We start from the raw sequence: 144,179 nt of genomic DNA, 5'->3' as shown, positions 1-144,179 counted from the left end.
CTAAATACCGTTTATACAAGGAGATAAACAATCAGTCAGCAAGTTATAACTGTTTACGCTATTTAAGAGGAAGAGTCCAGAGTGTTAATTTTTGGAGGTACCAACTAAACGAGGATCATAATACTGGTTACTCAAGCGGAGAGGTGTAAGAGACAGTTTTCAATCATGTAAACCCTTATTCACAGTAAAGGCCAACAGCCTGTTTTGAGTTTGAGGAAAGTAAGTGACCCAACATAGTAAGTAACAACAGTATCGATCACAGTCATAAAGTAATAGACTACTGCTAATGACGTGGTAATTAAGATGTCAGTAGATAATTGCACCAACACAAAATCAAGGCCGGCCAGTGTGGCCGTGCGGTTCTAGGCGTTTCAGTCTGGAACCGCGTGACCTCTACGGTCGCAGGTTCGAATCCTGCCTCGGGCATGGTTGTGTGTCATGTCCTAGGTTAGTTAGGTTTAAGTAGTTCTAAGTTCTAGGGGACTGATGACCACTGATGTTAAGTCCCATAGTGCTCAGAGCCATTTGAACCATTTTTGAACAAAATCAAGAAATCAGACGCACTATTTACAACGTACAACCTTTGAAATAAAAGGGGCACAATAGTATGCGAACAAGTCAGGTGGAGGAAAACGTACCTCAATGCAAGCAAGTAATGGTGCCGATAACAACACATTTAATAATAATGCTATGGTATCTGCGCATGAAAACACAAACCCTGTGGGCCACGCAGTTTAGTCACGTAACTCATCCGGTAATTTACCATAAAACCTACCTAAGGAATGCCGCAAATACAAGATCAAATAACAGTAAATGCTACAAAGAGATTCACCTTTTGAGACAATGTCAGCCACAACATATAAATAGCCGCAAACGAACAATCAGCGAGACCACTCGTTTAACATCTCCACAGTAAATATTAAAATCAGTCGTCTAAGTTCATATTGCGGCAATCGAGATTCAGATGGTTCAGAAGTTTAATGCCATGGCTGCCGGAAATTTATGACACGAATTACATACACGAAAGAAACAAAACAAAACTACTGGAAATTGGCTGTCCCGAATTGTGTAGTCGCCACACACATATGCACACAGTATAATTGCTTGCTACAATTCGACATCTGCATCTACATCTACATGGATACTCTGCAAATCGCATTTAAGTACCTGGCAGAGGGTTCATCGAACCACCTTCACAATTCTCTATTATTCAAATCTCGTATAGCGCGCGGAAAGAACGAACACCTATATCTTACCGTACGAGCTTTGATTTCCCTTACTTTATCGTTGTGATCGTTTCTCCCTATGTGGGTCGGTGTCAACAAAATGTTTTCGCATTCGGAGGAGAAAGTTGGTGATTGGAATTTCGTGAGAAGATTCCGTCGCAACGAAAAACGCCTTTCTTTTAATGATGTCCAGCTCAAATCCTATATCAATTTTGTGACACATTCTCCCATATTACGCGATAATACAAAACGTGCTGCCCTTCTTCGAACATTTTCGATGTACTCCGTCTGTCCTATCTGGTAAGCATCCCACACCGCGCAGCAACATTCTAAAAGACGACGGACAAGCGTAGTGTAGGCAGTCCCCTTAGTAGATCTGTTACATTTCCTAAGTGTCCTGCCAATAAAACGCAGTCTTTGGTTATGCTTCCCCACAACAGTTTCTGTGTGTTCCAATTTCAGTTGTTCGTAATTGTAATACCTAGGCATTTAGTTGAATTTACGGCCTTTAAATTAGCCTGATTTATCGTGTAACCGAAGTTTAACGAATTCCTTTTAGCAGTCATGTGGATGACCTCACACTTTTCGTTATTGAAGGTCAACTGCATTTTCACACCATTCAGATATCTTTTCTAAGTTGTTTTAAAATTCGTTTTGATCTTCTGATGACTTTATTAGTCGATAAACGACAGCGTCATCTGCAAACAACCTAAGACGGCTGCTCAGATTGTCTCCCAAATCGTTTATATAGATAATGAACAGCAAAGGGCCTATAGCACTACCTTGGGGATACTATAGCAGCAAAACAGTTTAATAAGTCTTGGACCACCACTAAGGCCTACACACCTTCTATATTCAATGTACACAGTAATGACAACTTGCGAACAGAATGTTGAATCATTAGAGCCCGCCTGAACCCACAGGTCTGTCATTCACCAGAAGGTGCCGTCGTGAACGAATCCACAGAGCGCCCTCTCAACGGATCTTAACTCAAGCTTGTAACCTCCCCACCGTAATTTAAAAGAAAATGACAATACTTAATACAAATGGGAGCCGAGTGTAACCTCGCCCACAATTATTTTAAAATGAAATGACAATATTATTTAGAAATCCTAATGGACATTGCGCTAAGCGTAACCTGCCCACAATGAAATGTACTGACAATGGCAACAAAAATGTGAAATTCGCAATCTGACTCAAATGTAAATTCTTCACAAAAATTAAAGTCCATTCAGTGATAAGAAAATTCAATTAAACCGAAATATCGGTCTTTGGCCCTGTGTAAAACAATCAGAATTAAATTCTTACCTCAGTATAACTGGATGTCAAATTTCTGCTCTTATCTTTGCGCACGGCTTGGAGGAACTGCATTGCAAATAATAATATTCCTTTTTTCTGTGATTTTACTGAAAATTTTCTTTAAAAGAAGTGGAATGAAATGGGAAGTGCAATTAAATCTTTAGTTCAATAAAAAATAAAATTTTTGAAAAATGCTTTTCAAATCAAAATTATTATTGGGGGATTTGTTGGAGATTAATTACAATAAATAAATTTTACATTATCTAATGATTATATTAATTAACAGTATACCTCATTCAGCATCTTGACCAGTGTTGCCGACCGCCTACATCACACAACCGCACTGGGCTGCTACTCCTGACCGACCGCTCTGCATGACGACTATTAGCGTACTGCACTACACGACTACTACTGGCGACTGCTCGCAACTAAACCGAGCTACAGACTTCCACGACTACTGACAGAGTACTGCTCTGCATAGCGACAACTAGCGAACAGCTCGCAACACTCGCGCGGTCAAGCGCATACTCTCTGGTCAGAGACGCTGCAATGTCTCGCCATCGCTGCTGCGTTACATACGTGTTTCATAACCCTCCACTGGGGGGGCAAAAATTTGGCAGCGATGGTGAGTCATTTGGACTTGCCAATCGCGGCAAAATTTTTCATTAATTAATAAACTTCTACAATTTACAGAACATTTAGATGTAGTACATGAATTAGATGTTGTGCACACGCACTAAGTACAAAATATATAAGACAAAGACAAAATGTGAGTACAAAACATAGTAACAAATCAGAAAAAAGTATATACAAATTATTTGACAGATAACAAAGTGCACAGGCACTGAAAATTCTTTAGCATATTCAGAACAAATAAACAGACTGGCAAAAAATATTATGTTGACAAGTGACATGAGTGCACATGCACTGCAGTTGAGAACATATCAGTAAATGATGAAATGTATATACAATTAGTAACAAATGACATAAGTGCATACGCAATTAAGTATTGAATATACAGAATAGTACAAATCATATTGAAAAATGAGAAAAGTGCACATGCACTGAAGTTCAGTAGAAAACATATTAACACCTATCATAAGTGCACATGCACTGTAATTCAGAACATATTATTAAAATAAAAAATGTATATACAATATAAAAGACAAGAGTGTACATATACTGTACTTCAGAACAAAATCGAAAAATGTCTTTAGCATTTTCGCAATAAATAAACATAATGGCAAAAAATCATGTCCACCAGTGCCATAAGTGTACTCGCACTGGAGTTCAGCAAATCGAAAAAAAATGTATAACCCACGAACATAAATGATGTTACCAAAAAAATTTTTTTTTTTATGTGACAAGAATCAGGATAGGAAAAGGAAGGATTGCATCATGGTTGTAGCACTTTAGATTGCACACAGCTGTTCTGAAAGTCCATATCTTTCCACACAAGTACAACACCAAGTGACACAACTTGAAGTTCTTTTCCCATCAGAATTTATCAGCGTAGCCAAGACACTGAATTGTCGTAGTAATATTCCATGTTTTCATTTTGGCAGTACATTTGGTACACCAAACAGTGGGACCATAATAAAGTCTTCATCGCTCACGGTGGTGGACAGCATGTCGTGTCAACACCACGCTCTTACAAGGCACACCAACGTAGAATTAGTGCAAAACCAAAGATAGTGCTCCATGATCACTGGGATAAACAGGACAAAATGGACATTGCAGTAATTCAGGGTAGTTAGCTCATGAGGTGAAGGACATCAAGTCACATAATATTGACAATTACAGACTTAATTAGTAGTTTGTGGCATTCATAGCCCAGTTATTGAACATTTCTGTACCAAGTATGTAGTATTACAGAAAAATGTTCATTAATTGTTTTACATAGAATCAGTAGTCTTCTTTTCCTAGTTACAGAGTATAGCATGGTTAATTAATCATTTGTCATTCCAACAGTATTAATCATTAGCCTTTTCCTAATTATAAAGCATTATTAAACAGTCACATTCCTTTCCAGTTGCAAAGTATAATTAAGAATCATTAACCTTCTCCTAATTACAGTTAATTAATCATTTGTCGTTAATTAATCATTTGTCATTCCAATAGTAAGAATCATTAGTCTTCTCCTAATTACAAAGCATTATTAAACAGTAATTAAGATTCATTAGCCTTCTAATTACAAAGCATAGCATCATTTGTCATTTCAATATAGTAAGAATCATATTCTTTTCCGGTTACAAAGTATAGCATAGTTAATTAATTATGTATCAGTTAATTAATCATTTGTCATTTCAATGTAGTAAGAATCATTAGCCTTTTCCTAATTACAAAGCATTATGAAACAGTCACATTCATTTCCAATAACAAAGTATGAACATTGAAAACAAGAGCTAATTAATGGCATAATTAATAACAATTCGTGGAGTGACATTAATTATTGGCACTCAGTGGCCAGCAAGTATTGAATAGAATAAAACATAGTTCATCATTCAGTATTATTCAGATCATTACGAAATCATTATTAAAAATCAGTTAATTACAGTCATAGCATTAATAATCGTGGGCATTTTAAGTAGTCTCATTACAATAAACAGTGTTCCTCATTCAGTATTATTCAGATCACTACGAAGTCATTATTAAAAATCAGTTAATTACAGTCATAGCATTAATAATCATGGGCATTATAAGTAGTCTCATTACAATAAACAGTGGCAATTATTAGCTAGTGACAAAGCATTATCTTAAATATATATACTTTTTGTCTCATTAAGAGGTCATGACTCAAGTGACATACTATTCAGAGCTAATCAGTATTATTCAGAATTTTCTCAAACTGGTATCACTACTTGGGACTGGTAATACATTTTTTTTTTTTTTTTGTTAGCAATGCATTGCATTGGGATCGATAATTAATTGCTGAGGCATAACACTATTTGTTTTTGACCTATTGCTGCAAATGAGGATAGGGAACGTCATTCGTCATGAGTCAGCTGTAGCAAGGTTATGCAACAAGGCAGTATATGTGATCACATTCATAAATGATAAACACAAATGGGTAAAAAATAAAAATGCAAGTACTAGAACAGGTATAATAAGTAACTGGTTTAGTAAGTATCATGAAAAGCTTCTCCTGGAAAAAATACAAAATGGATTATTGACCTGAAAGAAGAAACGCACACTATGCTGAAAAGCAGTGAACTTCGAATTAACAGGTAGTGAAATGTGTATAAAAATGTGTTCCATAGTTGTCCTTTCCAAAACTTTCTGTCATCCTACTATGCAATGTAACACCTGCTGTCAAAGCAAACTGCAACAAATACTTAAATAACTACGTAGCATAAATACATAACTTCAACCTTATCCTCATCTGTAAAGAAAAAACTTCATTATTCATTATCCATATTATCATAACTTCATTATTATCATCACCTGTAAAGAAAAACTTCATTATTCGTAACAGCATATCCTTCATCATTATTCATCAGTATTCATTATCATCTGCAAAAAATCACTTCATTACTCATTATACAACTATTCCTTATCTCTAGCATATTTCATCACTAAAACTAAGATGTGTAGTTCTGTCTGACAGCCTGCATCAATTACCTTGTATTCTGAAAGAAAAAATTAGTTAAGACTGCTATTCTATGATGAGTATAGTATATTCTTGTTAATGCTTGTTAATCCTGATCCATTTACTCTTCCTCATAAAGTTATTGCATCTTCTTTCGTTTATTCCGTAAGTGAAATTCCCATTTCTGTTGAATTTATTTCTTACACGCATCATTTCTTTCTGAAATTCATGAACAAAGATTAATGTCTTGCATTTAAATCCTATACCCACTAAATACTGACTGGTTTATGGTGACACAATTAAGCATACAGCATAACATGACACAAAACGTAGTATGTCAAAGACATTGACAGTGTTCAAAGCCAAAATGTACACAGAATAATACAATGCAGCAGCAAAAAATGTAAAACAGTCACGATCTTGAGATGTCATAGGGCAAAAAATGTCAAAGTCAACTGGTGTGTTATATCTTAACTATATTACAGTGCATATAAACAAAACTGGAATACAATCGTACATAAAAAGACAAATGTGACGTTCGTTGTGTTCAGCTTGTATGTAGTGTAATTAATCAAGGCGAGAATTAAAGACTTTAATAAAAAAAATGTAATGAAATTAACATGTCATTAGCTAACATTGCATAATTAGTCATAAAATACGTAAGTGTGTCTGAAAAAATATGCACGGTCTGATGTGTAACGACAAGAAAAGCGACCTGCTAACCTTACCTTGTCGGGCACTTGCCAAGAAAAAATACGATAATCATCAGTAATTAGTCAGGTGAAGTAATTGCATTAATAAATGGCATCATAGTGTGTTGAATCATAAAGTGTCTTCATTCAATAAACGGTTTAATATTTGAGATGTGGTGATTGCCTTTCGATTTTCTAGTTCTCAAAGTTTCGACGTGTACAACATTGGGGTGAGGGATGCTGCGAATCCGATATGGACCTGCGTATAGAAGTTCAAATTTACTGCACTTACCTTTTAATTTGCTGGATAAATAGTGTGTATGTACTAGTATCTTCTGTCCAACGTGAAAGTCGCGGCGTGTACAAACCTGTTTTTGCTGTCTTCTCCGGTGCTCTGCGGCACGTTTGATGTTGTTCAGCGCAATGTTAATTATTTCGTGGTGTCGTAGGCGACGACTTTTTGGGGGATTTTACTAATTCTTTAATTTTGTTTGGTGGTTCAACGTTTTTCAGTATAACAGACGGAGATAGCATAGTGGATTCATTTGGTATGGAATTAATTACGTCTTGGAATGAGAGTATGTGTGTATCCCAATCAATATGTCTTTTGTGGCAGTATATTCTACACAGTTTACCAATTTCTTTCATTAACCGTTCACAAGGGTTCGAAGAAGCATGGTACTTGGATATATAAATCGGAGAAATGTTTCTGGCTCGTAACATGCGTGTCCATACGCTACTACGAAATTGAGATCCATTGTCAGAAATTACTTTCATTACATGCCCTACATGAAACAGAAAATGTTTTACAAATGCTTTCGAAACAGTTTTAGCAGTAGCTTTGCGTAATGGAGTGAAAGTAACAAATTTTGAAGTGAGCTCAACAGCGACAAATATGTAGCAAAAACCTCTGTTAGTTCTGGGAATCGGACCAAAAATGTCTACAGCGGTCATGTGTCTTAATTTAACAGGTATAATGGGATATAATGGAGGAATATGTGAAGTGGTGTCTGATTTAGCTTTCTGGCAAATTTTACAAGACGCTAAAACTCGTCGAATACGTTTCTCCATGTTGGTAAAATAACAGTTCTGTCTCAGTATAAGAAAACATTTTCGTGCTCCGTAATGTGCGTAACTTAAATGAGTGTACCAAATTAATTTGTTAACCAGTTCGTCAGGAATGCATAGTAACCAATTGTTGCTGTCAGGATGAGAGCGGCGAAACACAATGTCATTGCGTACAGTGTAGTGGTTCCTAATCGTAACATTTTTCCTATCTTGCCAAAGGTGTTTAATTTCTTTCCACACGTTGTCTTTATTTTGCTCCTTTGCTATGTCCTGTAATGACGATGAAATAAAGTTTTCAAATGCAACTTGCTGAATGTACATGACACTGAAATTTGTTTTGCAGAAGTTGGTTGCTACGTCTTGCTGATTGTTGCTGAGAGAACGCGATAGTGCGTCTGCTATAACATTTTGTGTACCGGGAATGTGAACTACTGTAAAATTAAATTCTTGTAAATATAGTTTCCATCTACTTAACCTGTCGTGAGTAAATTTAGCTGAAAGCAAAAATTGTATTGCTCTGTGGTCTGTGTAAACGGTGGTATGTCTGCCATAAAGAAAATGCCGAAATCTCGTAAAAGCCCATACAACACATAATGTTTCAAGTTCTGTAACAGAATAATTTCGTTCAGCGGGTGACAAAATGCGGCTTGCAAATGCGATGTTTTTAATTACTGTAGAGCCATCTTCTTCAATTTCCTGGAAAATATGTACGCCTAAAGCGGTGTTGGAACTGTCGGTGGCAATGGAAAAATTTCTGGTAAGATCTGGGTGCGATAAAAGTGGTGCATTCAACAAAGCATGTTTCAGGTTCATGAATTCAGAGTGTGCTTGCTTATCCCAAGACCAAATAGTGTTTTTACCTGTTAATTGGCATAATCTGGGTGTGTCTAAAGCAGAGTGATGAATAAATTTACGAAAAAAGTTAATTAAGCCCAAAAAACTGCGTAATTGCTTCTTCGTCGTAGGAACACTAATGTCACGTAGAGCCTGAAGTTTTTCCGGATCAGGTGCAATGCCTTCTGCTGAAATCACGTGTCCAAGAAATTTTATAGAAGTTTTGCCAAAGTGCGATTTACTAAGATTAACTGTAAGTCCTTGTGCATGAAAAGTTTGCAACAGTTGTTCAAGAATCAGATTGTGTTCAGACCAGTTAGCTTCTGCGATAAGAATGTCGTCTACATACGTCGTAATTTTGTCCTTAATGCAAACGTGTGTCGGATGGCGTCAAAATTAATAACATTTTCGTGAAGAAGATTCTGCGTGTCAAAATTATTGCTTACGTTACTGGAATATAAAACCTGTACTGTGTCTGGTGAAATTCTGTCGTACGTGCTATTATTTACGGGAGGATGCTGTGGCATTTCGACTATTTGAACTGCTCTGTTATTTCTTACTGACGTATTACGCTATCGATGACACCTATTGTCTGTTTCATTCATGATTATTTGTTGTTGCTGATGTTGTTGCTGCTCATAAGATCGACTGTTATTAAATGTATGCTGAAAATTGTGCTCGTTATTTTTACGTCTGTCATGATAGTAACTTCTATACGGCGCATTGCGATGCGAGTTGAAATAGTGTGTTGTCTGTACGTTGTTATTTCTTTGCTGCCATGCGTTACTATTTGTTGGGGCTGGGACTATACGTGCACGCGGCGAAACATTAAAGTTTGGTTGACCTTGTAGACTGCATTGTTGGTTACGTATGCCAAGCGGCTGACTTTCATGCTGTTGTGGTGAAAAACGTCTATTGTTATAAAAAAATGCGTTTGCTGTTAATTTTACACATACTGATGATTACGATTTTATCTGTAATTAAAATTACGGCGGTAGTTGTCATTACGGGAGTGCCTACTGAAAATTGTCACATTCGGTAAAATATTTGTCATATCCGGTTTTCATTACTCGTTTCTTAATACTACAAAGAGCAATAGTTAAAGAGCAGTTTTGATAGATATAAAGGATAGTAGAAGAGAAGGCAGCAGTGCAGAAAACTAAAGATGAAACAGCACTACTACAGCTCGGGGCCCTATGCTCGCTACGGCACATATTCATTAAAGCGTAATGAATCCCCTGAGGTCGTTACGCACTGCAAATAAATTTTAGCTTTTGCGTTGCACGCAATAGCGGTAAAATTCCAAAAATAAATTGTTGTAAGCACGTTAATTCTGGTTTCCTCATTACCCGCAACGCCGATGAAAATGCAATAGCAAATTGTCGTATCAGGTTCAAAGCTAGCTTCTGCATTACAGGCAATACCGGTGAAAGCATAAAAACAAATTGTCGTATACAGCTCAAAGCGTGTACCTGTGTTCTGTCATTATTAAATTCTTTACATTTTCTTACAAATGCAAACTGCTTATTATCAACGCTCTCGTCACTGAATTTGAGAATACGTTCCGGTTTGTGTGAGAATTTGTTTGTCTGTGTCATTTCGTACTTCAAGTTACGTAGCTTTTCAGATTTTAAGTCGCGTAGCTTTTCGGATTTTAATTCGCGTAGTCTCTGTAAATTGTTCACATTATACACGCTGCGTAAGTCTGACAAATCTTCGCACTGTGGCGGATTCTGTGACGTATTGGTGACTGAAATAGTTTTCAACTCTGTTACTTTAATACTTTCGTCAATTTGGTTGTTGTGTCGTTCACTTTTATTAACAATTTCCGTATTCACAGTGTGTGAAACTTCCACTGACTCTAAATTAACTTCGTCGCGAATCTGTACTGCGTTTTTAGGGCATTGTTCAGTGACTGCATTAATTTCGTGTATCTGTGTTGCGTTTGCTGAACGTTGTTCAGTGACTGATTTAACTTCGTCTTTATGTAATTCTGTTGTGCTATCACGTGTACTATTTAATTCTTGTGCAACAGTGCCAACCTTTTCATTACTGTTATTAGCACAAGTCTTAGTATTCACACGTAATTGTTCTTTAATGTCCTGGCATTGCACGGTAACAGCTGTATTCTGTTCACTAACTTGTCTGTTCCGTTCGTTAAGTTTGTCTTGTTTTTCGTTCGACAGTTTAAAACTTTCATTAATTATTTCGCGAAGTTGTTTGTTCCGTTCTTCAAGTTTTTCATTAAGTTGTTTAAACATTTGTTGCAAAAATGCCATAATTTGAGCTTCAGTAGCATTACCTGCTCTATTCTCTGTACTGTTTGACGGTGTATCTACAATTGTCGCGTTTTGTGTGACCATTTGGTCATTCTGTAATTTACAAAAACGTTGATCAGTCGGATGTACATTGTCAGACACTGTTCTGGAATTAAATAAATCCGTCCTACTTTGAGTATCCTGTTCATTTTCATTAAAAATATTTGTCTGTACGTTACTTGAATTTTCCAAATCGGGTATGTTAAGCTGGGCAGCGCTCATTACAATAGAGCGTTCCGCGTCATCAATTGTCGTCAAATTAACAGACGAGACAATTGAGTTCGTTTGTTCATCATTAATATAAAAGTCATCACTAGTGGTTGTAATGCACTGATTGTTAGTGAACGCAGGATTGTCATCATTACACTGCGTGTCACAATTACTATCGGTTAAGTTGCTTAAGTCGGTAATTTCGTTCACAATACCTCGCGATACACTATTCACAGTCTTTCGCGGCATTTTTACAATAGTCAAAATTTTTTACAAAATAAATAAGCACAATGCAAAAACAACACACAAATACAACAGAGCAAACGAATTGTCGTTGATCTGTGGAAAGAAAGTCACAAGATTAATAAAAGCGTTGCGCCAAATTCTAATTATACTTAAGCAAATAAGAGCAGATATCTGACTGTTTTTCAAAAGACTCTCAACGAAATACGATCCTGGACTGGGTGTCGCCAAGTGTAACCTCCCCACCGAAATTTTAAAGACAGAAAAAGACAATACTTAATACAAATGGGAGCCGAGTGTAACCTCGCCCACAATTATTTTAAAATGAAATGACAATATTATTTAGAAATCCTAATGGACATTGCGCTAAGCGTAACCTGCCCACAATGAAATGTACTGACAATGGCAACAAAAATGTGAAATTCGCAATCTGACTCAAATGTAAATTCTTCACAAAAATTAAAGTCCATTCAGTGATAAGAAAATTCAATTAAACCGAAATATCGGTCTTTGGCCCCGTGTAAAACAATCAGAATTAAATTCTTACCTCAGTATAACTGGATGTCAAATTTCTACTCTTATCTTTGCGCACGGCTTGGAGGAACTGCATTGCAAATAATAATATTCCTTTTTTCTGTGATTTTACTGAAAATTTTCTTTAAAAGAAGTGGAATGAAATGGGAAGTGCAATTAAATCTTTAGTTCAATAAAAAATAAAATTTTTGAAAAATGCTTTTCAAATCAAAATTATTATTGGGGGATTTGTTGGAGATTAATTACAATAAATAAATTTTACATTATCTAATCATCATCATCATCTTGGACAGTTTCCAGCCGCTGGCTGGGTCTGTCGGGAACACAAGCCTCTCCATCGTGTTCTGTCTTTCCACCATTCCCCCTCTTCCACCTTCGTCCAGTTCTCTCCTCTTCTCATCACACATTCCTTCACTCCCTTCACCCATCTATCTCTTGGTCTTCCTCTGGGCCTCTTCCCCTCCAGTTGCAGATCAAACATCCTCTTTGGAATTCTTCCCTCATCCATTCTCTTCATGTGTCCATACAACTGCAGTCTTGATTTTTCTATCCTGTCCTGTACTGGTTCCTCCTTTAGTCTTTCCCTCACATACAAATTTCGCAATCTGTCTCGTCTTGTTACACCCAACCTGCTCCTCTGGAACTTCATTTCACTAGCCTGTATTCTACTTTTGTCGCTTTTGTGCATTACCCATGTCTCGCTTCCGTATGTCAATATGGGGACAAAGTAGGTTCGGTATATAATTCCCTTGGATTTCTGTGGCACCTCCTTGCTCCAAATAAGCCCCCTAATGCATTTGTAGAACTGCCCTGCTTTTCTGCACCTTTCATTTATTTCCATTGCGTTTCCCCCCTTACTTTCAATCACGCTTCCCAGGTACCTGAAGTTCTCTACCACTTGTAATTTTTCCCCTCCACAAGTTATATCCACATTTGGCCTATTCTTCTTCCTTGTTGTGACGATTATTTCACTTTTCTTTGCAGAGAAATGCATTCCATATTGTGCTGCCGTTGCCTCCCATGCATCTAACTGCTCTTGCACCTCCTTCACGCAATTTCCCCATAACATCAGGTCATCGGCAAAAAGCACTGCTTTCATTTTATGATCTCCAATTGCATCTGATACTTGCTGTAGGATTTCATCCATAACAATAATAAACAATAAAGGCGAAAGTGCACTTCCCTGTCGCAGCCCATTTTCCAGCTTGAACCATGCAGTACGTTCCCTCCCCACTTTCACACAACTCTCACTTCCCTCATACATTTTTCTGACTTTTCGTGTAATCTCTTCATCTATCCCTTTTGCGTTCAGAACATCCCAGAGCTTGTCCCTACAGATACTGTCATACGCCTTCTCAATATCCAAAAAGGCCATGATTAAGTCCTTCCCGTACTCATAGTGCCTTTCCTGCAGTTGCCTTACCACAAATATGAGGTCCGTTGTTGATCTTCCCGGTCTGAAACCGTACTGCTCCTCTTGCAGTCTACTTTCAATACTGCTTCTTATTCTCTTCTCCAGCATCTTTTCATAGATTTTTCCACAGTGGCATAGCAGGGTGATTCCTCTGTAGTTCTCACATCTCCTTTTATCCCCTTTCTTGAAGATCGGGACTATAATTCCTTTCTTCCAATCCTCAGGAATTCTGTTCTCCTTCCACACCACCCTCAGCACTCTGTATAGCCACTGGGTTCCTACTTCTCCTGCTGCTCGTATCATATCCACTGTTACTTCGTCCCAACCTGGTGCCTTGCCCCCTTTCATCCTCTTTATGGCTTCTTCCACTTCATTCCAAGTTAGATCATCAATTTCCCCACTATTATAATCGTCTGCTGCCTTAGGCTCTCCATCGCTGTTAGTTACCTGCTTGGCAGCATTCAACAGATCTTCAAAGTACTCCTTCCAAATCTTTTTGAGCTCATGCATTTCCTCCACAACTCTTCCATTATTATCCATGATCCTCAGGCACTCGCTTCTGTCGTTCCTCTTATTTCTTACCATGGTGTAAAGTACTTTTTTGTTCCCTTCACTGTCCTCTTCTAACATTCTTGTCCATTTTTCCATCCACTTCTTCTTCTCCGCCCTTACTATGGTCTGTGCCGCTTTCTTGCTTTCCTTATATTTTACCCTAGCTTCCTCTGTTCGGGTCTGGAACCATTCTCTGAAGGCTTTGTTCTTTCGAAGTACTGCCTCTTTACATATGTTGCTCCACCATGGGGTTTCCCTACTTCTCCTCTTTGTGCTAGTTCTTCCGCACACAGTCTCAGCTGCCTCAACTAGAGCCCTCTTAAAATCGCCCCATTCTTCTTCCACTGTTCTCTGATCTTCCTTTGGCAGCTTCTTCCTGATCAGTGTCTGGTACTGGGTCCTCCGTTCATCCTCTTTCAGCATCCATGTCTTCAACCTTTTCTCCTGTATATCTGTTGCCCTCCTATCTTTTTTCTCTCTCAGGGTGGCTACCAACAGCCGATGGTCGCTGTCTAAGGCCTCAGATGGTATGACCTTAACATCTGTGAGGCTGCTCATCATCTGCCTATCCACTAGTACATAGTCTACTACTGAAGTTTGGGACCAGTCCCCACTGTACCAAGTTATTTTGTGACTACTCCTCTTCTTGTACCACGAATTTGCGATCGCCAGCCCATTCCTCTTGCAGAATTCCAGCAACAATTTTCCTTCTCTATTTCGGTTCCCCCAGCCCTCTGGTCCCATTATCTCCTCGAATCCTTTCCTGTCTGTGCCAACATGTGCATTGAGGTCCCCTATTATAATCTGATTTCCTCCATTTAGCTGCTTTTGCATGTCATCTTCAAATTCCTCCTTCTCCTTTTTTGTACACCCCACCTGTGGGGCATATGCTTGGATGATTTCAATGCTTTTTCCTTTCACCCGTACTCTGGCTTTTATCATTCGATCATTGATACCTTCCACCTCCTCCTGCAGACCCTCTCTGACCACTATTGCCACTCCATTTCTTCCCCTCTCATTCCCTATCCAGTACAGTTTACATCCTTTACTTAGTGGTTTTTCACCAACTCCTCTCCACCTAGTCTCAGCAAGTCCCAAGATGTCCAATTTCCTCCTTTCCATCATTTCTACAATTTCTTCTAACTTCCCAGTTAGAGTCCTTACGTTTAAGGTGCCCAGCCGTAAACCATCTCGTAATCCTTTTCCATTGCTTGGTCGGTTTCCTTTAAATCCGTTCCGTGATCCGAGGCATGTTCCCTTTTTGAAAGCAGTTGATTTATCCACTACTGGCTTGCTAGGCCTATCGCAGCTTCACCAGAGCCCCGTTAGCCGTCACGTTTCAGGGTTCCCATAGGGCCTTCTCAGCTACCGTAGCGGTCCTGGGGCACACAAAGTCCCCGCTGTACATCGCCCCTAAAGGCAATCCCCTACTTTGTGCCGTTGCCCATCTCCCACGACTTGGACGAGGGGTTGGACTTATGGGAGATTATCTAATGATTATATTAATTAACAGTATACCTCATTCAGCATCTTGACCAGTGTTGCCGACCGCCTACATCACACAACCGCACTGGGCTGCTACTCCTGACCGACCGCTCTGCATGACGACTATTAGCGTACTGCACTGCACGACTACTACTGGCGACTGCTCGCAACTAAACCGAGCTACAGACTTCCACGACTACTGACAGAGTACTGCTCTGCATAGCGACAACTAGCGAACAGCTCGCAACACTCGCGCGGTCAAGCGCATACTCTCTGGTCAGAGACGCTGCAATGTCTCGCCATCGCTGCTGCGTTACATACGTGTTTCAAGCTCGAGAGACATTATAGAGCGCGCAGTTCCCAGCCTCGGCTGTCGCCACAGGTACTGCTCAGTCTAACGTATAAACAACTGCCACGGTCTTCTGCCCGCGTTCAGGCACCACCTCAGCTGTTTGCCCTCACGGCGTACCTCCGATCTGACTCAAACTGCTGTTACGCGACCCGCGCATCCAAATTATCAATTCCCTTCCTCCTCCAACTGCCCTGTTCTCTCGCGGCCGGCCGTCCACCTCAGATATTCCAGCCTGTCGTTGTATCGATAGTGACCTCCAAAGCAGATCCGCCCCGGTAGCTGCGCGGTCGACGCTGCGGATCTCCAAGCGGAGTGGCACGGCTTCGATTCCCGGCCGCATCGGAAAATTTCCTCGCTTGGGGACTGGGTATTGTGTTGTCTTTACGTACGTAGCGTTGTAATTGACGTTCCAGAAGATGGCTGAACTGACCCCTTCCGAAATCCAATAAATTAAAAAGAAACCTCCAAATGCGTCGATGTTGCTGGTGCACGGCAAAAAATGTTTTAGATATTGTTCTGTACTTCTACCTAGTAAACGAAATGTGGAGAACCAGAGCAAGCAGATAACTGGACATTTTAATACAGGTAAGGCATTATTTCGTTCTCAATGGGGATTTGCCCGCTTGCAAAGCCATTGTCACTAAGTGCTGCAGTGTGATGACTGTCGGATGGTAGCTAACTGGTCTCAGTCCTTTTCGTAGAAGAAATCATTTCAGTACTTTCCCAGCAAAGGGTAAGATAGTTTCTGTTTTCACAAACGTCGTTCTGAGATCTTTCTGCAGATTAAATGAAGCGTTCGGCACTGCTGCGCCACCTCACAACCAAGCTGTCACCTCTCAACCTAACCTGGACCCCAAACCACGCTAAAGCTTGTACATCACCACACATATGTCCTCGTATTGCCGTTCATCGGCTTCCTCCATTCATAACGAAATTGTCACCGTCCAACTTAACTAGACTTCAAGCTTCACTACAAATCAGTGTGTCACCCCAACCTATATTTCAAACACTAACACACATGCGAAAGAAATACCGTCGGCGTTCTCCTTCTGCAGGAGCATATAATGAGTTACACGTCAAATCACCATTATGATATGTTAGAAAGCCGGCAGGTTGAGTGGACTCGTCTCTGCAGTGTCAAAAATGTTCAAATGTGTGTGAAATCTTATGGGACTTAACTGCTAAGCTCATCAGTCCCTAATCTTACACACTACTTAACGTAAATTATCCTAAGGACAAACACACACACACACACACATGCCACAGGGAGGACTCGAACCTCCGCCGGGACCAGCCGCACAGTCCACGACTGCAGCGCCCCAGACCGCTCGGCTAATCCCACGTGGCTGCAGTGTCATATGGAGTTGGACTTTGGACTATGATCCGTCTGTCAGATGCACGTGTTTAGCTCACTGATTCCTTAAGTGCTATTGAAGATGGCTACTGAAATCGTGGTAGGTGCTCTAGGTTTCCTAGTTTCTCTTATCGTCACTTGTTCATTACGCTATACAGATCTTTATCTGAGTCATTTATCTAAGTTATACTTAAATCACAAACCACAAATAATGTTCTCGGAGGAAAGAGAAAATCCCAATTAAACAGCTCAATCTGTTCTTCGGGTATTCACGATGAATAATGAATGACTTCAGTTTGTGGCACTTGCAGTGAAGCACGCAGAAGGGAAGGTGTAACCAAAATAAATTTCACGGGCGTGAAGTGCATATGATGCTATTTAAATGATTACAGAATAGAGTCAAAATTACGAAGAACTTGGTAGCATGAGCTCACTTATCAGTGCGGCGTCAAACAACCTCTTATTCTTACGTATGCATCGACTGAGCTGGGAAGGGAGTCGTGAAGTCGTTGTATCCTCTCCTGAGGCCAGCTGGCCCACAACTGTTGAAACTATTTCGTGATATCCTGGTTAGTGGCAGTGGAGCAGAGTTGAGCCCGAGCTGGTCCGCGACATGTTCTATCGGAGACAGCCTGTGTACCTTGCTCGTTACATGAATGTTTCGACATCATTCAGACAGTTCATAGAGACACGTACTCTGTGTGGATGAGCATTGTCCTGTGGAAAAATGCCACCACAATAAGGTCGCATGAAAGGAAACACATGAAGACACAGGATGTTCGTGACATACCGTTGTGCTATCAGAGTTTTTTCAATTACTACCAGTTGTGATGTGAAGTCATACCCCACTGATCCCCACACCATATCGGAGTAACATCGCTGTTATTCTCGAAAAAAATGGAAGAACGCGATCTCTCTCCAGGTTCCTTGCCATACACGCCGACGATGGTCATCTGCGGTAGTGTACAACCGCGATCCATTGCTGACCACAAGGTGTCGCCATGAATCAGCAGTAAATGCTTCGTGGTTGTGCCATCACCCCAGACGCAGTCGCCTCTGTTGTTAATGATTGTTGAAAACCATCACACTGTATTGTTGAACACGTATTGTGTTACGACCGGTTTCGTTAAACATCTTCAGGTGTGCTAAAGTCATGGCACAAATCGTCATGTTGTCGTATGTATTGTTAAGGACCGAATCCAAAAACACTGCTTATAAACATTCTGCCGACTGCCGTCGGTAGTTTGACGAGTAGACACGGCACTTCAGTTTACTGTCTGCTAGCAGTCGCCAGCATGTTTATGAGCAATACTTTAAAGATGGACACTTACAGTCTCGACCACAAAAACATTTATTTTGATGATAGCTGGTTATGATCAGTTTTAGAGCATCCTCAGACCCTCATACCATTATGGTAGGCGGTGGCCGGGAATGGAACTCCCGCCGCCGTTAAGGTATGAGGGTCTGAGGATAGTAAAAATTCACCTAAACCGGTTATCATCAACATAAATGTTTTTTCGGCCGAGACTGTTTGTGTCCATTTCTAAAGTACTTTTCTCCAGACCACTGCTCTCCACGAGGCATGTTCTCAAAAACTACTTTTATGATTAGTGTTTTTGGGCTTGGTCTTTAACTTTCCACACGACAACCAGACCATTCGTGTCATGACTTTGGCACTTTTCGCCAGCCTGTAGATGTTCAACGGTTCGTACTGGGAGACAACAAATGTGTAATAATACAGCTGTGGTGGTTTTAAGTAGTCATTAACATTAGTGTCAGCTGTAGTCATCAATATGGTCGCGATTGTTTGTGTTGTGTTAACGACTGCTTCAACGACCGCCTACACAAGGTTCGGTAATTCCCTGGATCGGCTGCTGCTAGTCTCCACCAAACGGTGTGGGATGACACAGAATGTTGCATTGCAAGTTCTCGGATGGTTTTCATAGATGTGAAGCGGTTACAACGTGTTTAGAACACCGTACGGCGATGCTGCCTTGTTGTGGTCAGACGTGTTCAACGGGAGCCTTGACAACGAGTGTGCCTACCCTCACGTTCCCGTATCGTCTACTATCGGGCCAGCCTCACATCCGAATGCCCCACATATCTGGATTTTGGCCGATTCAAGCAGCGAAATGGAGACATGGAGACCAACAACGAGGCCACTTTCAAATGATCAGGGACGCCACTTTCAAATTGTCAGGAACGCTGTGTCACACGAGTACACGACGTTTCTGTGACTTCAGTTAATACTCAACTTTTAACATTGTTCAAACCTTATATAACCTTCCAGGGTTGCTAACAAAACTAAATGCGTACAACTCTAATGTGCTTCGATAGCCATTCTGCATGTCACATAGACTTGCACCTGTTATCATTTACATACTCGCTGAAGATGTGTACGTGTAAGAAGTTACACTGACATCCGATCATGTCTTCTGGATGCTTCATTTTCTTTTGTCGGGAAGTGTAGTTTCGGCTATGTAGCCATTCTCAAGTATAATGTATAACTCGATATTCGTATGTATCGTGGTTACAGTCACCGTACTTGTTTAACTCACACAAGCTAAAATGAAAACGTGGTCGGCTGTAGCGAGCTACACTGACAGTACGCGTGCCAGTACGTCCGTTTCCATAGTCCAGAAACCACTATCGCCACCTACAAGACAGGCTCGTGACTGTTACCGCACACTAAATGTAGAGTTCTCAAACTACGATCTATCCGACAGTGATCGTCGTATACGCGTTATAAATTGAAGAGCCAAAGAAACTAGCACACCTGCCTAATATCGTGTAGGGCCCCCCGCGAGTACACAGAAGTGCTGCAACACGAAGTGGCATGGATTCGACTAATGTATGAAGTAGTGCTGGAGAGAACTGACGCCATGAATCTTGCAGGGCTGTCCATAAATCCGTAGTTGTGAGCACTACGCGACGTAACTTCTGAGGTCATCAGTCGCCTAGGACTTAGTACTAATTAAACCTAACTAACCTAAGGACATCACACACATCCATGCCTGAGGCAGGATTCGAACCTGCGACCGTAGCGGTCGCCCTTATTCCAGACTGAAGCGCCTAGAACCGCTCGGCCACACTGGCCGGCGCAAGGGGTGGGTCCGTTATGAATCGCCAGTAATACGAGCACGTTTGAGAAAATTACTCGCGATATGAATGTGCCGAGGAGTCGGAAATCTTTGACTGCTCTTATTTCTGTGAATCGGGACGGAAATTCACTGCGTCCCTCAAGACATTTAGTTATCGAGCGGCGAAGATGCTCATTTTTGGCTTCAGGTGGAGACCTGGAGTCTGAACGCACTTAAACACGATTCTCGAGCGCTTAGATGTACCTCAAATGTCTTCGAAAAAACGACAGTGCCAACCAGATAGCAAAGACACGTCAACTATTTAAGATGGTGAAAGAAGTTGGCCATCATTCATTCGAAGGTGACTGCAGCGTTATATTGTCCAAACGGCATAACTGATCCCATAGAGGCTTTTAGGAATTATAAAGACATTTCCTGGTCACCTTCGTCAACTTCGGTTTACTGGTAGCTTGTCTGCGTGTTCGCAGTTGAGAAATACTTCGATCTTTTCAAGCAGTATATTGTGTTATCAATGAGCAGGAGTGGATAGACATCTTTCTTCATGATTTTGTTCAGTCGCCGGTAGTCGACGCAGAAGCGCCATGCGCCACCGTTCTTCTTCATGAGGACCACGGGCAAGGACTAAGTACTCTATAAAGGTTCAAAAATGTTATCTAGCAGCATTTTCTCAACTCCCTCCTTCATTATCCGTCGTTCAGCTGGCATTACTGTATATTAGCTGTGGCTGATTGGTAGATGATCTCCGGTGTCGATACGGTGTTTTACCGTGGGCCGATTGGCCTGTCTTTTCTCCACAACGGATTTGAAAGTGTCTGAAAATTGGTGCAGAATTGCTATCATTCGCCGTTGTTGTTTCTCGGTTGGACCAGAACCTATTGGCAGCTCGATAATAGCTTACTCTCCTGCATTGTCGGTAGCGGAACACTAAAATGCCCTTCCTAGGCTGGTTCAGCTGCCCCTATGCACATACATTTAAGGATGAATTGCAGATGTTCGCGATAGTCATCAAAGTTCTCTTTGACCACTTGCATTGCTTATAATCGCTTCTAGGTTGTAGATTTCTTCTGTGTGCCTGAGCATCTTTTTGCAGTCGACAAAAGCGTAACAGTTTAACTGCGCATCTAGTCTGACAACTATAGCTCTTATCATTAATGATGGCAGACAACCACCCAGACCAATATTTGTTATGTGTGTTTGATGGAATAGCTTCGTTAATCTAGGACTCCACTGTTTATAACAGCTTGTGATGTCTGCAAAAAGTATCATCCGAGAATAAAATTGTGACTACATTGCGTTAAAATGATACATTTGTAGGGTTGAGTTGTGTCTTTGACAGCTATTCTTGCAATACATGTTCCTGGTGGCTGGATGTATTTCCCATCTGCAATCTTCAGCACAATCGTATTCATTCAGGTGAGTCGAGAAACATCTGACATTACAGCAAAGAAATCCCTTGAGCCCTGAGTCGGCTAGTGCCTGGATAGGTTGGTCGTCGATGAAGAGGTCAATGAAGTTTCCTGACGTGTTACTAACTGTCGTCCATGGAATATTTTTATCTGTGGTGATCTGAGTTATCCTGAATTTGGCGTTTAAGTAAGCGACTCGTATCTCTGTACGGCGACTGGGGAGGGCTATGGTGAGCTGGAGATCGACTTCAATTGACTATCGGGGACTACTACGATCGTTGACATCTTGCGGCTAATGATCTAACACTCGTCTGGTTTTTAATCAGTAGCGCACAACGCGTTCAGTAAGCCCAAAGTGAAAACACTCAGGTTTGTACCCCTCCGTCTTCCAATCTGTTGTTTTGCGGGGCGTTATACTTGGTGGAGGAGTTGGCTGTTCCTCAGCTTGGCGGTCGTTGGATCGCCGTTTGACAACAGTGGCATTGGTTCGAATTGGCCGAGTAATTCTTTACGGCACGTACGGCTGGCGGTAGATATTGGTGCCAGTGAACTGTATAACTCTTCTTCAAGAGCCTCTAATACCTCCTGACGTTAGCGGACGACGTTCATGGCCGCTGAGTACTTGGTCCAACATTTCTGGCTGCCACACACTACTGTACCTCCTCATATGAAAGACGATCCCAAGGTGGTCTTCCACAACTGCCATTGCGATCAATTTCAGCAGATAGCCATACTTCTTTCGTTCCATTTTTTTCTGTGGCATATCCTCGATTCGCTGGGACCACATGACGAGTTGCTGTGTCGTCGTGACATACTTTACCAGAAGAGTTTGGCGCATGTCTTCAGCGACTCCTTTCATCAAGTGTGAAATATGGTCAGCTTCTGTCACATTCGGGTACAGCCTGTGGCATAGCACCAAAACATTTTGTATGTACGAATCTCCCGATTCTCCGCGACGTTGGGCCCATTTCTTCAATTGTTCTTCCTCTAAGTGGTCTTGCTCTTGACTGTCGCTAAACATTATGTTCATTTCGGCCTGGAATTTGTTTTGTGCTTCTCTTCATTGCCTTCGAACAACTGCTGGACTCTGCCGTTCAAGCAGAAGTATATATTCGCCAAACGCATCAGGTCATCCCGTCTGTTGTCGAATCGTTTCCGCCATTTCACCTAGCCGTGACCAGAGTCTCCGGAATACTCTGATGGCTACCTGATGTGCGGCTGACTTACTGCAGTTTTGGAATATACTGATATGAGGAAAGATATATTGCTTATATTCCAGTTCCTGTTCATGTGGACGAAGCCTTGTACATTGTCTAATTGGAGCCACGTGATGTAGATGTTCTGAAGCATACTGCGGCTCCACCAGTGTCACGTCGAAACATAAGTCCACATCCACTTGAAACTGAAAATATGTTTTTTACGAACGTCAGTGTATGGATAGAACGGAACTGAACTCATGGACGGAGGGGGCAGATATTTATACGAACATCGAATAGCCCAGAACGCTAGTCTTTATACAGTGACAGAATATTCTAGATATACAAACTTAATGGCATAAACGCATACACTTGAAAGTAACGATACTAGAAGCAAAAGAGTCTCAGTAAAGATAGGGTCGAAAATGCATACCTTAAGAGCTACAAGAAATTTTTCATCTTTGATACTGTGAAACAAATCTCTTCCACTGCAATTTCTTTGCTTTCCATATTTTGGGAACTGGTAGTATGGACCAAAATAAGAAAAGAATGCCAGGCTGACGTACAGATTTGCAATCTTGGTGCGTGGGATAATCACGAGAGAGCTCTTGTTGTCATGGCATTCATGAACAGAATTCCAGTGGCGTTTTCCAACAGGATAACGCTCGCCCACATACCGCTGTTGAAATCCAACATGATCTATAGAGCGCTGACATGTTGCCTTGGCCTGCTCGATCAGCAGAACCGTCTCCAATCGAGCACATATGGCACCATTAATTGTTCCTGGTTTGAGCTACCAAGTGGAACAGGTATGCAACTCCATCCCACAAAATGACATCCGGCACCTGTACAACACAATGCATAAACGTTTGCATGCCTGCGTTCAACGTTTTGGCGGTCACACAGGTTGATAATGTACCAGAATTTCGCATTTGCGATGGATGTCTCACTCTTACATTAACCTGTGATCTTACAATGCTAATCAGTTAATATGATACCTAGACAAACGTATTCCCGAAATTTCATTACTAAGCATTAATTACTTCTTGATGTTTCGATCTGCTTCCCGTCAGTGTGTCTAGTGATAACCCGTCTTTACCTATAGTTCACATCCATCGTTATGAGAACTTAGAACATCTTACTTAATTTCACACAGTCGAACGCTTTTTCTAGATCAACAAATCCATTGCGAGTGTCTCGTTTCCATTGCCAAGTGTAACCTCTGCAATGCATCACTAGTGCCTTTACTATTTCTAAAGCCAACTTATAAATTTTCTTTTACAGTATGTATATTATTCATTGAGATGGAAGGGTTGACACAGGAGAGGAATTCGTGGCGGGCCGCATCAAACAAGACGGAAGACTGATGACTCAAGGAAAGAAAGAAAAAAATGTTATTCATGTTGTCAGCCATTTTCCGGGGAACCTCATCATCCCTTACGTTATCAGTCCACCTAATTTTCAACCTTCTTCCGTAGCACCACATCACAAATTCTTCGATTCTTTTCTGTCTCGGTTTTCCCACTGCCCATGTTTCACTACCACACAATGTTGTGCTCGAAACGTACATTCTCAGAAATTTCTTTCACAGATCGAAGCCTATGTATGACACTAGTAAATCCTCTTGGCGAGGAATGCCCTTTTTGCCAGTGCTAGTCTGCTTTTGACGTCATCCTTGCTCCGCCAGTCATTGGTTATTTTGCTGCCTAGGTAGTAGAATTCATCTGCTTCGTGATCGTCTTCTCAATCTATTTCCTGTTCGCATTAGAGTGTTCATTTCATTCAGCACATCAAGTAATTCTTCTTCGCTTTCACTCAGGATACCAATGACGTCACCGAGTCGTATCACTGGTATCCTTTCACCTTGAAATTTAATCCCCTCCTAAACCTTACTTTTATTTCCGTCATTGCACCTTCGATGTACAGATTGAGCAGTAGGGGCGAAAGTCTACATACCTGTCTTACTCCCTTTTTAGTCCGCACAATTCGTTACTTCGTCCAGCCGTATTATTCGCTCTTGGCTGTTGCACATATTATCCGTCTCTCCCGATGTCTTACCCCTAATCTTCTACCCTTTACATTGTCGAACGCTTTTCCCAGGCCGACAAATCCTACGAACGTGTCGTTTATCAACCACAACGTCAGACTTGCCTCTCTGGTGCCTTTACCTTTTCTAAAGCCAAACTGATCGTCATCTAACACATCTTCAATTTTCTTTCTCCATTCTTGTATACAGGGTGGTCCATTGATACTGACCGGGCCAAATATCTCAGCAAATAAGCATCAAACGAAATCCTACAAAGAAGGAAACTCGTCTATTTTGAAGGGGGAAACCAGATGGCGCTATGGTTGGCTCGCTAGATGCCGCTGCCATAGGTCAAACGGATATCTATTGCGTTTTTTTAAAAATAAGAACCCCCTATTTTTATTACATATTCGTGTAGTACGTAAAAAATTATGAATGTTTTAGTTGGGCCACTTTTTTCGCTTTGTGATATATGGCGCTGTAATAGTCACAAACGTATAAGTACGTGGTATAACGTAACATTCCGCCAGTGCGGTCGGTATTTGCTTCGTGATACATTACCCGTGTTAAAATGGACCGTTTACCGGTTGCGGAAAAGGTCGATATCGTGTTGACGTATGTCTATTGTGATCAAAATGCCCAACGGGCGTATGCTATGTTTGCTGGTCGGTATCCTGGACGACATCATCCAAGTGTTCGGACCGTTCGCCGGATAGTTACGTTATTTAAGGAAACAGGAAGTGTTCAGCCACATGTGAAACGTCAACCATGACATGCAACAAATGATTATGCCCAAGTAGGTGTTTTAGCTGCTGTCGCGGCTAATCCGCACATCAGTAGCAGACAAATTGCGCGAGAATCGGGAATCTCAAAAATGTCGGTGTTGAGAATGCTAGATCAACATCGATTGCACCCGTACCATATTTCTATGCACCAGGAATTGCATGGCGACGACTTTGAACGTCGTGTACAGTTCTGCCACTGGGCACAAGAGAAATTACGGGACGATGACAGATTTTTTGCACGCGTTCTATTTAGCGACGAAGCGTCATTCACCAACAGCGGTAACGTAAACCGGCATAATATGCACTATTGGGCAACGGAAAATCAACGATGGCTGCGACAAGTGGAACATCAGCGAGCTTGGCGGGTTAATGTATGGTGCGGCATTGTGGGAGGATGGATAATTGGCCCCCATTTTATCGATGGCAATCTAAATGGTGCAATGTATGCTGATTTCCTAAGTAATGTTCTACCGATGTTACTACAAGATGTTCACTGCATGACAGAATGGCGATGTACTTCCAACATGATGGATGTCCGGCACACAGCTCGCGTGCGGTTGAAGCGGTATTGAATAGCATATATCATGACAGGTGGATTGGTCGTCGAAGCACCATACCATGACCCTCACGTTCATCGGATCTGACGTCCCCGGATTTCTTGCTGTGGGGAACGTTGAAGGATATTTGCTATCGTGATCCACCGACAACACCTGACAACATGCGTCAGCGCATTTTCAATGCATGTAATAACATTACGGAAGGCGAACTACTCGCTGCTGAGAGAAATGTCGTTGCACGTATTGCCAAATGCATTGAGGTTGACGGACATCATTTTGAGCATTTATTGCATTAATGTGGTATTTACAAGTAATCACGCTGTAACAGAATGCGTTCTCAGAAAAGATGAGTTCACAAAGGTACATGTGTCACATTGGAACAACCGAAAAAAAAAATGGTTCAAATGTCTCTGAGCACTATGGGACCTAACATCGGAGGTCATCAGTCCCCTATAACTTAGAACTATTTAAACCTAACTAACCTAAGGACATCACACACATCCATGCCCGAGGCAGGATTCGAACCTGTGACCGTAGCGGTCACGCGGTTCGAAACTGAAGCGCTTAGTACCGCACGGCCACTCCGGCCGGCTAACAACCGAAATAAAATGTTCAGACGTACCTACATTCTGTATTTTAATTTAAAAAAGCTACTTGTTACCAACTGTTCGTCTAAAATTGTGAGCCATATGTTTGTGACTATTACAGCGCCATCTATCACAAAACGAAAAAAGTGGTCCAAATAAACCATTTATATTTCATTACGTACTACACGAATTATGTAACAAAAAATGAGGGTTCCTATTTAAAAAAACGCAGTTGTTATCCGTCTGACCTGTGGCAGTGCCATCTAGCGGGTCAACCATAGCGCTATCTGGTTTCCCCCTTGCAGCTAGACAAGTTTCATTCTTTGTAGTTTTTTCGTTTGATGCTTATTTCGTGATATATTTGGCCCGGTCACGATCAATGGACCACCGTGTATGTTATTCTCGTATCAACATGGATGCATGAGCTCTTACGCTGATGGTGCGATAATGCTCGCGTTTGTCACCTCTTGCAGTTTTCGGAATTGCATGGATGATATTTTCCGGAAGTCAGATGGTATGTCGCCAGACTCATACATTCTACACTCCAACGTGACTAGTCATTTTGTTGCCACTTCCCCCAATGATTTTAGAAATTCTGATGGAATGTGATCTATTTCATCTTAAGTCCTCCAAAGCTGTTTTAAATTCTGATTCAAATACTGGAACCTCTATCTTCTCTAAATCGATTCCTGTTCCTTCCCCTGTCACGTAAGAAAAATCTTCCCCCTCACTGCGGTCTTCAATGTACTCTTCCTCACTATTCGCTCTCTGCTTTGCAGTTAACAGCGTTATTCCCTTTGCTCTCTTAATGTTATCACTCTTGCTTTTAATTTCACTGAAGGTTGTTTCGGCTTTGCTGTATGTCCTTCTCAAAATCATTTCTTTTCCGATTTTTCACATTTTTCATGCAGCCATTTCGTCTTAGCTTCCCTGCACTTTCTATTTATTTCATTCCTCATCGACTTGTATTTCTGTATTCCTGAATTTCCCTGAACTTTTTAGATCTTGCTTCTTTCGTAGATCAACTAAAGTGCCTTTTCTGGTACGCATGGTTTCCTCGTACTTATTTATTTTGTACCTATGTTTTTCTCTACAACTTATGTGATTGTCCTGTTTGGATTTGTCCATTCCCCTTCAACTGAACTGCCTAGCGAGCCATTCCTTAGCACAATATCCTTAGCATATCCCTTCATTCCTTAGTACTTCCGTATTCCAGTTTTTGCACATTGATTCTTCCTGTCTAGTCTCTTTAACTTCAGCCTACTCTTCCTCACTATTACACTGCGATCTGAGTCTATATCTTCTCCTCGGTACGCCTTAGAACCCAGCATCTGATTTCGGAATCTCTGCTCGACCATGATGTAATCTAATATTGCCAGCCTTTTCCAAGTGTCCTCCTCTTGTTGTGATTCTTGAACAGAGTATTCCATATTACTAGCCGAAATTTATTGCAGAACTCAAGTAGTCTTTCTCCTCCCCCACTCATGCGCAACCATTCCTTCTGCTCCTTCCCCACGACATCACTCCAGTCCACCATGACTATTAGATTTTCATCTCCCTTTATGTACTGAATTATCTGTTCATTATCCTTATATATTCTCTATCCCTTCATCTTGAGCTTGCGAGGTTAGCGTATGTATCTGAACTATCGTTGTCGGTGTTGGTTTGCTATCGTTTCTGATGAGAACAACCATTCTCTGAACTGTTCACAGTGACAGGGTCTGCGTCTTATCTTCCTATTCATAACGAATCTCCAATCATAGAAACTGAAAAGAAAAACATAAGTGCAAAGACGGTAACTGCAAAGAAACCGCGAGTAACAGAAGAAAAACTTCAGTTGATCGATGAAAGAAGGAAGTACAAAAATGTTCAGGGAAATACAGGAATACAGAACTACAAGTAACTGAGGAATGAAATAAATGAAAAGTGCAGGGAAGCTAAGACAAAATGACTGCATGAAAAATGTGAAGAAATCGAGACGATTGCGGAAGGACTGACTCAGCATATAGGAAAGGCAAAACAGCGTTCGGAGAATTCCACTGCTAAATGCACAGGAGATAGTAGATAGGTGGAAAGAGTACATTGAAGGCCACCATGGGGGTGGGGGGGGGGGGGGAGGAAGATATTCTTGATGTGATAGAAGAAGAAACAGGAATCGATTTGGAAGAGATAGGGTATCCAGTATTAGAATCAGAATTTAAAAGAGCTGTGACCGATTTGGGATCACTGGAGGCATGTTACAAAACGCCTTCAGTCACAACTTTCCGTATTTTATTAAGTACAAGATGCACTTCGGACCCTGTGGGTCCATCACCAGGTGTAATTTGCCTTAACGCATGATTTATTTTTTCCCTTGAATGAGGGGAAATGCATATTCCACATAATCCAATAAAAGCGTTCATAAATTTTTAGCTCCAGCATACACTCTTTTCTCCATCGTTTACATACATGTCACTTCATTCAAGAGGCACGTTTGAAGCTGTGAAATACATGATAAAATTAGGATTAAATAAGGCAGAAGGGGCAGAAAAAATTCCATCAGAATTTGCACACTGGGGAAAGTGACAACAAAACGAACATGTTGGTGTGCAGAATGTATGAGTCTGGCGACATACCATATGACTTCCGGAAAAATACAATCCGCGCAATTCCGAAGACTGCATGAGCTGACAATTGCGAGAATTATCGCATAACCAACTTAACAGCTCATGCATCCAAGTTGCTTACAAGAATAATTTACAGAAGAATGGAAAAGAAAATAGAGGATAGGCTAAATTACGATCAGTTTGGCTTGAGGAAAGGTAAAAACACCAGAGAGGCAATTCTGACGTTGCGGTTGATAATGGAAGCAAGACTAAACAAAAATCAAAACGCAATCATAGGATTTGTCGACCCGGAAAAAGATGTGGGAAATTCTGAGAAAAATATGGGTAAGCTATAAGGATAGACGAGTAATATACACTCCTGGAAATGGAAAAAAGAACACATTGACACCGGTGTGTCAGACCCACCATACTTGCTCCGGACACTGCGAGAGGGCTGTACAAGCAATGATCACACGCACGGCACAGCGGACACACCAGGAACCGCGGTGTTGGCCGTCGAATGGCGCTAGCTGCGCAGCATTTGTGCACCGCCGCCGTCAGTGTCAGCCAGTTTGCCGTGGCATACGGAGCTCCATCGCAGTCTTTAACACTGGTAGCATGCCGCGACAGCGTGGACGTGAACCGTATGTGCAGTTGACGGACTTTGAGCGAGGGCGCATAGTGGGCATGCGGGAGGCCGGGTGGACGTACCGCCGAGTTGCTCAACACGTGGGGCGTGAGGTCTCCACAGTACATCGATGTTGTCGCCAGTGGTCGGCGGAAGGTGCACGTGCCCGTCGACCTGGGACCGGACCGCAGCGACGCACGGATGCACGCCAAGACCGTACGATCCTACGCAGTGCCGTAGGGGACCGCACCGCCACTTCCCAGCAAATTAGGGACACTGTTGCTCCTGGGGTATCGGTGAGGACCATTCGCAATCGTCTCCATGAAGCTGGGCTACGGTCCCGCACACCGTTAGGCCGTCTTCCGCTCACGCCCCAACATCGTGCAGCCCGCCTCCAGTGGTGTCACGACAGGCGTGAATGGAGGGACGAATGGATGGAGACGTGTCGTCTTCAGCGATGAGAGTCGCTTCTGCCTTGGTGCCAATGATGGTCGTATGCGTGTTTGGCGCCGTGCAGGTGAGCGCCACAATCAGGACTGCATACGACCGAGGCACACAGGGCCAACACCCGGCATCATGGTGTGGGGAGCGATCTCCTACACTGGCCGTACACCACTGGTGATCGTCGAGGGGACACTGAATAGTGCACGGTACATCCAAACCGTCATCGAACCCATCGTTCTACCATTCCTAGACTGGCAAGGGAACTTGCTGTTCCAACAGGACAATGCACGTCCGCATGTATCCCGTGCCACCCAACGTGCTCTAGAAGGTGTAAGTGAACTACCCTGGCCAGCAAGATCTCCGGATCTGTCCCCCATTGAGCATGTTTGGGACTGGATGAAGCGTCGTCTCACGCGGTCTGCACGTCCAGCACGAACGCTGGTCCAACTGAGGCGCCAGGTGGAAATGGCATGGCAAGCCGTTCCACAGGACTACATCCAACATCTCTACGATCGTCTCCATGGGAGAATAGCAGCCTGCATTGCTGCGAAAGGTGGATATACACTGTACTAGTGCCGACATTGTGCATTCTCTGTTGCCTGTGTCTATGTGCCTGTGGTTCTGTCAGTGTGATCATGTGATGTATCTGACCCCAGGAATGTGTCAATAAAGTTTCCCCTTCCTGGGACAATGAATTCACGGTGTTCTTATTTCAATTTCCAGGAGTGTACAATATGTATAACAGCCAAAAGGGAATAATAAGACTGATTGACCAAGAACGAACTGCTCAGATTAAGAAGGGTGTAAGACAGGGATGTACTCTTTCGACCCTGCTGTTCAATCCGTACATCGAAGAAGCAGTAACGGAAATGAAAGAAAGATTCAGGATGAAAGGTTATCAGTGATACGACTCGCTGACGACATTGCTATCCTGTGTGAAAGTAAAGATGAATTACGTCATCGTCTGAATGGAATGAATGCTTTCATGAGTGCAGAATATGGACTGAGAGTAAATCGAAGAAAGACGAAAGTAATGAGAAGCAGCATGAATGAGAACAGTGAGAAAATTAATATCAGTATTGATGATCATGAAGTAGATGAAGTTAAGGAATTCTGCTTCCCAGACATCAAAATAACGAATGACGGACGGAGCAAGGTGGACATCAAATCACACTAGTGCTGGCAAAAAGGGCATTCCTGGCCCAGAGAAGTCTACTAGTATCACACATAGGCCTTCATTTGAGGAAGCACAGTATTGTATCGTAGTGAAACACGGACTGTGGGAAAACCGGAAAAGAAAAGTATCGAAGCTTTTGAGATGTGGTGCAACAAACGAACGTTGGAAGTTAGGTGGACTGATAAGGTAAGGAATGAGGAGGTGCTGCGCAGAAGACTAAAAAAACAAAAAAACAAAAAAAAAACAAAAAAAAGAAAAGCGCTAGAGGTATTTATGAGCTACATAGTTTTGAATTTTTTTCCTTGATTCAACAACCTTCTGACATCGAGTCCGTTCGCCACGGATGTCTCTCTGTTGCTAGCCTCTTCATCTCAGAGAAGAACTTATACCCAACGTTCTTATGTTCTTGAATGTGCTTTAATTTCTGTCCTCCCTTCAGCACCCACTAATACCATGGACGTTATTTCCTGATGTCTCAACACTCGTCCCAGCATCCTGTCCTTTCTTCTTGTCAGTGTTTTCCAATATGATCCCTTCTTCGCCGATTCTTCGGAGGATCTCCTCAATACTTATCAGTCCACCTAATTTTCACATCCTTCTGTAGCACCACATCTCGATTCTATTCTTTTCCGATTTTTCCGCAGTCCATAATTCACGGTACTCCAAACATACATTCTCAGATATTTCTTCTTCAGATTAAGCCAGATTCTCGATACTGGAAAATTTATCCTGGACAGAAATGCCCTCTTTGCCTCTGCTGATCTGCTTTCTATGTTTTCCTTGCTTTGGAAATCTACCGTATTATACAGACACCATCGGCTTAGGAGAAAATGTTATTCATCACTTAACGAAGGAACAAAAAAACAAACGAGCACAGAAATCAAGGATAATTAGTTCACTTTCAGGAAAGATATTTTGAGAAGTGCAATTCTAGGCAGCTATGCAAGAAAGAAGAGCAAGACAGGAAAGACAGTGCAAGATGAAGTTATACAAATGCTAAGCTTCGCAGCGGACAGAACCCTTCCGTATGAAAGGATGGAGTACTTCTACTGACAGAAAGATCCTGCTTAGCGCTGAATTACGGTTGAGGATAAAAATGAATAGAAAATGAGAATAAATAAATCGAATGCAAAAGGCCCAACAAAAATAGCCTGCTTAGCATCACGACTACGAAAATACAATAGAAGAAATACTTAAGGTGGTTATAGTATCGGAAACCGAATGAGAAGGCTGGCCTAGGTGAGGAAAGAAAAGTTTTCTTCAACTGAAGATAGCTACAGCAGTCAAAACATTGACAGAAAAGCAGTAAAAAAACTGTTGAAAACAAGACATTTTTAACACAGCAGTGTAGGGAGGTCAATGTGGAAAATGGCAAAACAGAAAAAGGAGAAACTGAAGGTGGTGGGAAAGGGATGATGCACAATGTTATAGGAAAGAAAATTGGTAAATTACGTAATAAAGATCTATTTCATAATGCACCCTGTTAGAGGAAAGAAAATAGGTAAAGTACGAAATAAAGATCTGTTCCACAAAATAAACGAAGAAAGAAGTCAGTGGCTAATAACGGAAGAGAGGATAGATATGTTAAGTATTTGTAAGACTGTTCAGGTCAAATTAATTCGACGATGGACATAGCAGTTGTTTCAAATGTGTTGTACAAATAAAAGACTGTAAAGATCTTTGTATGTGTCAGAAGCTATTAGGGGCAACAGGCGCTACAGGAAAATGGAAAACCAATTATTGTCAAATGCAAAAACGACGGTTAATGTAACAACACTCTAAATAATGATTTAAAAAATAAGAATGGTATTGATCGTGGGCTGAGCTTTTAGTTCGTCTCTGTTGTGCAGCTATCTCATTCTATTCGTGGCAGCCACGGCGTCACACGCCGACAGTTAAGCTGATTTCCTCTGCCGAGGAGTGACGTAAAGTCAGATTACCTGTAATGCTATTAACCGCTCGGCTGTGACCACTGCCGCAACCAACTACACTGAAGAGGAATGAGCTCTGAAAATGGTCATGGCTGCAGGAAAACATTGACAGTCTGCCATTTTCCTTGAGTGGACCTCATAAAAACTACTCAATCTGAAAAGTTGAGCTCACGAAAAAAATAATCAGTCTATAGAAAGCTCGTCAATACAAAACTGGTCTTAGATGTCACTAATTCGTGCGCGGAGATGCGTGTTTGACCTTCAGTAGGGACGAGCAATTACAGTTTTTACACCACAGTTATTCTCTTCAGGATTTTTTACAAACAAAAATTTTATATTTGTACGGAGAGGGCTGTGTACAAGTCGACAAAATCTTTATCAAGCTTGATCTGCAGGAGACCAGTTTGGCCTTTCTGGATATGGTCGACACCGATTTGTTTCCATATGAGGCATGGACGGACATCCTTGTGCAATAGAACCACATGCCCGAGTCTTCAGTCTATCTAGCTGTTGTAGGTAAATTCATGTGAACTTCGAAGCACCCGTAGTATTTCATTTCCTATCGTATCCAGAAAACTCTTGTAAATTTCTATTTCTGGAGAACCAACTTCCACAAATCTATCGGCGACTTAAGATCCGAGGCGGTAGATTTCATATTTTCTCCTGTACCACTAACTGACTGAGAGGTAGCCCTCAGTTGACGACCGAGAGCAGCGGCATTTGCGTATTTTCGTCAGTGCTAATAGACAAACAACACTGCGTGAAATAATTGCAGAAATCTATGTGGGGCATACGACGAACGAATTCAGTAGGACAGTGCCGCGTAATTTGACGTTAATGGTCAGGCAGCTGACAACCGACGCGAGTGCCTTTCCTTTGCTAACAGCACAACATCGCCTGCAGCGCCACTCCTGCGCTCGTGACCATATTGATTGGATCTTTTTTTGAGGCATCAATCTTCTGACTTGTTTGATGCTGCTCGCCAGGAATTCCTGTCATGTGCCAACCTTTGTGTCTCTGAGTAGCACTTACAACTCATCTACTCAATTATTTGCTAATACAGTGGAAGCCCTTTCCTTATTTCTTAACAGATGTCCTATCATCCTTCTTCGTGTCAGTGTTCTCCACATATTCCCTTCCTCGACAATTCTGAGGGGCAGCTCCCCATTCTTTACATTATCGGTCTACCTAAATTTTAGTAATCTTCTGTAGCACCACGTCTCAAATGCTTCTACTCTCTTCTGTTCCGATTTTCCCAAATTCCATGTCTTACTACTGTGGGCAACGGCCTTGCCACAGTGGATACATCGGTTCCCGTCAGATCTCTGAAGTTAAGCGCTGTCGGGCGTGTCCGGCACTTGGATGGGTGACCATCCGGGCCGACATGCGCTGTTGCCATTTTTCGGGGTGCACTCACCCTCGTGATGCCAATTGAGGAGCTACTGACCGAATAGTACCGGCTCCGATCAAAGAAAACCATCATGACGACCGGGAGAGCGGTGTGCTGACCACACGCCCCTCCTATCCGCACTCTCAGCTGAGGATGACACTGTGGTCGGATGGTTCCCATGAGCCACTTGTGGCCTGAAGACGGAGTGCATGTCTTACTACTGCACAATGCTGTGTTCCAAATGTCAAACTCAGAAATTCCTTCCTTAATTTAAGACCTATGTTTCATACTAGCAGGCCATAAATGCATTTTTTGCCTATGCTAGTCTGGTTTTTATGGCCTCCTTACTGTGTCCGTCATGGGTTATTTTGCTGCCGAGGTAGCAGAACTCCTTAACTTCATCTAATTCGTGATCACCCTTAGACCGTGGTGACCTCCGGTTGGACACTAAACGATTGGAAAACCGTGGGCTGGTCAGAGTTAGTAGGAGTTGCTGGTAGGGCTCGAGTGTGACGCAGACCCCATGAACCCATGGACTCAAATTGTCAACAAGGCACTGTACAGGCTGGTGGTTGCTTCATAATGATGTGGCCTGTGTTTACAAGGAATGGACTGGTACCTCTGGTCCATATGAACCGATCATTGACTGTAAATGGTTATGTTCGGCTACTTGGAGACCATTTGCAGCCATTCATGGACTTCATGTTCCCCATCAACGATGGAATTTTTATGGATGACATGTCACGGGGCCGCAGTTGTTCGCGATTGGTCTGAAGAACATTCTGGGCTATTCAAGCGAATGATTTGGCCTCCCCGATGACCCACCATGAATCCCATCCAACATTTGTGGGATATAGTCGAGAGATTAGTTCAGGCACAAAATCCTGCACCGGCAATACTTTCGCAATTGTGGACGGTTATAGAGGAAACATGGCTCAATATTTCTGTAGGAAACTTCCAACGACATGTTGAGACCATGCCACGTCGCGTTGCTGCAATACGCTGGGCACAAGGAGATCTGACCCGATATTAGGTGGTATCCCATGATTTTTTGTCATTTCAGTGTACGTAAAGTTATTTAGTAATGTCAAAAATGGGTTTTTTGATGCCTATCGTGAGTACTTGGCGAGGCACAACTCAAGACGTATGAAGTACGGAGTGAGGTACACACATTCCACGCCAACATGAGTAACATTTATGGGGTTATGGAGCTCTACGCAGCATTCAGAATATGATGTTAGTTCCTTTGCAGGAGGCACTCTCGAAAGTGTGTATCTGCAGGACTTGAGCAGTGAAATCACTGCGCCGGCCGGGGTGGCCCAGCGATTCTAGGCGCTACAGTCTGAAACTGCGCGACCGCTACGGTCGCAGGTTCGAATCCTGCCTTGGGCATGGATGTGTGTGACGTCCTTAGGTTAGTTAGGTTTAAGTAGTTCTAAGTTCTAGGGGACTGATGACCTCAGAAGTTAAGCCCCATAGTTCTCAGAGCCATTTGAACCATTTTTTGAAATCACTGCGATGGTTATGAGTTACGTGATTTGTGTTACTCGAAGCTCAACAATATTTTTCCAGAAATATCATGTTGCTTTGTACCCAACTATAAGCAATGACTGAATCGCTCCATACAGAAGTCTTTAGAAAGTCATAGTAGCTTGGTAGAGGCAGCCTTGTACCTCTAAATGATGGCACTAGTTTTGGTTGTTGCATAATAAATATTTATGACAGCCAGTCTTGCCAAATAGAATGCGAGATGAAATGTGACAATGTCACTGTTTTTCAACTGAAAGTCGGAGAGCTACGAGGCTCATTGTGTTACAATATCATTAAAACATGGTACTAATCCTACTTGGAGAACTGTGAGCCGTTATAGTGTGTGGAACGTCTTTCCGGAACAAGCAGAAGAGCGCTTGAGAATTAGCATCACGATTCAATATCTACTTTCAATAAATAATCTAAAATAGCTTCGGCGTAAAGCCTGTCTGATCGGCAAATCTATGACTATCTGATCTCTCTGTTGAGATGCAAAAGACGAACAAGAACCGTATACAGATGTTGTGTTTAGTTGTTATGAACACATGCAAGTTAGGAGGTTACTGACATTGAATATTTCCGCCCATTTTTTTCTACTATGTTTTCATAGAATAAGACGAAAGACTGCAGAATCCGATACATAAGACTACCCTAATACGAAGATACTTTGAGAGTCCTATTAAGCTGTGGTGGGATGTTCTGCTTCAGTGGCTGCATACGTAGGTGTTGTGATGCTGCAAGGTCTCTAATAGAAGCACTCAATCCTGTACATTATTTTTGATTAGGCTCAAACTGTGTAAAAATCCACACTATACGTCGTCCAGTCACATTAATGATGTCACCTATCAAACGCCTGAAAAACCACATTTTGCTTCGTGGACTGCTGCGACACGTACAGTTAGAGAGTCAGTGAGGATTCGGGAGGTACCGTCAGGGATGTGGAACCATGCCGACTCCAGTGCAGTGGCAAGCCGCGCTAGGTTTCTCGGCTGAGGATCCATGGCGCGAACAACACGATCGAGGTGGCCCTACAGATTCTCGATTGGGTTACATCCGGAGAATTTGGTGCCCAGGGGAATAAGTAAACCCATTCTAATTCTCTTTGAACCATGCACGCACACTGCGAACTGTGTGACTCGTTGCATCGTCCTGCTGGTAGATGTAGCGGCCCTTTTTCTGTTTTCGCTTTTTCCTCTAATAGGTGAAAGTTTGATTTTATTTTTTACACATTGACTGTCGTTGAAGGGTTTTACTTTTATTTAATATTGTCCCGGCTAAGTATCAGTTTGATTACTTTTAAAACCCGATGTTAAATGTGGGCCAATACACGTATAGTCTTCCCAACTCTGAGAGAAAAAATCTTTAGTAGCTTTACTACCAATGTTTACAGACGACGATACTTTAACCTTTCGTTCAATTGTTTTAGTTACGAATCGCTAGTTTGTTCTTGGCGTAGATCACGTAACCTTAACGTTTATTAATCTAATTTAAATTAATGTTCAAGACTTGTATTATGTTTCAAATTAACAACTTCAGTTTATTGACAAGAATGATTAATAAATAGGTTCACTCATACGATCTCATTCAAAGAGGTTCTTTGACTAGATGTCTAAGTACGATTCCCGCTAGCATCAGAGATGTTAGATAATATCCTGTCACTTTCGGTAAATAAGTTATTTCTATTTAATATCCGCAAACTGTCATTAACTATGATCACTAGTCGCGTGAAGTTAAAGTTTCCCACTATCACAATTCAAAGTCCGAATCCGGTTAAAATTCTCAATTCAGTAAAGCGTTTAAATATTCACACGAATTGACATTAAAGCCAAAGAGATTACTATTTACCTTCCCGTTTACGTAATCTGATAAATGTCCAAATTAAAGTATTGAATTGACAATCCTCAAACACAATCTCGTCACGATCTATTCTTGATCCCAGTTTAATAAAGTCCCAATTGATGTGCTCTAAAGCTGTACGTCCTAAATAACTCCCGAACTAGAACAGACTAGAGACTGGAGTATCGTAATTACAACGTATGGCTATTTATACTTTAATAAACACTATCTTTGTAGTCCCAGACCTACGTTCTATGACTATAATATTGATTTTCTTACGTATTGGAATAACTAATATTTTAATATTTTCTACTGTTTTTCCCCCTTCCCATGTTTTAAAATTTATAATTAAATTTTCCTTTTCTTTTCTTTTGCTTTCTATACTAGATATTTCCCTCTATTTGCTTTTTTAAAATTTATTTTTCGTAATTACTACTTGTGGAGGGACTTGGGTCATTTTGTGAATTGATATTTTAAGCAGATGGGAGCTAATTTGGGAGATATTATTGTTTTTTCAACACCGAGAGGCGCTGTAGGTGTTACATAGACGCCATCATGCCAAGGCAAAACAAACTGCATGTAGATGTACACATGGTCCTCAAAAATAGAAACATACTTTTGTCGATCCATTGTGCCTTCCAGAATGGTGAGATCACCAAAGGAACGCCACCACAGCAACATTCCCCAGATCATAACGCTCCCTCCTCCAGCCTGGACACTTCCAAGGATGATTGCAGGGTGTTTGCTTTTCGACTTTTCACGTCATACACCCGGTGGTTATCTGTGCGATGGAGCATGGTTGCTGTACTGGCGTGCAAATTCCAGCCCTCGTCGACGATGAACAGCAGTAAGCATGGGTGCCAGAAACAGGAGCCTGCTGCGGAGACCCATACGCAGCAACGTTCCTGAATTGCCGTTGACGAGACACTGTTAGCAGCCCCTCGGTTGATCTGCGCGTTCAGTTGCTCAACGGTTGCACATCTGCCCGCCTGTACATATAACCTCAGCCGCTGTTCACCCCCGTCATCTATGACTCGTGGTTCACCACAGTTGCATCAGCGCTGGCTTTCGATGGCGCCAGTTTGTCAGGCATGATGTACTGTAACCATGGCGACACAAGAACAGATTACAAACTGAGTCGTTTCGGAAATACTTCCACCTTTGGCTCGAACTCCAATGGTTGTTCCCTTTTAGACGTCAGATAAATCGCTCTGTTTACGCATTACGACAACGACTGCGCTGTTTTTCCCGGACACGCTTTAGATACCCAGCACTGCTAGTGCTGCCACGCGCCTTGTGCACATTGACGTTGAATGCAGGTGGTTGTCACATTAAACGTGTCGTTAACAGCCAGAATCCGTGCTCTCGTATTGCTTTATGAGCCTGGTATAGGTGTTGTATCCCCAGCAGCATTAGTATGATGGCTGAGCTTTTATGTACCTTGTACACTTGTGGGTAGCTTCAGGAAATCATCCATTGCAGTTTGGCTATTGTTACTGAACCATTCTTGAGATGTGTGATTGTGAAATGGCCGTGCTTGGCAACTACCTGGCTAAGGACAACGCTCTTAATGCGATAATAACGTGAGTTCAAGTATACATGCCGACGTCGCAAACTGAAGGTGAAGGTATAGAGAAAGTATATGAGGATATTGAAAGGGTAATACACTACGTAAAGGCAGATGAAAATCTAATAGTCACAAAGGACTGAAATGCAGTTATAGGGGAAGGAGTAGAAGAAAACGTTATAGGAGAGTATGGGATTGGGACACGCAATGAGAGGGGAGAATGACTAATTGAGTTCTGTAATATGTTTCTGCTGGTAATAGCGAAGACTCTGTTCAAGAATCACAAGAGGAGGAGGTATACTTGTAAAACACCGGATGATACGGAAAAATTTCAGCTAGATTGCATCATGATCAGGCAGAAACTCCGAAATCAAATACTGGAGTGTAAGCCGTACCCAGGAGCAGATATAGACTCAGATCACAATCCAGTAACGATGAAGAGTGGTTGAAGTTAAAGAGATTAGTCAGGAACAATCAATACGCAAAGGAGCGGGAAACGGAAGTACTAAGGGATGACAAATACGCTTGAAGATCTCTAAGGCTATAGATACAGCAATAAGGAACAGCTCAGTAGGCAGTGCAGTTGAAGAGGAATGGACATCTCTAAAAAGAACAATCACAGTAATTGTGAAGAAAAACATACACTATGTGATCAAAAGTATCCGGACACCTGGCTGAAAATGACTTACAAGTTCGTGGCGCCCACCATCGGTAATGGTGGAATTCACTTAGGTGTTGGCCCATCCTTAGCCTTGATGACAGCTTCCACTCTCGCAGGCATACGTTCAGTCAGGTGCTGGAAAGTTTCTTGGGGAATGGCAGCCCATTCTTCACGGTGAGCTGAAGAGAGATGTCGATTTCGGTCGGTGCGGCCTGGCACGAAGTCGGCGTCCCAAAAAATTCCTAAAGGTGTTCCATAGGATTCAAGTCACCACCCAGTGCAGGCCAGTCCATTACAAGGTAGTTATTGACGTGTAACCACTCCGCCACAGGCCGTGCATTATGAACAGGTGCTCGATCGTGTTGAAAAATGAAATCGCCATCCTCGAATTGCTCTTCAACAGTGGGAAGCAAGAGGATGCTTAAAACATCAATGTAGGCCCGTGCTGTGATAGTGCCACGCAAAACAACAAGGGCTGCAAGTACCTTCCATGAAAAACACGACCATACCATAACACCACCACCTCCGAACTTTACTGTTGGCACTACACATGCTGGCAGATGACGTTCACTGGGCATTCGCTATATCCACTTCCTGCCATCGGATCGCCACATTGTTTACCGTGATTCATCACTCAAAAATGGTTCAAATGGCTCTGAGCACTATGAGACTTAACTTCTGAGGTCATCAGTCCCCTAGAACTTAGAACTACTTAAACCTAACTAACCTAAGAACATCACACACACCCATGCCTGAGGCAGGATTCGAACCTGCGACCGTAGCGGTCGCGCGGTTCCAGACTGTAGCGCCTATAACGGCTCGGCCAATCCGGCCGACGATTCATCACTCCACACCATGTTTTTCCACTTTTCAATCGTCCAATGTTTACGCTTCTTACACCAAGCGAGGCGTCGTTTGGCATTTACCGGCATGGTGTGTGGCTTATGAGCAGCCGCTCGACCATGAAATCCAAGTTTTCTCACGTCCTGCTTGCAGTGGATCCTGATGCTGTTTGGAATTCCTGTGTGATCTGGATAGATGTCTTCCTATTACACATTACGACTCTCTTCGACTGTCGGCGGTCTCTGTCAGTCAAGAGACGAGATCGGCCTGTGTGCTTTTGTGCTGTATGTGTCCCTTCTCGTTTCCACTTCACTACCACATCAGAAACAGCGGATCTAGGGATGTTAGGAGTGTGGAAACCTCGCGTACGGACGCATGACCATGTGACACCCAATCACCCGACCACGTTTGAAGTCATGAGTTCTGCGGAGCGCCCCACTCTGCTCTCTCAAGATGTCTAATGACTACTGAGGTCACTGACATGGAATATCTGGCAGTAGGTGGCCGCAAAATGCACCTAATATAAAAAACGTATGTTTTTGGGGGTGTCCGGATACCTTTTTTCAAATAGTGTAGGTACAAAGGGGGTAGCTACGAAGAAAGCATAAGTGACAGAAGAAATACTTCAGTTGATGGATGAAAGAAGGAAGTACATAAATGTTCAGGGAAATTCGGGAATACAGAAATACGTGCAGGGAAGCTAAGACGAAATGTCTGCATGAAAAACGTGAAGAAATCGAAAAAGAAATGTTTGTGGGAAGGACTGACTCAGAATATAGGAAGGTCAGAATAGCCTTCAGTGAAATTAAAAGCAAAGGTGGTAACATTAAGAGTGCAACGAGAATGTTAAACACAGAGGAGAGGGCGGATGGATGGAAAGCGTACATTGCAGGCCTTTATGAGGGGAAGATTTGTCTGATGTGACAGAAGAAGAAAAAAAATGGTTCAAATGACTTTGAGCACTTCTGTGGTCATCAGTCCCCTAGAACTTAGAACTACTTAAACCTAACTAACCTGAGGACATAACACACATCCATATCCGAGGCAGGATTCGAACCTGCGACCGTAGCGGTCGCACGGTTCCAGACTGTAGCGCCTAGAACCGCTCGGCCAGCCCGGCCGGCGACAGAAGAAGAAACAGGAGCCGATATAGAGGAGATACGGTAACCAGTATTAAAATCAGAATTTAAGAAAGCTTTAGAAGGCAGAAGGGATGAATAACATTCCATCAGAATTTATGAAATAAGTGTGGGAAGTGCAACAAAACGACTATTCACGTTGGTGTGTAGAATGTGTGAACCTGGTGACATACCCTCTGACTTCCGGAAAATATCATCCACACAATTCCGAAGATTGTAAGAGCTGACAAGTGTGAGAATTATCGTACCATCAGCTTAACAGCTCATTCATACCAGCTGCTGACCAGAATGATATACAGAAGAATGGAAAAGAAAATTAGATGACGATCAGTTCGGCTTTAGGAAAGGTAAAGGCACCAGAGAGACTATTCTGACGTTGTGGTTGATAATGGAAGCAAGACTAAAGAAAAATCAACACACGTTCATAGAATCTGTCGACTTGGAAAAAGCGTTAGAATATGTCAAATAGACCAAGATGTTCGAAATTCTGAGAAAAATAGGGGTAAGCTGTAGGGAGAGGCGGATAATATACGGTATATACAAGAGTCAAGAGGGAATAATAGGAGTTAACGACGAAGAACAGATTTCCCGGATTAAAGAGGGTGTAACACTAGGATGTAGTCTCGCTCAATCTATACACTGAAGAAGCAATGATGAAAATAAAATAAAAACTCAGGAGTGGAATTAAAATTCAAGATGAAAGGATGTCAATGATACGATTCCTTGACGATATTGCTATTTTGAGTTAGAGTGAAGAAGAGTTATATGATCTGCTGGATGAAATGAACACTCTAATGAGTAGAGGAAATAGGCTAAGAGTGAATCGAAGAAAGGCAAAAATAGTGAGAAGTAACTGAAATGAGAACAACGAGAAACTTAACATCAGGATTGATAGTCACGAAGTAGATGAAGTTAAGGAATTCCACTAGCTAGGCACCAAAATAGCCAATGACAGACGGAGCAAGGGGAAATAAAAAGCAGACGAGTACTGGCAAAAAGTGCATTCTTGGTGAAGAGAAGTCTGCTAGTATCAAAGATTTGCCTTAAGTTGAGGAAGAAATTTCTGAGAATGTACTTCCAGAGCACAGAATTGTATGGTAGTGAAACATGGACTGTGAGAATACCGGAACAGAAGAGAATCTAAGCATTTAGGTTGTGGTGCTACAGACGAATGTTGAAAATTAGATAGACTATTTGGGAAACACTGACAAGCAGAAGGGACAAGGAGATAGGACATCTGTTAAGACCTCAGGCCGCTCGTAGTAACCGCGAGGTCTTGGGCGCCTTGCCACGGTTCGCGCGTCTTGTCCCGTCGGAACTTCGAGTCCTCCCTCGGGCATGGGTGTGTGTGTTGTCCTTAGCGTAAGTTAGTTTACGTTAGATTAAGTAGTGTGTAAGCCTAGGGATCGATGCCCTCAGCAGTTTGGTCCCATAGGAACTTACCACATATTTACAAAACATCAGGGAATGACTTCTATAGTACTAGGGGAGCTGTAGAGGGCAAAAACTGTACAGGAAGGCAGTGACTGGAATACATCGGGCAAATAATTGAAGACGTAGGTTGCAAGTGCTACTCTGAGATGAAGTCGTTGGCAAAGGAATTGAGGAATTCGTGGCGGGCCTCATCAAAGCAGTCAGAAGACGGATAACTCAGAAAAAAGATGAAAAATACATGAGGCACAGGTCTGGCAGTGTTGGATATTGACGCTACTTCTCTCATGTGGCGTCCATTACATTGTTCCATGGGGACTGTATAAGTTTACATGGTCTTGGCATAAATTAACTTTCAGTGTCTTTGTTCGATGTACACAAACATGTGATACTCACACACATTTGCAATTATAGATCGTCTGAAGAGTCACGATCTTTGCCAAAAGTGGGAACAAATCTCGCTGGTTGCAAAGAGTGGTAATGCGGAGATCTGATGAGAATATTTATACCTGCTGTTCCAAATCTTCAGCGTCAAATACATACAGACTGTTGATGACCTAAATCATTTTGAGGTGAGGAGCCAATGCCCTGAAATAAATAATACGAGCCGTAGGAGCTCGTGAATGGCCACTGCGTGACTGTAAACTACTTACGTCTGGTAATACACAACTACCATCTGCGTCTACGTTGGTAGTGTTATGTTAAAAAGCAATAAAAAATCGCTAGTTACTGTTCTACGATCGAGCATATCACTGTCTACATTTAACCAGTTATTGTCGACCATTAAGAAATAGTCGTTACAGGCATTTGCTGACATGCATGTACTGTTTAGTTCAACACGATGTTGTAGCCGAATAGTCATACGAGTGAACCGAGGGAATTCGAAACAAGTGTCATCCAGTTAGGAAGAAATTTCGTGCCATGCATGGAAAGTTATGAAAAACCGGTTCTTTTAGGAGACCGAATGTAGACCGAGGATTCCTCGTTGTTGGATTAGAATGAGAGGTCCTGTCCCTTGACCAGCGCTATTGCCGGATGTCGCTGCTGTGCATTCTTTCCTGTTGGTTTGCTTGAAGGCTATAATATATGAAACTCCACCAGGAACTGGAGAGAAAGTAACTGATAGGGTTCCAACTACTTGTGTCATTGTATAGCAGTCAGTAGGGTATTTTTAAGAGTGAGTCATGCTTTATGCACCATTATAACGCTTTACTTGAAACTAGCGGTCGTAATTTTGAACATCTGCTGTGAGTTATTAAAAGGTATAAGTTGTGAACGTAAATATTCATTTCCTACCATTAGTCCTTTATCTCAAAACACTCAGTCTAGGACTCTCCGTATAATTTGGACTGTCAAGTTGTGGGACAATCTGTGTAGTGAAGGACTTGGTATTACATTTCACAACGTCCTGCAGAATTTATGACTGTGTATAGATAATATTGGTTTCACTCTATTTTGGTTGTCTGATGCAGTAACAGGGTATGAATATTTTTGAATATACTACTCTTTGTTGCAAAACTGTATTTATTAATAACAATTACGCGTTTCACCCTTGTAAGTCATCATCAGATTATCTGGAATAAAGAGAACAGAAAATTATTATGACAAAACAGAAAATAGAATGAGACATCCAGCCATGCATGCAAGGGACAGTAATATATGCACATACTAAAATAAGAACGTGGTAGGATAAGCTTCGTCCGTAAATTGCCGCTGTAGGGCATTAAAGAAGAATAAGAAGCGTCAGGATATAGCATTCAGTACTCAATTGTCTTATCAAATACGTAAGAGATGTAAACTGGAAGTAATAGTAGAATATAAAATTAACCAAGATTAATAATGAGTGGTAGGAGAAATGCTATTCTACAATAGATAAAAGACTAGACGAATTAAGTACCTTACGTGTAGTAAAGCAGGTTCAGCAGGTTCGTGACAGCATAGAGCCACGCGTGTGAATACCAAGGAAATGGGCTCGATGGCGCAAAGATTCAAACGTAACAGAGTACAGTAATTACATTGCTAAAGGCCAACAATTTAAAAATTGTTAAAATATATACGATACCACATTAAAAATGGAACAAATAACATTTCATTTACAAAACTGTAAAGAAGTAACGGAAACTTGATAACAACTCTTAAACACACACGGGAAACGTATAGTCCAAGAGGAATCTGTGGGCATCCAAGAATGCTCATAGTAGGAAGATAAGCATAAATTCAGCAACGTTAGTAAACATCCGTAAATGGGAGTCTTATGACTTGGCCGAAGGAACAACCTGTGTGCCGGCCGCAGTGGCCGAGCGGTTAAAGGCGCTACAGTCTGGTACCGCACAACCGCTACGGTCGCAGGTTCGAATCCTGCCTCGGGCATGGATGTGTGTGATGTCCTTAGGTTAGTTAGGTTTAAGTAGTTCTAAGTTCTAGGGGACTTATGACCACAGCAGTTGAGTCCCATAGTGCTCAGAGCCATTTGAACCATTTGAACAACCTGTGTGACGTATGTCTCACAAATGCCGTAGGGGCTTGGACTATTACATTACAGCATTAACACCGTCTACGGTTTAACATGATTGAGTACGCTCCTTAGCTCAGTTTTTATAGATTGACGACGTAAGATTTATTACGATATGATAACAATGTACTGTTCATGGTTTTATCATCTGATGAATACTGTGAGTATCTTTATGAACCATGACTGACGAGTGAAAATCGTTGTATAAATAAAGTGTGTTTGCAGCAGCTCAGGGTGATAGTTCGACATTTTTCATGTCTCTTTCTATTTACTGCTTTGTTCCATTGTCCCCCAGATAATCTGATGATGCCTTACAAGTACTGAGTAGTTGTTACTAACAAATACAGTTTTGTAACAGAGACTGTTTTAATCAAAAGAAGAGGCTGTGTGTAGTGTTCAGTTAGAAGTAACCCTGACAATTGATTGCTGACTCTGGTATCCTACAAGTTCACACAGTGAGGCATATTGACCCTTGTTTGTCCGTCGCTGTGACGAGATTCTACTTGCCTATATAGGAAGTATGACAAGAAACAAAAGGAGTTTCTCGCAGTGCTAATGAGTTATTGACGTACAATACTATCTCGTGACTATTTTTCGACGAGGATTGTGGCTTTGCGAAAGTAGTTTATCTGGAAATGATTTTGACACCACCTGTATATAGACGACGTGTACTGGCTTAGACTGAAGTAGAGCAGAGAGTAAAAGAATAAGCCTTACGGAAATAAAGAAGTAGAAATTTTACTGTGAAATAATCAAAATAACGGCAATCTTTTCAAAATTGCGCGTCGTTACAGATCTTGGAAAACATAAGCAGGTGCTGATTAATATCCTGTACCACGGTGCACTCTTGTCGCAGTTGGATCCCCTTTGGCATGCTGGAAACAGTATTGCGGCTTAAGTGTACCTCCCCTTCTGTGCCCATTTTGCGTACCATTGGGGATCGGCTCCGTCGTTTGTTAATTTATTTGATATATATCTTTCTCAACTGCTGTCGCTACAATTTCTTTGAATTCAGGCCACATCTGGTCAACACTTACATTGTTAATTTCAACTAAGTGGAGATTGTCAAGTAAATTTTTAAGCGCTTTTTTGAATATGTATATTTTTTACGGTAGCAGGAAGTGCCGAAATTACCACTCTTTGGATGCGGAATGTTAATTCGTGCTAAAAAACGCATGTGAGATTGCAGTTCGTAAATTGTTAGGAAATTCAGTATTCCAAGATCTATAGTGTCAAGAGCGTGCCAAGAATACCAAATTTGTAGTTATGGACGACAATAGAGGCAGCATGGCTCGGTATTTCTGCAGGGGACCTCAAACTACTTGCGACGTCGAGTTGCTGTACTGCACGGGAAAAAGGAGGTCCGACACGATGTTGGGAGGTAGCGCATGACTTTTGTCACCTCAGTGTAAAATAACTTTCAGTATAGTCGTGTTCACATTAGATTTATGCTTGAATACGAACGCTTTTGTCTCATTCTGATCATCCTCAGAAAACGGTCTTGTTTGTTACGTCTCACTTATTGGGTAGTGTTACGATAATTACAGTAATGCTTTCCCATACTTTAGAATTTTCCTTTATAAAACTTTTATGTCATGTACATCTCATCTGCCTATCTCCCAAACTATAGAGCTAATCTACTGATATAAACTAATGCAAGTAAGAAATCAAATAAGCACTGGACATCAGTGATATCGACGATAAAAAAAGATGAGTGCTGTGTCAGTGATTTTAACTCGTGGTGACTATAGCGGGGACAGCTATCTGAACGAGTAAAACGGACTATTTTATTCTAAGTAAACGGAGAAGATTTTATTGCAACATGCCACCGCTGTAGACTTCTACAGGACTGAGAGTGCATATTCCTCAGAACGAAACTTACTATAGCATTGAATACATAATTTTGAGCCACGAGTAAACAAATTTGTATCATTTTCACACAATACAATCATGAATGTACTACAGCGGAGAATATTCTAATATAGATGCACGAAAATGGATTGATGTTTAAATTAATTGCTCGTATTGCTAGAAGTTCTGAAGACTATATAGTTGCTGATTTTTTTACTAGTATCCGCTGGTGTAGTTTGCTGGACAAGAAGCAGGAAGGTGGGTGGAAGTCATGCAGTTGGCCAGATGTAAACCAGCGCTGGCTGTCTACAGAAAGTGGGAAAGACCGTCACCTATGGCATCTCTGGGTTCAAAAATGCCTCTGGCCTGGCTGGACATCGACTGGAAATGGGCGTTGATGAGAGATACGGTTACGTCATTTCACGTTGCTTCCTTTCTTTTCCAGAGTTCTTCAATCATGGTGGCTGATGAATGGTGGGTACCAGTTTTCGGCACACAAGCAAAAACATTGCAGAAGGGTAAACCACAGTCTCGACAGGCCTAGATCCTGCACTGTCAAATTCCGACATATGCTGGTACCCGTTTCTCGTTTCTATACTGGGCGTACAATGCTCTCCTCACAAACACAATGAAATCAATTTCTGGATGAGAAAACAGCTTTCTAATCTTTTCACATATATCGGCAATGCAGATAGCATTATTCTTACTCACTTAGTGCGGTTGCATCGAAACTTGTCATTTGCTATCCAAATATATAATACACTTCGTGTCAATTTACGTTCGTCACACGCCACCTTCATGATGTTGAAGTTCCAATGATCTACAATGCAGTGATCATTGTCCTCTTGTGTTTTCCAATCTTTTCCATTTATTCAGCATTATTTATGGAGTTACAGAAAGATGTCTACTACAATTTGTTGAAACGTACTTTAGTAGCCTAGAAGCCTACACTCTCTACGAACCACTCTACATTTTCCTTAAGAGAAGAAGATGATACTCCCTTTTACGACATTATTAATCTTTTTATCACCACCTTCTCGTGATGAAATGCTGTACAACCGTACAGTGGCGTTGGCTTTCATTTCCTTCAAGTCAACTGACCTTTCGTTAGCATCACAACACATTTTGTATCTGCGATTAGTATTCATGAAGCATCATTCTCTGATTCTGCATGGTCCGTTCACGCTATTGTGACCTCTTGTCGTACGCCTGAATAGCCACATTTTGCAGCCCAGACGGACATATGTCCGATGGAGCATCACATGTGATTCATCCGAAAAGACTATCCGTCGCCATTCAGTAGTCATCCAGTTTCGGTGTTGACAGCCTGGATACATGAAGTAGGCACCAGCTGTGGAGGGCCATATGCAGCAACCTTCACCGAACGGTCGTTGTGGAGACACTGTTGGTAGCCCCTTGATTCATCTGGGCAGTCAGTTGCTCAACAGTTGCCCGTCTATTCGCCCGTACAGATCACCACAGCCGTCGTTCCCCTCTGTTGTCTATGGCGGGTGGTGCACCACCGTTGGCTCGGCAGTGGATTTGAACAGTGTCATTTCGCTATACGTAGTTTGCTCTAACCACGGCGGCACGTGAACAGTTTCTAAAGTTAGCCGTTTCGGAAATACCCTTTGGCCCGAAAGCCAATGATTATGTCTTTTTGGACGTCAGATAAATGGCTCAGTTTACGCATTACGACAACGACTACACTGTTTTCCGCATTTCCCCGACACGATTTATACATCCTCCACTGCTAGTGCTGCCACCTGCCATCTGTGAATGGTTATGGCACATGCCGTGAAGCATAAGCTGTTGTCACAGTAATGTGACTGGATCCTGTAGTTGTCGATGCAGTATAACGATTTGGGCAGAAGTCTCAGGATCCTGTCACTGTCTTCAGGTGCCGGCCGGAGTGGCCGAGCGGTTATAGGCGCTACAGTCTGGAACCGCGCAACCGCTACGGACGCTGGTTCGAATCCTGCCTCGGGCATGGGTGTGTGTGATGTCCTTAGGTTAGTTAGGTTTAAGTAGTCCTAAGTTCTAGGGGACTGATGACCTCAGAAGTTAAGTACCATAGCGCTCAGAGCCATTTGAACCATTTTTGAACTGTCTTCAGGTACACCACTTCATTAACTCAAATAAGTCCACCTTCTACGTCTCTCTCTCTTCACATGTTGCAGTTTAACTACAAAATTCACTCTTATACCATTTCACCTGTGTATTAACATCTGGTTAATCTCATTCATTGTCATTCAGGTAATTTCCACCTATGTTAAGTTCTTCTGCTGGATACATCGATCTGACTACCGTATATTTAGATACATTTTTAGGTTCATTAGGCCGTCCTCTTGGCGTTTTCTGATCCTCTGGAATAAAGTGAAAAATTTTTCTTGTGCCCTGTACCATCCGTTTCTCAAATAGCACGCCCATCTGCAGTTTTTTTTCTCTCTAGTCATAATCACATCTGTCACTGCAATCTGCTCCCTGATTAATTTGTTTGTTTTCCTGTTTCCCCCAGCAATTTCACCATGTATCTTTCCATCTATCAGAAGTTCTCTTTTTTTAATGTTTTCAAATTAAAAGTCTACTTTTCACGATCATAACTGATAATAAACACTGATATTAAACTTTCTGCGCTTCAGTGTTTTCTAAGTCTCCATGTACTGACGTGCGCGCTATTAAGTCCAAACGAGCAGTTATGTTGACGGACGACCTAATTCTGTTGCAGGATAATGTCCACCCACATGTTCTCAATTTTGTTTCTACTGTGCTGCAGAAGTAGGCGATTTACAAATCTTTGAAGACATGGAGAAAGATAATTGTGGCCACGATTTGTTTCGTATGAATAGAAGCACGCCTGGGTACGATCAATGTTCCGTAGGCAAACGCAAACATTTTTCCATGACTGCACTGATCGTCGTGTCTCACAGTGGGTTACATGTACTAACAGTCATGGCAATTAAGTTTGAAATTATAAACAGTTTACTTACTTCTTTCCGCTTGTCTTGTATTCATTCGATTGCCCCATATAGTTTCGAAAACTTTTTTTAATCTACCAAAAAATTGCTGCTTTTCTGTTTGTTGCTTTTCCTGTACACCCAAGGTTTGTCTTGAACTGCCTTAAGACCAAAAATAAATAGTCCTTCCAATAATCTATTTCTGTAACTTCTTTATTAATTTGTATTATTTTTTCAGAGTGTTGATTTTATATTATTGCAAGGGTACTACAGATATTTCTCAAGTCTACAGTAAAACTAGCTGTATTTTTCCATTCATTGGTGAAGTTTATCTGTCCTAGAAGCAAAAGGTACTGCGTCATCCGAAAACAAATGTTGGTTCACGTATGTTCCATCGAACACTCAGTCTTTTGAGAATCTGGACATCTTCTTGGCTTGTTGAGAAGAGTTTTGTTGGTATGGAATCTCCTTGCAGTAATGAATTTCTCACTAACGTGATGAAGTCTAATAAAAGTAGTATCACTGACATACCAGTTTCTCTTTACACTATCATCTGACTAAAAGTCAATCGTTTTTACTACGCAGTTGCTGGTAATCTTAACGAATACTTTTATGTATTAAGAAGAAGAGTTAGACAGTTCTACGTTTTGTATGTCTCGTCTGACTCCTTTCTTGAGAAACAGAATATACCTTTTTCAATTCTGATGTTTTATCTACGACCGAAGTTCAGTAAACAATTACGAAAGTTTCTATTGAACTTGTCTCTAGTTTTAAAATTCTGTTGAATAGCTATCAACTCTGATCCGTCTCCATTTTCTTTATATCTCTCGTTGTTTCAGTCCCATCATCTGGCATAATGTACTTTATGTCAGTATTTTATATTTTATTTATGGAACATAATTTTTGATTCATCTCTCACACTACACAGATGTTGGAGAAAATTTTGGAATGCTTTTATGAGTTTTTGTCTTTTGTTAGTTGCTACGAATTCTCACCTGATGGAAAGAAGAGCCTTCCTAACATAAGTTTCGATTTTATTGTCCTCACAGTATTATCGTTATTTTACTTCCCAAATTTTCGTTGACTGTAACTTCTCAAATCGTTTGGAAGATTGAGACTATTGTTGTTTATATATCCGAGCATAATATTTCGAGATCATTGTCAGTTTCAACAAAAATGTTTCATACTTTTAACCATGGCGTTCAGCTGTAATGATGCAACACAACGACGCACATTCGGAAAATTTTTATTGAGAGGTTTGTGCAGAATATTGTTACTTCTCTGGTTGTCAATCATAGGTGTTAAGGCAACTTCTGGAGTACTCCATGGCAGTATTATGGGGCCATTACTATTTACAACGTCTGTAAATGAACGAGTGAATCATGTAAGAAGCTTGAACAGGCTTTTCGATAATACTGCTCTTTGGAGGAAGTGCCAGAGCCAGAAGAGCGAAGAGAGATGCAGGAATACTTGCGTAGGCTCGATGATCGTTGTACGGACTGATAGCTGACAGTGAACATAAAAAAGTGTAATATGCTGCAGATAAATAGGCAAAGAGATCCAGCTACACGTGAAGCGCTATTCTTTAGCGTGATTGCAAACGGAAAACTATTAACTTTATTTCCTATCAATGTTTCCGTTGCTTAGGTTTATTCACTATAAAAATGGCTCTGAGCACTATGGGACTTAACATCTGAGGTCATCAGTCCCCTAGAACTCAGAACTACTTAAACCTAACTAACCTAAGGACATTACACACACCCATGACCAAGGCAGGATTCGAACCTGCGACCGTAACGGTCGCGCGGTTCCAGACTGTAGCGCCTAGAACCGCTACTCACTATAATTTTAAGGCGTATATATATTGTAGAATAACAATACGAGAATATTGTTAAAATATTTTGAACGTAAATGTGCGTGATGTTTATATATATTACTTTCTCATACTGCTGTTTTTCGAGTAGAATAACTTGAACGTTCTCGAACAAGATTTTTTAAAACAAATTAGGCTGATGTATCCACCTCCCACGTTTTCTTCCCTAGCCTTCAAAATCCCACGAATGAGAGGGTTATGATTGTCACTTTACCATACAGTGCTCAGAGCCTGGGCGTTAGGCAGTTATAGCGGAGCGGAGAGACTGATAACTGGTGCGCGAGAAAATTCAAAATCTGTACTTCCAGCAGTTCATAACTGTGTGTCATTTGAATTATGGCTCAAATTTTCGGGAGGGACTGATATCGGGCGGGACTGATGTCTTGCTAGTGCACTTTTTTTCCCGTGGAGATATGGGGTGAAGTTGGTGACGTTTCCATTTTAGGCTGGTTGGGTATGATTTCTCTACGCAACAGTTGCGCCGTTACGAGTATGCTGAGCTTATTTAAGATAAAAAGATGTGGTATCTTGATAGCCCCTGATGATGGCTCCAGCTTAAAGAGACTACGTTGTAGACTATGGCCTAATCTCATTATAAAAACCATCTCCAAGGACGTAAATACCGGTCATAAAAGCATAAGTTGCTTGGCTAGAAAGAAATTGCTTGGTAAATCGCTCGTGTCTGGTGGGGTCGAAGTGAGCTACCGATTGCAAAGAGACAGTCGCGAGCGATTTATCGCCCAGATGTGGGTTCTTGAGGAGCAACGAATGGATGGCGGGGGTGCCTACACGCCAGGCGCACAGCCACCCGTGTGAAGGGCCTCGTCGTGGACCCCTCGCTCGTCCAGATGCAGGTCGGAGGATCCGTCCAGCACGGAATCTCCCGGGAGAAGCCCGCCAAGCGGCGTACCATGCGCTAAAATAATTAATAAGAAGCCCCTGTTGGCCGTCGGCGTGCAACCTGTGGCAGCTCCAATTAGCCGCCCTGGGTAGACGCCGCTCCCTCGACCACCCTGCCGCCCCCCTTCCCGCCAACTCCCTGGCCCCCACTCTAATAACGAATCAAAAAGCTGCCCGTTTGCCTTTGCAGCAGATCTGTTCCTAGTGCTCTCCCGCGCACGGTTTCACCACTTCAGTTGCCTTGTGTGTTCTCTCGATCACATCTACAGATATGCGTTTGATATCCAAATATAAGGTTAGTAACTACACCGTAACATCGGCTCTTTAAATCCAATATGTCTCTTTACGTTTGACATAATCTTGGGAGGGAGTGAACATTTCGATAAAATAACACCCGAGGCGCCCATCCCATGGATTCGTGAAATAGAAGTTTCAGATTAACAGCCAAATAATGTTTCTAAACGCGACCAGTATTTCATCAGATAACTCCTATAGCTTCACTGGGGCCGCAGAAAGAATAGCATGCGTTCTCGAACAAGATTGAGCCGATGTGTCCACTTACCACTGGCACCAAAGCTAGAATTAGCAACCGTTAACTGATGTTCTTAGCAATGTTTCTAATGTGCCTGATGAATACTGGGAATTTTTCTTTATAAATACGGTGTATTTTCAGCAACATTATTTGAATATCTACACGGAAGCAATAAGAACACTTATCACGTTATCGCCAGTTGTCGCCGCAGTTTGTGAAGAATACGTCTTTGTTTCCGAATCAGTGAGGTTGTGCATTGTTTCTGAATATCGAAATCTGCTGATTGTTCTACGGATTTAGTACGAAATATGTTGCTACGTAGGTTATTAAGGAATGATTGTGACCCATACACATCGTATACATATTTGTTCGAAAGTAGCTTTGGAAATGTTTGTATGGATAGCAGCACATGTATACTCCTACCCATACAAAACTTTTTCTAGAGTTTAGTTTACGTTTCTTTTGTTTCTTTACCTTTCTATTGCTTCTTCCACGTTATATACCACTGAAACTAGCCGCTAAGAACGTTACATTATTAACCTTTGTAGCTACTCTACGTCGTGGCACACAAATACTCTATTGTAGCTCTGAAAGGTATATATTAGGAAGGAACCAAACGATGAGATAGCGAGGAAATAATTTTCTGAACTATAAGCTGTTAGTTGAGTCAGTCGAAACTGATTACATACGTTTTCATATAATCATTTTTATGGCCTACATGTTGAGCAGCCGGTTGCGCATCGATGGTATTTTTTTATATGAGTTACTTCACCTACCAGTACCAATCATAATATCGTACAGTACAACACCTCACCAGAAGCCTTAGAAAGTATCTGCTAGATAATGATTTACTAAACACAGAAACCGAAATTTAGTTGAGCCAAATTAAAGTGTAGGCTTCGTTGTTGAATACTCTTTTATATCGTATGCTGTGCGTGGAAGTACTATAATTTGCTTCCGATGGGAAATTGTAGTAGATATCAGCCATTAAACAGTCCCTTGCGAATGCTAATTTCAGATTTAATTTTGTAAAACTTTTATCAATTATGTCTTCGGTGGAGATAGATCGAAAAAGATCCCATGACCACGCGTAAGTGTGTTATGGACAAATACTTACCAGTATTAATTTATATAGAGCACTATTTTTGTCATAGAATGTGTAATAAACGAAAATACACGAAAATTACTTAGGTACAATCCGGAAATATTAGAGGTAATATAATACTGGGTAAGTCTCACGCATAAATTCTAATGTAACGTCTACGTATTCTGTCCGTGATGCAAGTAATATGCTGTTTCGTTATTTACTGCAGGATTGCAAAAATTAGCAAAAATTAAAATTTATTTTTTGCTTTTAAACTGATAGGCTAAGCAAACTGTTACTGTTTATTGTTTTTGTTAGCAGTGTAACGTGTATTTCTCTTTACTTATTTTGTTACTGTTTATTGTTTTTGTTAGCAGTGTAACGTGTATTTCTCTTTACTTATTTTACCATTGTTTTTCTTTTAGTTTTAACTAAACATATTTTAAGTGATTAGTTTAGACGATTATTTTAGACTGCAGTTATTTTTTGTGCCTTGCCATTTTGATAACAATTTATCATTAGCTCTCCTTTTCCTACGTTACAGCACTATTTTGGCACCTGTTTTATAAGCTAACATTTCTGACGGGCGTGACATCGTCTGTGTTTATCTATTTTCTCATATCTACATATCTGTCGCATCTTTAATCTTTGAATTTTTCTTGACAGATTCCAGTCTGCTTACCTTTTCACATTTGCGGCCTCATCCAGTGACAGGTTTTTTTATTCTGCCCTTAATTCTTAACATCATTCTACAGCATAACGTTTCAAATGTTACCAGTTCGTACTTTTCATGATTTATAACCGCTCAATATTTTATCACAACTTGGCGATCCAGACAAATCGATAAACGTCGTTTTCAGTGTCAGTATCCAACATCTGAAAACACCGCCCGCTCATGAAAACTTTCATTTGTGTAATAATGCTTCTGATGTTTAGCTTTTTCCAACAGGACACGATTCATACATTTATTTCACAGCTTGTTTCCCCAGTTTTGATGTTATTCATAATTGTTCTTTCTCTATCTCTGCAGTTCTTTTTTTCCTTCGTAACTCCATAACGCAAATAACGTGGAAAGTAGATTTCCTCTCCGTTTAACAGTTGTTGCAAGTTTAGCAAGGTATTATCGTAATGTTTTCATTATCACCACGAAAAAACAAAGGTACGTAATTAATTTTTTTTGTATGAGTTCGGGTATATGTTTGCAATGCTAGTACGTGTTGAAATTCCTGCGTCACAATACCGTAACTTGCTGCTGGAAGTGTCAAAACAAAATGGCGCAGCACGTTGAACAGATGCAGTTTTGTGCAACAATTTGTTTTCTGCCTTTGAAGAGGAATAACTCATCAAGAATGCAAAGGTTAGTTCGTGGAAGTGTGTAGAAAATATACGCCATCATACGCTATGTGATCAAAAGTATCCGGACACGCCCAAAAACATAAGTTTTTCATATTAGGTGCTTCGTGCTGCCACCTACAGTCAGGTGCTCCATATCAGCGACCTCAGTAGTCATTAGACATCGTGAGAGAGCAGAATGGGGCGCTACGCAAAACTCACGGACTTCGAACGTGGTCAGGTGACTGGGTGTCACTTGCGTCATGCGTCCGTACGCGAAGTTTCCACACTCCTAACATCCCTAGGTCCATTGTTTCCGAAGGGACACGTACAGCACAAAAGCGCACAGGCTAACCTCGTCTGTTGACTGACGGAGACCGCCGACAGTTGGAGAGGGTCGTAATGTGTAATAGGAAGACATCTGTCCAGACCATCACACAGAAATTCCAAATTGCATCGGGATCCACTGCAAGCACTATGACAGTTAGGCGGGAGGTGAGAAAACTTGGATTTCATGGTCGAGCGGCTGCTCATAAGCCACACATTACGTCGGTAAATGCCAAATGACGCCTCGCTTGCTGTAAGAAGCGTAAACATCGGACGATAGAACAGTGGAAAAACGTAGTGTGGAGTGACGAATCACGGTACACAATGTGGCCATTCGATGGCAGAGTGTGGGTATGGCGAATGGCCGGTGAACGTCATCTGCCAACGTGTGCAGTGCCAACAGTAAAGTTCGGAGGCGGTGGTGTTATGGTGTGGTCGTGGTTTTCATGGAAGGGGGTTGCACCCCTTGTTGTTTTGCGTGCACTATCACAGCGCAGGCCTACATTGATGTTTTAAGCACCTTTTTGCTCCGCACTGTTGAAGAGCAATTCGGTGATGGCGATTGCATCTTCCAGCACGATCGAGCACCTGTTCATAATGCACGGCATGTGGCGGAGTGGTTACACGACAATAATATTCCTGTAATGGACTGGCATCCACAGAGTCCTGACCTAAATCCTACAGAACACCTTTGGTATGTTCTGGAACGCCAACTTCGTGCCAGACCTCACCGACTCCATGAAGAATGCGCTGCCATTCCCCAAGAAACCCTCCAGCACCTGACTGAACGAATGCTTACGAGAGTGGAAGTTGTCACCAAAGGGTGGGACAACACCGTACTGAATTCCAGTATAATCGATGGAGGGCGCCACGAACTTGTAAGTCATTTTCAGCCAGGAGTCCGGATACTTTTGATCACGTAGCGTATGATGGAGTGCTTAGTGGGCAGAGCGATTCCAGTGTGGTCATAGATGAAGTAGAGATGAGATGCACCATTTTGGTTTGGTTTCTATACCGGTATGCTACGGTACCGTGCTGCGTGAATTTCAGTGTGTAGCTGGACTGCAGTCACGTACCAGGACATACACTCAGAATTAATTACATAATTTGTGTTTTCGGTATGATAATTAGTACTTGATGACTACCTGTCGTTGCTGCTTTCCACTTCAAATGATATGTCGTCTACGGATATTGGTAACTGAGCCTCTGTCACTATGATTTCTGTTCTGAAACTTAAAAAATCTATTGTTAATGTATAACTGAAGAATAGAGGAGCTGATGGGAACCACTTATAAAAGGACATGATATAGTATAGAACTGCAATAATATTCCACAGATGCTGTATCAAATGCTTAATAAACCGAAATGAAATCAGTTGTAAAGACGAGCAAATCTTTTGTCAGAGAGCTAAACAAGCGTTTTATATGCTCTTGGTATTAATGGCTACAAGTATCAACCATGAATATAAATCGAGAGATTTCCGTGGCCGTGTCATTGAAGGTAAAATATTCTGGTTTGAAAGGCGGCATCATATTCATTCTTCAAATTTCTTCTTTATCTGTCGACATTTTGAGCCTTCTCCTGGAACTTTCCGTTGTTTCCGGAAGAGTCCTGAAAAGGATCTCAGCAAAGAGGTCGAAACGTTTACGGTTGAAGAATAAATTTGAAGAGGAGCACGAGGTGGCCTAATAACGTAGATTACTTTACCTTCAGTTATGAAACGTAATCGTTGCGAATTGATCAATGGCTACAATTTTTTAATGAAGTCATTTCCACCATTTAACTGTAAGTTTTGATTGTTCATTTAGCTCACTATCGTGATTTCGGCTGTAGAGCCAGTTTCAGGGGTGAAAGCAAGGCAGTAAACACCCGAAATGTCTGCATGACACTTCGTCGTAGAAATATTGCAACACGTATGTTAACACAGATGCCAATCATGTGATTGGTATTTTTCCAAAAATGTGTTGCAATATTTAGAAGACTATATAACATTCAGACATACCGGGTATTTACTGTCTTTCTTTCACCTTTGCACTTGAAACTGGCTCTAGAGACGAAATCAGGATAGTGAACTAAATAAACAATAAAACCTTAGAGTTAAATGGCGGCAATGATTTCATTAAAAAAGTATTGGCCTGTTATGACTATGTTTCCGAGCCAAGGAAAATACTTCACTGGCTAAAATATTTTTCAAATGGAGAATCATGTCTGAAGAGAAGGGGTCGCCTCGCAGTCTGCGAGATGGCGGCCCGGAAGCGATGCTGTGTGTACATGTGTGCGTGTGGTTGCGCAGAGGGCCGGCGCGATGGACGGCTGCTACGTGCCCAACAACCCGCAGTTCGGCCTGTCGGAGGCGGCGGCCTGGGGGCTCGACGACATGGGCTCCTTCTCGCTGCCCGCGCTCGACCTCGACCCGCTGCCCAGTCTGCTGCCGTTCAGCCCCGCCGCCTACAAGTGAGTACCGCTCTACTGTCCATAGTAGACTGTTTTTGTGGCTTGCAGCTAAACCTCTTTCGTAGTGAACAATAAGATCTTTAAGGACGCTACAGAGGTGTTTAGGAATGAAATACGGGCGATCATATTGTAACTGGCTCGGTGACTCATAATCACCCTCAGCTAAGGCACCTTACGTCCTTTACTGGAACTGTCCTGCAACAATATTTACACCAAACGTCTCCCTTCAGTAACTGATAATTCGACTCTCACTGTATTTATGCTTAAGTTGTAAAATTAAAAGGCAGAGGGAAAATTTTGGAAAGATTCATTACTATTTACAAAACAGGAAGTTTTTCTCCCGTGTCAACAAACAGACTGTTAATTCGAATCTGTCTGGAGTGGCTGCAACTAAGCTTTACGAGTGTTTCCAAAGGCTTTAGTTTAGGCCATCTACTGAACGATAACAAGTAATTGTCATTTCACATAACGTGTTTTGCAGTGGAACTCTAGGAAAGTTTCATGAGTATAAATCGCAATTTATCCTTTTTGTGTGAGGACATGCTGAACTGAGAATTTCAGAACACAATGATCCTTTGATTCCATCTGGGCGCGCACCACTGATTCTATAAATTTGAAAAACAACATTGTTTCCAGGAGGCTGGTTTAAATGCGTATTTTGTTAATCACTAGGGCCTAGTTTATAGCGTGAGCTCATTCTCAGCTACACCTACAAACCTAATAACTCACCACAATTAAATGGAAGTCGAAATATAAAAGTCTTTGCAACTGTACGGGATGAAGAGTTTTCACTCAATTATAGTGTGATTACTTACAATGGACGTGGGAACTTCATATTTATAAGTACTGTAAAACAGAAGCCACATGCCGTACACAGTTATACATCGCAATGCTCTTTACAGACACAAACTAAAATATTATATGAATGGAGTAACTGCAGGTGCGAGAAAAGCAGTATAATAGATAATAAGAATCCATGTACAACAACAAGCAACGAGAAACGATACCTTGGAATAGGTATTCACAAACCATACATAACAGCTATTCGTATTTCAACCATATGTGAACACATATGTAGACGGGATAGTTTAGAACTGTCTGTCAAATAGTATAAAGTCGAAAGATATTATGGTACTATAGTCATACAGTTTCAAAGTAGGTCGTTCGTCGTTTACTTATTGTTACATGTAAGGTATCACTTTAATGTTTATAAACGGTGTCACACATAAGTAACAGTGTTAGATATCCTGAGTGAGGCTTTTTTTTAAATTTTAGTCACAGTCACATATTATAATCACAGTCATAAATGGTTTCGGCTCTGTGTTAACTACCTTCAGATTCTGAACATCAGCGGCATTTTGTGAACAATCAACAACAAACAGTGGTGTGAACACCTTGCTCGACAAATGCCACCGATAACGTATACAACCTGAAGAATGACAGTCATATTTTGTGATTGTGTTTCATATAAAAATAAGTAAATAATACTACAGTCACTCTTTTCCACGGAATGACGTTCATTTTCGATGCCACCTTTCTTTTTTAAAATTTTCAGTGGTTGTTTGGACCCTACTGTACACTTTCACAATTTGCAACACCATTGAATTAGTAAATAAAATCAGTAAAATCTTCATTCCGACTGATTACCAGTGTCTAGGAGACAATCAGTTGTCGTATAATGGAAAAGAGCAGAAAATTAATTTACTGCCTGTAAAGGTATCATAAAAAGGGATATGGTGGCAGGGTTCAGTTCACTATCCATTCCTTTTCTCAGTGTAGCTATCTGTGTGGTTTACTGTTAAACTATACAGCTGTTCAGAATATTTTATGCCTATTTCTGACATAGGTTCTTACAGAAAAAGGTGAAATATTATATAAATAGTTGAACGTATAGTACCGTGAGTAATATCATTACGTAGCTTACACAAAAGAGATTTTTAAGTTATTCAAAAAAATTGCAATTTGATAATACAGTATCAAAAGACAAGGAAATAATCAGTGAATAGTTCTTCAGGGAGGTGATAAGATTTACTGAAAGTCTAAGCAATTAACACCATGTGCTATAACACAGTGTCTTTTCCGTGAAATAATCGTGACTCTTACTGACACTGGCAATTAAAACCAAGTTACCGTTGTTTTTTAACATCTTTTTGTAATATTTAATAGTAGTTATTATGAGACAATTATATTCATTACAAAGGAGACGTACAATCCTAAAAAGTAGATGCTTTTCAAAAGCCTCTCATGTGTGACTCTCTAAACGCAGTACATACTCCCCATCATACGATTTGTGGTTAAGAGGAAATGCTGAATCGCGTGAACACTATAGAGAAAAAGTCCGAAAATATATCTGTAAGACCTAAAAGAACGGAAGATACCTGTTCATTATTCAACAAGTTTCATAACTGAAGCTAATTATAATTCAGTTGACATTGTTAAGCTGGTTAAGCTGTAGTTTCCTCTATGCTTTATCTGGAGAGTTGCAACAATGCAGAGTATACCACTTCAGACATAACTATACCATGTCTGGTGAGGTCTTGTGGTGTTCTGACTCCATTACTAAAAACGTTACAGTTTTGTATCGAAAATGAAACACGAATTTATGAGCGGTATATTACAACCACTCTACTATTAAACACTTTGAAGGTCTAATACGCAACAGCGCAAGAGACAAGAGAGAAATGAAGTAACATGTAATACTACTACTCTGCAATAGCTCTTAATCGCGAGACATTTGAGTATTACCTGGTAATTTGAAGGTAGAGCCGTTAGCATTAATACTTTCTAGCATATCATTTACAATAATCTCGGAAAACATTAAAAATACCATTTTCCTACCTTCAAGTTGTCTGTTGATGAGTTCCAGAGAGTCCGTGTAGCAAAGATGTCAGTCGCTTACAATAATTATTCACTCTGGATGGTGTCTCTGTAAGGTGAAAATCAACGAATAATACGGATGAAGTTACATGGAACATTCATTTTTATCAAATTAGGTGAAATTTTCCTTCGAAGAAGGGAAGAAGTAGTTTAAAAAGTTTTAAGGCACTAGAGTTGCTATATACGATTCATTTCGTAATGTTCCTTTTGCGACGGAGAATAATCACGAATAGCGTGACAAATATCACTACCAAGTATGATAGTAAAAGCTAACGCATAATAAAGCGCAAGAGACAAAAGAGAAATGCGAAAATATATTATAAATTAAGAGCTTAAGAATGAATCAGGGGAAGTATAACATAGCACATAACAGAATGAATCGGTACCAGGCGCTTTCCATCAGTAAGTTAGATAATATCTTGTGCTTTGATTTCAACAGTCTGACGGTAACTCCGGCAGTAAATTAAGAAAGAAAAATATTGGGAGTGGTTTCAGTAGTATTTTCCGAACTTCTATTTGAGTTTATTTCTGCTCAGAATGTTGGCTGTCTACAACGGCGAGGTGGCGTTTGTAATTTGTAAACATCTGAACTTCAAGTTACATGTTAAAGGTACGAACTGTTTATGTTTAAGACAGAAAATTTGTCACTTGAGGACTAGTTATTGAGATCAAAAGTAAAATCTAACTCCAATAATCGTGGTAAAAGAAAATTATTATTCTATCTTAAAAATCGCAATCTTTTGCAGCCGTCTTGTTCTGTCGAGAAAAGTATCCCCATAATTATGTAGACTGCCGTCTCCCACAAGAAATCAGTACTACCACCCCCGAATTCTTTCTGTAAACCATTATGTAACATGCCCTGCTCCTCTTCTAGATTTTACTTACTATTTAATATTCTGTTAACTGATTTTCGACGCAAAGAAGTCTTCACCTCACGAATATTGTTTTCGCTTTTCTAACAGTGATACAACGCTGCTTCCTTTTTATTCATTTTTGTAACTTTCATGTTGTAGTTTCGTGTGTTAATGCTTACCTAATATCAGTCATAATAGTACGCTTATTATAACGTCTACCTTTTGATTTTCGGTGAAAAATAGTACTGGACGTACATTGATCAACAATACAGTTAGAAAATTATTCTTCCAACGAGAAAAAGATGTCATCTGCGAATTCTATCTTCAGTAACTCCTTTTACGTTTTTTCTGAAGCTATCAAATTTGTATCCTAACTAATGAATTTGATTCTTAAAATGACGAAACACCAACAGCATATTGTGATGCTGATATCATTTTAATCTAAATAACGGCATGTCTATTATGTTTTTCTCTTCTTTTAACTGGTAAATTCTTCTATTAATTGGTAGATAATTCATTGTTTTCCAACATTTGTGAAAAGGATGCGTCGTAATCTGTTACCTTTCTTGTTGCAGAATTGCGACAACTACCTTTAAAAATTATTCAAATAGATATTTATTGATCTATCTAGAAAAGCAACAAAAGGCATCAGGATCAGACGAGATAGCTGTAAGATTTTACAAATGTTATGTGAAAGAAGGTGCTTCCCTTCTGTTAGAAGTCAGATCGCTAGAGGAACGAGGGTTTCTGGCAACTGGAAAAAACGCAGGTCATGTCCAGTTTGAAGAAGGCCGTAGGACAGATACGCATAATTATATGCCTATATCTTTTAATTATGGAACATGTTTTACACTCAACAATTAATTTTTTTTGGAACGCAAATCTCCTCCATGTATACTAACGTGTATTAAGCGAACCGCGAGAGAAACTTAGTTCGCTCTGTTCCTCCATGAAATTCGTTGCGCCGTAGTTTCTTGACTTCAGGAACGCATTTGACTCTGTCCCATACTGACGTTTAGTGAAAGAAATACGAGCTTACCGAGTACTGGACCAGATTTACGACTAAATTCAAGACTTCCTCTCAGAAGGAACTGAACCCATCGCTCTTAACAGAACAAAATCGAGTGATTTAAAGGTAATTTCGGAAATACCCAAAGAAACTGTGATATGACCGTTACTGTTTACAATGTCTGTTTGTAAATGATCTAGTAGAAAGTATGGAAGTTCTAAGACTGTTCACAGGTGATGTGGTTGTCTGTGAGAAAGTAGAAACGCCAGAAGACAGTAACGATTTGCAGAATGACCTACCGAGGAATGATGAATGATGCAGGTACTGGCAGTTGACCCAGAACGAAAAACAAATGTAATATATTGCGCAGCTATAAGAAAACAGACTACTGTGTAACTACGCTATTAATGACACATTAACGGAAACAGTATCTACCGTAAAATATGTACGATTAACTATTAAGAGCGAACTTAAGTGGAATGACCACATAAAACAAATAGCAGGAAAAGCGGATGCCAGACTGAGATTCATAGGAAGATTCTTAAAGAAATATAAAGCATCCATGAAGGAAGTGGTTTACAAGGCTCTTGTTCGAACGATGCTTGAGTATTGTTCGTCTTTCTGCGACCGTTACCAGATAGCAGAAGATCCAAAGAAGAGTGGCCCGTTTCGCCACGAGATCGTTTAGTCGGAACGAGAATGTTACACAAATGCTGAACTAACTCCGTGGTATACGTTACAAGAGAAGCGTTTTTCTCCACGGTGAGGTCTACCACTAAAATTTCTAGAGAGAACTTTCCGGGAGGAGTCGCACAACAAATTACTTCTTCCCACATATATTTCGCGAAATGACCGTGACGAAAAAATTCGAGAAATTAGAGCTAATTCAGAGGCTTACCGGCAATCGTTCTTCCCACGCGCCATTCCCGAGTGGAACAAGGAAGGGAGGATCAGTAAGTGGTTCCGGAACTGCGCTCCGCCTTGAGCAGTAGGATGAAGATTTAGATAGACGTAGACCCTGTAGACTTACTGCTATTTTTCGTTACGGGATTGTGAAGATAACGCGATTGCAGAATTCCTATTACACCACTCACACGCAAACGTTGACATACTAACTGATCACTCGGAAACAAACTGTAATTATTTGCTAGTTTCACTATCAGTTAATGTTCAGTTAATGCTCTGCTATTAACTCGTATCATATTTTCTAATATTAGGAATTCTTCTACCACTGTTCTTCTACACCACAAAAATTTATTTTTTCGTGTCGTTCTTTTCATTCTCTATTCCTTTATTGTATAGTTTCTTGATTTATCTCATATTTTACACTTTAGTATGTCGTTTTTTGATCTGTTTGTTGTACCAATTTCCTCCACAGCACAGCTTACAGTTTTTTCATGAGCTCTTATTCTCTTTATACGTTATGGAATATCTCAATGGATAAAAGGTGGAACAACACTTGCAGCAAAGCTACAACGAGATTGATTCGATCTAGATGTTTGTAGACAACTTCTAGAATAATATCCATTGCCCAGGGTCCAGAAAATCCGTCAGTAATCGTTGAACATAAATCCAAAACATAGCCCAATAGAAATTTAGTGAACAGCCAGGTCACGAAATTACGGTATAAGTGAGGCAGAGACTTTAACACAGCATGCTCCGAAATGTCTTGCAGACGTGTTGCGGCCGTGTTTTATTTCCTGTTTGAAGTCAGAGATATTGCGTCTCATCTCCTTTAGGTACACATAGTGCTGTAATTGTCCGTGTCGTATCACGATCGTTGTGCTGGTAATGGGGAGGTGTGGATGGGCAAGCCAGTGCAGTCTTCACTGTCTATCTTGACGTTTGGTGTCACTGTGTTCTCTGCTTTGGGTGGAGGCATGGTGCTGATGCTAAAGTCGGCTGTAGCGGGTGTTCCAGATTCCCAATCTGCTTGGAAAGTCAGTGGTGCACCAGGTGGAAAAGGGTCATATTCCATTGGGGTTGGCTCTGATAGTGCTGAACATGGGTAAGTGGGTTTGCCAGGCGTCTGAAGTTGTATCAAGTCTGGGGGAGGCGGTAGTAGTCTCGAAATGCAAACTAATAAAATTAGGCAAAATTAGTCAGCTTGTTATACCAGCATGTCACCACTGGCGTTCACTGTTGAGATTTATCATTCACAGATGGCTTCATACTAGGACCATTATACTCATCAGAGCTCAAACCTGTGTGTTCAGTGGGTACTGGGAACGACGGATAGGCTAGCGTGGTCATAGGATTCAGATCACAGGGGGGGGGGGGGGGGGGGCTGTACCGTGGGTGGCCATGGAGAAGCTCAACAGAGTGCGCCCGTGTAATAGACATACTCCTGTAGTAGCCCAGGTAGTGGGACAGGACATCGATGTTGGGTTTGGCTGTTAGCATCTTCAAATCTACAGCTCAAAGGTGCGCACGAACCGTGCCGTTGTCAGGTGCGTTATGCCACTCAGAAAGCAGATACCCTGAAACGTCAAATGAAGGTCACTGACAGAGACGCTTATTTCTATGGCCCATTGCTTGTAATTTTTTTCCCGCAAGGTGCTTATTGTCTATCTTCCTGTGACAATTGACTGCAAAGTACATAAGGAAACATAGGAATGGAATCTATTACAATGAGCCGCATCGATATGAGGAAGAGGCCGCAGAAGTGCACAAGGACGCGCTCGCATGGACGCTGCGCCGTTGGTCAGGCATGGAAACGTTGCCAGAGTGCTGACTAAATCGACGCGCAGGTGTTCCTGATGTCCTGCGTGATGGTGCGCCAGTAAGCGTGCACCTTGAGAGCGGCTTCAAGAGTGTCGTCCCCTGTCACCAGCGTGCAGGAGGTCCATGACACGCTCACGTCATGTCGGCCGGATGATCACACAGCAGCAGTCAGCTGACGTCAGAATCATTTCTCCCTGTACCAGCTGGATTCGGTATTGTTAGAGGCCTGGAGGCGAGTGGGAAGCGAGACGGTCCGGCCAGCCTTGATGAATGTATTTTCCAACGTGCTTTAGAATAAGGTCCTCAGATATCCCAATTACGGATGCAGTGAGAGGGAACTTCTGTAGGTGGTTTTGGAAAGCGTTGTCTACTTGGGAGCACACTGTTTTTCAAGATTAAATGTGAGATCTGGGCAGGGCATCGGCTTTAGGATGTTGTGCTATCGGCTGATTGTGCGAATTATTGTAACTATCGAGGAAGAAGTGTTTAATACCATTTTATTGAAATAAATGTACGTTATTTGACAAAATCACTCTTGGTGTTGATTAGAACGTCCATGTGCGATGTCAGTAACTTCATGAAAGACTTCTTATGATACATTAGTTGCCAATATGGCAATTGGGTTTCCAGATTTCTGACTGTAGATATACGAAGCGTGCTGAAAAGTAGCACCTCAGAAATTTTTATTTTGTTCTCATAATCGGTTGAGGTATTACATGTTATGCGTAGTAATTGCTTGACTTACTCGCTTTGCTGACACAAGTTGCAATCCTCTGCGGCTAGGGAGCTCGGAATTTCAGCGTGTAACATGGTGGTGTGTAAAGTAACAATGGCGGTGCCTGAGAAATCCTCACAAAACTAGAAGAACGAGTTCGAAGAGTTCATCCACACAGATGGAGCACTGTTTCTTTAAGCATGACAATGCCACACCACACACAAGCGGTGCGATATTTGCAAAACTCCGACGCATTTAATTCACTGTCGTCGATCATACTCCTTACAGTCCCGACGTGGCCCTATCTGATTTTCATCTGTTTCCGAAACTTAACTTCAGTGTGATAGTAATGAAGCAGTAGAAGCGGAGGTGTGGTTGTGGTTCCGTCAACGAAGTGAAACATTGTACAGTGACGCTAACTGGTCTCTCATTGCGAGAAACATGTCGCCATTGTGACTATGTTTAGAAACAGATATGTAGAGATGAAGAACAAGTATGTAGAATGTTAAAAACGCTTATTTTATTTAAAAAGCTTTCACGTAAGAAATTCGGAGGCATTACTTTTCAGCAAGCCCTTGCATATATAACGTGCATTAAAAAATTAAACCAGCCGGAGTCCAAAAATAAACCGCCGAAAAGTGGTGAGGTCGTTTATAAGAGCTCTGAGGTCCAAAACTCGCCGCTAGAAGGACACGGGCGCACACCTACGCGCTAGCTCGCCCACGCGTCGACCGTCCTTTGCTCTCAGCCGTACTGAGAACAGAGTGGAGGCTTCAAAAGAAGTGCAAAAACATGTGGTGCGTTTCCTGAAGTGGGGGAGAGGAAATTCATCAAAGAATGGTGCAAGTATCCTTTCCAGTACCACCACTCAATTCGAACTAGGTGGCGATGGCCGGTCTTGAATAATAAGTGTATCCACCTGCAGGACAATGGCGTTCCAGGTCGTGCATCATCTGCCAACGACATTGGTCCTTCCCTGAATCGCTTGTGCCATGTCTTAACATCTGCAAAGGACATGTAGTGATCTCTGCGCACTTTGCACTCCTTGCGGTCTTTGCAATCATACCGTTGTTAGGAAACGCACTGCACCCCATTGCGTATCACCTGAAGCCTCCATTTCACCGTTTTCAGCGCGATGAGTGCAGAATACCGTCGATGAGTGAGCATGCTCGCTCTGTCATCACTAGGTGTGTGCCCGCGTCCCTCTAGCGACGAGTCTAGGAACTCATTGCTGTCAAAGTAACGAGGCCCACGGGAAAGATATGCCGTGGCACGTACGTCACAGCACGTGATACTGCAGGTCTTACGAGAACCAGCAGCCCTTTCCGCCGGGGGGCCAGTAACTGGTTCAAATGGCTCTGAGCACTATGCGACTTAACTTCTGAGGTCATCAGTCGCCTAGAACTTAGAACTAATTAAGCCTAACTAACCTAAGGGCATCATACACATCCATGCCCGAGGCAGGATTCGAACCTGCGACCGTAGCGGTCGCTCGGCTGCAGACTATAGCGCCCAGAACCGCACGGCCACTCCGGCCGGCGGCCAGTAACTACTTCAGACGGGTTTCATACGTCTGGACTGCGTGTTTAAAAGCATGCAAGTTCTCGAAAGCACACGACGAAATTAAGACCTTTAGTGGTTACATTTCCAATTAAAAATTGATTTCCTATGGGTCCTACACCGAGCCGAGCGTTCGCGAAGTGTGTAGCCAATTAGTGTGACGCCACAAGTTCGTTGCAGGGCCCTTACACATCAATTACCCCACTTTCGTAGGTAACGAGATAACGACCCTTTCAGCGGTTTTCGTTTTACAGAGTCCACCTTATGCACAGGATGACTCAGATTTCCGCCGACAGTCTTTAAGTTGTTGTTCATTGATACCTTCTACGTATTTTGGAGTAAATGAAATTTCAATCACGTTTTGTCCTCCGATTGCGTAAACATTTTGTTGGTACCCACCTACGTAGGGAGAAATGATCATCACAATAAAATAAGAGAAATCAGAGCTTGCACAGAAAAATTTAAGTTCTGGTTTTTCCTGCGCACCGTTCGAGAGTGGAACTGTAGAGAGACAGCTTGAAGATGGTTCATTGAACTCTCTGTCAGGCACTTTATTGTGAATAGCAGAGTAATCACGTAGATGTAGATGCAGATGAAGGAAACCACCGTCTTCACAAGCTCATTAAAGAATTATTGCATTTCGTTGTTTTATTACATAATAAGCTTTGTTGTACCTTTAATGCACTGAAAATAGCGCATAGTAGTGCAAATGTTCGCTGTCTGTCTGGATAACACATTCGCTGACAAAACCTGTTGCTGACAGTAGTAATGCCTTCCTAACTTTGTTGACCTCACGACAGCATTCAGTACTGCTCGATTCTGTCTTGGGTTTTGTTTCCCGGATGTGTTAGTTGTGCGTTAACAGCGAGACACAGGAGTGCTGTAGGTAAGTTTACTGATGAAAGGCTCGCCGATGTACACATCGTGTATGGGTTCACTGAATGCAGTGGAAGAGCCGCACAACGGCGCTATGCTGAACTGTGCGCGCATAGACGTCAACAATGTCAGAGTGTACGTGTGGCGTCTGAGGACTGTTGCATTACTCTGTGTTGTAAATTTTGGTTACTGCACTTTACAGGCTCTTCACTGTTGTGAACACGTTTTCACAGAAACAAGGGTGACTGAAGTAATAAGCCGAATAAATCACAATTACGTTCAAGACAAACGTAAATTTTCTCTAAGAATCAATGCTGCAGTGGTTCTCTAACCAAGCAGTTTTTCGGATGTTCGCTAGACCAACAAGAAGCATTTTGATTAGGGTCTTCTATATCTTCAAAAAGTACAGTATAAATACGAAAGAATTTCTTTAATTCTGAGTAACTGCTTTTGATCCCTTATGTGATCGTCAACCTTTACCTGACTCATCTTTACTTAATTCTCAAGCCTTTTCTTTCTAAGCTTCATAACATTTTTGGCTATGTATTCCTTTTTTAGGCAGACATAGATGTACAAACAGAAAAATGAATAAGTTCATTAAAATATTGTAGAGTTCCTGTGACACATTGTCTCTAATGGACAGGAATCTGTAGAAGAATGTTCTAGACTTTCTATCACATCTTCAAAGTCTCAAACATGTTCAGTTCAAGATGGATGTTTCTGCTACAGTAGATTTCACATAACATCTCTATTTCTCTCATGTACTTCTCTGCTGGATTACCATATAGGGTTGTAGACTGAGATCAGGATATCCTGTCAGTGAAGAATTTACAAGTGTTGGAGATAAATGGTGAGCCATTGTCAGATAGGAAAACCTTTTGTTTTCCTATCTGTGTAATGTACTTCACTTTTTGACACAATGGCTTAGCTGGTCGCTTTCCTTATGGGATAAGTTTTAATAAATTTTGACAACACATCTGCTATAAATAGGATGAAACTGAATTCACCTTTTGAACTCTGGAGTGGGTCATATAGATGGAAGACGACGAGGCTCGTGTGTTTGACAGGAATTATGTTTTACATTAGCCACTGACAAGTTTGTTTCCTCACTTTGACTCTCTGACATTTATAACATTATCAACGTACTTTGTTATCTATTTCATAATGCTCTAAAAGTACACATTCTCCTACACATTCTCCAGCAGCTTTCATAAACACTTTCGTATGACACAATGACCATAACTATCATGGGTGTAGGTTAAAAGTTGTTTTTGGTAAAGTACCCTGGCAAACATAGCTTCCGAGAGTCAGTCTAGGTTAGTTCTTCTAAAGAAGATATTTTGTGAATTTTATAAAACGAACTACTTTGTCTTCACCTGCTGTTAGAGTCATGATTTAGGTTTCTGTGGGTGCAAGTACAGAATGCTTTACTGGATTTTTTTGTCTCTTACACGTGCTTACACGTGTCTTATACATACACTTAAATTCCTTTTCATTTTCAGTCTCAAGTAAACTCTGATCTGTTCCTGTGATTCTGAGAGGGCATTGGCTACCTTGTTTTCAGAACCTTTGACATATTTTATATCATAATCGAACTGTTGTAGGAACATGGCTCACCTTGTTAAGTAATTATGAGGTCTGCATTCTTGTATATAACTTGTTGCCTTGTGGTAAGAATAGACTGTCACCTTATGCCATGTCAAATAGCTTTTAAACTTACCAAAGATCCAGTGTACAGCATGTAATTCCTTTTCCATCAATGTATACATTCTCTCATGTTTCAGCAACATTATACTGGAAAAGACGATAGAATAATGTTGTGGTCCTCCATTCTCTACACTTAATTGGAATAGACTGGCCCCCAGTCTGTTATCGGAAAAGTAGCATTGTAAACAGAAAGGTAAACAAAGCTATGTCTTGACAGAAAATCACAATTATTTAAAGTTTGTTTTATTTTGTCAGAAGATTCTTCACAATTCCAGTTCCACTTACAGATGACGTTCTTTCTTGAAACATTACTTAAACATGGAACATTCATATATTGTCCGTTTACGTTTGTTAGGTAGAAACCACTTAATCCGAAAAAGGACTTTAGTTGTTTTCAGTTTCTAGGAGCAGAAAATTCGGAAATAACGTTACCTTCTTTTGAGCCAGGTAGAATATCTTCCAGAGGTATATACTGTTCCAGAAATTTCATGTTACGCTTTTCTAGCGTCGAAGTTCCTCCTTGTTTAAGCCTATGAAAGATCTCTTTTATGAACCAGTAATCGTCTTCCCAGTTCTGACTGCATGCAAGGATATCATCTAGGTAAATGGTTAATTTAGACAACTCTTGTCCTGACACATAATCCAAGACTCTAGTAAACTAGTCTAGTGAAAGAGTCAGCCCATGTCGAACAGATTTATACTGGTAACATTTTACATTGGGCGTGAAAACTGTGTACCTTCTTAACTTAGTGGCTAAAGCTATTTGGTAAAACCCTACAGTCATTAATTTTATACACCAAAATTTATGAAGTAATTCATTGATGTTCGATTTTCTAATTGGATACTCTTATTTCGATGTCTGGAGTCTAACATCAGTGTGACTCCATCATCGCACTTAGTAGATGCAACTACTGGATTGTTGTATTCACTGTTACTTGCTTCTATAATGCCAAAGCTCTTAAGTTTATTCAATTCTATGGCAACAGCAGGTCTTTTTGCAATAGGTATTCTGTATGGTCTAAGGAATAATCGTTTATGAGGCCTTAATTTTAGCACACACTCAGAATTTTTCATGATATAATGACCATTGCTAAATATATGCCAATACTTCCATTTTAATGATTTAAAAGTGTTTCTTTGTACTTCATCTAGTCCATTAGCTAGAGACACCTTCTTCTCAATTAATTTCTTGAAATGTTCACCTTCTCTTCTTCTCTACTTATAGTTCTTGCTTATGTGATCTCTTTGATTTGCACAGCACAAGTTATTAATTATTTCTTCTAAGCATACACTATTCCCTTCTAGGAATTTTTCTTGAGTTACATTAAAACCTTGGCTAATGATGTAAAAAGATTTCTCTCTCCGATTCAACAGTGCATTTACTTTACATAACGAATCACTACAAGAATGTTCGATGATATTAAGAATCATAAGAAAACAATGGTTAAATAGTGCCTCACTGACTTCAGATGTTGTCATTGCTTGCTGTAAGAATTGAAGAAAGTTTTTGAATAAGCACACTCTTGTAATAATTGTACTTGTTTTTGAATGTTAGAAACATTCTCTCTTAATATGGATTCCTTAAAGTTTCAGTGTTGATGTTTCTCAGTTACATCTTTGTTTACCTCTTCTGTTTTACTGTTAGCCGGCCGAAGTGGCCGTGCGGTTAAAGGCGCTGCAGTCTGGAACCGCAAGACCGCTACGGTCGCAGGTTCGAATCCTGCCTCGGGCATGGATGTTTGTGATGTCCTTAGGTTAGTTAGGTTTAACTAGTTCTAAGTTCTAGGGGACTAATGACCTCAGTAGTTGAGTCCCACAGTGCTCAGAGCCATTTGAAGCATTTTTTTGTTTTACTGTTCAAATTTGATTACTAACAGTTTCAGTTTCACCGCTACATTTAATTTCTACAATGAGTACTCCCTTTTATAGTTTTCTACTTCAGTCACTTTAATTTCAACGAATATCGATTCTGTTGCAGATACCCTCTCCTTTAAATTTTTCTACTGCTTTATTGAGATTTTCTACCTGGGTATTAATCGCAGCTGCTTCGTCAATTAACTCTTTCTGGACTTCAGAAATTTGTGTGTTTGAGAACTCTTTTGGTCTATTATTGAAAGTTCGCTATTAATTTTGCTAAGTTATTTGGAAATGAGCCACTCGAGCCTGAAACCATATAATTTATTTACACGTTTGCTCCAATACGTCTTGAAAACTTAGTTCCCTATTACTCAGTTTGACCTTTCTTGCTTTTTCTGATCCATCCTGGCGTATCTTAGTTGCTCTACACATGAGTGATCAGGTGCAACAGTTTCTGATGTTGCTTGATATGCTTCTACCTCAACTTCATTCACAGATTCCTGTTTGTTGTCTACTAAAGACACTCATAGATAACCCATCTCAAAATGTTTGACTGATACTACTTTCGTAATTTCGGCTAAATGTTTACGGTAGCGAACACTGTTCACTAATGTAACAAAATGCAACACTGAAACGAAAACTATTGTTAGAAGAGTACTTAATTTGTATCACCTGAAACAGATGACTAGAGTCCAATCTTACTGGAATTACAAACTCTATTACTGCAAGGTAATTGAATGGGGCCAAACTTAAATATTAATGCTTATTTTTAGTTGCGTTGTTTTCTTCAGAGGTGAAAAGTTGTGCAGTTTGTTCCTAGGTGAAAAGCTGCGTTGTTTGTTCCTAGGTCCTCGAATTTGCGTAGAAAAGTTTAATTCCCTTAGTTGCGTCGCAAACAAGATCGTAGGCTCGGTAAATTTTGAAATATCTCTATTTATTAATTGGTAGAAAAATCTTTACGCTGAGTAGTACGCTGCATAGTCTTCGACAGAGTTGCACAGTAAGTAAAACACAGAGAACTTCACAACTATCCAATTATGTCGTTACTTTAGGACATCGATATCACACTTAATATTCGCATCAGAAATGACTAAAGTCTTTTACAAACTACCAGTACTAAAATATCAACTACAATGTGATTTCGTTGCACCAGAGTCTATTAGGAAACAATGTTAGTGTTAAAAATAGGACAGATATGTATGATTATTTTAAATAAAATATATATTGGTGAATTGGCGATTAACTGTAGAAATATGTTTTTGCTATTTTTGTTGTTAAAAAAGAGGTAATTTGTCTAGATCGTGAATTTTTCATCTCCTCCTCAAAAGATGAATTTTAGAGTCAATTTTCTTAGTTAATTATTTCAACCATTTGAAGATATAATTTTGTTTTTGGTGTTAAAATCAGAAAACGTTTGGGGTTTAAAACTGAGAATTAGGACGCAGTTTAATTACTTCTTATTTCAGTAAATCCCCAATCTAGGAAGTTTGACGAAATGCAGAACGTTTTCCGGATTCTCCACCACATAATCTTTCTAGCGAGATATAAGTCATTGAAAAGATAATTTCTTATTGAAATACGAAATTTAGTAAATTATGTGTTCCATGAATATGTGTATCTTACATTATGAGGCAGTTTTGAAGGTTATTTACGCGTTGTAGTCAATAAGCGGCTCTACTGAGTATCTTTGGGCTTTATTGCCTTGTTATTCGTTAGTATTGCTTTAATGCGCCTTTTCAACTGTGGCGGTAATTTTGCTTGTAACCCATTATTGCTGATCGGAAGAAAATAATTCAACTGATTTGCTGTTGAGTACACGTATCACAAGCGAAAGTCAGAAGGTTGTAAGTCTAATCATAAGGCTTAAATTATAGCATAAATACGTCTACTGAAATGGTTAATATCCCGCTCCTTGCGGTTTGATGCTTAGTAACCTATCTGGTGTAAAGTGAATTGACCGATCCATGCGTAAGGTGGTATACCCGTCAGCCTAGGATCATTACCAAGTGCAGTTGGGAGATAGAGAAGATACAAGACGAGCAGTACATTTCGTCGTAGGTTGAAGCCGTTGTCAAGGACTGAGACGGAGATACACGGTACTAGGATGAGGTTACTTGAGCGTGACTAATTTCTTGTCCAATGAGATTAGTCTTTCAAGGTGTACCCTCCACCACACACTGTAAGGCTGCTTTCGGGTTATATAGATGCTAATGTAGATGTAGGAGGAATACTCACGACCCCTACTGAGAGCACTGTGGTTCCGCAGGACGGAGAAGCAGCCGCACGACATGGCGGACGTGCTGCTGTCGCTGAAGCACGCCGTGGTGCACCCGGGCCAGGTGGGCGGCGGCCCGCTGTCGCCGGGGCTGCCCGCGCCGCCCACCTCCACCGCCTCCGCCGCCGCCGCCGCCTACCAGGGCGCCAGTCTCTCCTACACCGTACACCCACACCAGGTAAGTCGCCTGTGTGATCTATGGCTCAAGTACACTGGCTAGTCTCACTACTATTAGAACCTCTTTGATCTGTGGTACCCCCAACTATTCTGGGGGCGATTCCCCTGAATGTGGTCAAATTTCAACCAATGTCCCCAAACGAATTAAGAAAGAAACACGCCTACATTTAATGTGACGAAAACACAGTTTTCTTGAAATATTGTTACAGGTCCTAATTAATTCTGCCTGTTGTTGCTGTAGTCTTCAGTCCAAAGACTTGTATGAGGCACTCTATCTGTGCTAGCTTCTTCATCTCTGCGTAACGTGCGTGACCTACATCCAGACGAAACCTTCACTCTTGTCAAGTTTTGGTTTCTGTCTGAAATTTTTACATTCAGACGTCCCTCCACTATCAAATAAAACAATTTCCTTATGCCTCGAGATGTGTCCTATCAACCGATCCACTTTTTAATGAAGTTGTGCCGTAAATATCTTTTCGATTCTGTATGTCATTACTTATCCTACCTAGTCATCTAATCTTCATAATTCTTCTGCAATACAACAGTCTAAAAACTATTCCATTCGGTTCAAAATGGCTCTGAGCACTACGGGACTTAACTTCTGAGGTCATCAGTCCCCTAGAACTTAGAACTACTTAAACTTAACTAACCTAAGAACATCACACACATCCATGCACGAGGCAGGATTTGAACCTGCGACCGCAGCGGTCGCGCGGTTCCAGACTGTAGCCCCTAGAACCGCTCGGCCACTCCGGCTGGCTATTCCATTCGGGAATGCTTATCGTCCACGTTTCAAGTCTGTACAATGCTTTATGCCAAACATATAGTTTCAGAAAGGATTTAGTAGTTCTTAATTTCATATTCGATGGAAACAGTTTTCGCTATTGTCAATCTGTATTTTATGTCCTGCCAACATCAGCCATCAGATAATTTACTGCCCAAATAACAAAAATCATACATCGCTTTTAGTGTCTCTTGTCCTAATCTAATTCCCTCAGCATCACCTCATTTATTTCGCTTGCTTTCCATTACCCTTGTTTTACTTGATATTTCAAGACACAATAAATTCCATTCAGTTGGTCTCCCTGGCCCTTTGGCGACCCTGGCCAAATTACAGCGTCATCGGTAAATTTCCAAGTTTTAATTTCTTCACTCTAAAACTCAATTTCCTTTCACATTTTCTAATTGGTTTCCTTTATTGCTTGCTCTGTGTACAGTTTGAATAACATGAGGGATAGGCTACAATCTTATTTTACTCCTTTCTCAACTGCTGTTTGCCGTTAGGACCCTACGAATTCTATAACTGCGGTCTGGTTTCTGTGCAAGTTGTAAACGTCTTTCGATATTGTCTTTCGTGATCCACAACAAGCGACCGATACATATCGTTAAGTCATACTCCAAGTTCATTCATTTCCTCGCTCATATTTTCATTACTGCATTACACCAAAAATCTTTCATACCTGAAAGTTGTGACGAAATGAATTGAAGATGTTAGGATTTCTCCAATAAAAATTAAATCCTTGTCAGTGACTGCTCTTGCTAGTTCTGTCTTATCAGAATCTGTTTTTAATATGTTGCCACGGCGTCAAGGCTTTCAATTTCACTATCTGAAAATAGCCTTTGGTCACTGAAAATGGTGTCGTGGATCACTAATTTATAGTAATTTTCTAAAACAAGAAAATAGTTGTAAGTAGAAATAATAATTGATTTTGAGTGAAAGCACTTGTCCTGAGTGTAGCCTCGTACGGAAGTGAAACGTGACTAAAGGAGAACAAAAGCTTTTAAAATTTGATGCTTTAGAGGAATGTAAAAGTGTACCTGGGTCGATGGGTAGTGAAAAAGTACTGAATAGGAAAAACAAATCTGGACTAAAAGGTGGAATTCGTTCATACGAGAACGCATCTTGAGGCACTAGGGATTCGTGAATTTGAGAATGGAGGATAAATCTGGGGGTAATTAGAGACCATGGCTTTGGCCACAATAAAAAGGTTCAAATGGATCTAGGGTGCACTATTTGTGCAAACATGAAGTGAATTTGCACTTGACTGACTAGCGTGGTTAGCTGCATCAGTTCTGCCATTGGACTGAAGACCACAATAACAAGAGCAGTTACAACATCGTATATTCAGTATTATGATTGGATGGACAGAACAAAATTAATAATAAAAATGTACTGGGACACTTTTAGTAAAGTGCATAGGATTTTGGAAACCGAACTTCCAGTGTACCCGAAAAGGTTTATAAACAGTATGTATCAGTAGTTTTGACTGGTGACAGTGAGACATGAACGTTTAAGGCGAAAACCACACGAAAATATTGGTTCTTAGTAAAAAATGGTGAGATTCATTTTCGAAGTTACTATTAAAAACAAATGTCTTGGGAACTGACTGCAGTCGAAGACATACTTATGATCTCACAGGTAATGAAATGGACGAATCTGATACATGTAGCCAGACCAATAGAGCGAACATGGACCAAGGAATGTCGTTGATGAATTGCAAGACATAAGAAACGAGCGAGATGACGTCCTGAAGGACAGTGACGTTGCGATAGAAAACAGGGAGAGGCGACATAGACGCTTTTAAGTGGTAAAGTCTAAAGGAGGCATTTATTCTACAGTAGACAAGAATTTGTTATTTATGATCTAGCAAAGTATTAGGTTATTAGGAAACTTTTAAATAATTTATTTTTAACCCCTCAGAAAATATATTTTAACACTCAGGGGAGTAATTACAGTCACTTTCGGAACCACAACGCAAATCGTAAAGATGTTGACAACAGAAGGTAGCTTACGGTATACTTCAATTGAAGACATTGGCCAAAGACGTATCTAAGGGAAGCTACACGAAGGTCATCCCGCATTCCACTTTTGTCTGCCATGGCTAAGGGTCATGATCTAGTCAAATTTCAAAACGGTATTATTACCAGGTTTTCGCCAAGGGCAACGTGGGACACAGCGCCGATGTCTGGTTTGGGCCAGCTATGGTGCTTGGAATGTAGTGGATTGCCAACTGCAAAATGAACAGTAACTTCTTTTATTCTCACAACCACCCCACACGAAATGCGAGCAACCTTCTATGTTTTCAAGCTCCCAATGACTTATACGGTATGTGATGTGCATTGATGAAACTAATTCATTGTTTGTTGCTGAATGCAGACTGTGTCGTTTTGTAAATTGTGTTGTAGAATCAGAAATTATTCAAGAGCTTAACCAAAATTATCCCTTGGCACCTTAAGGATGGAGACTCCTTGCGTTTCTTCCATGCAATCGACATTTTGATTCCCTTACCGGCCGGAGATAAAAATAAGTCCACGAAGAATATGCATTGATTTTCCATTCTACAATTCGACATATTCTTACCTGAAGAGGCTCTGCAACTATCAACAACAGCTAGACGTTCCAACAAGTGAGTGTGCAGTCGTGACAACTGTCGCAGTCTTTGATAAACACTTCTGTGCAACTTTCTTTTTGGGTCATCAGTTTCCTGACTGGACTGATGCTGCCCATCGCGAATTCCTCTCATGTGCCAACCTCTTCACTTGAGAGTAGCACTTCCAACCTTTGCAATATTTTCTGTATGTATTCCAGTCTCTGTCTTTCTCTACAGATTTTATCCTCTACAGCTCCCTCTAGTGCTATGGAAGTTATTCTCTGAAGTCGTAACTTATGTCTATCATCCTGTGCCTCCTTTATTTCAGTGTTTTTCATGTATTCGCTTCCCTCACCGATTGTGCAGAGAACCTCCTCATTCGTTACCTTGACAGTCCACCTAATTTTCAACGTTCTTCTGTAGCGTCACATCTCAAATGCTTCGATTCTCTTCTGTTCCGGTTTTTTCACAGTCCGTGTTTCACAACCATACGATGCTGTGCTCGAAACGTGCGTTCTCAGAAACTTTTTCCTCAGATTATGGCCTATGTTTGATATTAGTAGACATCTCTTGGCCGGGAATACCCTCTTCGTCCTTGCTAGTCTGCTTTTCATTTCCTCCTTGTTCGGTCAGTCGTGGGTTATTTTGCTGCATAGGTAACTTCGTCTACTTCGTGACCACCAGGCTTGATGTTTCTCATTGTTCTCATTTCTGCTACTTCTCAGTACTTTCGCCTTTCTTCGATTTACACTCAATCCGTATTTTGTATTTGTTAGACTGTTCATTCCTTCAGAGGAACCTGCAATTTTTCTTCACTTTTATTGGGGATAGCGATGTCATCAGCAAATGTGATCACTGATATCCGATCACCTTGAATTTCAATTCTACTCTTGAACCTTTCTTTTATTTCCGTCATTGTTTCTTCGAGCAGTAAGAGCGGTAGACTACACGCCTGTCCTACGCCCTTTTTAATCCGAGCACTTTATTCTTGGTCTTCCAGTCGTATTGTTCCCTCTTGGCTCTTATACATATTGTATATTCCCCTTCTTCCCATATAACTTACCTCTATTTTTCTCATAATTTAGAACATCTTACACCATTTTAGGCTGTCGAACGCTTTTTCCAGGTCGACAAATCCTATGAACGTGTCTTGAGTTTTCTTTAGTCTTGCTTCCATTATCAACCACAATGTCAGTAATGCCTCTCTGGTGCCTTTAACTACCCTACAAACAAACTGATTGTCATATGACACATCGATTCTTCTGTATATCTGTATATTATTCTTTTCATAAACTTGGATACATGAGCTGTTAGGTTTATAGTGCGATAATTTTCGCACTTTTTGCCTTTTGCAAGCTTCGAAATTGTGTGGATAATGTTTTTCTGAAAGCTTGGTGGTAGATCTCCAGTCTCTTACAGTCTCCACACCAACGTGAACAGTCGTTTTGTTGCCACTGCTCCCAGTGACTTTAGAAATTCTGATCGGGTGTCATCCATCCCTTCTGCCTTATTTGGTCTTAAGTCAGTCACAGCTCTGTAAAATTCTGGTTTTAATACTGGATCACCTATTTCCTCGCTGTCGACTCCTGTTATTCCTTCTGTCTCGTCATAAGTCAAGTTCTTTTGCTCATAGAGGCCTTCAGTTTACTCTTCCCAACTTTCCGCTCTCTCTTCTGCATTTGACACTGGAATTCCCGTTGTGCTCTTTGGGTTACTGTCTTTGCTTTTAATTTCATCGAGGTTTGTTTTGACTTTTCTATGTGCTGAGTCAGTCCTTCCAACAAGTATTCATTTTCGATTTCTTCACATTTTTAATGCAGGCGCTTAGCCTTAGCTTCCCTACAATTCCTATTTATTTCAGTCCTAAGCGGCTCGTAGTTCTGTATTCCTGAATTTCCCTGAACATTTATTCTTTCTGAGTAGTTATTAAACTTAAGCCTACTCTTCATAATTACTAAATTGTGATGTGAGTCTATATTTGCACCTGGATACCCCTAAGAATACATCTGATTCCAAAATCTCTGATCGCGATGTAACCTAACTGAAATTTTACCTTATATTTCGTCCTTTTCCAGATATATCTCTTTCTCTTGCGATTACGTAACGAAGTATTTGTTGTGGAACTGATTTAGTCTCTTTCTTTTCTCGTTCCTACTATCAAGTCTATTTTCTTCCGTAACCATTGCTTTTAATCCTTCCCTTGAAACCACTTTCCAGTTCTCCATAACTATTAGATTTTTATCTCCCGTTACGCACTTAATTTCCCGTTCAATAGACTCATATACATTCTCTATCTCTTCACCGTCTGCTTACGACGGTGGCATGTATACCTGAAATATTGTTGCCGGTGATGGTTTGCTGTCAGTTATGATGGGAACAAACATATCATTGAATTGTTCACAGTAACTCTTTGGCCTTCGTTCTCATTCATAACTACTCCCGTTACACCATTTTTCCCTGCTGTTGATATTAGCCTATATTCATCTGACCAGAAATCTTTGTCTCCACTCAATTTCACTTCAGTGACCCTACCGTATCTAGACTGAGACTTAGCATTTCCCTTTTGAGATTTCTTTCTGACATTCCATGCCCCGACTCGTAGAACGTTATCCTTTCGTTGCTTATTCTGTCCTTCTCTCATGGTCACCTCCCACTCCCGGAGATCCGAACGGAGGACTAGTCAGGAATCTTTTGCGGATGAATAGATCATCATGACACTTTTCAATTACAGGCACGTGTCTTGTGGATACACATTATGTGTCTTTAATTCAGTGGTTGCAATTGCGCTCTACATCCTCATTCCATTGCTCATTGGTGATTCTTCCTTCTTTTAGGGGCAGATTCCCACGTCAAGGGCAATACAGTGCACTGAATCTCTGTCCGCTGCTCCGTCCTCATTGTCAAAGCCATTTTCAGAATGATGGTGACTCTTTACGCTGGAAATCTTCGGCCACCATTGCTGATGATTTTGATTCACGATTTAATCAGCGGGGAGTTGGGAAGCCGGGACCTTGGACGTTCTGATTAGTAGTGAAAGATGCCAACCCTAGTACATGGCTGACCTATTTAAGCTCTTTTAAACAAGAGGTGTAGTGAAATAAGTATGTAAAAACGACAATAGAAGCGGTGATATTCCCGAGCGCGGAATGAAGAATTTGGGCTTTCGAAACATTTCTATTGGAGGCCACTTCTGAGGTAGGACGTACTCATTTACTTCTTAATCCTCCTAAGGGAAGGAATTCCATGGAAGTGTGGTACTACACATGATGTTCTAAATAACGTAACATTAAATAAAAATTAATCACAGACCACCAGCAAGAAGGAAAAATTCAGATCACCTCATGATATCTTACGAAATAATGATAAACGATATGCTCGGCATCGAGCTTTTCAGTAATTAATGACAAATTACATGAATGGTGTCGGCATTAGTCGATAGAAACATGTTGGAAGAAAATATGGCGAATTGACGTAGCGAAAGACTTTATTACGGGTGGATTAGTAAGGTTTGCAAATTAGAGCCGACCCGGAAGATTTTTACGGTTTTGTTGAGAAATAAGTATCCCCTACATGTGGTGTCCGAGGTGTTGTGATTCTAAGCAAAGGTTATCTCGATTTCTGATGATCATTTCCGTGTTTATTTGCTACGACATGCGGAAAATACTTTTCGAATCACTTTTATTTTGAGATCCCTGTATTTTTGAATCTGCAACTTCGGTGAACTCTTGGCATGACTCCGACATTTTTATTTTTGCATATAGAATATAAGATTTAAAAAATTACAAGATAGTATTATGATATTATACTTTTATTCGTCGTCAGATGTGCGTATTATAATAACAAAAATCGTAAAACACACGGTGCAAATAAAATGAAGTTCGCAGTGGTAAATTCTACTGCGCGAATAGAATTTATATTAAATTTGAGAAAATGGACCACAATAGAGAGTTCATGCAGTTTCCTGCAAATTAAAAGCTTACAGTATGTTTGTCTGGTGAAGCGTTCGCAATGCTTTGTATGGTCCTTCTGCCGCGTCCAGTCAGCCTTTTGCCTGCCCAGCGTCTTTCTTGTCGTGGCCAACAGAAAATTGTTTCTTGGTGCTCTTAGATTGTTTTGCTCTGTTCAGCAGAACCCAGGAGAATATGGAACTGCTTTCGTCTTCTGCCAGAAAGATTTTATTGATGTGAATAGCCCAGCTGTAAGAATACATTTGTGAAAAACTATTAAGAGAATTTTGAGAACAGGCAATTGCAGCTGACTGAAGAATGATTCTGCTGGCTCCAGCGCATGTTTCGAGTAAGAACTCGAAGGCAAGATAATAGGAATTAGGGGTGGTATGGAGGCATATAGACAATTGTTTTCTGTCGTGCCATTTGCGAATGGAATAGGAAAGAAAATGACTAGTAGTGGCGCATGGTACTCTCGCCATACACTACACGGTGGTTTGCGGAGTGTGTATGTAAATATAGATGTAGAATATCAGAAGGTCCCATTCAGTTGCTGCCATACGCGAAAGTCTCTTCAGATGGCAGCTGACGGGAAACTGATCTGTGTAATAGCTCGCAACTCAAATACACGAGGAAGCAAAAGGCCCGATGCTACCGTAACAATTCGATACAGAACATCGATAACCTTGTTCACTGTGTGACTCATATACTACTCAGTTTTTAACAATTATGGAAAGCACTGTGGTTAATAGGAGCACTGGTATAATTTTATTTGTGCGTTTTTTATATAAATCTTAATCCCAATATCCTTTTTCTATTGTTAAAAAATATTCACAAATAGCATAAAAAACTTAAGCAAGTATTTTCGTTGAAATGCACGTTATTGTGCATTTGTTTACTTTCCAACACATAGAGGTATATCCATATTTTCTTGCATTAATTGCTCTTGTTAAGTAACATACAAATTTTCTGGAGTTATTAATGACATAGTTTTAGTACGTCGTGTCCCACAGCTTGAAGATACACTTTTCAGATTTTCGCCTCTAGCCGGCCTTACAACAGAAGTTTAATGTATTTTCTAATGGTGGCATTCCTTTTTTATGTTCTGCAGTCGTACTCGGGGATAACAAATATTACTCCGGAAAATTCATGTCTTTCTTTTTTAATGGGAAAACATTTTCCAAAGTACAAAATGGTTATGTACCCAGGGACGAACATTCGATTGAAATTTAAAAGCGTTGCAATCGAGAAAATACTGTCAGTACTAGGTTTTGTAGTCTATGTGTTACACTGCTGCTCTACTACACACCAATTACCAGTAAGTGAAATCAAATTAATCAGACGTATTATGGAAACTCAGAAATTTAATACTTTTTGAAATGGAAACTATAGGAAACTGACATATGATTAATATTTTTTTTAAAAAAGATAAAATTGTTGAGACATTAAAGAGACGCACATTTTGTCCAAGCTTCACAGGTTCCGTGGTAAAAGACCGTTTTCTGTCTGCAGGTATAAGAGTTGCTAGACAGAAAGTACGGCATAACTGTCCACGTGTTACGTAATTAGTTCCAATAACTTACAGTAGTTTAATCAACATAAAATTTTGTACCTGAAGAGTTAAGAATGCATTCCAAGTAGCATTAAGGGGACTGGTTCTTGAAAAATTTGTCAGTTTCATGGATAATGTAGTTCAAAGAATAAGATTCGTAAGCCCATGTAATGCTTACCGTCTTTTAAGAGACCTTCTGTGAACAATTTCATGTATGAACCACAGCTTTTCGTCTCACACATTTTTCTGAATTGTATTTTGTGCTGCATGTGAAATAAAACATGTTAATTATTTATGTACAGCACAGATGCAGAAATCTAGAAAAAAAAACAAAGTAGAAGCTCGACTTTTTCCTGTAAGTTGTTTACACTATTATGTTTAAAACAGGTTTTTAAAAATATGTTGCTGTCGTATATTATGGTTCAAACAAATTTTTAATGATGATTACCAAAATTCCATTAATTAGCTCATAGTTTTTCTGTAAAAAGTCTTTAATCTTCAAATTTAAGTCATAAGAATAGTCTGCTTTCAGTTAAGTGTTTTAAAACAGTATGCAAAATTTCAGGTCTCAGTCTGTAGCAGTTTTTCACCATTGCGTACGAGAACATCGAAAAAGTGAACTTCCGGGAAATTAAGTTAAAGTTTGTTTCTATACCTTTTCAGCACAAAAATAACGCTCCCGAAACATATTAATCTTGTTTCTGGTGTTGTTCTCCATCCCTTTTCCTTTTCAGACTACTTCTTCTTATTCTTACTTCTCCGATGGCTTCCATCTCGTATTTCTCTGCTTTTAAGAGTCTTCAGCGGTCAATGGTAAATGAAGTTCTTTGCATATTTAGTCCACCAAGCGCTCCCATCAATTCCATAACCTTAAACGTTGACACTGACCATCACTGGAATATAGCAGAGCATCCAGCTCATCTATTTCCAAAGTACTTAGTCCTACGGGAACAGTTTTTTGTGTACGTTCCCATACACGGTTGTACAAGTTCTCATTTGGGTAGAGTTGATTTGGGGGAAGAGACCAAACAGCGACGTCATCGGTTTCATTAGAGACTAAAAAGTCGTAAGAAACAAACAAGTGAAAACAAAACCCTTTTTGTAGCAGAGCAGTCAGCGTGACATGGGGCTGTCGTGATGTGTGCAAAAACTTTTAAATTCCTTTAATTTTGGGGCTTTCTTCAGTACAGTCTCCTCGAAATAAACTATTTATTGTTCAGTAAACTAAGGAATTTTTAAGATAAAAATTTAAAAATCGGTTTTTTGACACTTATTCACGTACTAGTCCACTTAATATATTGTGTAGCACTTAAATGTGTAGAACGCGAAATATTTACAAATTCTGCACAACGAACAACCTCATGTTTAACAAAATGGTGGAAACCGCTTATGGATGTCCGATGTGCGCTTTCCTTTTTGTGGTTCTAAAATTAGTCACTAGACTGATATACCAAAAAATATCGTGTGTTCTTATATACTCTATCTACTAGGTCCAACACTCTACCGTGCTCATTGAAAGCCTGCTTGTACCGTAAATAGGTACAGTAATGTATATCAGTTAACTGACGCAGCTCATTTGAATTATCATCACGCACGAGAAGGAAACTCAGCAGTTATGTCTGAATCACCGTAGCTGCCTTTGGTGGTTAAGTATTTTCTGTCAGTAGAGAAAATTTCGTTTCTAAGCTGCTCGTAATAAGATGTCCTCGACCTCATTACGAGAGTCACCTACTTTTAAAATTTTAATGTGTGAATCAGTGAGTTCTAGATGTGAGTTCTTCCTGTTGTTGCAGCGAGACAGTAACGAGAGGCGCGCGCCGTGTGCTCTGTCCTCAGGAAGCGTTTGACAGGTGCTGCCTGTTTTCACCGTCCGATGCAAGCTTTTCCTGCCGCCAGATGCTGTCGCCCGGCGGCGGCTACGGCGGCTCTCAGTTCTGCGAGCAGAACGGCTTCTGCCAGGCCACGCCGGCGCCGCAGCAGCACAACATGTTCCCCAGCATGAGCGTCAACGTCTCCATGAACATGACCATGCACGGCTACCCGCCGCCGGACAACATGGGCTGTTCACAGGTGAGACCGCAGCCTCATCTCCAAACACTACCTAGTTGTGTTGCTTCCATGACGCCTAATGAAGGGGGCATACAGTGTACATTATATTTGTTTAGGAGCACACGGACTGTTTTCATTTAATTCAGTTGTGTTTACCGTTTACAATGGCTCTGAGTACTATGGGACTAAACATCTATCGTCATCAGTCCCCTAGAACTTAGAACTATTTAAACCTAGCTAACCTAAGGACAACACACAACACCCAGTCATCACGAGGCAGAGATACCGTTTACATTACTGTTGGTGAAAACTGGAACACCAAGAAGGAGACATATTATTAAAATAGAATTTATTTCACAGATTAGGTACATGAGAATGCACGAATGATCAGAATTACAGAACTATACATGCAATTTGAGAATGACAATTCAGTATGAAATGAGTCGGCTCATAATGCAGTCAGAGCCTCTGGAGATCGTGGCACGGAATCAAAGAATGGCTGGATGTGCCACTGAGGAGCACGCTGGCATACAGTTTGTAGGCGCAACCACGTATCAACGACAGTGTTTGTAGGAAGACCAGAACGAAGAAATTACCGATCGATCATATCGCAAACATGTTTGATTGGCGATATTTCAGGCGGACGTGCAGGCCAGGGAAGTAACTGTACCAGTCGTTTTTCTAAGGTTTGCACATTCCTTGAGATATGTGGCCAGACATTGTCCTGCTGGAATATGCCGTGTGGAGGAGTAGTGTCTCGGGCTTTAAAACGTCCCCAATGCAGCAGTTGCTGTTCAGATTATCCTCAATACAGAGGAGGAGAGTTCGCGTGTTTTAGCCAAAGGAATCCGAAACCATCAACTTGGCTTGTGTCCGCTATGCCGCTCAAAATACAGCCTGCCCGACTGCGTTCTCCACGGCAGCGTGTGGTAAGTATGTAGTTCCCAATGTAAGATAAGTTGAAGAGTATTCGTTCAAAAGCAATACAGTTTGACACCCAGCACGCCAGCGATGGCATTGACGTGCCCAGGATCGCCTGAAGGGTTACTGGTTTTTGTTCTTTGGAAGCCGACGCAGTGGCTTGTTTGTCTTCACACCAGCCTCAACATACTGCGTTGAACCATCAACGTAGACATGTCGACACGTGTTTCAGTGCGCCAACGTTACGCTAATATTCTGAACGTAGCTGTTTCGTTGTTTACGATTGCGCGGTCGAAGCGGCGGTCATCCATCGCGGTGATCACGTTACGTTGTCCAGTACCCGCTCATCGCTGTCTATCACCTCTTCCTAACCACTGATTCCACACTTGCGTCACGGTTGCACCAGAGTGCCGCGTTAGAACCGCACTGTCACGGTACGAAAAACCCGTTTCCCGGGGACGAGTCATTCTGCCTCGTTCGAACTCAACCACATGCAGATACTGCACCCTTTGGTATTTACGAAAATTAAGTCACCAACTTTCCCTTGCAAATGCGAAAATATTTTGTTGAGCCCAACCTACATAGGTAGGAATGATCATCAAAATAAAATAAGAGAAATCAGAGCTCGAACAGAAAGGATTAGGTGTTCATTTTTCCCGCGCCCTGTTCGGGAATGGAATGGTAGATATAGTATGATTGTGGTTCGATGAACCCTCTGCCAAGCACTTAAATGTGAATTGCAGAGTAATCATGTAGATGTAGATGTAGAAGGCACACCGGCACGTGCTTGGACGTTTCCACTTGGTTTGATGGCTCTACACCCAATGAGCTTGGCGTAACGCTGACCTGGCTGGTCACACAAAAGAAAGCGCCGCTGCGCCTATTTGCACGCCATCTCTCTACAGTCTTAATCACTTGTTATGGTTCCCCTGTTCTTCATATCCTTCGATTCTGGAATGATTCAGACCATTACTCCTGGGTGTTGCAATTTTACAAACAGTAGGGTAATTTATTTGGAATCGATTTCGAAGCCTTTTAGGCGGTCATCTTCAGACACTAAGGCAAAGTTAACGAAATGAAATATACATGAAAAGGTATCTTCCCGCTGCACCACAGAATTCTCTAACGTAGAATACCGTGCATGCCATTTATCACGATTAGCCGAAATAACCTTTCGCCACAAGCAAAAGAAAATACGTATGAAACAAACATTATTTGGTTACGAAGATGTGAGCAGTGGCACTCTGTTTATAAATATCATCCTGTATTTTTTATTCGGTAATCGGCTTTCTCTCCTCAAGAACCATTCAAGAATATATCACAATGTCCCGTAAACACGATGCAGGTAAACATGTCACACATAACTGACTTTGACCATTAAACTTACTAGATATCTTTGCTACTCGAATAACGTTCATTCATTAATAAGTAATGTAGCCTGTCTCAAGTTATTAGTGACAAATAAAAAATTTAATTTTAATTTCATTATGGAAAGCCGTTGTAAAAATGACCAGAAATTTTGTGCGGTCTGCAGTAGACAAAACTGCGAATTAATAGGGACCACATTAAAATAATCGTTTGTGAAAATATCATTTCAGTATAAATAGAGAATTACTCAGCGAAAATCGTGAGTTGTGTGAGTTGAATATATGCAGTAAACTGAAATAAAGGGGAGCTCAAATTTTGTAAAAAAGAAAAGAGTGTTCAAACACTGTAATTATCAACATTGTGTTCGTAAGAATGCCCTAATATCATTTCGCAATTGTAACATTTTGTCTAACAGAGCACAGAAGGTATAAATAAATTGTTGGTGGTGTGGCTTGATGTAACACCCCTTTAGTTGTCTAGACTGGTATTGGAAAAATCAAGAAGAAAAGAGGAAAGGTCTGTGATTACCATTGCTTCCACGCGTTGCTCAATTGCAGGTTGTGTGGCAAGCAAAGAGAGTGTACCCTGACTGGATTTATTGCTGCTATTGGTTCAAAAATGGTTCAAATGGCTCTGAGTACTATGGGACTTAACATCTCAGGTCATCAGTCCCCTAGAACTTAGAACTACTTAAACCTAACTAACCTAAGGACATCACACATATCCATGCCCAAGGCAGGATTCAAACCTGCGACCGTAGCGGTCGCGCGGTTCCAGACTGAAGCGCCTAGAACCGATCGGCTACAAGCGGTCGGAGCTGCTATTGGTTGCGGGCTCTTTAAGATCATAAAAATGTATATTGGGGGGGGGGGGGGGGCACATTTGGTTTACAGACGCAGTGTACACCGATGAAGAAAATGTCAATGTTTTAACTATTGCATATGACAGTTTGCACGAACGGTAACCATTTTCGAATAAAAAACTAGCACTCAGACCCAATGGTTTTGGGCTATTAGCGCCTTATTTATAAACGCAGAGAGCACACTGATCTTATTTATAAATGTCTGATGATACCATGAGACTAAATGTGCACTTAACGTGGGACTGAACTTCAGCTACGGCGACTAAAAGACGTTCTGTATAAAATAAGACATCAGAGGAGCAGACTGTGATATTTCGTAAGTAATCTTACGCTGCTTGATGTTCAAAGTGTTCAGTCGTTCTATTACCCTATAGTCGTCACATTAATGACGCAAAATTAATAATATACTAACACCTATATAATGAATAATTTGTTCACATTATATTCGAATGTAGGAGTAGAGAGGTATATTCTGAGGTTATTTTGAAGGATTTTACCTCTAAGACAGAAAATACCATTTTATACTGTCTCATTCCTCATGTTGTTACTTAAGCTCCATACCAGAGAAATACACTCCTGGAAATGGAAAAAAGAACACATTGACACCGGTGTGTCAGACCCACCATACTTGCTCCGGACACTGCGAGAGGGCTGTACAAGCAATGATCACACGCACGGCACAGCGGACACACCAGGAACCGCGGTGTTGGCCGTCGAATGACGCTAGCTGCGCAGCATTTGTGCACCGCCGCCGTCAGTGTCAGCCAGTTTGCCGTGGCATACTGAGCTCCATCACAGTCTTTAACACTGGTAGCATGCCGCGACAGCGTGGACGTGAACCGTATGTGCAGTTGACGGACTTTGAGCGAGGGCGTATAGTGGGCATGCGGGAGGCCGGGTGGACGTACCGCCGAATTGCTCAACACGTGGGGCGTGTGGTCTCCACAGTACATCGATGTTGTCGCCAGTGGTCGGCGGAAGGTGCACGTGCCCGTCGACCTGGGACCGGACCGCAGCGACGCACGGATGCACGCCAAGACCGTAGGATCCTACGCAGTGCCGTAGGGGACCACACCGCCACTTCCCAGCAAATTAGGGACACTGTTGCTCCTGGGGTATCGGCGAGGACCATTCGCAACCGTCTCCATGAAGCTGGGCTACGGTCCCACACACCGTTAGGCCGTCTTCCGCTCACGCCCCAACATCGTGCAGCCCGCCTCCAGTGGTGTCGCGACAGGCGTGAATGGAGGGACGAATGGAGACGTGTCGTCTTCAGCGATGAGAGTCGCTTCTGCCTTGGTGCCAATGATGGTCGTATGCGTGTTTGGCGCCGTGCAGGTGAGCGCCACAATCAGGACTGCATACGACCGAGGCACACAGGGCCAACACCCGGCATCATGGTGTGGGGAGCGATCTCCTACACTGGCCGTACACCACTGGTGATCGTCGAGGGGACACTGAATAGTGCACGGTACATCCAAACCGTCATCGAACCCATCGTTCTACCATTCCTAGACCGGCAAGGGAACTTGCTGTTCCAACAGGACAATGCACGTCCGCATGTATCCCGTGCCACCCAACGTGCTCTAGAAGGTGTAAGTCAACTACCCTGGCCAGCAAGATCTCCGGATCTGTCCCCCATTGAGCATGTTTGGGACTGGATGAAGCGTCGTCTTGCGCGGTCTGCACGTCCAGCTCGAACGCTGGTCCAACTGAGGCGCCAGGTGGAAATGGCATGGCAAGCCGTTCCACAGGACTACATCCAGCATCTCTACGATCGTCTCCATGGGAGAATAGCAGCCTGCATTGCTGCGAAAGGTGGATATACACTGTACTAGTGCCGACATTGTGCATGCTCTGTTGCCTGTGTCTATGTGCCTGTGGTTCTGTCAGTGTGATCATGTGATGTATCTGACCCCAGGAATGTGTCAATAAAGTTTCCCCTTCCTAGGACAATGAATTCACGGTGTTCTTATTTCAATTTCCAGGAGTGTTCATGTTTCATTGGAGGAGCCTCAACATTAATTACCACTACCCATCGTCTATGTAATAATGAGAAGAAATGAGTTTTTCAATTTTTTATTAGTATTGGCATTTGTCAGGCAACTATTATTAATATGTATCTCAACCAGCAGTCCATTTACGAAAAATATACATAGGGATAAATGATTAACAAATGGTACCTCTACGAAAGAGAATGGAATAATAAATAAATAAAAATACAGTATTCTGAAAGAGAGGGTCACTTGCCATAGAACGATAGATAGACTACGAGTAATGTGACAAGAGGAAACCTCGTCTTAACAAATGCAAAGAAAGCAAAAAAATTGATCCATTGTGACAAGTACATGAATTTGAGAAGTTGAATCTCTTCCCTCGTTGCGAAAATGGCATATTTATTGTTTCTTCAGTCCTATGGAGAACAGATGACTTGAAAATTTACCATTATTTTATTGCATTGACTTAATCGTTGTCATTCGTTGCCTGATTGTACCCAAAAAAGTAAACCATAACAATGGCGACATTTCTTAAAGCACTCCACTGTAATTATTTTCATGGCAGAGTTCTATTTCATCTTCCAGTTTTTCGCTTAAGAAATTAAAATGAGCATGTGCTGATGTTTCGATATGAGAAATGTTGATCTTCCCCGGAATCCTCTTTATTTTTACTTAATTTTCGTAATGATGTCTTTATTTACAGGCGAGGCGTTTTAGTGCCATTTGGGGTTTTGAGACTCTCCGCTACCTTCATGGAATCGGTTAAATTCACCATAATGTTCGGTGTTGGATTTGTTATATTTAACTGCGCTTTTCTGGTTGTGATGTCTTCTACATAACGCGTTGTTGGTTCATAAGCAGACAATGTTCAACTATAAATTTTCTGCAGGGTTATATTCTGCACGTCCAATTTTCCCGTGAGCTATGGTTTCGAACCACCAGCGAAAATGTGCATACATTCTGGAAACTCTTGTTTCAAATTTAAAGTTATTCGAATTTTTGTGTTGGGTGATATTGTCGAAATCTTCCACTTTGACAGCTGAACGGACTAAGAATTCCAGCGAAGTTTAGCATTGTTGAATTTCATTTTCGAACAAAATCCACAATAGGAATGAATTTTGCCAGTTTGAGAGAATTTTCATTCAAAGGTCACTGTGGGAATGAATTCCGTTAGTCTGAAACAATTTTTCTTTAAATTAACATTGTTATATTAATGGCACATATCATTCCCAAAGTACGTAGCACAAAGAGGTAGATATGTTTCGTACATGAGTCGAAGAATTGGCGCGCGACGGTATTTACGAGTGGTGGCTTAGTCGGAAACTGTTGGGGTGATCAATACAGCAGCTTTTACGAAGTTACACTGCTTGTGACGTGTGCTGCTGCCATAGCAACGTTTGCAAGATGGCCGTCGGTACAATATGTCGGGGAGTCAGACAAAACTCTAAGACTAAAGACTTAATAAATATAACTAGACCGCTCACTGGTGCTACTATAACTTTCCCATACAGAATGCCGCCACCTGCATGGTAACTTCGTAAAAGATGTCAAATATCTGATGAAACATTGCATACACGTTCACTTAACGGACGCAAACGTTCATAACGACTCCGTATCCCTGGTGGAAAGAAGTGTGAAAATAAAACCGGTGTTTCAAGTTATATCGAAGATTCCAATTATTAAAGTTCAAGCCACTAAAAATAGAATAAAATTGTGGAAAGGAAGGTAGATAAAATCGCGCCGTAAAAATATAAATTAAGCACTTGAAAATAAGCTCGAGAGACAAACCTAGGGGATGTGCCAGCAAATATTAAACGAGAACTGAAAGTGAGATTATTAGTAGTAAATGACAAAAGAATTTCACTGTCTGCTGCTTCGTAAGTTTCAAACAACTTTGTTGAATCGATAACTTGCCTCATTTTCGCTTCTACTTTTAAGAAAAGAAACTCACACTCTTGAAAAGATACCTACGACTTTCCGTCTTTTGATGCAGTCCTAATGTAGAAACTAGCAATTACATTCATTTAAGGCAAACGTGACTGGTCAGTAGGAGTTGTGAAGTAACGTTATTTTATTTTCTTCTTCTGTTTCCTTGTCTTGTCTGTCATACCCTTCAAATCACTAGACCACTATTCTTATTTTTCCCTGTAAATGACAGCTTCAGTTCGGGAAAACTTAGCTCCCTTCTCCGCTGCGCCGTGGTCTTCAATAGTCCCACACCGAAAGTTCACTCTATATTGCCTCTAATGTTCAACCTCACCGAGCCAGTGCGCATTCTCAACCATTCAATAAAGCGAACTTCTTACATTCAGCTCTCATGATTTATAAATGTAGATCCACCAGTAAAGAGAATTATTTGGAAAAAACCTATTGTTCTCACGTCGCCCGACAACCAGGCGACGGAATTAAATGCACCTACACTCCCGCTGGTTAATATGCTTATGAAGTGACACGTGACGTGGATGGAAGTTGTCTGCGCGTAAAATATGTTCAGCTGTCAGAAGATCAATTTCGTTCGCTCTGCTCGTTGCAGGTTTGCGTAGTATATTGTCTTCCCAGCAAGAGTCATATGCAAATTCGCTGAACTTTCTCATTGCACAACAAAGGTCCTTACAACTCATCTGCTCTCTTTGTGTTTCTTTTTTTATTTTCTATAAGGAAATAAAAAAATTTGTTTCTCTTCATCTGCATATACATCTAGATAAATACTCTGTAAATCACCCTAAGTGCCTGGCAGAGGGTTCACCGTACCACCTTCACAACAATTCTCTACTTTTCGACTCTCGAACAGATCGGGGAAGAAACGAAGACCTATATCTTTCCGTGCGAGCTCTGATTTCGCCGTATTTTATTATGATGGTCTTTTCTCCCTATGTAGGCGGGTATCAAAAAAATATTTTCGAATTCGAGGGAGATAGTTGGTGTTTGAAATTTCGTGAGAAGATCCCACTACTACGAGAAACGCCTTTGTTTGAATGATGTCCACCCCAAATCCTATATCATGTCCGTAATACTCCCCCCCCCCCCCCTATTTCTCGATAATACAAAACGCACTGCCCTTCTTTGACATTTCTCGATGTACTCAATCAACCCTATCTGCTAAGGATCCCATATCCCGCAGCAGTACTGCCAATGAAACGAAGTCTTCCCCACAAATAATTTGTGTGTTCTTTCGAATATCTTTTGTTCGTAACTGTAATTCCTGAGTACTTAGTTAAATTTACGGCCTTAATATTTGATTGATTCACCTCGTAACCGTAGTTTAATGGATTCCTTTTAGCACTCATGTGGATGACATCACACTTTGAATTATTTAAAGTCGATTGCCAATTTTCGCAATTTGTTTTGATATTCTTATGACTTTACTATACGATAAACGACAGCAACCTCTGGCTTGCTGAATATCTACAAGTACATAGATGTAGGGCCCCGATGACCTACAGGGAAGGCAGGCTCCCTGCAAGGGCATGCAAAATTGAGAGAAACAATGTCGTGCAAGAGATAACGTCTTAGTAAAAGAAAATTACTAGGATGATTCAATTAAACACGGAAATACGGATACTACACCTCGCACAGATAAATTACTAAAGAGACTCAGCAAACCAGAAAAGCAAACAGGTGGTCACTATTGCAATTTGGTTTACTCCCATGAGACATGTTATAATATGATTTACCCATTGAAGCAAGCATTTAAACATTTAATGAATGGATAAGAGTTTGCAGATTCCAACTATAGCCTCGGCAAAGGTAGATAGACACATAAGAGGATAATATAAAACTACATCGTGGATATGGCCAATGAGTACAAGAAAGGTTAGTGATTTAAAGAATGATCGCTGGAAAAGAAAAAGCGAACACCAACGCTTTCTCAAAATTGTATGATGGGTGCAGCTAGCTGTCTGTGAATGTTAAATCTGCGCAATGAAACCCTGATGCAAACTGGCTAGATTCACGTCCCCCTCACCTCGGTCGCAGCATCGGTGACATATAGTGCTAGTATGAAAGACATATGCAGGAAATTTTGAGTCCTGCTCGGCCTCCGCACATCTCTCTAAGTAAGAGATATGATCTCGCTCCCACAAGTATATTCTTCAGCGTCCCTGAAGCAAGTGTACTCTTCGATGTCCTGCCTCAAGTGTGTTCTAACGTTGCGAAACTTAGCTCATTCTGCCAGCATCGGAATCTCACAGGCCTATTGCAGTAGACCTTGTGACTTCCGATCAATAATAACTTCATAAACAAGTTTAACAATTTCATACTCTCACGGATTTTGTCGTGGTTAACTAATAATGGTATGGCGTGGGATAAAAAGCAGAAAAAGTACCCCCCTACATGTCAGATTTCCAGCTATGGCCAGCCAAAGGCCTTCCATGTAGGCACGTGTGGGAAATCTCGTCTTCCTCTGAAATAATTACTTTGGTACAATCACAGAACCTCTTACTCATATCTGAACAAACATTCCTACGTGGCACAGCAGCGTCTTACAGCTGGTCCCATGGTGTGAAACTCTGTGTTTGCACCTGCTATTCAGCTCATAAGTAGCCAAACGGATTTCTTTTAGTGTCTCGATCAATGCAGTTTTTACGGAAAGCAGTCCAACCTCTTGCATGCTCCTGTTGTGTGGACATGGGAGACTGCCATTTCCCTGTTTTATACCTACTCAGAGGCAACTTTCAGCAGTGTTATGTTCCCTGTGGTGAGCCGTCTAAAGAAAGCCCCCAAGGCTGCAGAAATAACAAGTCATCGACACTGCATTAGCTAGTTAGCTAGTTAGTTACTTTCATGTTCCATTTTTCATTTTGCACGATAAATCGTCGTGATGTGGAACGAGTCAATTTACATTCATATTGCAGATTAATTTTTACATCTATTTGTACTCTAAAAATCACCATATTATATTTGATTATTATTATTATTTCCCGAAATGAAAACAAGATATACAGATTGAGTTAGCAATTCCTGCCCTCCACCTTTTTCACATTACAAACACAGAAATTCTTCTGCGGAATAGAAGCAGTTGCCAAGGAGAAACCTTTTCAATTTATTTTCAAATTTTACCTTTCTGGGTAAGTGGTCAAAAATGTTTGTTACAGCGTTGTGCACCCACTTTCTGTGCTAAAGGCAACCTTAATGTTGAATAATGAATGTCATTTTTTCTTCTGGTATTGTAATTATGTGCCTCATTGTTTCTTTTGAACTGTAGTGGATTAGGTATAACAAACTTCATGAGGGAATAAATATACTGTCAAGCAGTAGTCAGAATACTGAACTTCTTAAACGTATGTCTACAAGATAATCGCTGGTGAGCACCACATATTATTCTTAAAGCACGGCTTTGGATAATGAAGACCTTCTTTCTTATAGATGAGTTACCTCAGAACATTAATCTGTATGACATTAGCGAATGAAAATAAGCAAAATGTGTAAACTTACTTATTTATTTCTCTCCAAAATTTCCTGTGATCCTAAGTGCAAATGTGGCTGCATTCACTTGTTTTAGGAGTTCCAAAACGTGTTTTTTTTTCAATTTAAATTCTCATCAATATGGACACCTAAGAATTTTGAACTTTCCACCCATTGTATTATTTTATCACCATGTGTTACACTCATCACTGGTGTAGTACCCCTAAACGTGCAGAACTGAACATGACATAATGAGGTTTTCACTCTGCAGCGGAGTATGCGCTGATATGAAACTTCCTGGCAGATTAAAACTGTGTGCCGGATCGAGACTCGAACTCAGGACCTTTGCCTTTCGCGGGCAAGTGCTCTACCAACTCAGCTACCCAAGCACGACTCATGCCCCGTCACCATAGCTTTACTTCCGCCAGTACCTCGTCTCCTACCTCCCAAACTTTACAGAACCTCTCCTGCGAACCTTGCAGAACTAGTACTCTTGAAAGAAAGGATACTGCGGAGACATGGCTTAGCCACAGCCTGGGGGATGTTTCCAGAACGAGAAGTTTGGAAGGTAGGATACGAGGTATTCGCGGAAGTAAAGCTGTGGGGACGGGGCGTGAGTCGTGCTTGGGTAGCTCAGTTGGTAGAGCACTTGCCCGCGAAAGGCAAAGGTGCCGAGTTCGAGTCTCGGTCCAGCACAGAGTTTTAATCTGCCAGGAAGTTTCATATCAGCGCACACTCCGCTGCAGAGTGAAAATCTCATTCTGGAAACATCCCCCAGGCTGTGTACTCTATTGTACTCTATTGGAAACATCATCGAAACAGAAGAGGTTTTATTCTTGTATTCTTGAGAAAATGTATGACTCTTAATTTCAAAAGTACAAGTTGGTGGTACATTCATATGATGTAATTTTATGAGAGTTACTTCTTCAGCATATTGATGGGATCTTTCTCTTGAACAATTGGTCCATATGCTTTCTACTGTGTTGTAAAATGATTGTTAAACACATTTGCTACCTTTGACTGTCATTTATAAACCTTCCATTTAGTTCAGTAGTAACGTTATCCTCTTGCTTCACTATATTACTTATTGCATTAACTCTGTTGTCAGACGTACTGATTTCTGACATTATGTGTACGTTTCATGATTTTTAATAACGTTTCTTAATAATAGTGAGTAGTTTTTGTAACGCACAACTACTGCAGGGTCTCTACTTGTTCATCCCAAAACAGGTATTTCCTTTTTCGTTTCACAAGATATTTCAATCCTCTTAGTGATCTGTGGTTTTTTACATGGCTGATTAATGCCCATCTTATTAAATTATGCAAAAAACTATTTTCAAATACTGATGTGAATTTATGACGGAATATATTAAATTTTATATTGCCATTTAGGTCTTTATAAATTTCATTCCAGGTTGTTTCTTGTAAACTAATCTTAAAAACATTTGCCCTGTAGTCAATAATGATTCAAACTGACTTCCACCGAGGGGTATTCACACTGTAAGGCACTATGTCATTTATCCTGTCTAACTGTGCATCATGATCAGAGAGATCATTTTTTACTGGGTAAATAGTTATTTTCTTGCTTTGTGCCTCATCAAAGAAAACATTATCAATTAGGGACCTATTGTCTTTATCCACCCATGTTGGAAAGTTAACTACTGAGAGCAAATTGTAGAATCCAAATAAGGTTTCCATATCATTTTTCCTATCAGAATCCTTTAGAAAATCTACACTGAAATCACCACAGACTATTAACTGCTTGCTGATGTGTGACAGACAGCACAGTAAGGTTCCTCATAAATAATTCGAAATTTCCCAGTGAGGATCTATATACAGTTACAATTAAAAGTGATCTGTTTTCCAGCATTAATTCACAAGCACGCAGTTCTATGTGCTGATCTCTACAAAATCTACTTGTGTCAATGGTTTTAAACTTGTGTTCTGCCTTAATATATGCAACAACTCCTCATTTTCCCATTTTAGTTCTGCATGAGTAAGCTGCTAGACTGTAATCTTTTATATGTAACCCTGTGGTTATGTGGTGCTCAAACAGACACATCATGCTTATGTTTCCCTCTGAATTTTGCGAGCAGTCAAGAAGCTCTTCTATCTTATTACTCAATATGGTGAAACAAGCTAACCTCACTTTTCTGTGCGTTCTTGTGGCGCTCTTCTGTTATAGTGACTTCTTTCAAAACAGGGTGCCTGAAACTTGATTATGACCTAAAAAAGGTGCTCCTCTGACACCAGTAACCACAGGGATCTTGCATTGTGTGATGGTGGCCCCCGTACATTTCCTGCAAAAGGTTGAGCCAACCTATCCTTCCCTATCCTATTCAGGTGCACGCCATGTCTAGCATAAACACATATCTCAATTGTAGCTACGGCCACTGCATTCACATGAGAATTCACTTCAGTCAGCAGTAACCTGGTCAGCTCAGAGTCAAAACGGCTCACAGCAGTATTAACCCCAGGCTGGTCATGGCGCTGCAGGACCTCCGTGAAACTCGCATATGTGCGTGTAGTTGCTACTCTTATTTTATCCAGCTCACCCCTAATGCCGTAATTACTGTTCTTAGCCTGGGTATTTCCTGCTCCACCTACTATAATGACCTGATCCTCTTTGCCAAAGCCTTTGCACAATTTTCCTATGTCGTCTGTTACGTGGGAAGCGAAGGAGAAGAAGTACGTAATTAGCAGTGTAGTCATAGGCAGAAGTCAATACTGTCGGCAGTTTTCACGTAGCGTTTAAAAATTCACTATGCTTACTAATGGGACCCGCGTATTAAAAAAAGATTCTGAGAAAGTTTGGGCACAATCTATCACGTAACGTGAGGAAACTACCCTTGTCACAGCCACAGATGCATTTTACTTTTCCCAGCGGAAAATTTAATTGCACGAAATGATTCTCATTGTCTTCCAAGTAAAACACAATTGAGGAAGAAACAAAGAAGAATCAGAAACAACAAACCATCTTAAACCAAGATTGAATGATATGTAAGTTTACACCTACCGTGTATTAATATTGTCACGTCTTAACCAGAATCTAGTCCAAATCCGAAAGCAGGCTCGTCAGTGAAATACAACACTTAGCACTGAAAACACCTACACAGCCAGAACGGAACTGACCTCCAGGCCGTAGAGAGCAGGTATTTATACAAACATGGAGTATTCCAGAACGCTGGTACTCATAAAGACATCGAATATTCCAGGATACACAAACAGAAGAAGTTTTATAAGAGCTTCCCAAAACTCATTAATAGTAACCAACAATTAATTTCTGGTGCTCGGGTCAGGAATGGTGACGCGCAGCACGGCAGCTGCCGACGCCAGCCATTAAGGTACGCTGCATTCACCTAGCTCACCACAATGGCGTAGTAACAGCAGATATCTAGCTTGTCCTTTCTATCATCCCAGTTTATTTTTGTCTTCTTCAACTTTTATGTTAGTTAATGCTTTCTGTAGAATGAAACAAGCGACTCTTTCATTAGTATGAATTACTGTCGAAAAATATTAAATGTTAAAGAAGTGGCAAAGTTCACCCAAATAATTCAGTCTACACATTACTAAATGTCGAGGAACACCGCTACTTATTAACACCTGATAATAACAAGAAAACGAAGAATTACAATACAGTCCATTTCTACGGGACGTGCACGATATTCTTTCCACCTAAGCTGGTTCTACTGAATGTCGTGACCGATGATAACTACTGGCGCATTCGGCTACGCTGGAGTAATTGTAGTGGTAAGCTGTGCAACGGACAAACATCAAACCCAACCCAAATTAGAGGAAAATATAGACGACACAGTATCTAATCACAGTTACTGAGTGTACCAATGTCCTCCATCACACACGTCGAACCTAAGTAAGACAATTTTTTTTCTAAACATTTACACTTTTAAGGTTTTTAGCTGATGCACACTTTGTTTACAAGAAAACAGCTGCCTTTCAATGTTGATCAGCCGGCAGGGGTGGCCGAGCGGTTCTAAGCACTATAGTCTGGAACCGCGCGACCGCTCCGGTCGCAGGTTCGAATCCTGCCTCGGGCATGGATGTGCGTGATGTCCTTAGGTTAGTTAGGTTTAAGTAGTTCTAAGTTCTAGGGGACTAATGACCTCAGTAGTTGAGTCCCATAGTGCTCAGAGCCATTTGAACCATTTTTCAATGTTGATCCCAGCCAGGACTCATTAGCCCGCCTGGCCACTGCTGGAAACATCATTGCTTGTTCAGCATCTGATAGAAAGTCGTGTTCTGCTCCAGTTTCACAGGAAAACGGTTTGTCTTCTGCTTTTGCCGGTAACATAAATAATACGAAAAAGTAATATTAATAAATGCTACATCATTAATAACAGGATTAAAAATACGCTTATGATCCAAAACTGCCCACTGCCCACGACGAGGCTGAATGCCTCTTGGCCGTGGTGCGGGTATGAGAGGCAGCAAGGAAAGAATGGAAGCGGGAGAGAGGCGAATGGACAGGCATTGTAGCGAATCCACTGATATAAGTCGTTTTGTCAAAGGGCACATTGTTGTGGCGCTGCGGCTGGAAACGAGAATCTATGAAACGGCGAAGCCCGTCGCTTGTTGGGGCACTACTTTCTTGAGGACGTGTTACCAAATGAACCTGTAATGGGTGGAACGTACTGCTCTTGTTTATGTCTTCTATATTTCCTCTGTCGATTCTATCAGGTACTGATCCCAGACTGACAGCAGTATTGGGATGGTGGTTCAATGAGGTTTTGGTAGGCTACCTCTTTTGTGGTTGTATCACACGTCTTCAGGATTCTTCAAATTAAACTCATTCTGACACCTTCCTTACCAGCGATTAGGTTTTTGTGGTCGTTCCACTTCAAATCGCTCCAGGTTAATGCCCTGTTCCTTGACTACCAGCAGCATTCAAATGGTTCCAATGGCTCTGAGCACTATGGGACTTAACATCCGTGGTCATCAGTCCCCTAGAATTAAAACTACTTAAAGCTAACTAACCTAAGGACATCACACACATCCATGCCCAAGGCAGGATTCGAACCTGCAACCGCAGCAGTCACGCGGTTCCGGACTGAGCGCCTAGAACCGCTAAACCACCGCGGCCGGCGTCCAGCAGCATTCGATACGGATCTACATTGCCACCTAATGAACAAATTATGAGTACGGAATATCAGACCAGTTGTGTAATCAGATTAAAGAGTCCCTGGTAAACAGAACACAGAGTCCGCAGCTCGTGGTCGTGCGGTAGCGTTCTCCCTTCCCGCGCCCGGGTTCCCGGGTTCGATTCCCGGCGGGGTCAGGGATTTTCTCGGCCTCGTGATGACTGGGTGTTCTGTGATGTCCTTAGGTTAGTTAGGTTTAAGTAGTTCTAAGTTCTAGGGGACTGATGACCATAGCTGTTAAGTCCCATACTGCTCCGAGCCATTTGAACCATTTGAACACAGAGAAATATTTAACCGCAAAAATAATTTCGTGCGATCTCCTAGGAAGTGTTATAGGACTATTACTATTCCAATACACTTAAATAACTTTGTGGATTATGGCGTAAGTTCAATGTGCTACTGAGTACAACAAATATTTCATCTGACGTTTGAAATTCTTGAAGCAGTAATGATAACACATGATATGTCAACAACTATTTTCTAGCGTGGATCTATAATCGTAGATAATCTGCAATGATTGTGGAAATTTGTGGGGAATTTTTAAAAAACTGTAATTCAATGAGGGCAAATGATTTATTTGACTGCTGGATAGTAAACAGGTTGGTTGTTATTGCGGACCATTTTATTCGAGAGGTGAATATCAACAAGTGACTTAATTTATTAGCTGAAGTGACGTGCGTTCGATTGTGGCGGTAGCTGCAGGTGTGTTTGCTGCACGGATTGCAGATGCAGTGGGCGCCCGGGCCGACGGCGTCGCCGGTGTACCCGATGCAGACCGCGCAGGCGCAGGCGCTGCTGAGTCCGCAGGGCTACGGCGGCGGCGCCACCTACTCCTTCACGGCCGACTTCCGACCGCCGGCCCAGCAGCAGCAGCCACAGGTCCCCGCTGCCGCACCCACCCAGCCCACGCACCAGGTACCACACGCATACGAACCTCGTACAGGCACACATTTGCCAGTTTCGTGGCACTAGTGAGGCATTAGCAACTACCGTCCTGCAGCAGTAGACCGCTTACCCCCACCTCACACCTCGCGGCCCCACGAACTAGGATCCAGTTGAGGTAGGATGGCTCACGTATATTTACGACACATACAGTCGTACCGTAAGTGCAACCACATTATCGAGGCAACTGTGAAGAGGCCAGATAAACATGTGGTTCCTGAAGAGGGATCTTTGCCTTTGGAGTGATCCGGCCCTGTAACATTAGCTAACACGACTTTTCTATGTTGATATTGAAAACGGCTGAAAACAAGAGGAACCTAAAACCATTATATTTCCTGAATACATGCAGCTCCACTGTATGGCTCAACGACGATAGAATTCTCTTGGATAAATTATTCCCAAGCTGAAATAGTCAATTGGATATCCAAAAAGGAGCTAATCAGGAAGTTTTTGTCATCTGAAAAAACAAAACTGGCGTTTTGCGGGCTGGAGTATGCAATGTTAGATCCATTAGTTTGCTGATGCTATTGTAATTCAGTCAGAGACGAAAAGGGGCTTGCAAGAGCATTTGAATGGAGTGGATAATGTCTTAAAAAGAGATCATAGGAATACAACAAAATTAAAACTGTTAAAACAGCTATCACTGATATAAATAAATTGTAATATGGGACGCTAAAGGTTGTCGATGAGTTTTGCTACAGGGGCAGGCTGTGAGGTATTAAAACAGAATAGCTGGATCCTGAAGGGAATGAACTAATATCGCGTCCCTATGGATTTGCCGATCACATCTAATCCGTACCTTATCATACTCTTGGCATTATGCTGAAGGCAACATCGATGGACTCTGGATACTCAGAGTTCAGCTCGCTTTCTGTCCTCAGAACTCGAAAAGAAACAAAGTTTTCTGCGCCCGCAAGGCTTGCCTCGTCACTTGTCTTTTCCGACATTTGGCGTCGAAGTTTACTCCTCCATCTCCTAACATAAAATCTTTACTTTTTCATCGCCTAGTGTGAAGTGTTATCTTCCTGACGCTCTGTAACTTGGCTGCTTTTCGCCAGAGCAGGAACTCGTTGGTCAGTGGTGGCAGACATTGTGAGTTACGTCCAGTGAAACTCAAGTAAAGTTGTAAACAATCTCCTCTTTCTGATTTGCTGTTTCCTGCTAATAGTGCTCTGAGGTGAGGAGGCAGACAGAAAATCTCTCCTACTACGTGATATAATTTCCAAACTAATCTATGAGATGGCTAACAGGTAGGCACAACTGTATGTTCTATGGAAAATAACTCTGTATTACGAAAATTTAAACCAAACGCTATTTCGCGACGTCGCTTCTCAGGTAACGATGATTCACATGCTGAGCTCTGGGAGGCGACACCTGGAGAGACATCTCCTATCTTGCCGAAAGGTTTTACGAGCAATACTTCGCTTTTCCCACAGAAAGAGGCCGTCGCATGTCCTGTTCGCAGAGCGTGGCACGAGGGAACTGAATACCAGTTATATCTCTGAGGATGCGACTCCGCCTCTGATTCTGAACTTTTTATGGTAGCCAGATCTTCTTAAAGGGATACTTATCTTTTGATAGCCAGCCTTCAGGTTCCCAGCTGCGCAGTCCCTTCACTGTACCTAAAAGATGGAAGAGTCACTGGGAGCACGAATCTCGATGCAGCGTCAGTGATAGACTACTTGATCACAGTAAATGAGTTTAAAAATGTTCCAAAATGTGCTAGGTGACAGTTTCAGAAAAAAACAAGTCACCTAACACCAGCCATGCCGATAAGAAAGACAAGCACGGCCGATGCGCCATGACAGTCCGATGTCGGAGCCACCGCCCTGGACTCCAAGTCCAAATGCTATCGCCTGCCCGCAGCCGACTCCAGCCGTCTGCCCAGATTCACCTGCCTGTTGGCTCTCAGAATCAGTGACTGCAAGAGGTAAACAAGACCTTACGTCACACTCTGCATGACCCGGTACTGCACGCAAAGCTTGTCCGCCACTTCTGCCCATGGGATCCGGAGCTGCCTTGAAACTGTTTCTGCTTTCAAGTCGTACCACAAGACTGCCAATCGCCATGTCGCGTTATCACAGCGAGACTCGGCGTGGCTCTGCCTCCTCCAATAAGCCGACAACAGCTCTCACTCGCGGGACTTGAGCGCCTAAAGCCTGTCTCTGCCATGTGAGTCTGGTGATTTATATTGCAGTGCTGCTCTTTGAACTCACTTAAAATGGAAATCAAGCGTTCGGCTGTCAAGCTGCGACGTAAGCCATGCTCGACGAGTGAGAACTGGAGTTGAAATATTCAGTTTCCAACTGTCTTACAATGGGTTCTCATCGACGGAAGTACGTTGTGTTTCAGGATTGACTGTCAGTTCAACGCATTAATGCTAAGGGGATTGGTTTAACATAGGGCTTTAATGGAGAAACTTTTCTAAAACTCCACAACTTGGCTGACAAGCTTCAACTGATGTCTGTGCACAGCATATATAACGCCAACTCTCTTTTATTTTCACCTCCTTGGGAGCGATTAGCTCGGCGGGAGGGATCGCGAAATTTCAAATTTACGACACATATTCCATACATGCTCAGTCGGGCACAAGTCCGATGAAGTGCTGCTCAAGGGAGTCAACGAAGACCTCTTTGAATGAGTAGCACAGTTGTTGTCCTGCCTAAAGAGCACATCGTAATCACTGATGGGATAAAAGGTAGTTGAAGCCATCGAAAAAGTACAGTAACAAGTCCAGCCAGAATCAATAGCATATACTTGAGGAATTCCGGAGGAAATGCGCTCGTGGTCCATTGCTGGACACCGGTGTCGGCGACGGGCGCTGATCCATAGTCTAACTTTGGTCGTCGGCTGCTGCGTGAGATCGGATATGCTCTCCACGTGCACTACAGTCAGCTGCTCGCAGACCACCATCATTCCCTGGACACGGTACAGGAGATGTCTTGCCTTAGATATGGCATGTTACCACGGGACGAGCAAATGGAATTATTAGAGGACTTGATGGAGGAGGAGGAGGTCACTGCAGCTATACTTGCCTGTGTGCCCCACAGGTCGCCAAGATCCGACAGCCTCCTGTTCGAGTTCTACAGGACCTACTGCCAGTTGCTGACGCCGGTCTGGACTGACGTATGCCGTGATGTCTCCTGCGGTACAGCTTTCTGGTACCTTCGTCGAGGGGCTGCTCGTTCCTGTCCACAAACCAAACGGTGGAACCTGCAACAGTGACGTCTGCTACTGTGTGCAACATCTTGGATCCTGTACAATGGTCGTGTTACGCCGCTTGTCCTGATACAATGATCAGTGCGGCAAGGATGCCCTCTCTTTGCGTTCGCCGGGCGTGGTGACCGAGCGCTTCTAGGCGCTACAGTCTGGTACCGCGCGACCGCTACGGTCGCAGGTTCGAATCCTGCCTCAGACATGGATGTGTGTGATGTCCTTAGGTTAGTTAGGTTTAAGTAGTTCTAAGTTCTAGGGGACTGATGACCTCAGAAGTTAAGTCCCATAGTGCTCAGAGCCATTTGAACCTTTTTTTTCTTGCGTTCCTGTACGCTTTCTCCGTGGGACCGCTACTTTACGGCCCCCGGGATGAGTGGTGTCTTACGGCTCTGCTTCAGGTAGCGTCATTAACATTCGCAAATCTCTTGCGCTGCCTATAGGATGTGGACCGCCCGATGAATGCACCGCTCCCCAAGGATCTACGATGTGATAAGATGTCAATTTTACGGTGACTTGATGTGACCTGTGACAATAGTAGGCGCATTTACGCCGAATTCGGGCGGAGCTCCTTGACTATCGGCTCCGAAACTTGGATATGCTGGAAAGGATACGGTATGCAAACGATTATGTCGCGTCGCGAATATCGCAAGTGGCCCAGAATTTTCCCATCCCGCCGTCAATAGCCTAGTGCATGTTAGCCGCATTGTGTTTCTTTGTCAGTCATGTTATTTAAAGTCAGCTATGAGTCTTTCACCCTCCCGAGGATCAAAGGAGGCCTCGATCTCTACCATGTCCGGCACCGAACTACAACCCTCTTTCTAAGTACGCCTGTCAAGATGTGGCGTACTCCGACTTGTCTCAGTGGCCTCAGTCGTGGCCCCAGAGTCGCTGACAGACGTCGCAGCGCCCGTTTTCTACTTGGGTAATTTATTTCTTGAACACAGCTGCATCCGGACCATGCTTCTCGCTCCACGTCTACGGACGGCCAAGATAGCGTATGCCTCGCTCCAATCGCAGCTTCCGTCGAATGTGGTTAAGGGAAAACACCCCCTCGTCCCTACTCTTGCGTCCACTTGGTACGTGACAATCTGGTATGCTAGTCGCGTCTTATGTATGTACCACGCTTGGCGTGCAAGACGAAGATGGCCACAGACTTGCCTACCGCGAGACGAGCGACGTTTGACGTTTGGTCCGTTAGATGCTGACGTTCATCATAGGCACAACTCCTGACAACGTCGTCGTACAAATGCTTCTCTTCCTGGCCACTCAGTGACTTGGAGTAGCGGGCATGTTGTCCACTACCTGTTTGGGGCTGGTGCCAAACCAGCCCTCGATTTCTGTCAAAATCTTAATGACTGACATTGTGAAGTTGTCAAGAACGATAAATATCAACAATAATTTAAGAACTTTCTCCGGAGTGCTTTCCACAACTCCCCTCGCAGCTGAATTATACATGCTAGGAGCAGCTGACACATACACCTTCTCCCATTTTACAGGTTCGGTTTCCTCAATGGTTATTCATTGCGAGAAGCCGTACATCGACGGTCTACTGATGCGTCGTCAGCATGCAGGGTTTCTGCCGCTGCTGTTGAAGGCGATCGCTAGTCTTTTCGTGGATGTGCTGGTGAGGGGGAGACGGATTAATAATACAATACAAATGAGTAAAAAATAAATATAAAATAAAAAATAATAAAAGACCTTAAGGCCTTCCTTCTATCGTTTTCTGTTTTTGGTAGACGTCTTGGGGTCTTAATGATAGGGGCCAACGCCTGAAGTGGTGCATTATTATTATTATTTTTTTTTTTGGAGGGACGGGGGGGGGGGGGTGCGGCTCATTTTTAAATTTAGGGAAACGTGGTGGTGGCATTAGTTTTTCCTTTTATATATATATATATTCTTAGGTATAGCCAGGAACGTAGGAAAAATGGAAAAATCCTGTTATACATTGTAAATAAAATATTTCGGCACGAAGGACAATAAAACATCTGCGAATGCTGTTGGGAAAAAAGAGGGTAGCGTCTATGATTAGTAATCAAAATGTCCTCGGTACGGGATTCGAACCCAGCCATCGCTTAAATTTTGAATAAATACCTTCAGCAGCGGCGGTCGAAGACTTCCAGCATAAGAAGTCACAGTCATTCAGCCAACAGCATGGTGAAAAAGGGGCGGAGGAGTGGGCAGAGGTTCAGGGTATTCTCTTGCCCCTGGGGTGGGAAACTGCCCCTAAAGGCGGAAGAGGCAGCAACGTTCAACAACATGTGGATGCGGAAGCCAATGGAAACCACTGAAGTAAAGACACACACAATTTGTATACACAGGAAATGTGGTCTGCAATCCAAAAAGTGTCATGATGATCTTTTCATTGGCAAAATATTCTGGTCCATCCCACTTTCGGGCCTCCGGGAGGGGACTGCCAATGGAGAGGAGACCATGAGAAGTAAACTGAATTGCAAACGGAAGATAACGCTCTACGAGTTGGCGCGTGGAATGTCAGAAGTTTGAATGTGGTGGGGAGCTAGAAAATCTGAACAGGGATAAGCAAAGGCTCAATCTAAATATAGTGGAAGTCAGTGAAGTGAAATGGAAAAAAGACAAGGAATTATAGTCAGGTGAACATAAGATAATATCAACAGCAGGAGGAAAAGAAATAACATGAATAGGATTTCTTATGAATGAACTGCAGTGAAAAGTTCAGTAAAAGGGTTGTTCTCATCAGAATCGACAGCAAACCAACATCGGCAACGATATTTCAGGTATGCTAGCCGACGTTGCAAGCCAAAGATGAGGAGATAGAGAAAGTATATGAGGATACTGAACAGGTAAGTCTGTACATAAAGGAAGATGAAAATCTAATAGTCATCGGGGATAGGAATGTGGCTGTAGGGAGAGAAGCACACGAAAGGGTCATGGTTGAATATGGAGTGAATGAGAGAGTAGAAAGACTAATTGAGTTCTGCAATCAGTTGTGGGTAGTAAAGCGGTTCTAGGCGCTTCAGTCTGGACCTGCGCAACCGCTACGGTCGCAGTTTCGAATCCTGCCTCGGGCATAGATGTGTGTGATGTCCTTAGGTTAGTTAGGTTTAAGTAGTTCTAAGTTCTAGGGGACTGATGACCTCAGCAGTTAATGGATAGTCTACTGAGTGCAGAATATGGATTGGAAGTAAATCAAAGAAAGACGAAAGTAATGAAAAGCAGCAGAAATGAGAACAGTGAGAAACTAAATATCATAATTGATTATCACGAAATAGACGAAGTTAAAGAGATATGCTTCTTAGGCAGCAAAGTACCCATGACGGATGGAGCAAGGTGGACGTAAAAAGCAGACTATCACTGGCAAAGAGGCATTTCTGCCCAAGAGAAGTCTACTAGTGCCAAACATAGGACTTAAACTGCGGAAGAAATTTCTGAAAATGTATGTTTGGAGCACAGCATTGTGCGGTGGTGAAACATGGACCTTTGGAAAACCGTAGCTGAAGAGAATCGAAACGTTTGAGATGTGGTGCTACAGAAGAATGTTAAAATTAGGTGGACTGATAAGGTAAAGAAAGAGGAGGTTCTCAGGACAATCGGCGAGTAACACGAAAGGACAGGATGGTAGGGCATCTGCTAAAACATCACGGAATGACTTCCGTGGTACTAGAGGGACCTAGAGAGGGTAAATACTGTAAAGGAAGGCAGAAATGGGAATACGTCGAACAAATAGTTGATGATGTACGTTGTAAGTGCTACTTTGAGATGAAGAGGTTGATACAGGAGAGGAATTCGTGGCGAGCCGCATTAAACAAGTTAGAAGGGGGGGGAAAGTGGGAGAATGGCTCCTACATCTCATGGGAATGACATGTTGATGACAGAAAGGGACCGATGCCGCTGCTGCGGTATCTTCTTTTTTCTCTTTTCTGTTAATTCTCTTCCCCAACAGGATGTAATACTCGCAGCAGACAAAATCGCCAGAGATTCAACGACGTTTTAATTATATGAAACAGAGAAAAAATTCTGTTAAAGAATATACAGGCCACTAGCCGTTAAAACTGTAACGCCAGGAAGGATGGAACTTTACATTAGTTTACATACTGTGCTTAAACAGTACAGTGGAAAATGTACATGACTGAATTTTCAGATGTTATAGTGGTATACAGGATGCGAGACATAGTTCATGGGACTGCCACCTCGGGCAGCAGCAATGTTTCTCATTCGACTGGACATCGAGTCGAACCGAATTGCGACGATAGATATGGGTTAATCATTCCCTGATGTTTCAACTCACAAATGCATCGCACCTACTCCCCATCACAGATTTCACCTAAATTTACGAAATATGCAGAGTTTGGTCAAAAATGAAAGTGACGGAACTGGCGGTTTCAGATGGCCAAGTGTTTAGAAAAAAATAGCATTTTTGGTGCGAGCCGGACGAGGCGCCAGTCACTTATATTCGCAGTATCCAGGCAGCGATTGGTGCAGCGGAAAGAGTGCACGACAGTAATCACAGGGTCGTGTGGTCGAGTCCATGTGCAGAAATATCTTTTTTCAGTTTTTATGTTACTTACTTGCAAATAAACCTCTGTAATATTGAGTATGTTGTATTTATTAATATACTCATAAAGGGTATGAAAAGAAAAGGCAAAGGTAAATTTGGAAGTAGGACAGCTTTGCTTCCGTCAGTAACTCGTGCCCTACCTCCCAAACTTCAAGAAGCTCTCCTGCGAACCTTGGAAAACTAGAAAGGATATTGCGGAGACATGGCTTAGCTACAGCCTGGGGGATATTTCCGAAATGAAACTTTCATTCTACAGCGGAGTGTGCGCTGATATGAAACTTCCTGGCAGATAAAACTGTGTGCCGGACCGAGACTCGAACTCGGGGCCTTTGGCTTTCGCGGGTAAGACCTCGACCAACTGAGTGCCGACTGTTCACTTGCGTGCTTGGGTAGCTCAATAGGTAGAGCACTTGCCAGCGAAAGGCAATGGTCCCGAGTTCGAGTCTGTGTCCGGCGTACAGAAGTTTCACATGAGCTCACACTCCGCTGCAGTGCGAAAATTTCATTGTGGAACCCGAAGGTTCGTTTGAACACAAGTATGCCTTACTATGCTGCTGACTTCCTCCGATCTCCAGTCCATGGTGGAACTCGGAATTTTCCACATTAACAATTTCAGACGTAAAATAAATGATAAGTGACAAATAAAAGTTCCACGACTACCCAGGGTTCGAAACCAAGACTTCTGAATTGATAGCATGGAACGTTACAACTGATCCACCAAGTCACATTCTTAAGCTTTACAGCCGTCAAAACACGATGATCTCGATAAATAGTTCCATAAGGGAAACAGCCTTAAGCAAGGGCTAAAATATGTTGCAGATGGAACAAAATATAAACAACAAACTGTTGATAACGTGTTTAAAATCTTAATAACAGTTTCAGGCTTGAAATAACCTTCAACTACTGTTACGCACTGGATTCATAATTCACATTCAAATGACTTTGCAGATCATTCTAATCTCTGGCTGTTGCTTTACATGTTAAGTGAATACAAAAGTGAAGCTGGCAGTACTAGTTCTACGTTTTGGAAGTTATCGTGAAAACCTTAACGGTGTTGAGGAGGAGACACCTTCTATAGCAAGACGGTTCAAAGATGGTTCAAATGGCTGTGAGCACTATGCGACTTAACTTCTGAGGTCATCAGTCGCCTAGAACTTAGAACTAATTAAACCTAACTAACCTCACACACATCCATGCCCGAAAGAAGGTTCGAAACGTTTCGTCCGTTATATATCATTCAGTTGATAACAGCGATTTTGACACAGATATGAAGGCTTCAATACAGTAATGGATAGTAACGCAGCAAAAGGAATGCTTATCAAAAATTTTCTGCTAGAGGAAAACAAACGTGTGCCACTGATGATGAGTACTAAGTCACTTTCTTTAACTGTTGCTTAGCAACTAATACTACGTAATGCGCCAAATGTTTCCAATCTTCTCGATGTAGAACATTTTTCTTCAATTCACCTTGGGACTTCATCTTAATCTGCAAGACCAGTGGTTGAAGAAACAATCGACCGAAAGACACTGTTATCGACGTAGGGCATATTGGGCAATCAAGGACAGCACCTAATAAAGAAAGTAAGTTGTCTATTTGCTGCCCAGTGGTACAGAATCGAAATAAAATGCAAATATTCCGGTATTTCGCGATCCGACGGATTGTACACAAAGACCACGTGAAACTACGCAGTCTGCATTTATTAGTCGAAATAAGAAATTACAATGCTGAAATACAAAGTTCGAGATCAGTTCAGAACTCATCATAAATTATCTACTAAACGGATAAAGTAATGTTTAGACCATCGTCACAGTTAAATCTGCATAACTCTATTTGACGACACTTGCAAAACCCACGAAGTGCGTTGCGGCAAGAAGTTTGTGAAACAGACAGATATGTTTCGGAAGCAGCATCATCTTGCTGTATAAACAGGCCGTACTGTATTGTTGGTGACCCCGCTGCAAATGTATAGAAGATTGAACCATGATGGTGTTTTCATCTAAGGAGTTGTACAACATCTTACCACTATAAAATCAGCAGCAAGTTCACTTAATATTACTCCAATGAGTTTGGCCTGTGGAATGTGCTTAGAGATAAAAGAAACAAAAAATCCCGCAACGTTTTCGAAAGACAAAGTCGCTCACTAATGACGTCTTCAGCAGTTTTGATACTAGAACTGGTCTGTATCTTCATATTTGTAATAATGTTCCAGACAGACGACAACACACTCACATTTCGTTGTGGTATTCAGTTCCATCAGCAATTCTCTTTTCATCTCATCAATAGTGGCAAAACGGACGTCTTTTCATGTTTTTCTTCAGCCTCGGGAACAGAAAGAAGTCGCAGGGGGCCATGTCCATCAAATATGTTGAGGCAACATAATGGTTTTGTTTTTTTGCCAAAAAATCACGAACAAGCATCGAGGTATGAGTGGGATCATTATCTTGATGCAATTTTGACGAATGGTTTTGTCACAGTGCTGGTCGTTTTCTTCAGATTGTTTCAAGCAAACGGCGCATAACTTCGAGGAAGTACTCCTCGCTGACCGTACGGCCATAAGACACGAACTTATGATGCACTGTCTCGTTGTAATGTAAGAAGACGGTAAGAAAAACCTTCTCGAATTTTTTCAGTCTTGGCTCTTCAGACAGTTTCCATTGGGACGACTGGGCATTTGTTTCGACCTAATACCAATGTACCCAGCTTTCGTCGTTTGTTAGACCCATGTTTATAAGTTGTGGACCGATGTCGACGTCATTCAGCAATTACTGAGCGATGTCTATGCAACGTCGTTTTTGGTCGACTTTGAAAAATTCCGGAACAAAGTATGCTGCAACACGTTTCATGCCCAAAACATGTGAAAAATTGATTAGCATGAACCACAGGCTATGCCGACATCATCAGCATCCCTCTGATGGTGATAGGGCGATTTTCCAGACACGTTTTCTATGCTTCTTCCGTATTGTCGTCAGCAACCGATGTGCTACAGCGTGCAGGACGGTCATCGTCTTCAACGTCTTCTCGACCCTCTTCCTAACTTTCACACCACTCGTAAACTCTTGTCTTGCTTTCAAATGGTTCTAAGCACTATGGGACTTAACATCTGAGGTCATCAGTCCCTTAGACTTATCCTAACTAACCTAAGGACATCAAACACGTCCATGCTCGAGGCTGGATTCGAACCTGCGACCTTAGCCTGCGCTCGGTTCCGGACTGAAGCGCCTAGAACCGGCTCTTGTCTTGCTCATAGTAGATTCGCCAAAGGCCACGGTCAACATTTCGAATGCAGTGCTGCACTTCATTCCATTTTTCAAGCAATATTTAACTCAAATTCTTTGAGCCATCATCATTTTTGAAAGTAAAAATCTAGCACTTGAAAACATGTATAATCTCTTCGACTGCCAACAATAAAGTAAATATTCAAACAGCTTAAAATGCAAACATACATCAGGGCCATGTGAACCAACAAGATAAAACGAAGCGGAAATCGTATGTATAAAGCTCACGATATTTAAAAAAATGTCCCGTTACGTTTTGATCGTAACTCGTAGATGTTGCGTTGGCATAAGAGCCAACACCGTGTTACTAGTGGAGGCCGACATGCACGCGTTTTAGCTCACGCAGGCTGGCGTGAGGAGGGAAGAACTATACTGACGTGAGGTCTGGAACATGACAAGGAATTAGAATTCAGAAAGCGGACGTAATTAGTTTGCTACTTAACTTTAATCCATTAATGATGAACGTCGCTCTTGACGGTACATGATTCACAATATTATCTGTTCAGAATTCATTCTAATTACTGAATATGGCGCCTTTCTAGGTCGTTGCAAATTATGTAGCTGAAGGCTATGCTAAACTGTCGTCTCTGCAAATGAGAGCGTATATAGTCAGTGAACCAATCCTAGCAAAGTCGGCTGTACAACTGGGGCGAGTGCTAGGGAGTCTCTCTAGACTAGACCTGCCGTGTGGCGGCGCTCGGTCTGCAATCACTGATAATGGCGACACGCGGGTCCGACGTATACTAACGGACCGCGGCCGATTTGAAGGCTACCTCCTAGAAAGTGTGGTGTCTGGCGGTGACACCACAGTAGACGTGGAAAGAATGAATGAAACCACGTAAAATAGATAAATTGCTTTTCTTAAACACGAAATCTCATGTTTATCACCTGATTAGTGTAAAGCGACGATTTCGTCACCCTGTTGCTAATAATACGGAGTTCTTGAGAGAAATGGTTCAAATGGCTCTGAGCACTATGGGACTTAACATCTGAGGTCATCAGTCCCTTAGACTTATCCTAACTAACCTAAGGACATCAAACACATCCATGCTCGAGGCTGGATTCGAACCTGCGACCGTTGCAGCAGCGCGGTTTCAGACTGAAGTGCCTAGAACCGCTCGGCCACAGCGGGCGGCTGTTGAGAGGGATAATGGTGTGTTGTCTCATATTATTTATGTTTGAAATGGTAGGAGCAAAATCAGTGGGCTTTCTGACAAGTAGAACGGTGATTTTTATTTTCCAAGTGTGCAGTGAAGTTAGCGCCAGCCTCTTGCCCATCAAGAAGGTGGAGTCCTTAGAGTGTGTTGTCACGTCACGTCTGACCCAGAGAGCTGCTACAGTGAGGGCGTCGTGTGTTGCGAGGTGGTGGGAGCGGCGCCGACGCTGCCGGTGCTGACGGCCGACATGGCGTCGCCGGCGTCGCGGGCGTCGGTGGGCGTGGCCCCGCGCGCCTCCCCTCGCCGCTTCCCGCCCCCGCCGGGCAAGATGGCCGCCACCATGACGCTGTCCGCCTCTGTATCCCCTCCGCCGCCTCCGCCGACCCACGTTCTTGATGAGGTAAGAGGGCAAGCGGTCTGCAGTGAGAATACAAAGCTTTGCATGTATCTGCCTATTACGAGGGCGTGCTGAAAAGTATCGCCTCCGAATTTTTTATGTGAAAACTTATACACCTTTTTAAATAAAACAAACATTATTTTCTACATCTTTATTTTTCTTGTCTACATATTTGAACCCCTCTGCCTCCAGAGGGCACCGAATTGTAGCTTGAACACGGCGGTGTGTTACTTAACTATCTAGGTGCCTGAGAAACAGCATCCTGTAATCGACTTTCGAATTCTAAGAGTTCGTCCACACATAGAGCACCCTCTTCTTCAGAGTGACAATTCCAAATATTACTCGAGCATTTGACATCTATAACTATCTGACACCTTGAGTTTACTGTCATCGATCATCTTCTATACAGTTCCGACTTCGCCCCATCCGATTTTCATCTGTTTCCAAAACTTCGAAAATAACTTCGACGACTGCACTTTGATAGTGATGAAGCAGTGCAATCAGAGGTGAGGTTGTGGCTTCGCCAACAAAGTCAAACTTCTACAGTGAAGGTGTCAACAAACTGGTCTCTCATTGGAAGAAATGTGTTCGACGCCAAGGTGACTATGTTGAGAAATAAACACGTAGACATGAGTAATAAGGATGTAGAATGTTAATAACGTTTGTTTTATTTAAAGGGCCTTAAGAATTTTCACATAAAAAATTCGGATGCATTATTTTTCACCATGTCCTCGTCCATACACTATTCATTAACATCGCGAAAGACCACAAAACTGCATCGGTTATAAATATATATTACTGATATGCGTCCTGAAACCTACTGTCGTCTCGCTGAACTCTTTGGTCCACTATGACCTCTAGATGGTGAACGATTCAGACATATCCAGGGCGATAGTGGTGGAGACTGAAATGTTCGTCACTACCTTATAATAACAATAAAAAACTGAAGTAACACTGTCATGTGCCAATTGCATTTACTCTGCAGTATCTTATTGGCACGCTGACTTTTAACCTGACCTGCAGCCCGTCTAACAAATTCACAGGGTAAGAGTTTCCGTTATGTACAGCAACTAGAGCAACGTACTAGATCCTCAAGCATGAGTGAAAAATAAACAGTCAATTTTTACATTGATGATCAGAGGTTAATAAAGGGAATGTAAACGAGCAGACGGACCGGGAAGATCTAAAATTTAGAACCGATAATTGAAAAAATATATTGTGCACCCAGGATTTACGTTTTGTTCAACGTACAAATATTTTTTACTCAATTTGCAGGAAAAGAGTGGACTAGTATTGACCATTCACATTCACTGCTTAACAAAGACAGTAACTGAAAAAAGAAATATTTTTTCTCTTTGTCAGCAGTCTTCTGACTGATTTGATGGACTCTCCTTTGTCAACCTCCTCATCTCGGAGAAACACTTGCGCCCATCGTCCTCGATGATTTCTTGCACATACTCCAATCTCTGTCATCGAGTACGATTTTTACTTAAAGTATCATCCTTGCAGTGTCCTCCACATGTTCCTCTCTTCTCCAATTCTGCGGAGAACCTCCTCGTTTCTCATTTTATCAGTCCACCTAATCTTCAACATCCTTCTACAGAACCACATCCCAGACGCTTCGGTTCTCATTTTCTCCGGTATTCCCACAGTCTATTCTTCACCTCCATAAAATGTTCTACTCCAAATGTATATTTTCAGAAATTTTTCCTAATAAGGTCGATATTTCCTATTAGTAGACTTCTTTTGGCCAGGAATGCTCTCTTTAGCTGTGCTAGTGTGCTTTTTATTCTCTTCTTACTCTTCCATGCTGTGCAGTACAACTGCTTTGCCTCGTACATTTCTTGGAGCCCAATTTTTATCTTATGTTTATCCCTAGTTTTATATTTCCTCTACACCTTACTTTCATCTATATTCGAGTTACCCTCAGTACATCTCTTAATCGTTCTCTCTGAGAATAACAATTTCATCACCGAATCTTATCACTGATGGCCTTTCACTCTGAATGTTAATGCCGCTAGTGTTTGACACATTTCTCTGAGACAGAACACGAGTTCATTGTCCTCAGCGGCAGCAGCAATTTCGCACAACAGGCTATCCCCCACCCTGTACCCCAGAGGCACGCCAAAGAGAAAAGGTGTATGAGAATGCACGGCGATAGGGCAGGTGCACTCCTGCCGAATGTCCGCTTCCCCTCAATTCCTTTCCAACAACTGACATGCCTTCTCTGTTCAGTTGGTACCGTCAAATTGCGGAGAAATTTGTCCTCTCGCAACCCTTTTTCATGGAAACTACTTGAATTATATTTTGTTATTGTTACTAAACTAAGTGGGCAAAAGTCGCGAGGTGTGTTCTCCCATTGAACCATTGAAGATGTACCTGGTATGATGCTGGAATGTTGGCGTGGGGCGCGATATCTCAAGATTCTGTTGCAGACAATTATATATTGTACCTGACAGTACGTCGGTAGTTAACTGATGTTGCACGTGGGATTATCGATGCAAGACACATGAATATTAACAGACCGGAGATTACACAAGAATTCGGGCTACCGCGGTCGACGGTGTCTCGGGCACGTCTTCAATGCCACAAATAAAATTTTTCCCACACTCGTTAAATGTCGCCCAGGAGGGCCCAAACTGTTTGCCAGAAGATCGTCACGTCCTCTCCACAAAACCAGACTGCGCTAACGACCATTATTGTGGCTCAGATCGCCGCCGACTTGAATGTGCGGCCTCAGGAAAGTTTTTTTAATCAGGGATATGCGGAGAAAAATGTTTCGCAAAGCAGTCACGAGCCGACGACCGACATCACATCGGGTGTCTCCCAAAGACTTCAGGCCACTCACTGCAACATGCACATTAAGATTCAGTTGATAGTATTAAGATTAAATGGAACAAGGTCTACCTCCCGTCCAGTGATATCCAGCACTCTGCAGTCTGAGGTCAACTAGTCTTGCCGTCTGCTTCCTGGTCTTCCAGAGGGTCTTGAGCTTTCTATCTTCTTGTCATATATCTGAAGGCCTCTTCCCCATGGTCCATTATGACAACAAGGCCTGCCCATTGAAAACGTCTCGCTTTGGCAACGTTCACTTCCGAGGGTTGGTCGATTAGCTTTGATAGTTCTTCGTTGGTTGGATCTCCAAACCCAGCGTCTGTAGTTCTTGGTCAATTTTTTTGCAAAGACTTTTCTGTACACTTTGTTTCCGAAGACAGAGTTAGTGCTGCTCTTTTTCGGTCAGGCTCCACACTTCGACTCTGTGTAGCAGTAATAAATAGCCTGGTGAGTTTGTTGTAGAGCTTCGGTTTGGTTTGCTGGCCAAGATTTTGGAGGTGAAATGTAATAATTACGGCCTCTTAATTCAGCCAGGTAGTAAAACCGGAAAGGGCTGGACTAGCGGGGATTTTACAAACTTCATTCACTGGGAGAACACAAACTTATTTTACACAGTTTCAATCACATAACAGCCAGTTAAGGCTTTTTTAAAATAATTAAAAGCCCAAGTAATGAGACTCATTCAATCCCAATTTAAATAATATACAGAAAATTTAAAATTAACTTTAAGCCAGTATGACTTAACATTCATTATGGCGAGGCACCCCTTGCATAGTTTGCTTGCTTAGATAGGTGGTAGTGTGCTAGCCTCCAATGGAAGCGGGCCCGGGTTCGATACCCGGCCGGGTTGGAGATTTTCTCCGTTCGGGGACTGGGTGTTGTCCTCACCACCGGCGCGCAAGTCCCCCAATGTGACGTCGACTGAAGTAAGGCTTGCACTTGGCGGGCGAACTTACCCTAATGGGACCTCCCGGCCAACGATGCCATATGCTCATTTCCATTTTTTACCCCTTGCGTAAGACACAGAATGAAATAAAGGATAAAGTTGTAATAAAGACAGACGTAAATCTAAACAACACTACCAGAACAGATCAGAAGGGCCTTAATTACCAAATGCAAAAATAAAACATGATTTAAACTTGACTAATAAAAAACTAAAACAATGAAAAGCAATTTATCTCCAGTATCTAAGCAAAATAATTTTGACCCCAGAAACATACATCTGTTGAAGATTTAACACTTTTCCAGTAACACAAGAGTAATTATGTTACAACAGAATGAGGTACATGTTAGGATTCCGACGCACATCAAAGTCTGCTTAAGGTGAAGGCCACACGCTAACGGATACAAGTTCAGAATTATTCCAAGTACAAAAGTAATTTCCACAGGTACATTAAGTAGTGCGACTGCGGTTGGAGGAAACAGCTCGAAAGACAGACAGCGGGGAGAGCTTCCGAGTGTATGCGCTTCAAATGAGGTAAACTCTAGCTAAGCAAGCATCCGTGGTAATTGGTAATACGAAACATTTCATTGCGCCTCCAATTGAAAACTACATGACTAATCGTTTACTTTAAAAATCAGGAGAATTAATGGGAGGCAGACAAGAACAGGTAACGCATACGCTAATGCACACCACCAACCTTCCAAATAAGCTTTCTTCTGCAACACTTCGCTTCACACTGGCTACAGGTTGACAATCACCACGGTTACATAAAGACAACACATAAAAGAAATTATAATATCAGCCAATAACTCAGTCTGAAACGTCTAAAGATCTTGGACTCTCATTGTCCTTAAATTACCTTGGAGACACGGGCAAGACAGATCAAAATAACAGTGAACACTCCCCTGACAGCTCAGTATCCTTCTCATAAACCACAGCACAAGCCATTCAGTACTTAGTAGCTTATACGGAATAACATGACCCCAGTGTATTCGCCCGCCAACGACAAACGCCACGGCGAAGAGGCCCCACGTGAAGCTCGTAACAGCTCCGTTCCTCAGCTCATACTGCCCACCAAACAGGCCACGATGCCCGGAGCCGCCACAGCAGACGGCGCTGCGCTCCAACAGCAACGTGTTAGTCAAAGATCATTAGAATAGTGATATAGATACACTGCTAGAAAGCCACCATGGCTCAGAGGACAAGTTTTTGAAGGGAGAAGTAAACTTTGTTTGCATTCTGTAGTCTTGTTTGGTATTCGACTTGCTTCTATTGCAATCATTTACATTAATTTGAAGTTAGGAGTATTCTTGAGAGTATAGTTTTTTACCTGAAAGTCGTCACGTTGTCCTGTAGTTATATTTTGCTCAAAATGTTCAAATAACTCTGAGCACTATGGGACTCAACTTCTGAGGTCACTTAAGTAACCTTAGGGAAAAATATTTGTTTTGATGTCCCCTACAACCTCCCACAGTTTGTCGGTTTAAATACTTTTCACCCTGTATGTCTTGGGGAATTACAAGTAAATCGTCGTTATTTCTGCTGGGTGACAAATTATGATTGTCTAGTGGATACGCGAGAAACTGAAGAAAAAAACAACAACAAAACGCTGCTAGTTAAAGAAGAAGTTTCATAAATTCTATGAGCTTACACATGGAGAAAACAGCTGATAACTTCCATATTGGCTCACGCACCGCAAATTTTACGCTGAAATTTAATCTACTGTAGCTTTCATCTGTTACAGGAAAAATTACTTTAAATATAGGGAAAAAGTTAGTGCCATCATTCCTAGGGCTCAGTAATCTGATGGTTCTACAGATTTCTGATCCATGCCGCCATTTATGTCATGTCTCAGACTAATGTCTCCTACGTTCTAATGTAAGTACGAGAGCCTCCGCGGTCCTTATGGGTCCACGTCGACACGGTAGAAGGTCTCTGCAACCGTGGGCGAAACGTCAGTTTTATTCAGTGATACTTATTTTACAATGGGACCCGGTTATATATTCAGAAAGCTTTTATGTTAACTTAATACATTCTAGTTTCGAAGTACTCTCTAGTCTTTCATGCAGATTGTTGCCAAAGTGAAAAGTGGGGTATTCAGAGAGTGAATTCACACTCTGTGGCGGAGTGTGCACTGATCTGAAATTTCCTGGCAGATAAAAATTGTTGTGTTGGACCGGGACATGAACCTGGGACGTTTGCCTGCCGCAGCCATTTAATTCTGGAAACAACACCCAGGTTTTGGTTACACCCTGTCTCCGCAATAACCGTTCTTCCAGGAGTGCTAGTGCCACAAGATATGCAGGAGAAATTCCGTGTAGTTTGGAAAGTACTCCAGAAATCGATCTTGAGGGCAACACATGAGTCGTACTTCGATAGTTTAGTGGCCAGTCCCCATCTTAGATGTCTATCCTCGTCCTCCGTTAAGTTATATAAAACAATCAATTGCAGGAAATCCAACAGGTAGGAAGATATAAAATGAAATATGCCAACAGTAATCGTGCAGTTCCATACAGTTTCGGGACTACAGCCAGATGGCGTCGACTTCTTGGCACGGTATTTCGTATGACCGCCGTTCAGCCTTCTTCAAATGAGTTTTTAGCGCTGGAAATTGCTAGTCGAGATCGCTAACTTTTCCGTCCCCGGTAGCTGAGTGGTCAGCGCAACAGAATGTCAATTCTAAGGGTCCGGGTTCGATTCCCAGCTGGGTCGTAGATTTTCTCCGCTCAGGGACTGGGCGCTGTGTTGTCCTAATCATCATCATTTCATCGCCATCGACGAGCAAATCGCCGAAAGGGTGTCAAATCGAAAGACTTGCACCCGGTGAACGGTCTACCCGACGGGAGGCCCTAGTCACACGACATTTACATTTTATCGCTTATACCAGAAAATTGTCGCGGACCACGGAGATGCATGCGGAAAGACAGCCGCGCTACATAAACGACCTTTGCCGACTTTTGCACCCTCTTTGAATACTGCTCCATCTAAGACGCCCAGGCGATGCATAATGTTGGTACACCGTCCGCGCACTCTGTCGGAATGTGGACTTGCAGATTTAAAATTAAGATGTAAAATTAAGAAAACTAATTGTCGTTAAACGTGTCAGTAGTCATAAAATGTTTCCTTTCTGTAGCTATTAAAGAAATCACCGGTTCCCACGCCTTACCCAGTTGACAGCCGCCATCACGATTAATAACCTCCGCCAAATGTATCTCCACCGATTTCTTAATAACTGAACCCCAGAAGGATCTCGCCGAGGACAAGATCTGCGTGGCAGGCTAACCAATGGAATGTGCTATGGACTACAATGCCCTGCTGTGGCTGACCTACTGTCTGTGAAAGGCGAGTATGGAGACCATGTTCAACGCAATATGCGCGTTCTTTGACGAATTTAGGCTTTGTCACACTGCCGAGGTGTTCTGTAGATTACAACTCTCCACCACCCCAGATCGTCATATGCCGAACCGACAAGAGCACAAGTCTCTGAACGGAAGATTATTTTGACATGATGTTTTCTTAAGATTTTTCTAGAAGATTTGAGAACAAAGCACTTGAATTAGCAGAACTTAAACCAAAGGTATTCTGACGATATTTAGATGATAATTTTGTAGTGCGTTCCCATGGCGAAAAAGAACTGTTGCGCTTTCTGCGGCACATGAACTAAGTATTCTGACGATATTTAGATGATAATTTTGTAGTGCGTTCCCATGGCGAAGAAGAACTGTTGTGCTTTCTGCGGCACATGAACTAAGCCACGAGACTAACAAATTTACGCTGGAAGTGGAGAAGGACGATTGTCTGCAGTTTCTGGATGTCTTGGTCAGTCGCAAAATGGATTGATTATTGGGGTATTCTGTTTACTGGAAGCCCACACAGACAGACCTGCATTCGGAGGCGTCTAGCTGCCACCAAGCATCAGGAATTATGGGCGTCCTTCGAACGTTGCCTCACCAGCCACATGTATCCGATCCAAACATTATTGCAAAGGAGCTGGAACACCTACAATCTGTCTTCAAAGAGAATGGACATTTTCCACATCAGATCTGCACAACTTTGAGGAGGAAGAAACATGACCACCCACAAAATCAAGAGAAGAAGGAACGGTACAACTCAGTTTGTTCCTCGCACATGCTGACAATATTTCGTCGAAATTGGACGAAATTTTAAGGAAGCATCATGTCAAAACAATATTCCCATCTACAAAGATTTGTGCTCTTCTCTTTTCGGCAAAGGACGATCTGGGATTTGGGAGAGCTGGGATCTACAGAAAGCCTTGCCAGTGTGGAAAAGCCCACGTTGGTCAGATAACGTGCACTAGGCGTGAAACGTTTGCTGACATGGTCGCCATACTTGCCTTTAGCAGCCCCGTAAGTCAGCCGTAGCTGAGCTTTGTACCTCTACAGCACATTCCGTGGATTATTCTGCGGAATTCATTATTCACGGAAATTTTGGCCTCGACGAGATCCTCCTGGGATTCAGTTATTACGAAATAAGAGGAAATACATTTATCGGAAGATCTTATTAATGGTGATGGCGGCTTTCAGTTGGATAACAGCGGGACCGCGTGATTTCTTTAATATCTACGGAGAGGAAACTTTATGACTAGGGACACATCTAACAACAGTTAATTTTGCTAATCTGACATCTGAATTTTAGCTCCGCAAGCCCGAATTCCGATGGAGAGCACGCATGTAATATCACCATTACGCATGCACCTGCTCACCATAGTCCCAGCAATATTCGAAGAGAGCGCCAATTTCGACAGAGGTCGTTCATGGAGCGGCTGCCTTTGCGTATGTGTCTCCTCGTCATTTTCTTGGTACAAAGTTATCGGTGTGGACCAGCAATTTCCAGTGCTAAACACTCACTTGAACATGACTGACTAGTTGTCAAGCGAAATGTCATGGCAAAAAGTCGACGTCATCCGGCTGCAATCCCGCAATTTCACGAAATACTCTTAACGCCTTGAAAATTTCAAGAGTCACAATAAACGAGTAAAATTAAAACTGAGTATAATTTGCAAGGTCCGGAGAAAGATGTGGGCAAATTTCCATTACTCTCCGATCAATTCAAATTCACGATCTCTTTGGCACAAGGGTATCCACCATAAGAGTTCCAGAAACAGCGAAATGCAGAGGGCTTAGCGCCTCGTCAATGTGTGTTCACTGCAACGTAGAGGATAAGATACCTCACCGCCTAAAATGCTATCAGAAGGCTGAAAAATGGCAAGGGGCGACACAAAAACTTGCAATCATAATACGTACTTCGCCATCCACGTAAATTCAGAAGAGATTATATTTCTGGACAAGTCCTTTTATCCAAAATGCAACGCAATGAATTTATCTGGATGCTAACCAGTGATAGCTACTACTTAATCAGCAAGAAAACTGAAATGAGTATGGAAGATTGCTCCTGTTACCAGACAACGGGGCACAACAAACTGTACGAAAAACGAAGATAACTTTGCCTGATATTTGACCGCTGTACAACCATACTGACCCATGCAACTGGACAGAGGTTTTGGTTAAGTCTCCAGTTTTTTGAAAGAATTGTTGGTAAGCTTTTCTTATCTGTTTTCCTCCCTAAATAGCAGATGAACAACGGCAGAGGAGCCAGGATTTATTTGTTCATACGAAACAAATTTTAATTTCAAGAAGTACGCCTTTTCTACGAGTAGAAATTATGTCTCTGTTTTAAGAAAGGAAGAACTTTTAGTTCCACAGAAGACTTTTACCTTCAAGTTTAAAGAAAAAAATTCGGTAGGGCCCTTGCCGGCGAAAGGGAAAGTTCGAGTCCTTGTCAGCACACAGCTTTAATCTACTAGCAAGTTTCAAAAGTGAGGTATCACTGTTATATTTCAACATGCTTCTTTTTTCGTTTTGTCAAGGAAGAAACCGAGAATTCGATTGCTGGTTGGCAGCTGATAAGATGAAGAAGAACAATCGCTATAATTCATTTTGAGATGAATCCTCCCTGCCCCATTCTGACCTGTACTGTGCCACAGGTGTCGTCTGTATGTACTTTTCACTGATGACATTTTCCTCATGATAAAAGACTGATGGACGTAGATGAATCAGAAAAATCCTCAAACTTTGGATCCAGTCGCTTGTAACTACGGTGAAATCTCTCTGACAGAATGCAAGTTCTCGTCCGCCTGCAAACAGTACGCTTTTTCAACTAGTCATGGCAGAAAGCACTCCTTGACAATGTGGAATAGGAGGTAAGTTGTACCAGAAAAAAATAGTGTGATGTTTACGACTTTCTTGCTCGAGCAGACGATCAATTCGTTTGAGTCAAGCGTAATTATTTGTTTTGTGGTGGCACTTTTTATTTATTTTTCCTGTTAGCTGGTAGGTGGATATTTCAACACTGAAACTGCATTCGTAGCTCAGTAGATTTGTTGTTAAATTATATTCTCAATTAATCTCCTTGTTTATTATGGTACTTTAAATACTGGAGTATATCTTCTTCTTGCTGGATTCCCTTGAACTTGTGTACTCCCAGGTATATTATTTGTATCGCTCGTGCAATATTATTTGGTGGATAAGGAGGATTACGTCTTGGAAAATTAAGTTTCATTGGTGGTTATTTTAATAGCTGCGTTGGTATCTTATTGTGTTGTTAATGTTGATATTACATAGTTTGCTGTCAATGGTATCAGTATTCCCTCCAATGGCCGTATATCGGCTAAATTATGCAGTTCTCCTCTACTGGTGCTTGCACTAGTTCTTACAGCTATTCGTAACATTCTTCTTCCCATGCTCAAAATTTTTGGTGTATGACTCTTTGATGTCATCCATGTTGGTGCAACGTATTTCAGGGTTGGTCTTATAAAACTGCAGTAGGGGTAAATTAGTGCTGGGTCGTTGCACCATTAAATAATCCTTTTATCAGTTTATAAATTCCTAATCTTTTCCTTGATTTCATAAATAATATAGTAATGGCTTTTCTGTTCGACCGTCGTCCAAGACATATTACGGTGTCTTTTTGATGCTATTTGCTTTCTCCATATCTTCGTATTTTGTGGCCTATATTGAGTTAAGCTTTTGTGATGGAAAACTATAAACTGGCTTTTTTAGAGTTGGTACGTATTCTCCATTTAGCTACACAAGGTTTCGTAAGTTTAATATACTGAGAGGTAAGTCGGTGTAGACTTTCTGCCGTGGGTGTATGACACTAGCAGGCAGTGTCATCTGCGTACAAAGTCAGATATTCCTTCCATTTTATTGGAATGGATCTGCTGCATACAGTGAGGTGACAAAAGTCATGGGATATCTCCTAATACAATAGCGTAGTGCAGCAACTCGACGTGGCATGGACCCTGAAGACATGGAGTCTGCAGACATGTTGAGCCAGACTGCCTCTATAGGCGTCCATAATTCCAAAAGTGTTGCCGGCGTAGTATTTTGTGCACGAACTGACCTCTTGATTATGTCCCATGAATGTTCGATGGGATTCATGTCGGGCGATCCGGGTGGGCAAGCCATTCGCTCGAAATGTCTAGAATGTCCTTCAAACCAGTCACGAATAGTCGTGGCCTGGTGGCATGACGTATTGTCATATATAAAAATTGTTCAGGAACATGAAGTCGATGAGTGGCTGCAAATGGTCTCCAAGTAGCCGAAGATAACCATTTACAGTGAACGATAGCTTCAGTTGGACCAGCAAGACCAGGTTCATCCCGTCTAAACATCGCCCACACAACTATGGAACCACCGTCAGCTTGCACAGTGCCTTGTTAACAATTTCGGTGCATTGCTTCGTGGGGTCTTAGCCTTCGTGGGGTCTGTGCCACACTAGAACCCTACCATCAGCTTTTACCAATTGATATTCATCTGAACAGGCCGTGGTTTTCCAGTCGCCTAGGGTCCAACCGATACGGCCGCGGTCAAGAACAAGTGCTGCAGGCGATGTTGTGCTGCTAGCAAAGGCATTAGTTTCGGTTGCTTGCTGTCATAGCCCACTAATGCCACGTTACGCCGAATTTTAGTAACAGAAACGCTCGTCGTATGTCCCACATTGATTTCTGCGGTTATTTTACTCTGTGAGTGTCTCTTGTTTGTCAGCATTGACAACGCTAGGCAATCGCCACTGCTCTCGGTCGTTAAGTGAAGGCCGTCATCCACTGCGTTGCTCTTGGTGAGATGTAATGCTTCAAATATGGTATTGCCGGCACACTCTTGAAACTGTGGATCTCAGAATACTGAATTCCCTAGCGATTTCCGAATGGAATGTCCAGTGTGTCTAGCTCCAACTATCATTCCGCATTCACAGTTGGTTAATTCCCGTCGTGCAGCCATTATAACATTCGAAACATTTTCGCAATAATCATCTTGAATACAAGTAACAGCTTCGTCTGTGCAGTTCACTCTTATACGAGTACCTCGTGTACGCAGTACTACAGCCATCTGCGCCATCTGTATATATGCATATCGCTGTCCTCTGACTCGTCACCTGAGTGTATGTAACCCATAGTTGGGTTAGTTTGCTGTTAGTATGAGTAGTTTACTTGGAGAGCCCATATTTGCCAATTTGTGACGTATTCCAGAGTGCCACACTTTTATCAAATGAGCATTCTATATCTAACATTAACGTCAGTGCGCAAAGTCCAAAATTTAATGTCTGGGTGGTATTGCTAGTAATACTGAGTCCACGGTGGAATGTCCTTTGCGCAAACCTGCTTGTATTAATGGAATTAGGTCTTTTTTACCGACAAATTTGTTGATTCTGGTACGTTTGTACTGGAACAATCATAACCGATTCTATGTACTTTTTGTCGTGCTTTCAGTCGCAGCGGCCGAACCTGTGCCGCATCTGCGGCAAGACGTACGCGCGGCCGAGCACGCTGAAGACGCACCTGCGCACGCACTCCGGGGAGAAGCCGTACCGCTGCGGCGACTGCCACAAGTCGTTCAGCCAGGCGGCCAACCTGACGGCGCACGTGCGCACGCACTCGGGCGAGAAGCCGTTCCGCTGCGCCATCTGCGACCGCCGCTTCTCGCAGTCGTCGTCCGTCACCACGCACATGCGCACGCACTCTGGCGAGCGGCCGTACCGCTGCCGCCTCTGCCGCAAGGCCTTCTCCGACTCGAGCACGCTCACCAAGCACCTGCGGATACACTCCGGAGAGAAGCCTTACCAGTGCAAGCTGTGCTTGCTGCGCTTCTCGCAGTCCGGCAACCTCAACCGCCACATGAGGGTCCACGGCGGGGGCGGCGGCGGCGGGGGCGGCGGCGGGGGCGGCATCGCGGCCGGCGCCGGCGGGGGCGGCGTGCCCGCCTGACGGTTGGCCTCCTGGTGAGGCTTGGCCCTGGGCGCTGCCACGCCCCCGCCTCCCGCCCCCGTGCCGTCTGCCGCCCCCGCGACGCTGCGCCGTCCTTGCAAGTGCGTCCTGTGTTTCAGAGCCGACGAGGATCTACTGTACACGCCGCAGCCGCCTCCTTCACGCTCGCAGTTTTTCGACGACACTGACGACCGATTCCGTGCAGCGTTGCCCGAATACCTCGTGGAAGTGTCGATGGACGAAAGTGTGTAGATTCACCTGCATTCACTGCACACAGCCTCAAGTACTCTTATACTGCCACCCATATGCACCTCTTCTAATGAAAGGAAGAGAACGCCTATACAAGAAAAGAAAAAAAATTATTGATCAGAAAGTAAGGAGGACACTAAAGACGACTATTCTACCAGTTTCAACTTACTGCACATCTCTTCACGAGCGCCAGTGCTGGGTTGCGGGTAGCGGAAGAGACAAGCTCCGCGCGTTGACTGTGGCAAGGAAAGAGGCGGCCTGGAGAGCGAAAACTGCCATCATGTGTTCAGCGATTTACCCAGCAAATATTAGAGCTGTGATAGTCGAGTTACCTTCTCAAGGAGGAGTTATGAGTGGAACCTGCGATGAACCAGGAATTGCTTCATTATTTATTTCACCGTAAAGAAACCGGAGCAAAATAACGCGGTCAAATATTGCTGCTACAGCGTGATTGGGCACAGTCTGAGGTGATTTCTCCAGTTAACAGTGGCAGGAGGAGAAAAACCTGATGATCGAAACACTCCGACTTCTGCAGTTTCCAAACTAGTGAGGCGATCACTAAAGAATAAGTTCATATATGCTAAAATCGGTTGTACTGATGTAAAACTACCATCAATAAGCTATAGATGAAGAGTATATGTGAAATTCGGATACCCTTTTGTTGTTCCTCACCGTTCGATTGAGAGACAAAGAGAAAGTGATGGAATAGTGACCTATAGAGGGATTCATTGTGATAGTTCACACAGTAATTTAAGCCAAACTACTGCAATATTTCGCATTACGACCTCGGATACTACAACAGACAGAAGGAAAGCATAGCTCTCTCTCTCTGTCTCTCTCTCTCTCTCTCTCTCTCTCACACACACACACACACACACACACATACACATACACACACACACACACACACACACACACACACACACACACACAGAGATTTCACGTCTGGCTCACAATAATTAATATTTGAGAACATTTCTCGTGAACAATTAGCGATTTGGCTTAAAGTACTTTGAAAATGGGTTTCCAACAGTTTCGACCCCAAAAACATTTATTTCGATGGTATGAGGTTTGGGTCAGCATTTGACGATCCTCAGACCCTCATACCATGGTGGTAGGTGGTGACGATCAATGCAGGGGTTGTTGTGGCTCCACGAACGTCAACTGTTCAACTGTTGACATTCGTGCAATCCCAACACCCGCTCCATTCACCGCCACCTTCAACCATCGTGGTACGAGAGTCTGAGGGTGGTCAAATACTGACCGCACCCGGTTACCATCGAAATAAATGTTTTTTCGGCCGAGACTGTTTGTAATCCATTTTTAAAGTGTCTCATAATACTACAAACGTTGATAACTTGTCAAAAACTGTTGATACAAACTCCCAACAAACCAAAGAGATCACAAATTACCGCAAAAATTAATGTCTTAGTTACCACATAACAAATAAGTGCTGTCCCAATAAGGGTATGGAGTATTTAATCTGAATATTGCTGACTTAATAATTTAATTAGTTGGTACCAAAAGTCCATTTCTTTTCTGAAGCAGAACAGCCTCGTTCCTTTTCCATCTAATCTTATTGCATGTATTGCATTTACCTGGAGATCTTATCCAAACTTACAAGGTAGGCGTAAACTTTACCGACAGATTATTCTGAAACTGATAACGGACTGTACTTGAATTTTGCTGGAGAACTCACGATCTGCGATGCAATGGTAGTGAATACCATAGAGATGTTGCATTAGATGTATGCGATTTCCTATTGACTTTAATAGCGTGGCTCTAATGGACTATAAACTCGAATTCTTCAAATTCAAAATTCTGTAAAATACACTGCAACACCATAAATAACGGAGCTTCTCTACAGGACAAACAACAGAAGAAAAGATATGGCTTATACGCTCCGTGTTACAACAAGCAAACATCAGAAGTTAAAGTTCACATTATCGTACACATGCTAACATCGCTGATGTCCAGCTTGCACCTTCGGCATCTGAAATGAAACTACAAATACGCCTTTCACACAATCCCAACATGATTATGCTTTATCTGATGAACTAAGTCGCCGTGGAATGATAACGGATAGGTCGATTGAGCTTTCGCCAATGCTTTCAGGACAGTATTCATCTTTTGATTAAGTCCTCTCTCGATCATACATATAAGAAGTTCATAAATTAAAGAATTAAATTCAGTTTTTCAGAAATGTGAACGGAAGTTTTTCACTTATGCCGCTTTTGAAGAACTGCGGTGAGTTCAGTGGAATTATCTTTGATTCTGCATAGTTTGAGCACGTCCGAAAGAAAACCCTTTTTGTAAGCGTCTAATTCAAATGAAAAAGTAAAGGTATAATACAGATGTTTTTGATGTAATTGAAAATAACTAATTCTTTTTATTTATATACTTCATATCACAGATATGTTGTTGCTCTACACCAAGATGTGCATTAATCTTAAATTGAGAACTCGGAAAATGATTATGAACAGTTGTACTCGCGAAATGATTAATAACTGTTGCGGTCTTAAGATTATGTAGCAGCTTTCTAATAATATTTTTCTTCAGTGACCTAGCTAAATTCTGTATGCACTATAACTGTAAAAAGGTCTTTCTCTGATGCCAGTTAACCAAGTATCTGTCACCGCTCTAAATAAAATTGTGGGTGTTATTGGATCATGTGGAATTTTTTTTCCTAGACCTTCTCGTGGTTCGAATGCCGCTGCTACAGGAAAATCAAGCAGAGTGTGAATCATTTGGAAACAGGAATAATGCAGAAATATGAAACGGTGGTACATGTTATAAAATACTAAGAGAATTTATTTTTCATAGTATTAGCTGCACCGGTAACATAAAAATGGCATTTTCTTCATTTGCACTCTGTTTATGGCATGTTGTCTCTGAAGCGTCTTAGTCTTGTGGGGTGCAAATTTATGATAAATGTCGACCTTAGAGTGATGACTCGTTGGTTACACTTAGTAAATCTAACGTGATATAATCAGAGGCTATTTCTATATTTATAGCAAGAAGAAAGTATTCATATTATCGAACAAAATGCCAAAATCAAAAATCTTAAATTTTAACTTGATGACGTAATATATTTGTCAGCCTCTTTCCAATTTCTCTTTAGAATAAAAGGAACTCTGATGTACTTACACTGGCAGCCATTTGCATTTCAGAGTATTACGGAATTAAAGTGTCTTATGTTCATTATGAACAGGTGACAAGTGCACAAAGCGTCTCCTACTAGATGTGAAATCCCCTGTGAGTAGGTCTGAGGAGGTCTGATTGCTGGAAGATTGGATCAGTTGGTAATATCGCGTACGTTTCTATTATCCATTCACTTCCTGAAATAGATAATTACCCACAATTTTTCATAACCATTGCCTAGCAGCTGCTTTTGAAGTGGTGTCAGTCACGCCTTCGTCAACAATTGCTACTTCTCTTCTTATGGATCAGTAAGCCAAGTCTGTTTGCTTCAACCGCTTTACTCATGCCATCAATTGTTCCATGTACCCACCAAAACTACTTTTATTACAGTAGCCCCTTGAAAACATACCCGTAGCAAATTAGGGCCTCTTTCGCTGTCTGACAAATGAAAAAAATAACTGCAGAAACCTTAAGCAGCAGGTTTTACTAAAGACAACCTGTTGTCTGACTGTTTAAATCCATATTAATACAGGATACAGTCAACTATAAATTTGGCAACTTTATGTTCAAAGTTTTATCGCAAATATAATTGTTAAGAACTAATTTCAGCCTGTTCAAACTATAACCATTTTCCGGTTGTGAGAAGGATAATGACAACCGCACTGCGTCTCAATTCCTAGTAAGGATATGAAAAGTCAGAGTTCGTTTGCAGCAAAGAAGATTCAATACGTCATCTTCATTTCCGGATAAACTTCAGCTACTTACTCCAGAGAACTATCAACTGTACCTTAAATGAAATTTTTAATCACCCTGCTCTTCAACATTGTTTTGACACTAGATTATGTTTAGAAGTACATAATTAACAATGTACACTACACTTTCGCCTCACATTATTTATAGCAAGCAAAGAAGGTGGAAATGGTTTCTTAATTGAATACTAATGAAATTGGCAAGCTGTAAATGTTCATGAGTAAATAAGAATTATACACATGTTATTTAATATGCAAATCAAAGATTCTCGAAAGGAGTACAAGAAGGCGCTTTACATAAACATCGAATCTCAAACAATGACATTTTTTATGTTATTAATTTGGATATCGAATCACAGACGCTGACGTTATTAACGTTATAAATTTACAAGGGAACCTCCCCATCACACCCCCCTCAGATTTAGTTATAAGTTGGCACAGTGGATAGGCCTTGAAAAACTGAACACAGAACAATCGAGAAAACAGGAAGAAATTATGTGGAACTATGAAAAAAATAAACAAAATATCCAAACTGAGTAGTCCATGCGCGCGGATTGAGAGGTCCTTGGTTCAAGTCTTCACTCTAGTGAAACGTTTACTTTCTTTATTTTCGCAAAGTTATGATCTGTCCGTTCGTTCATTGACGTCTCTGTTCACTGTAATAAGTTTAGTGTCTGTGTTTCGCGACCTCACCGCAAAACCGTGCGATTAGTAGACCAAAGGACGTGCCTCTCCAATGGGAACCGAAAACATTTGATCGCAAGGTCATAGATCAACCGATTTCTCCACAGGAAAACACGTCTGATATATTCTATACGACACTGGTGACGGCATGTGCGTCACATGACAGGAATATGTTGTCGACCCACCTAACTTGTGCACTTGGCGAATGGGTAAAAAGATTCTTCTACCTTGCCCGGTTTAGGTTTTCTTGTGGATGTGATAATCACTCCCAAAAAAGTGATGAAAACATAAGAGTTTGTCACATAAACCGCAACAAATTAATGCAACGGTTTCACAGTCGTACAGTTTTCCCTGTGCTCTGTCAAAACATATGTTTTTAACGTTTTCAAATTTTTCCGTGTGTAGACAGTCAAATCTTACATATGTCCAAGCAAATTTGAACATGTCCTGGAATTTTGGAGAGCGAAGTTGATTATGTGTGAGTGCCTGAACGTTGATAATTGTCTAAAAACAAAAAATTAAAATTTTCGTTCAAGGGGAGACTTGAACCAAGCACCTCTCGTACCGCAGCTGATCACGTTAACCACGGGACCACACCACTCCTGAGCTCGCGTTGTCCTTGATGTTACTTATCTTTGGCTACTCAGTTTGTATATTTCGCTTATTTTTTTCATAGTTCCACACAACTTCTTCTTGTTTTCTCGATTGATCTGTGTTCAGTTTTTCAAGGCCTATCCACTGTGCCAACTTATAACTAAATCTGAGGGGGTGCGATGGGGAGGTTCCCTTGTTAGAAATGAGGATCCCTTGTAGCGACTGCGAAGTATTATAGTGTGTTATATCTATCTGCACATGTACAAATATGTAAATTCTCGAATAATATGTGATATTATGCCAGGGTAGTAAAGTATAATTCAGTATCTGAATTTTAAGTTATTCCAAAGACTTACTATATAGGATTGTGCTGTATGTAGAATTCTTTTTATATTTTTTGAGGGTGGACTAAGGATGAAGAAAGACAAACAACACCAAATGAAAATTACCAAAGTGAAAAAATGTGTGACTTGTTTAGGCACGTTGATAACAGAAAATAAACAGTTTCTATTGTAGGCTACGAATTGTATTTTGAATCTTATTATGTGCAGTTTTGATAAATGTTTAATTACATTAAGCCATAGGTATTCAAGGTAAATAGATGTTATTCCTGTTGTTACATCGCATTGAGAATAAATCTTTGTACGATGCTTGTGTCAGATATAGTGCACATATTATGGACATTAGAAACGTTACATGTATGTTGTTGTTTGGCATGTACATCGAAATTCACAGTTTTGAGCTATAATTCTATTATATAAATTTAGAATATATTTTTATAGGGCAATGCAAGCCTGCTGGAAAATTCATGTACGTCACACACACTCTTGTTGTTGTCCATTACAACTATCAAACGATTGTACTTAATTCGAACCAAAGACGGTTGAGTCTTGCCAAAGAATGTTGTAATTAAATACGATTAACAGTATCATCTGTGTATAATCTAGTCATACTCATATCTCTTATATGTATAATTTGATCTTTTATAAAATATACAAATGTAATACAAAAATATAAAATTCATTTAATACCATACCTTACTACCTACATGTGTTACCATAAGCATTTTCAATACTACAATAGACATTTATTTTCAGTGCTGCACCTACCTAATCATACAAATACAATGCTATCGTGTTACTATAAGATAGCTCATCTAAAAGGTGGAATGTATAAGACGATTTAGAGCTGCTCAAGGCAGAGAGACAGAAAAGAAAAAAGTACAGATTTTACAGAATAATAGCGGAATAGAGACAGTGTAATCATTTCGACACGAGATATTGATAGCATGTAACCTGAGAATGAGTAGTGTTTTAAGAAGAATATAGTTGCATAGTATGTTGGAACAGAGGCACTCTCCAAGACGATAATCTACACGTTTGTATTTTGAGGGAGAGGTATATTTGGTGCCTTCTAAATGTTACATCACAGCAGGCTGTGGCTGCTCAGATGTCTTCAAGTTACTTGTACTATTAACACGCAGTAAAAAAGACGAATGTGTTCTAAGTCTAATACCAGCAATATTTTTCAGAAATTGTAATTGAAGTAACGTATCTGATATGATGAATACAAAGAAACTAGCACAATATCACGTAACGATTATTAGAAAAATAGGTTATTTTGTGTTGACTCTAGCATCACTCTCATACTCTACAGAATGACAACGTATTTTGAACCATAATGGTTTTCCGGTTATGTTAGACATTAAAGCTTTAAAATAAGTCAAGGAAATGACTTACTTTTTGAGACACAGTTGGGTAACTCAACTGGAATTGACTAGTGACAGGAATCTAAATGGAATTCTCTAGAAATAATTGTTAAAATATTTCTGAACGTTTAGGATACAGGCATCATTCCCAGAAATGAGCGTAATACCTTGCGACAAGTGGTGCTGAAAATAAGAATACTTTTACAGAGCTTAAACAATCCGTCACGAAACTGCGACAGTCTCATATCCTAGAAGATTTTACAAACGTTGTTATACAGTGTGATAGGTTTATCAATGCAGACATTTCTATTGATGACCGAGGACTGTGTACTTCAAAACGTTACAATGCTATTTACTTCATTTGCAGACTAATAGTTATAGCGATTACGATTAGTTGTTTTAGATTGGTTGCTACCTCCAAGTGCACGTGGCACAAGCAAGCCATTAATGTTTCTGTATCCTCTGGAGAGCAAGTCAGATACTGAAGTGTGGACTCTTGGACGCCAAACGGATTGTGTATGTCGACAGGCGTAGTCCACTTCACAGCACAATTACGTTCGTGCAGAAAACATCATGTAATTATGCGATGTGTTTGCAGAAAGACTGCTAGATTCAGAGAAAAACAACTAAAACGCCGAGGCGAGTACATTTTAAGGTACAGTAATCATAATATCCGTACTTATACCACTAACATCCTCTGTTACAAATATGATATAAGGAAACCCACTACAAAACTCAGCAGCTGCAAAAGATCTGTATCTGATACATCTGTCGTGGAATATATTTCAGAGGAATGTTCGCTTATGATACGATTAGCTAAACTCGAGAGGGTAGACGTGCACAAAGTAGATGCAGGGAGGAACCGAGGAGTATCCGTAACGCTTTGGATCAGCGATCGTCCTTATTTTCAAACATCTCTAGACCAGAGGGGACAACAGCTCCTAAATTTTATCACTGCAACGAGATAGCATAGCAAGGCAGTGCCGATTGCGACGCATCATTTGCGGTTCTCATCACCAGCAAATTATCGAACGGTGCTACGTCAACGAGTCAATAAGAGTTATAGTCTGGCAGCGTATAGTGAGTAAGAACGAATTCCGCCTATATGCAGACAGGTATCACCAGAAAATCATATTGAGGGTTGGTAGTAGGAACGATTACTGGGTAAATAAATGCGGAATGACTAATTAACATTTATTAATAAAGAATACAATTTCAGAGAATGAAAATTTTAACACTTTAATGCCAGAACAATAATAATAATAGACAGATGCTTCAAAAACAATGAACAGTCACTTTCACTTTTTGGGCATGAACGTAGCTTCTCAGTTTATAGGTAGCCTATATATTGGTCCTTGCTGACTAACCACTGAAAAATTATACGCTCATTTCAAAAACAGGCTACATTAGATTTCCCCCACGATATAAGCTTTCAGTGTCAAACCTACAAACCTCTCAAACATTTCACTTTTGGAGCATGAACGTTGCTTCTCAGTTTATAGGTAGCCTATATATGTGGTCCTTGCTAACTACTGAAAAATTATACACAATGGATTCTATACTTATCTGAAAAAGAGGCTACATTAGATTTTGGCCACGATAGAAGCTTTCAGTCCCAATCCAAACATACAAACCTCTCAGACATATTACGAGTATATACACATTGTTTGAAAGGTGACTCCCAACTCGGATATAAAGCTTAACACACGTGTCAGTGAAACACCTTAAAATACTCTTCGTAAAATAACTAATATGAATGGCATAAGAATCCTTCGAACCCTGAGTGAGCCACACTTCAATCAATTAACTGACGCCAGAAAATTGCTTAATACACATGCTTAAAGTAAATACATAAAGTAAGTACAGGCTGTCCATAGTCTGGGAACACTTTCAATAATTTATTGCACAACAACTAAACATTGTTCAGGTTGCATACATATTCCATTTTGAAGTGAAACTTTGAAAGTTTTTTTTTACAAAAATTCGATATGCGAACTATGATTGTCCCTGCAGACGTCAATAAGGTAATTGAATTCTTGCCATAACCGTCCCGGCATGGCATCGTGGCACTCGCTTCCCGTATTCTCTGCCTGAGCTCTGCTACGTTCCATGGTAGAGGCGGTACATACACCAGATCTTTAATGTGTCCCCACAGAAAAATGTGACACGGAGTGAGATCTGGTGATCGGGGAGGCTATTTCATGAAACAGCTGTTCCCTTCTGTAGCACGGCCGACCTATCGATGCGGCAGCTTCGTGTTCAGGTACCCACGAACTTGACGATGAAAATGGGATGGAGCCCCATCCTGCCTAAAGATGAACGGAGAGTCCGATTGCATTTGAGGCATCAGCCATTGCTGCAACATGTCCAAGTTTTTGTGGAACCCCAACACACAAAAAGCTTGCTCCGCACCTGCACTCGCCATGTTTGCGACTAGCGCCGACTATCGGCAATTACCAAACTACGCTGTGGCGGTATACATGAAAAAAAAAAACTTTCAGGGTCTCTCTTCAAAATGACATATGTCTGATATCTGTACAATGTTTTGTTCTTGTGCAATAAGTAATTGAAAGGGTTCAAAAATGGTTCAAATGGTTCAAATGGCTCTGAGCACTATGGGACTTAACTTCTGATGTCATCAATCTCCTAGAACTTAGAACTACTTAAACCTAACTAACCTAAGGACATCAAACACATCCATGCCCGAGGCAGGATTCGAACCTGCTACCGTAGCGGTCGCGCGGCTCCAGACTGAAGCGCCTAGAACCGCTCGGCCATCCCGGCCGGCAATTGAAAGTGTTCCCGGACTTTATGTACACCCTGTACATAAGACAATTCCTTAGAAGTAGTTTATTACACATTCTGTGCACCTCTATGATCCCACATTTTAAGTCAGCTAGCATAGCAGTCAGTAGAGTTAGCTCTCGCTCAATATACAGCACCTTACAAAGGAGTAATGTACCATTCACTGACGACACCTACAATGATGATTCAAAGAAGTGGTCTCATTGCATCGTTAATTACGTTCGCAATCACAGTAACCTCCCGTTAGCACCGACCTAAAGATCTTTTAGAAACAACGCGAAAAGATGGAAGACAAACTCAGTACTACTCAGAAAAATCCAAGAGCAAGATCTCAGAAGTGGCTACACGTCGAAAAACTAGTCTCCATTCAAGAAGTTACTTGAACAGAACAGACGGTAACTACCGCTAACAGTCCAAAACGCAATTCAGTGGAGTGCAGCTCTTCGTCACTTAACCCATCCTGCAAATTCGACAACACTCAAATAGATGCACCAAGATTAATGTTGAGAAGCTTAGTTTCAAGAACGAGAAATGCAACACCTGGAAACTGTTCTGAGGAGCAATGGGTACTCCACAAATTACATTAGAAGTGTAACAGAGCCAAACACTTGGCGAAGTAAGGAACCAGAAAAAGAAATGTCGGGTACGGCCTTTCTGCCATACATTCCCAGAATGGCGGACAGAATCGGCCGTATATTGCGCAAACACGGCGTAAAGACGATTTTCAAACCGACAAGGAAGATCAAAGAGTGTCTTAGATCGGCGAAGGAGAAAAGAGACTCACTTGCAATGTCGGGAATATACCGTATACCATGCACATGCTCAAAAGTTTATGTCGGAATTACTGGACGATCAATTAACACCAGGATCAAAGAGCATAAGCGACATTGCAGGTTGGGGCAGGTGGAGAAATCGGCCGTGACGGAGCACGCACTGAATGAGACCGACCACGTAATAAAATTCGCCGACACGGAAGTTCTGGCTGTAGAGAAGCACTATCACACGCGCTTGTTCAGAGAAGCTGTAGAAATCCAAAAACACGCGAACAGTTTCAACAAGAAAGAGAAAAGCCTTAAGGTAAACGGATCCTGGCTTCCCGTACTGCAGCGAACGACCGTCGCAGGTAGCAAGAGGAGAACCGCACCGGAAATGACCGCGGAGAAGTCCTCGGACGTTGGCGCGCCAGGTGCATATAGTCTGCGGCCGCGAGCTCGCCTCCAGTTAACCACCGGCAATGGAGGGTGAAGCTTTGACAATGCCAGCCACTCGTGCCGGTGAAACGTCCAAAAAATCATTAGATGAACGTCAGCCGAAGAACCCGAGACAGAAGCCAATAGGCAGTTTGTCAACAAGTGGCCACGAAAGCCTTAACAATTTTGTATAATGAGCTAGTTAATACTGCATATTTTGATTCACTAATATCTTTCTCGGTAATGTTTTGAGGGAAACTGTACTTGTGGGGAGAAAACAGTCAGAGTACAACAATGTATTACAGGAATTTGGTGAGCTAAAATTTCCTGCAAAAAAGTCTCCAAATAGGTTCATACTTTGATATTTATTTATGGAATGTGGTTTCCGCAATACACACTGAGGTGACAAGTCACAGGATACCTCCTACTAACGTGCCCGACCTCCTTTTACTGGCGTAGTGCAGCAAGTCGACGTGGCATGGACTCAAGAAGTCGTTAGAAGCCCCTGCAGACATATTGAGGCATGCTGTCTCTATAGCTGCCATAATTGTGAAAGTGTTAGCAGCGCCAGATTCTGTGAACGAACTAACCTCTCGGTTATGTCCTGCAAATGTTCGATGGGATTCATACGAGTGATGTGGATAGCCAAACCACTAGCTCAAAAATTTCCGGAATGTTCTTCAAATCTATTGCGGCCAATTGTAGCCCAGTGACATGTTGCATTGTCATCCATAAAAATTCCTTCGATGTTTGGGAACATGAAATCCATGAATGGCTGTATAGTAGCCGAACATAATAATTTCCAGGCATTGATCGATTCAGTTGGGCCAGAAGACCCAGCCATTCCATGTAAACACAGCCCACACCATTATGGAGCTATCACCAGCTTGCACAGTGCTTGTTGATAACTTGGGTCCATGGCATCGTGGGGTCTGCGCCACATTCGGACCATATCATCAGCTCTTACCAACTGAAATTAGCACTCTCCTGACTGCGCCACGTTTGTCCAGTCTTCTAGGGCCCAAACGATATGGTCAAGAGGCAGGGGAGGCGCTGCAGGCGACGTCGTGCTGTTATCAGAGGCACTCGCGTAAATCCTCTGTTGACATAGCCCATTCACGCCAAATTTCCCGTCATTGTCATAACGGATACGTTCGTTGTACGTCGCACATTGATATCTGCGTTTATTTCAAAGAGTGAGTGTTTCTTGTCTGTTAACACTAACACCTCTACGCAAGCACTGCTGTTCTCGATCGTTAAGTGAAGGCCGTCGGTAGCCGCTCGGGATTAGCCGAGCGGTCTATGGCGCTGCAGTCCCGGAGTGTGCGGCTGGTCCCGGCGGAGGTTCGAGTGCTCCCTTGGGCATAGGTGTATGTGTTTGTCCATATGATAATTTAGGTTAAGTAGTGTGTAAGCCTAGGGACTGATGACGTTAGCAGTTAAGTCCCATAAGATATCACACACATTTGAAAACAAGGTCGTCGGTCACTGCTTTGATCGTGGTGAGAGGTGATGTCTACAATCAGTTTGATATTCTCGGCACACTCTTAACACTGTGGATTCGGAACATGGAATTCCCTGATGATTCGCGAAATGTAGTATCTATTGCGTGTAGCTCAAACTACTATTCCGTGTTCAAAGTCTGTTAATTCTCGTCGTGCGACAATAATTACGTCGGGAGCCTTTTCAGTTGCATCACTTGAGTACAAATGACATCTCCGCCAATGCACTGCCCTTTTATACCTTGTATCTGCGAAAATACCGACATCTGTATATGTATGTATCGCTAACCCATGACTTTTGTTACCCCAGTGTAATGTGATAACGAACAAGTTGCACTACCATTTTGGGCATCCTTTCTGTGCTAACGTTCTTCCAGTATAAGGACCGAAGTCAATCAGCTGTTGTATACAATATACCGAGTATTCGGAAACAGTTTTAAAAGGCCGTGCTGAGAAAATAATTGTTAAGGAGACAATCCGATACGATGCGCTGATTCCGAGTTATTTGGAATTGAGGTTAGCCAATCAGATCGTTGCCAGCGCAAATTGAAGCACTTGCACACGCTAGAATGTTGTAACGCACAGACATCTGTGGGTGCGTGAGTTACCACTTGTTCAAACGCTCATTAGTTGTTAAAGTGTGCCTTATTCGGAATATAAGGTAGGTGAGCAAAAGCTACGTTTCTGGGGTACGAGGAAACCAAAAGAAGAACACGTCTGGCAACAGTGTCTCTGGCAGGCTGACTGAACATGTGCTCTTTACAACTTGACTGGGTAATTTCAATGATAAATAACTCGGAAACGGTACAACGTGTCGCTTTTTTTCTTAACAGATATTTCTCAGCACAGCCTCCCCTGCAAAATTCTTACTAGCTTTCCAGACTGCGTCTCGCCACGGTGTGCATAAGGACTTCCTCGGAACTACGGATATCATATAGTGATCAATACGATTATTTAATCTCTTACACTTATATGGAATGTAAGCCGATGTATAACGCTCAGGAAACTTATATGGCTGTTAATTTCGCAAATTGCGTGTTTTCATGGCCGATGTTTAGACCTTAAGTGACATCAGCATTCTACGGGTTAACTCGTAGTCTAAGGGATACTTCAGTGCCTTTCGGTTTTCCTAGTACTGCATCAGACGTTCACCACTGTTATGAAGAAGCCAGTTAATTTTATCATCCAAGCTTAAGTTGACCATTTTCGGTTAAGTGAGCAGGTCTACGTCGGAGAATAAACTAACTACAGCTCTGTAACACCTGTCTCTTGCAATAAAAAAAGAAATGTAAGGCACTACAATATGCCTTCACTTTACAACACAGACCTCTCCTCAACTTTTTTTTTTGTCTTCAGTCTTCAGTCTGGTTTGATGCGGCCCACCACGAGTTCCACTCCTGTGTCAACCTCTTCATCTTAGTGTAGCACTTCCAACCTACGTCCTCAATTATTTGCTGGATGTACTTCAGTAACTGTCTTCCTCTACAGTTTTTACCCTCTACAGCTCCCTCTAGACATGGAAGTCATTCCCTGATGTTTTAACAGATGTTCTCTCATTCTGGCCCTTCTCATTGTCAGTGTCCTCCACATATTCCTTCCCTCTCCGATTATGCGCAGAACCTTCTCGTTCCTTACGTTATCAATCCATCTAATTTTCAACAGTCGTCTGTAGCACCACATCTCAAATGCTTCGATTCTCTTCTGTTCCGATTTTCCTACAGTTCATGTTTCACTGCCATACAATACTGTGCTCAAAATGTACATTCTCAGAAATTTCTTCCTCAATTAAGGCCTATGTTAGATACTAGTGGATTTCTCTTGGCCAGCAATACCCTTTTTGCCAGTGCTAGTCTGCTTTTAATGTCCTCCTCCCTTCGTCCGTCATGCGTTATTTTGCTGCCTACA

General features: G+C 41.7%; 1 protein-coding gene and 1 pseudogene across 1 annotated transcript; both read left to right on the top strand.

The window, feature by feature from the left end:
- Positions 1–34,873: 34,873 nt before the first annotated feature.
- Positions 34,874–34,991, top strand: LOC124790241 (annotated as a pseudogene).
- Positions 34,992–59,663: 24,672 nt separating this feature from the next.
- LOC124788739 (protein glass-like) lies at positions 59,664–129,904 on the top strand. The gene is made up of 7 exons (XM_047256022.1): positions 59,664–59,812; positions 76,258–76,365; positions 87,107–87,383; positions 103,796–103,984; positions 116,400–116,594; positions 129,158–129,596; positions 129,672–129,904. The coding sequence occupies exons 1-7, from the start codon at positions 59,664–59,666 to the stop codon at positions 129,902–129,904; spliced, it is 1,590 nt and encodes a 529-aa protein (XP_047111978.1).
- Positions 129,905–144,179: the final 14,275 nt, after the last annotated feature.

Source organism: Schistocerca piceifrons, chromosome 3, assembly GCF_021461385.2.
Source record: "Schistocerca piceifrons isolate TAMUIC-IGC-003096 chromosome 3, iqSchPice1.1, whole genome shotgun sequence".
Classification (NCBI taxonomy): domain Eukaryota; kingdom Metazoa; phylum Arthropoda; class Insecta; order Orthoptera; family Acrididae; genus Schistocerca; species Schistocerca piceifrons.
This window is presented reverse-complemented; position numbering and strand designations above follow the sequence as displayed.

What these genes read in the sequence shown, in the direction of transcription:
- LOC124788739 (XM_047256022.1), top strand. Translation starts at nt 59,664, where the DNA reads ATGGACGGCTGCTACGTGCCCAACAACCCGCAGTTCGGCCTGTCGGAG. An exon ending in CCACCCAGCCCACGCACCAG is followed by an intron (nt 103,985 to 116,399) that starts GTACCACACGCA and finishes GTGTGTTGCGAG; the next exon opens with GTGGTGGGAGCGGCGCCGAC. An exon ending in CGACCCACGTTCTTGATGAG is followed by an intron (nt 116,595 to 129,157) that starts GTAAGAGGGCAA and finishes TCGTGCTTTCAG; the next exon opens with TCGCAGCGGCCGAACCTGTG.